The sequence below is a fragment of the Mesoplodon mirus genome (assembly GCF_964341445.2).
Source record: "Mesoplodon mirus genome assembly, chromosome: 5".
NCBI classification, from domain to species: domain Eukaryota; kingdom Metazoa; phylum Chordata; class Mammalia; order Artiodactyla; family Ziphiidae; genus Mesoplodon; species Mesoplodon mirus.
In genome coordinates this window covers 51,961,296-52,105,474 of record NC_138980.1, presented here as the reverse complement: position 1 = coordinate 52,105,474, position 144,179 = coordinate 51,961,296, and the positions used below count along the sequence as shown (strand labels likewise).

Below are 144,179 nucleotides of genomic sequence, written 5' to 3'. Positions count from 1 at the left end.
ATCCGTATTTTTTTTCTATTACAAACTTGCATCATTTGTGTAAAAAAAAAGTTGCTTTTTTTAATTGAATTGATCCAAATAGACATTTCCACTGCACAGCCCCTAGTCAGGGTTTTACTTACAACAATGAGATTGACAGAAACTACCCCTTTCCATAGGAGAGAAGTTTTGTTTCAAAAGCCCTTAAAAAAGATTATATATAGTACTCTACTCTTTATGTAAAAAAAAAAAAAGCCCTTTTTAGTCCATATCTCCTTCAACCTTTACAACACAGTGATATTCTCAAAGCACCATCTGAAATTCTCTCTCCCCTCCTCAAAACCCTTTCTAAGCCTATCCACTATTTCAGGAAAAAATTCCAAAATCATTTGTATGACATTCAGACCTTTTGTAATCGGGCCTCATCCTACCACCACAGCTTCATTTCCTGATGCTTCTTACCACCACACACCACAACACTCTGTTCCTGAATTCACCACATACTTTCCTGCCTCTTATATGCTTTTCTCTCTAGAATGCCCTTTCTGTATGTTCTTATTTCTAAACTCCTGTCAGCTCTTTAAAAACACAGATCAAATGTTTCTCTACTGAGAAATCATGACTTAGGCATTTTATACTCTCTATCCTCATAGCCCGTTCTTTCATTTTTCTTTTATAACATGCTTTCCTGACTGGACAGCAAACCCCTCAAGTGTAAAGGCCCTGTTTATTTAATTCTGAACTCCCCAAAACAAGCACAATTCCTGGCACAGAGGAGGCACTCAATAACTAGCAGCTGCCTTAAGGAAAAGAAAGGCACCCGTTGCACAAGACATAGAGAAGAAAAATTGGATTAAGGTAGTCTTCCTAAGAGACCTAGCCAGACTTTTTTTTTTAATTCACTTTTTTATACAGCAGCTTCTTATTAGTTATCCATTTTATATATATTAGTGTATATATGTCAATCCCAATCTCCCAATTCATCACACCACCACCGCCCCCTTCCGCCACTTTTCCCCACTGGTGTCTATACATTTGTTCTCTACATCTGGGTCTCTGTTTCTGCCCTGCAAACCGGTTCATCTGTAGCATTTTTTTAGGTTCCACATATATGCATTAATATACAATATTTGTTTTTCTCTTTCTGACTTACTTCACTCTGTATGACAGTCTCTAGATCCATCCACGTCTCTACAAATGACCCAGTTTCCTTCCTTTTTATGGCTGAGTAATATTCCATTGTATATATGTACCACACCTTCTTTATCCATTCATCTATTGATGGGCATTTAGGTTGCTTCCATGACCTGGCTATTGTAAATAATGCTGCAATGAACATTGTGGCACATGACTCTTTTTGAATTATGGTTTTCTCTGGGTATACGCCCAGGAGTGAGATTGCTGGGTCATATGGTAATTCTATTTTTAGTTTTTTAAGGAACCTCCATAATGTTCTGCATAGTGGCTGTATCAATTTACATACCCACCAACAGTGCAAGAGGGTTCCCTTTTCTCTACACCCTTTCCAGCATTTGTTTGTACATTTTCTGATGATGCCCATTCTAACAGGTGTGAGGTGAAACCTCATTGTAGTTTTGATTTGCATTTCTCTAATAATTAGTGATGTTGAGCAGCTTTTCATGTGCTTCTTGTCCATCTGTATGTCTTCTTTGGAGAAATGTCTATTTAGGTCTTCGGCCCATTTTTGGATTGGGTTGTTTGTTTCTTTAATATTGAGCTGCATGAGCTGTTTATATATATTGGAGATTAATCCTTTGTCCGTTGATTCATTTGCAAATACTTTCCCCCATTCTGAGGGTTGTCTTTTCATCTTGTTTATGATTTCCTAGTTTCATTAGGTCCCATTTATTTATTTTTGTTTTTATTTCCATTACTCTAGGAGGTAGATCAAAAAAGATCTTGCTGTGATATATGTCAAAGAGTGTTCTTTCTATGTTTTCCTCTAAGAGTTTTATAGTGTCCGGTCTTACATTTAGGTCTCTAATCCATTTTGAGTTTATTTTTGTGTATGGTGTTTAAGGAGTGTTCTGATTTCATTCTTTTACATGTAGCTGTCCAGTTTTCCCAGCACCACTTATTGAAGAGACTGTCTTTTCTTGATGGTATATCCTTGCCTCCTTTGTCATAGATTAGTTGACCATAGGTGCATGGGTTTATCTCTGGGCTTTCTATCCTGTTCCATTGATCTATATTTCTGTTTTTGTGCCAGTACCATATAGTCTTCGTTACTGTAGCTTTGTAGTATAGTCTGAAGTCAGGGAGTCTGATACCCCCAGCTCTGATTTTTTTCCCTCAAGACTGCTTTGGCTATTTGGGGTCTTTTGTGTCTCCATACAAATTTTAAGATTTTTTGTTCTACTTCTGTAAAAAATGCCATTGCTAATTTGATAGGGATTGCATTGAATCTGTCGATTGTTTTGGGTGGTATAGGCATTTTCACAATATTGATTCTTCCAGTCCAAGAACATGGTATATCTCTCCATCTGTTTGTATCATCTTTAATTTCTTTCATCAGTGTCCTATAGTTTTCTGCATACAGGTCTTTTGTGTTTTCTGCATACAGGTCTTTTGTCTCCCTAGGTAGGTTTATTCCTAGGTATTTTATTCTTATTGTTGTAGTGGTAAATGGGAGTGTTTCCTTAATTTCTCTTTCAGATTTTCCATCATTTGTGTATAGGAATGCAAGACATTTCTGTGCACTAATTTTGTATCCTGCAACTTTACCAAATTCATTGATTAGCTCTAGTAGTTTTCTAGTGGCATCTTCAGGATTCTCTATGTATAGTATCATGTCATCTGCAAACAGTCACAGTTTTACTTCTTCTTTTCCAATTTGTATTCCTTTTATTTCTTTTCTGATTGCCATGGCTAGGACTTCCAAAACTATGTTGAATAATAGTGGTGAGAGTGGACATCCTTGTCTTGTTCCTGATCTTAGAGGAAATGCTTTCAGTTTTTCACCATTGAGAATGATGTTTGCTGCAGCTTTGTCATATATGGCCTTTATTATGTTGAGGTAGGTTCCCTCTATGCCCACTACCTGGAGAGTTTTTATCATAAATGGGTGTTGAATTTTGTCAAAAGCTTTTTCTGCATCTATTGAGATGATCATGTGGCTTTTATTTTTCAATTTGTTAATGTGGTGTGTCACATTGATTGATTTGCATATATTGAAGAATCCTTGCATCTCTGGGATAAATCCCACTTGATCATGGTGTATGATCCTTTTAATGTGCTGTTGGATTCTGTTTGCTAGTATTTTGTTGAGGATTTTTGCATCTATATTCATCAGTAATATTGGTCTGTAATTTTCTTGTTTTGTAGTATCTTTGTCTGGTTTTTGGTATCAGGGTGATGGTGGCCTCATAGAATGAGTTTGGGAGTGTTCCTGCCTCTGCAATTTTTTGGAAGAGTTTGAGAAGGATGGGTGTTAGCTCTTCTCTAAATGTTTGATAGAATTCACCTGTGAAGCCATCTGGTCCTGGACTTTTGTTTGTTGGAAGATTTTTATTCACAGTTTCAATTTCATTACTTGTGATTGGTCTGTTCATATTTTCTATTTCCTCCTAGTTCAGTCTTGGAAGGTTATACCTTTCTAAGAATTTGTCCATTTCTTCCAGGTTGTCCATTAAATTGGCATAGAGTTGCTTGTAGTAGTCTCTTAGATGCTTTGTATTTCTGCGCTGTCTGTTGTAACTTCTCCTTTTTCATTTCTAAGTTTATTGGTTTGAGTCCTCTCCCTCTTTTTCTTGATGAGTCTGCCTAATGGTTTATCAATTTTGTTTATCTTCTCAAAGGACCAGCTTTTAGTTTTATTCATCTTTGCTATTGTTTTCTTTGTTTCTATTTCATTTATTTCTGCTCTGATCTTTATGATTTCTTTCCTTCTGCTATCTTTGGGTTTTGTTTGTTCTTCTTTCTCTAGTTCCTTTAGGTGTAAGGTTAGATTTTTTATTTGAGATGTTTCTTGTTTCTTGAGGTAGGCTTCTATTGCTATAAACTTCCCTCTTAGAACTGCTTTTGCTGCATCCCATAGGTTTCGGACTGTCGTGTTTTCATTGTAATTTGTCTCTAGATATTTTTTGATTTCCTCCTTGATTTCTCCAGTGATCTCTTGGTTATTTAGTAACGTATTATTTAGCCTCCATATGTTTGTGTTTTTTATGTTTTTTTCCCTGTAATTGATTTCTAATCTCATAGCATTGTGGTCAGAAAAGATGCTTGATATGATTTCAATTTTCTTAAATTTACTGAGGCTTGATTTGTGACCCAAGATGTGATCTATCCTGGAGAATGTGCCATGTGCACTTGAGAAGAAAGTGCAATCTGCTGTTTTGGGATGGAATGTCCTACAAATATCAATTAAATCTATCTGGTCTATTGTGTCATTTAAAGTTTGTGTTTCCTTATTAATTTTCTGCTTGGATGATCTGTCCATTGGTGTAAGTGAGGTGTTAAAAGTCCCCCACTATTGTTGTGTTATTGTCGATTTCCTCTTTTAGAGCTGTTAGCAGTTGTCTTATATATTGAGGTGCCTCTATGTTGGGTGCATATATATTTATAATTGTTATATCTTCTTCTTGGATTGGCCCCTTGATCATTATGTAGTGTCCTTCCTTGTCTCTTGTAACATTCTTTATTTTAAAGTCTATTTTATCTGATAAGAGAATTGCTACTCCAGCTTTCTTTTGATTTCCATTTGCATGGAATATCTTTTTCCATCCCCTCACTTTCAGTCTGTATGTGTCCCTAGGTCTGAAATGGGTCTCTTGTAGACAGCATATACATGGGTCTTGTTTTTGAACCCATTCAGTGAGCCTGTGTCTTTTGGTTGGAGCATTTAATCCATTCACATTTAAGCTAGTTATCGATATGTATGTTCCTATTTCCATTTTCTTAATTGTTTTGGGTTTGTTTTTGTAGGTTCTTTTCTTCTCTTGTGTTTCCCACTTAGAGAAGTTCCTTTAGCATTTGTTGTAGAGGTGGTTTGGTGTTGCTGAATTCTCTTAGCTTTTGCTTGTCTGTAAAGCTTTTGATTTCTCCATTGAATCTGAATGAGATCCTTGTCGGTTAGAGTAATCCTGGTTGTAGGTTTCATTATTCTAAATTCTTCTTTTGGAAGGTTGCCTATCTCCACTTCATTTAGTTGTTTTTCTGTGGTTTTATCTTGTTCCTTTATCTGGTACATAGCCCTCTGCCTTTTCAACTTGTCTATCTTTCTGTGAATGTGGTTTTTGTTCTACAGGCTGCAGGATTGTAATTCTTCTTGCTTCTGCTGTCTACCCTCTGGTCAATCAGCGCTTTTTTTTTTTTAACCTCTTTATTAGAGTATAATTGCTTTACAATGGTGTGTTAGTTTCTGCTGTATAACAAAGTGAATCAGCTATATGTATACATATGGGAGACTAGCCAGACTTTGGTTCCATTGGAACAAAAACTAATGAGACAGACTCAAGAACGGGAAAAAAAAAAAGTGACAGCTGCTATGTCTGAGCCATCTCATGCAGTCAGGGTAACTAAAGGTCTCAGCTTCTCAGATGGTCTCTGACCTCTGATGACAATCAAGAATTGGATCGTTTTCATGAAAGTTTGGTAAGCCAAGACTTGGTAGGAGCTTTCCATGGTCCCAAACCTGTTAAAGTCTCATCTACCCATTTCCCTGCACTCATCCAATAAAGAAGTATTGGTTTTCTTCTGTAATAGAATTGTTCTAGGCTCTAGATTAGAAGCACTGTGGTCAACAAGATAAATAATAGTTCTGCCTTAATGGAACTTACATTCTAGTTGTAGACAAAGACATTGAAGACACAGAAAGGAAAAATATACACCCAATTCTGATAAAGGCTATGCAGAGAATTAGAATAAGGTGACATAGTAGATGAAAAAGTGGCTACTTTAGATTGGATAGTCAGGAAGGGCATCTCTGAGAAAGTAATATTTGAGATGGGGTCTGGATATAAGAATCTGCCAGACAAACTAAGAGCAGTTCCATGCAGATAAAAAAAACATCCTGGGGGAGAATGAGGTTGATATGTTCAAAGAACAGAAACAAAGCCTGTGTAGCTGCAGCTTGATGAGGGAGGGAAACAAGATCAGGGAGAAAAGAAGAGGCATAAACAAAATAGGACTTTTTATGCTAGGGTAATAAATTTCAATTTTTTCCAAATGTACTGAGATAACCCTGCTAACAAGGACTTTCTAGGCAGGGCCTACAGATGGATGGAGGGCTTTGACCCTCCTCTGGACTAACCCTGGAGCTTAATCCTTGGGAATAGCCAACCTTGTGATCTCTCTAGTTATAGTCTGATCCCTAAGACCAGACTATCTGAAATTGGGTTTAGCAATCAAGCCAGAGAGAACATATGTAAGGAGTACACAGAGGTGAGAATAGGTAATTTATATGGTTATGAGAGACAAACATAAAACCCAGAAGAGTCCAATGGAAAGTTGATCATTAGACCACTAGAATGTAAGCTTCACACAGTCAGGGACCTTTTCGGTCACATTTATTACTATATCTCCTGTATCCATCATGGTGCCTGACCATATTAGGTACACAATATAAACCTACTGAATAAACAAGTGGGAAAAAATGAACAAAAGATGTGTTTGCCATGCAAATGCACCTCACACTTCTTCAACTATAGGGAACATAATTCATCGAGGGCCCCTGCTAATGAAATCCACCAAATTTCTCCACCACTGCTCCCAACCAAAAACTGTGTGTGGCAGGAATACTATGGCCACCCACTCCTGGAGATAGCCTTGCTGAGCTCACCTTTGAGTACCCATCAGTCTATGATGCTTCCAGCAAGCCTCCCTTCCCTCTCTTCTGCATTAGGAATCAGATTTGTGTCCCCAGTCTGACAGTTCTGCCAGACTCTCTTGCCTCCCTCCCCATTTTTTTCTCCCAGTTGTTTCCCCTAATGAAATCCTTGGACATTTCATCCCATCTTGGTTTCTGCTTCTTGGAAGACCCAGACTAATGTGAAAGATGTAGGGTACCACCAACCAAGCTAGATACTAACAGCATCTGTTGCTCCTGTGGGGTTATCTACTTACGTACTTCCTTCCAAGGCAGGAATTAAGCAACACTGAACCCAAAGGAGAGGACAGGCAAATAAGTGCTTCTAAACAGAAAGGGAAATTAAGGGGAAGAAGTTGGAGGAAGATTCTGAAAAAATCTTCCTCCAATTTCCTTCTGTTTCTTACTGTACTGGAGCTACTTTATATCCCGTGTTTAAAACTCTAGTAAATTCTATTTTAAATGTCTTAAAAATTAGTTCCTCTATCACTATAATTTCTATAACTCAAAGTGTTAGAACAAGAAGCATTTTCCCATCTAGTCCCTTGAATTGCAATTGGTTGATAAAGGAATCAGTGACTATGGATTATAAAGTAATTGTGCTGTACTTTAACATATGGAAATCTCTTATGCATCTTTGAATAAAATTTATTCTCCCCACAACCATGTAAATTAAATAGAGTAAGGGATATTATCCCCTTCCACAAGTGAGGACACTGACATTTAAGAATACAAAGTAGTCCCATAGTAATTTACAGAATACAGAGTACCCAGACCTTGGTCCTTTGGCTAGGAGCACATCATGCTACCTGTCATAGCTAGTTCATGGAATAAACACTTTTTTTCCCTCCCGGCTACCATTCTGCTTTCTTCTGATAAGAGTTTCTCCCCTCCATTTTCAGATCATGTGTTAATTATAGGACTAATTCTATCAAAGCTCTGGAGGTGAACATGTGATCCAAAATAGGCCAATCATAACACTGAATCCCCCAGGGATAGGCATATAATTCAAACACTGAGAGCCACCTGAAATCCTTACTGTATTCATTGGGTAAAAGGTATTTTCTCATGGGTTGCTAAGCTGGTAGGCTGTAAACTATGTCACCATCACATGGAAAATCCCTGCCTGGGTGAAACAATAACAGTAAAAATCAGGGCTGAGAGGTAGAGAAACATGAATTCCCAGTGATCTCATTTGAGAACCTGGATCAAGGTATGCCTGAAGCCTTGTACTCTAGACTAAACAGTACTCTGACTTGTGAGAGCCAATAAATGCCCCTTAAAAATAGATAGCTTGAGTTGTGTTTCAGTCAATTAACAAAAGCTTGACAAATTAAACCAATATTATACATTCAAAAAGATATATTCACCCCAATGTTCACTGCAGCACAATTTACAACAACCAGGACATGGAAGCAACCTAAACGTCCATCAACAGAGGAATGGATAAAGAAGATGTGGTACATATATACAATGAAATATTACAATAAAAAAGAACAAAATAATGCCATTTGCAGCAATGTGGATGGACCTAGAGATTATCATACTGAATAAAGTAAGTCAGAAACAGAAAGACAAATATCATAAGATATCACTTATATGTGGAATCTTAAAAAAAGGGGGGTACAAATGAACTTATTTACAAAACAGAAGTAGATTCATGTAGAAAACAAACTTATGGTTACCAAGGGATAAGGGTGGGGGAGGGATAAAATGGGAGGTTGGGACTGACATATACACACTACAATATACAATATAGATAACTAATAATAACCTGCTGTATAGTACAGGGAACTCAACTCAATATTCTGTAATGGTCTACATGGGAAAAGAATCTTAAAAAAAAAAAGAGTGGATGTATGTATATGTATAACTGATTCACTTTGCTGTACACCTGAAACTAACACAACATTGTAAATCAACTATACTCCAATAAAAATGTTTAAAAAAAATAAGTTACAAGGATATATTATGTAACACAAGGAATATAACCAACATTTTACAATAACTGTAAATGAAGTATAATCTTTAAAAAATGTGAATCACTATATTGTACACCTGTAACTTACACAATATTGTACATCAACTATACTTCAATAAATAATTAAAATTTAAATTAAAAAAAAGTAGTAATAGGAGTAAAGTTACCTCAGAAAGGAAAAAATTGGTAACAGTAAACAATTTTCATGATTTAGATATAGAATGTCGTTTGGCTTCATGCAAACTAATGCCCTCATAATTCGTTTTTATTTCCTGTTTTCACCAATGAGCAGAGAGTACAACTGAAATCAAGCATTTTTCCTTGAACTTCAGAAAGCCAGCTGGATAATTCTCTGGACATGTGAATGGCTGTAGCAGAAAGAAAAAATACCATATCTTTAATTCTATGAACTTTAGATTTGGGGGTGAGGGGTAGTTGGTCACTGAAGTAAAGAGATGAAAAGTGGGAATAAGTGTCTCTCTATAAGGTTCTCAGAGGAAAATGAGGAAAGACTTTGGATCACTACTGGATAATTTGAAAATTTAAATTTACAAGTCTCATTTATGTGACTTGCTCTATTTTTCTCTGAGCACTTGTCATGTGACACACAATATGTCTGTTTGTTTACTTATTCCCTACCTCCCCCTATCAAGAACATGGTCTCCATGTCGGCAGTGACTATGTCTGTTTTTTTCGTTGCTCTGTACCTAGTTCCTGGAACAATGTTGGTGCAGAGCGGGTACTAACAGATAATGGTTAAATATTTGTTGAAAGGTGTTTGCACGTGTACTACTCTTGTTCTAAATTATGTATTAGAACAACATTAAAATATTCTAGCAATACCATTGATGGTCATGTTCAACTATTTAAATAGGGAGTTCTATATTCATACAAAAAGCAGAAATGTATATGTCACATCTCCATTTACCATACAAATTGGGACCATGGTTGATTGAATCATGAATCATGGCAGCATCACATTGTGCACCAAAGAAACTAAGAAGGAGCAAATAGGCTGTAGAATTGTGCTAACACATTAACCACAAGCCACATGTGGCTATTGAAATGTTGCAAGTCTGAATTGAGATGTGCTGTAAGTATAAAAAACTACACAGGAGTTCAAAACCTGAGTTAAAAAAAAAAAACTATCTCATTAAGAATTTTTACTTGGATTGTATATTGAAATTATAATATTTTTATATATTTGGGTCAGATAAAACATATTTTTAATTAATTTCTCCTGCTCCTTTCCTTTTCCTTTCTTTAATGTGGCTACCAGAAAATTGAAAATTTGCATCTCACATTTCTGGCTTATGGTTCACATGCCAGAAAATCTGTGGATTTAATTTGTGGCTCATCTCCTACTTCTGCTGGCGAGATCACTATGGGGTGAAAGCTTTGCAAACTCGGGCCTGGAAAGTTGAATGGTGGAACCTTGAAGTCCCTTTCTCTTCCCTCTCTTGATCATTCCAGGAAGCATCAAGAGTCATTGTTATAATAAAAACTTTCTCTTGGCTATGTTCTTTTTTTTCTTGAGCCAAATGTTTAAAATCTTCACAAAGTAATACAATTTTTTATGCCAAGGATTTTCAGTAGTGGAATTCTTGACAAAGCAAATGCCACAGAGGGTAGCCACAATATGCCCTGTGTACATGACATTTGTGACTCATTCATTTTTATGCCAGAGACAGTGTGATACCTCTCTCTTAAATAAATAAATAAATAAATGATAAATTCCACCTCAAATCAGCAACCTTGAAAACACCAGCTTCTCTCAATCCTTACTCTCTTGCTACAAGGCAGTTCATAATGTTCTCTTCCTGGGATTCCTATTTCACTTTTTATGAGCTTCATATGTTTTCTCTTCTAGTCATATTAACAGAGAGCCTTTGTATGTTGCTTAACTCCTTTTGGTGTCTGTTTGTTTCATGTCTCATGTCCTGGAGTGGGATTACATTAGGGCTCACATTACCTTTCTCTCTAACCCAGTAATCGTCTCAGAGACAAGGCCTTCTAATTCTTTGCTTCAGTCCTGGTTCTCAGTAGGTAATAGTTGGCATGCATGAATGAATCCATCTAAACCCCCAGGAATACTATTGTCATTATTCACCTGATTCTCAAAACCAAAAGAAACCCAGAGAAACTGCCCTGATTTCCCACAATTCAAGGTTTAGATGCTACCATGACCCTTCCCTGCTTTCTCATGCCAAGTCCACTGGCTAGATTTGATTATAAAAAGACAGGGAGGCAGGGAGATCAGATAGTGTGGCCCTCATACCAGGCACTTCACAATCACCCAGAGTCTTGTTAAAAACCCAGATCACCCTGTAGTTTGAGAACCAGGGTAAAGTGTAACCAAAGGTCTGGAAGGGAAAACATAGGGAGAATACCGTATGGGAGCAAAATTTGTCACCCCAAAATATATCTTTGGCATGCGGATTATTTCAAGCTGAAAACAATCAAGGCCCAAAAGACTCAGAAAGAATCTGTGACCTTCCCCAACTGCCTAAAAGACTGTAGATAGAGGACCTGTTCCAGGAAGGGAGCCATCACCACAGATAATTATAGTATGAACTAGGTGTGTAGACAGGGCGGAACCTAGCAAACTCTGTTAAAATTCCTCTCTGTGTCCCACTGCCTCTGCACGGCCCAGCAAACATTTGTATACCCAACATTTGCTTTTCCATCTTTGTGTAAACTGCCTTCCTCCCCTATGAAGTCCCAAACCACTACCCCCAACATCCTCTTCAGTCTTTAGCTGAAAATTGTATTTAAGGTAAGTTCTTCGGCCCTTTGCGAGACTTGTTCAGTTTTCCTGGGTCTCTCCCATATAGACTTGTTATTAAACTTTTGTTTGATTTTCTTCTGTTAATCTATCTCATGTCAGTTTGACTCTTAGACCAGCCAGAAGAACACAGAAGGGTAGAGAAAATTTCTTCCTCCCCAACAAGATTAAGGGAGAAGCAGAGAAAGGCAGGTGTGAGCTTTCCCAGAGGGTGGTATAACGTGTGAACTGGACCCCTATTTCCCTATCACTGTGTAAATTTCCCACCTCCAGTGTTTTTCTTTAGAACACATTGCACATTGTACCACACTCATGCGCACATTGTCTCCTAATGTGTCTGTGCCAAAGATAACTGGAGCTTTGTGTCAACAGTTGTGGAAAATAAATAAGGGTGGACCACAGCTACAGCAAAGGGGCTATGGGCTCTTGTTGAAAGAAGAGGAAAATAATAATGGGAAATAGTAAGAACCAAGAATCACAATCTTGGGCATAAAGACACTTGGGAACAGCAGCCAAGCTGAAACTCATAAATATACATATGAATCCAAAGAGAGGAAATGAAATGGAAAAGAAACAAGCTTTAAGGAAGAGGATAGAGGCAGAGTAAAAAAAAAAGAAAAGAAAAACTGCTCAGCTTACTTGTAAGAAATTGATCTGTATTCTGGGGTCTGGGAACAACAGCTGTGGCTGAGAATTTGGAGTCATGAACAGATTTAATTTTGGAGGCCCTCGTGCTTCTGTGGACAGATTCCCTCTGAACCTTGCAAAGACAGTGATCACACCTCCTGCAGGCTTGTCCTCTCAACACCTGGTGCAAGAAGCTTTAGCTTGGGGACCATATTAGGGTTCTCCAGAGAAAATAGCTAATAGAATACAGATAGATAGATAGATAGATAGAGACTTATTGCAAGGAATTTCTTCACATGATAATAGAGATTGAAAAGCCCCAAGACCTGCAGAGTGAGTGGGTATACTGCAGACCCAGGAAAGCCAATGGTGTCAATTCCAGTCCAAAGAGGAGAAGGCTCAGGAAGCAGGAAAAGCCAATGTTTCAGTTCATGTCTAAAGGTGCGATAAGATTGATGTCCTGGCTCAAGGCAGTCAAGCAGTCACGGGGAGCCTTTTGTACCATTCAGACCCTCAACTGATAGGATGAAGCCCACCCACATCAGGGAGACCAATCTGCTTTACTCAGTCTACCAATTCAAATGCTGATCTCACCCAGAAATACCCCCAAGGATACACCCAGAATGTCTAACCAAATATCTGGGCATCCCAAGGCCCAGTCAAATTGACACATAAAATGAACCATCACCAGGGCTCTCATCCAACCGGCTGCACATGTACTCACACTATAGCTCCAGCTACAAACTGCAGCTCCAGCTACAACCACAGGATTTCACTTTAGAACACTGGCATCATCAACTCCTACCCAGGAGGAGCTGGTGGGTTTTGTAGAAATTCATCACAAAAGTTAAACAAGGGGATCTGAACATCTCACTTATGTAAATCACACCTCATAAAAAAAAGAAGTGTAATGAGGGCAATGCTGTTGCCACACTGGCTACAGTGAGACCTTGTACTTCTACAACTGTTAGAAAAACTGCAGGCCCTGGATGGATGCCCAGCTGGAGAGTCTAGAGCCCCAAGCTGAGGAGCAGTATGTCAGGGAGGTGGGATCCCCGAGACCACCCCCAGGTTTGATCATTCACTAGAATGACTCATAGGATTCAGCGTATAGTTGTACCCACAGCTAGAATTTATTACAGTGAAATTTATTATAAGAAACAAAGCAACATGAGTGAACGGAAAAAGCATGTGGGGTGAATTCCAGAGGAAACTAGGAGCAAGTTTCCGAGAGTGCCCTCCCAGGGGAGTCACATAGGATGTGCTCAATTCCTCTGTATCCAATTGTGACAACAAGTATGAAGTGCTGTCTTCCAGGGAAGCTCTTTAGAGACTCAGCACCCAAGGGTTTTATTGGTGACTGCTCATGTTGGTATCCTCTGCCACTACATACCAAAATTCTAGACTCCCAGAAGGAAAACAAGTGTAGGAGAGGAAGAAATTATCCCCTCTCCTTCTAGGTTCTTCTGGCTGATCTAAGAGTTAAATTAGATATGAAACAGATTAACAGAAGAAAATCAAACAAAAGTTTAGTAATATGTGTACATGATAGAGACCCAGAAAAGCTGAGTAACTCACCAACATGGCCAGAGCCCTCACGTTAACTACTGTCTTCAGCTAAACACAGAAGAGGTTGTTGAGGGGTAGTGGTTTGGGACTTCAAAGGGAGAGGAAAGCAATTCACATCGTGATGGAAAACAAATGTTTGGTAAATAAATACTTGCTGAGTCATGCAGAGACAATGGGACACAGAGTGGACTCTGATCTGTAGGCCCTGCTGAGTTTCCCCCAGCACATTTAGCCCACATTCTTTGCAGAGGGGCCTCTTCGCAGAATAGAGCTTCTATCTAAATTCTTTTAGGCAGTTAGGGGGAAGGTCAAAGTTTCTTCCTGAGTCTTTTGGGCCTTGTTTGTTTTCAGCTCGAAATAATCTGAATGCCAAAGAGATATTTTGGGGTGGCAAGTTTTGCTCCCCTACACAACGGTGCAGCATAAACCACATCATTTGTACAAACAGTTTAGGCACAGTGAGAGAATCAGTTAGGGAATGATGGGAACCTCCCCAAATCCAAGTTCTCAGGCACCAGCCAAGGGTCAACCTTGTCAGCAGGCCTCTCTAAGGAAAGTATTCCCAAGCCTGCTATTTAACCTTTATTTCTGCACAAGCAGCAAAGACTTCCCACACCCAACCACTGGGTGCATGATGAAAATGAGGATGGAGAAAAGGCAGCCTCTTCAGAAAGGATGTAGGGAAAATGAAACTCAGCCACAGAAGGCTGCACCAAGCACTGGACTTTCTTCTGCCACAACATAAGGAGCTTGGAGACAGAATGCCGCCAGCACAGAAGTTTGTGGAGGGTCAGAGCGTGGCCAGTCATGTCAGTGGTCACATAAGGAAGGTAACAGACCTTACCAACTCTCAGAGAGTGTAGCTGCTTAGCCAGAACATATAGATAGAGGTCACAAGGTCCTCACTGAGCAACTCGGTACATCCAGAGGTCCTACCCATACTAGTGATCTGTTCCAGCAGAAATGCCAAGTCCTAAAGGTGTGTGTGGACAGCCCACAGTGGGTTGAGCAGAACTGAGCCTCCCAGCATGGGTCAAGAAGACGGACAAAGGTTGCAGGGTTATAGTAAGGACAAGGAACACAACTACCAAACACTTGCAATTGAATGAACTGATCTTCAGGATGTGACTATTGAATTATTAATTGCACACAAGTCCTAATGATGCTAGAGTAGAATTTGCTGCTACTAGAGCCTCTTTGGTTGCAGTAAAATATTCTCTTTTTTGTCATTCAGAAAATAAAATTTAAAACTCACCTGTAATTCCAGGAACATTTGTAGAAATAGCTTTGCTTTGTTTGGTCATGAGGTTAGAACTACAAATAAGTATCATATGTTAGCAGAAGACTGCCCTTAAATCAACATACAAGGACACTGTAGAGCATAGATCTTGGGCAGGAATGAGAGGGTAGGTAATCTCTGGTGCTATGCAACCCCTCTTGCTTTAGGGTTGAGGGTGTGTGTATTTAAAAGGTGATTGTTTTTATTTTTAAAAGCAATTGCCTGAAAATTCTTGCCATCATCTGAGAATAACCTCAGGGGCAAAAAGAAAATCTAAATGCAAAAATGCCTTGGATGGCACTGATAGCTCTTTATCTCGGACTGAAGAGCTTTGCTACGCTTATGCCCCAGTGGTCTTTGCATTTTAGCTAAAAGGATGTTCCCTTTAAGGATGTAAATATCTTTTATAATCAGAAAAATCCTTCAGATACCAACCCAGGGGAAGATTGAAAAGCAAGATGGGCCCATCTGTTAGCTTGATAGCAAAGGCTTGGAGCCTGGGAGGGTATACATAATGTCTCTGAAGAGCATCTTACTCCCTGTCTCTGATTCTGTTATACTGATAATCATCTATTAGCAATTTGCTTTTGAAAAGACTAAAAATTGAATGTCTGAAGTCAAGGGGAGCCACCATCTTTGTTAGGTTAGACAGGAACTAGGGAATTGCCAAGAGATTTCTGCCTCAGTCTATGAATGATAAAGGAGTCTGTCCAGAGATGTAATCATCCAATACATAGTTCTGTGTCCTATACTCACTCACGGGAAAGATGCTCTCAAAGCTTTTATCATTGCAGGTGTCTTGTGTCTTCCTCCATTTTCCTAATCACTAACAAGTGGTAGAAATCGTTTTATTTGGTATTTACCTTTGGGGGGAAATCTTGGTATGTTAAAATGCACTTGATGATTCTATCCACCATAAATCTGATTGTAAAAACACAAAACACAAAGGAAGGAAACTAGATTGTGCTCCTGCTGGAAAGCAGTGGGTGGGTGCAGAGACATTGATCAAGTTATCTTCATCCTTCAACTAGGCTGGGGGATGACAGTTTTTCCCATCACCTTCTTGGTTCCCAAACCATATTAGGCATCTTCCTGGCTGTCTGTAATTTCTCCCCCGCACCAGATTTCTGAGTTGCTTTAGAGACAAAACGAAGTAAGACTAGCATACTCTCACATTCTAGAATGACTATGGCCAGAAATCTATTAGATTTCTTGTGGAAAAAGAACTTTCAGGGTCAGAATTAGAATGCAATATCGGATAGTATAGTGGTTATCCAAGTGGGCCCCCCTCCGCCATACCCCATGGTCTTTGAATGTGCTCCAAAGGAGACTAAAGGAAAATCAGAATGGTAGAGCTGGCCATTACCCTTACTTTAATCAGAGTCACTCCACCCTTATCTGTATGTGTGTGCACGCATGTATATGTGTATGTGTGTATGTATATGCACATGTATATATGTATCCCTCATACGATTGATTTGAAAAAAAGACTCTTTTGCAAAAAATAATTTTAAAGTTTATAAATCATTTATGGAGACGATGAAGTAGTGGACTAGGAATCAAAAGGTTAATTGCCTAAGCAGCCTCAGGCAAGTAACTTCCCCCTGATCAGCTAAATAAAAGGGGTAGCCTTTCTGATGTCCAAGGTTCCCTCTAGCTCTGGAAGTTTATAGTGCTTTGATGGAGGAGGGGGGAGCAGTCAGAGGGAAGAACTCAAACTGTCATGAGTGTAGAGAACTCTCCCCAGAAATCAGAGCAGCCATCAACACCTTCAGAAAAAGTGAACTGCCTTTTCCTATAGTATATCAAATGTAATACTTGGCAAAATGCCACTCCAAGCCATGTCTGAGTTGCCAATTTCTGAGACAGCTGCTGGACTAGGGGAAACAGTAGTCCAAGCCTTACATTAAATGTAATGGCTTTTCCTCCCTGGAGACTCACCTTCATTTCCATGTCCCTCCCCACATTGTTGTGCCCGGCACCAGTACACCTGTGAGCAAGAAAACCCCACATCACCCTGGAACATTCAGAAGGACTATGCACGGACATTAGAAATTGACTGGCAGCCAATCCTCTAGAAAGGGTCAGCCTATCAGCAAATCAAGAATGGGGCCGCAGTATCTTCAGGCCATTTAGCCTCACTTTCTTGAACTTCTCCCTCTTGAACTCTTCAAGCACCAAGCATCAATCTGACCACTGCGTGATGCTATGCTAGAAGCCAAGTTTACAGAGGTGAGTAAATCATGGTCCCCACTTTGAGGAGCCCCTGGCCTATAGGTACTCATGTACAGTGCTGAGAACTCTGATAGGCGAGGGCAGGGATGTCTTGGGCATCACTCTCTACCCAGTGTCTAGCAAAATACCTGATACTCAATAAATAGTAGGTAAATAGTAGGTACTCAATAAAGTTTTGTCGAATGACTAAATGAACCTAAAAGAATGTAGAAGAGAGCGTAATTAATTTTGACTAGTTGTAGGTGGAAGAGAAAGCACCTGGAACTATATTATTTATTCATTGAAAGACTCTGATAAGGTATGAAATGCCTGATGAGACTTGTTGCTATTCTTTCTAAGTAGATATTCATCTTTTCAGGATGCAGGCTGGAAACTTTAAGCCAAAGGAATAAATCTCTATGGTAAAAAAAAAAATACAGACACAACTGAGTGGGGTTTCTGAAGGTTGGTTTGTTTAGTTTTTAGGGTAGACAATGGAACACCAAAATGTTTAGCCCAGGTTCTAATATTTACCCCATGGATATACCCTTTTTTTGCATTGTCTCCAGCCCAGCCTTCCAAGAATATGCACCCACGGTAATAAATGATTTATAATTTAATAGCCCCACACACTCATTTATTGAGAGGTGCTAAAACACCAGAACCTCAAAAATATGATTAATCAATTTCAATTTACTCAAACCTTCCTCTCCAAGTATAATTAAGGGTGTTGGGATTAGGATTGCTAGATAAAATAGTGGATATCCAGTTAAATAATAATTTCAAACAGTGAACACCCTTTTGTACAAGTATGTCCTAAATATTGCATACAACATACATAACCTCACAAAACAGCTAGGTATGTCAACCCTAGTTGGAGGGAGAATAATTAAAAATGTGGAGAGCTGTGTCCTTAATTAAAGTTACCATCGGGCTTCCCTGGTGGCTCAGTGGTTGAGAGTCTGCCTGCTAATGCAGGGGACATGGGTTCGAGCCCTGGTCTGGGAAGATCCCACATGCTGCGGAGTGACTACGCCCGTGAGCCACAACTACTGAGCCTGCGCATCTGGAGTCTGTGCTCCACAACAAGAGAGGCCGCCATAGTGAGAGGCCCGCTCACCACGATGAACAGTGGCCCCCACTTGCCACAACTAGAGAAAGCCCTTGCACAGAAACGAAGACGCAGCACAGCAAAAATAAATTAATTAATTAATAAACTCCTACCCCCAACATCTTCTTTAAAAAAAAAAAAGTTAACATTAATGCCAAAGCTCATGTGTTAATTGTCCCACACTTTCCCATATAGTCCCATATCCTTGGAATTTCATTAGTCCTACAGACATTTTCCCTTTTGGGGATACTCTTGTGAAATCCTTGACCAAAATGGAGTGAGTCCAGATAGAAGGTTCTAAGGGGGAAAGCTCAGTAGAGTTTGGCTGATAAAAAACAGTCTGTTCGGGACTTCCCTGGTGGCACAGTGGTTAAGAATCCATCTGCCAATAAAGGGGACACGGGTTCGATCCCTGATCCAGGAAGATCCTACATGCCACAGGGCAACTAAGTCTGTGTGCCACAACTACTGAAGCCCGCGTGCCTAGAGCCCATGCTCCACAACAAGAGAAGCCACAGCAATGAGAAGTCCGCGCACCGCAACGAAGAGTAGCCCCTGCTCAGCACAACTAGAGAAAGCCTGCGCACAGCAACGAAGACCCAATGCAGCCAAAAATAAATAAATAAACAAATTTATTTAAAAAAAAAAAAAAAAAAAGCCTGTTCTCATGGCCTGGCTCAGTCTTTTGTAACCTAATCATTAAAATGACACCCCATCACTTTTGCCATAATCTCTTTGTTACCAACAAGTAACTAGGGCTTCCCTGGTGGTGCAGAGGTTGAGAATCTGCCTGCCAATGCAGGGGACACGGGTTCGAGCCCTGGTCTGGGAAGATCCCACATGCCACGGAGCAACCAAGCCTGTGAGCCACAACTACTGAGCCCGCGCGTCTGGAGCCTGTGCTCCGCAACAAGAGAGGCCACGATAGTGAGAGGCCCGCGCGCCGTGATGAAGAGGGGCCCCCGCTTGCCACAACTAGAGAAGGCCCTCGCACAGAAACAAAGACCCAACACAGCCAAAAATAAAAATAAATAAATTAAAAAAAAAAAAAAAGATTCCACATCTTCCCCCAACGTTGGCTTTCCTTTAAAAACAAAAAACAAAAAACAAAAAACAAGTAACTAGGTCCAGACCACACTCAAGGGGAGGAGATTGCACAAGGGTAATCACTGGGGGCCATTTTTGAAAGCCAGCTACCAGACAATGCTAGTATAAGTCTAGATACAGAGGCTCTTCTTATAAACATATTAGATTCCAAGAGCCTGCTTCTTCAGCCCATTTGTCTTAAAGATGGAAGGAGTAAAAGAGATGTAAGCTTTCAGTCCTGACATATACCAATGAGAGCAGGTTATTCCAACATGGGCTTATCCATGAAGTCCTTGCTGAAATAAATTCTGTCAGGCATCCTTCACCAAAATAGGCTGGTTTCAACTACAGTGAAGATCTGTCAAGGCAAGAAACCTTTTCTGTTCAGCAAATGCTGAAGAGAATATTTTAGAAGCTGGAGCAACCTCAATTGACCCATTGTCATTCATTTTGATGCCATGATGATTCCACAAGGGCTTGAATCCCTGGGACCATTAGTGGCTCATGACCAAAATTTTATCAGAACACTTTCCACCATGCCTAGCCTCTAAGCTTTCAAACTGCCAGCCTTCTGTGTGAGTCTTAAAGTAGAAAATATCTTGCAATGCTGCTTATTTCCTGGCCATACAGTCAGAAATTTGTCCATGTCAACTTCGTCATTAGCCTTTTCTGTTCAGTTCTCTTCACTTAGGCACAGTTTGCCTTGTTTATATGATTCATTCTTTTTTTATCCTCCCGGCCGCCAGTTCTCTTTGCTTTTTTTTTTTTTTTTTTTTAGTGGCACCTGCATTCTCCTGGACAAAGGACATGAAAATAATCTTTTCATCTGTCTTTCTTCATTCAATATATTCAGTGGGTCAACTTCTTCAGTTTCTTCTTTTGAGTCATATCTTGGATTTGAACGTGGCTCTCCTTTTTCCAACATCATCTGGGTCTGGATTACTGCCACCTTGTGCATGTGTGTGTACATGTGCAAGCACACATGTGTGTTTATGTATGCATGTGCACGTGTGTGTGTGCATATGTGTGTATGTGTGTACACAAACAGTTTTAAGAGGGCAGATTTTAGGTCACTGCTATATCCCTGCACTTAAAACAGACCTCAAATCCAAGTAGGTGGTCAGTTGATATATTTTGAAGTGAAGAGATGGATTAGGGGAAGAGGATGGGTGGTTTAGCTGCTTTGCCCATTAGGAAGAAATCAGTTTGTCTACCCTCTATCCACCTGACCATCCGTTCTTTATTCATGGGTGCCTGAAATCCCTTGTGAAAAGATTCAGGTTAAAAAAAGGAATTAATTGCAGTTATTAGCTAGAACTCTGTCCTAATAGAAACTGACTTGAACTAGATCAAATAAAAGTGTGAAACTTATTGTAAGGCTGTGGGTTGTTTTCATGGAAATCACAGAGATGTAGCTGGATTTTGGAAGGGGAATGAAGATAATGAGACTCTTTGATCTCTGGACAGTTTTTTCCTTTCTGAATGTCTGCTTTTGTCTATTATTTTTTATTAACCCTGAAGACCAGTTTCCTCTCCTTGGACCACAGGGATGCCAGATTATAGCCACAGTACAGCCCCTGAATTTGTATCTCCTCTATTCAAGAGACTAGCCTAGACTGAGTTAGAATCTCTCAGTCTCATTTCCAAATTTTCAAAAACACAAGGGCCAAGCAACTGTGACTTGGGTGCAGGACCATGTTGTAGAAGCTCAGCTTATGGGGGCCCATGGCCTGAGGAGTAGTTACGGGGACCTCGGGGAGTTTGCAGACACCATGAAGGGGTCCACAGTTACTATCATGAGCCAGTCCGTGGGAACAGGCTTTTTTTTTTCTATAAAACCGTTTGTTTGTTTATTTACTTAATTATTTTTGGCTGCATTGGGCCTTCGTTGCTGTACGCGGACTTTCTCTAGTTGTGCCGAGGCGGGGTTACTCTTCGTTGTGATGCGCGGACTTCTCATTGCTGTGGCATCTCTTGTTGCAGAGCACAGGCTCTAGGCACGTGAGCTTCAGTAGTTGTGGCGCACGGGCTTAGTTGCCCTGTGGCAAGTGGGATCTTCCTGGATCAGTGATAGAACCCGTATCCCCTTTATTGGCAGATGGATTCTTAACCACTGTGCCACCAGGGAAGTCCTGAACAGGCTGTTTTTATTAGCCAAACTGGCTCATCCTGCTGGACTCTGTTTTGTCTTCTCAGCATGCACATTTTGATGATGCAAGCTGCCATGTAGGAGAGGCCCATGTGGCAAGGAACTGAGGGTAGCTTCTGGTTAATGCCAGCAAGGGACTAAAGCCCTCAATCCAACAGCTGCAAGGAACTTAATTCTGCCAGCAAACACATTAATAACAATGAAAGTAGATCCTTCCATAATCAAGCCTGCAGATGAGACCACAGCCTTGGCCAACACTTTCATTGCAGCCTTGTAATTCCAGCTAAGCCACACCTGACTCCCAGAGTCAGGGAGGCCCCAACTGAATGGCATCTCACCCATCAACTCTGCTTCTCCAAGAACTATCACTCTCTGTAAGATTTAGACAAAGTCCCACTCCTTCAGGGAGCTTGCCATGATTACTCTGGCTGTCCTAATCTTACCCTTCTCTAATTGACTTGTCTATACTGCTATACTATACTTGTAACTCTATACCGCTTACAAGTCACTTTGGCCCTTACCTTATACTGCCCTCTCTAGCTAATTGGGACAGCATTTTTCAGGTGGGCTGTGTATTGGCAGGAAGAGACTCCACACACTGACACCCACTGAAAATTTCTGGGTATTTGCTAAAACAAATCTGAAACGTTCAAAGCAAAGTGATCATGCAAAACAAAAACCAATGCAGCATGTCTCAGATGTGCCTCAAATCTCCCAGTGGGGGACCCTCAGCTAACTATGACTTCCTCCACCAAAGCTAGGGTCTTCCCTGACCTGAAAAACTTAATTTTAACTGTATTCAAGGCTTTTTGTACTACAGCCCCACAGCACCATTCAGGAAGAATTTACCCAAATAATCTGTGCATGTAATGATTCCATGTGAGAAAATGTTTATAGATATCAGGCTCTCCTTGATCCTTGAAATAATCTCAGTATCAGTGAGACCCTATCTTCCCTCAGGAGGGAAAAAGTACTTTCCATGCCAAGAAAGCAAGCTCTTTCAAGCACCCCAGGTAGCTATTGCCCTTTCCTTGGTTATTGGATAATTTATAAGCATAAGGTTTCACCCCCAGTGAGACTGTAAGGGTAGGGGAATGAGAACCAGTGCTCACTGATCACTCATTGTAATCATCAGGACCATCATCATATTAAGCACCACAAATTTGCTTCACATGGGCCAAGAACGTGGCATAAACTCAATATTAAAAAAACATACAACCCAATCCAAAAATGGGCAGAAGACCTAAATAGACATTTCTCCAAAGAAGACATACAGATGGCCAAGAAACACATGAAAAGCTGCTTAACGTCACTAATTATTAAAGAAATGCAAATCAAAACTACAGTGAGGTATCACCTCACACCAGTTAGAATGGACATCATCAGAAAATCGACAAACAACAAATGCTGGAGAGGGTGTGGAGAAAAGGGAACCCTCTTGCAACTGTTGGTGGGAATGTAAACTGATACAGCCACTATGGAGAACAGTAAGGAGGTTCTTTAAAAAACTAAAAATAGAATTACCATATGACCCAGCAATCTCACTACTGGGCATATACCCAGAGAAAACCATAATTCAAAAAGACACATGCACCCTAATGTTCACTGCAGCACTATTTACAATAGCCAGGTCATGGGAGCAACCTAAATGTCCATCGACACACAAATGGATAAAGAAGATGTGGTATATATATACACTGGAATATTACTCAGCCATAAAAAGAACGAAATTGGGTCATTTGTAGAGAGGTAGATGGATCTAGAGACTGTCATACAGAGTGAAGTAAGTCAGAAAGAGAAAATCAAATATCGTATATTAACACATATATGTGGAACCTAGAAAAATGGTACAGATGAACCAGTTTGCAGGGCAGAAATAGAGACACAGATGTAGAGAACAAACGTATGGACAACAAGGGGGAAAGTGGTGAGCGGGGTCGGGGGTGGGGGCGATGAATTGGGAGATTGGGATTGACATATATACACTAATATGTATAAAATGGATAACTAATAAGAACCTGCTGTATAAAAAATAAATGAAATATTTTCCACTTCAAAAAAAAAAAAAAAGGTGACGGCATATATTATCCTATTTCCTGACAATGCTGTGAGGTAGATATATCACTTCTGCTTTTCCAGGTATAGACACAGGGTCTCAAGGTCAATATCTTACCCAAGTTTGTATACCTCAAAAGTTGCATGACCAGACATAGAATCAGCCTTCAAAGCCTGTGATCTTTCCAGTACCCGGTGGGCCTCTCTGTAAATCCCCCATATCCACTCTAATGTGTGAAAGACCATCTCAGTCAAGAAATCCTTCCATCTGTCTAACCGAATTCCTTCAAGCTGCAGCTTCAGGCCCTCCCTGCCTCTTCTGTTCTTGGAGGAACTGGTCCCCAGACTTTAATTGCTCTTCCACTAAGATTGTTAAATCACCCCTTGACCATCTTTTAGGCTGAACCATTCTGTCTTGCCAGGCCTGATTTGGGGGGCCATTTATCGTTTCCATTCTCTTGACCCAAACACTTTTGATTCTCTGTAGCCCTCTGATGTACTGTCTCCATTTTGAAAGGTTCTTAAAATTGTCCAGGTTTGGTGGGGGCAGGGGGGGCATGACATTTGGGGGTAGGGAATCTTTTCATCTGTCCAAATAGAATGCCTTGTTCCTGAGGGAAGAGAGATTAGAAGAAAGCTCAGAGGGCTGGGGCCAGGGAAACAACGTAGAGAATGAAAATAGATGAGTTCAAATGAAGATGAATCAGAAACACGGGATTAAATTTCTCTGAGGCCTTCAATCTTACCAGGAAATGTGCTGGATAAAATAGATTTGGATTTGATTTATCAAATGCAAAATGATTTCTTCCTTTAAAAAAAAATTAGGCAAGATGCAGTGAGTACCCTTCCAGGCCACGCACGGTTGGAATTAAGCACCACAAAGCCAGCACTGCCCCTGAGTAGGAGTCAGGTCAAGGCTGGATGCCTGCCTGTGTCTCCCTGGAGCCAGCAGTTTCCAGCAGGGTGCCTCCCATGTTAATCAGCACAGGAGGCAGCAGGGGTGTGGAAATAAGAGTGCCACACTGGGGACTTCCCTGGTGGCACAGAGATTAAGAATCTGCCTGCCAATGCAGGGGACATGGGTTTGAGCCCTGGTCCCAGAAGCTCCCACATGCCGCGGAGCAACTAAGCCCCTGCACCACAACTACTGAGCCTGAGCTCTAGAGCCTGCGAGCCACAACTACTGAGCCCGTGCGCCACAACTACTGAAGCCTGCACGCCTAGAGCCCACGCTCCACAACAAGAGAAGCCACCTCAGTGAGAAGCCCACACACCGCAACGAAGAGTAGCCCCTGCTCGCCACAATGAAAGAAAGCCCACATGCAGCAACAGACCCAAGACAGCCAAAATTAATTAATTAACTAATTAATTTTTAAAAAAGAATGCCATGCTGGGAATCAGGAGACCTGGGTTCTAGCCCCGGCTCTTCCAGTAACAAGTGGATGACACTGGCAAGTCCCTTCACCTCCCTGAGCCTCAATTTCCCCAAATTTAAATCCAAGGGCTTCAGACTAGCTAATCCCAAGCGTCTTTTCCTGGTCTCATACTTCATAATTCTCCATTGAATATCAGCAGTTGCCAAAATGGGGTCCACCACACACTGAATCTACAAGATGCTCAGTGAAAAGACAGCTAAGTGGTCCCCTAGGTTTGGGAAATGCTGTCTATGAATTCCCCTTTAGAGATTCAGAGTGGATATCAGCACATTAAAGATTCTGTGACTACTATATATGAAATAGATAACTTATCAGAACCTGCTGTTTAGCACAGGGAACTCACTCAATACTCTGTAATGGCCTATATGGGAAAAGAATCTAAAAAAAAAAAAAGAGTGGATATATGGATATGTATAACTAATTCACTTTGCTGTACACCTGAAACTAACAACATTGTAAATCAACTATACTCCACTAAAAATAAAAATAAAAAAAGATTCTGTGAAAATCTAATGTAAAAGAAAAAACAAAATATGTTTAACTCAACCCAACAGTTCCCTAATCTTATACCACCGAACTTCTTTAGTTACTACCTATGACCCTATGGAATGTATTTTGGGAAACACTGACATGTAAAAATTCTATACCTCCTCCCTCCTTGCCTTCAGGGTTTGATCCTCATGTGTGCCTATCTTACCCAGTCACAGCAGGACTTGGACAGCCCCACGGGGAGCTGGAGGCTCTGAGCACTTGTGTCCTGAAAGGGGCACATTGGTCAGCACACAGTCAGCCCCAGGATAGTCATGTGCTTGCAAACAGAACCAGGGCTAAAATGGCAGGAAAATGAATTCGCTGTCTATGGGTGCTTTAGGTGTCATATAAGTAAGATGCAGCTGCTTCCCTGTCTCTGAACATCACCTCACAGGATGGACCCTTCCTCAGGGTCTTGGGTGTTTCTGGACAAACAGAGCTCGGAGGCCCTCAGAAGAATGACTTCTGGGCTTCCCTGGTGGTGCAGTGGTTGAGAGTCCGCCTGCCGATGCAGGGGACACGGGTTCGTGCCCCGGTCTGGGAAGATCCCACATGCCGCGGAGCGGCTGGGCCCGTGAGCCATGGCCGCTGGGCCTGTGCGTCCGGAGCCTGTGCTCCGCAACGGGAGAGGCCACAACAGTGAGAGGCCCACATAACGCAAAAATAAAAAAAAATAAAAAAATAAAAAAAAAAAAGAATGACTTCTATTTTAGAAAAACCTAAATTCACTGAGGTGGTGCATTAGTCTGCCAGGGTTGCCATAACAAAATACCACAGTTTGGGTGGCTTAAACAACAGAAACTTATTTTCTCACAGTTCTGGAGGCTGGAAGTCCGAGATCAGGGTGCCCTCGGGGCTGGTTTCTGATGAGACCTCACTTCCAGGCTTGCAACCAGCTGCCTTCTCCCTGTGTCCTCACTTGGCCTCTTCTCTGGGCCCACAAATCCCTGGTGTCTCTTTCTCTTCTTATAATAAAGCCATTAATCCCCCACCCTAATGACCTCATTCAACCTTAATTACCTTCTTAAAGGCCCTATCTCCAAATACAGTCACTGATGTGAGAGGGGTGGGGAGTAGGGCTTCAACTTATGAATTTAAGGGTGGGACACAATTCAGTCGATAACAGGGGGATTCCTCTGGATTGTTACTCAGAGGGAGAGAGAAAGGTGAGTTTGGGAGTTTAAGAAACAGAAAGAGTCAGAAAAGGAAGCAACAGAAAATGTCCTCCAGGGCTGAGTGGATCAAGTGGTCTGTGGGTGCCCCCTGCCCCTCGCAGGGCTGGGAAGCACTAGGAAATCAAAGGGGATGTCTTGTGACACACCTCGAGAGACTGTGCCCTGTGTGCCTCCCAGGGGCCAGCTTGGCCTGGAAGATGCAGAGCTCTTCAAGATCCTGTAGACTTGAAGGAAGGTATCAGCTGTGAGTGTGTGGACACAAGGTCCGAGCCACCACCCAGTACACAAGACCTCAGGGCATTTCCCCACATGCCAGGGGCAAGGGAGGGCCCCAGGGATGAGTGAAATGGAACTACCCACCACCCATAATCATGAAATCTTGCAGCAGGTTCAACTTGTTTCAGAGACATAAAATAGCTATTGCACATACCTGTGTTTGGAGCAGATTTCACACCTGATACTGAGTACCCTTCCAGATCACTCACTGTTGGAATTAAGCACCACAAAGCCAGCACTGCCCCTGAGTAGGAGTCAGATCTCAAAGGGCAGGTCCAGACCTAGGTGAAAGATTCCCAGCAAGGCTGGACCAGTCAAAACTCGTTATACAGGATTTGTATTAATAAGCAGTAGAGTAGATGCTGACCCCTTTGGGACAACCAGGCCCAGTAACTCACCCTGGCTTAGCCACTCTCTTTGACTTGATGGAAGGAATATTAGTTTCCTGCTATAAAAAAAATTATCACAAACTTGATGGCTGAAAACAACAGGAATTCTTTCACAATTCTGGAGGCCAGAACTCCAAAAGCAAGGGTCACCTGATTTTGTTGACCTTCCCTCCAGAGGCTCCAGGGGAGAATCTGTTCTCTCTTCCAGCTCCTGGTGGCTGCAGGCGTTCCTTGGCTTGAGGCCACATCACTCAGTCACGGCCTCCATCTTCTTCTGCGTGTGTCTCAAAATTCCCTCTGCCTCTCTCTTATAAGGATATATGTGATTGCATTGAGGGCCCACTGGATAGTCCAGGATAAATGCCCCCTCTCAAGATCCTTAACTCAATCACCATGTCTGCAAAATGAGGTCCATTCACAAGTTCCAGAGATTTGACACAGATATCTCTTGAAAGGTAATTTTCAGCCTACTACAGGAGGGTCAAGATCTTAAGAAGCTTAGCCAAGTGTCACCCATCCCCCAGCAGCCAGGCCCACCACCATAGCTCCTGGGACAAGGCCTGGCACATAGTGTGGTGGGCTCTTAAGATTTGCTGAATGAAGAGTCTGTTGATAAAAGCCAATATGATGAGAAATAAAGCCATGGGCTAGGCTCAGCCTTGAAAGGACTTATCAGTGGACTCTAGATTTTCATTGACTATATAAACCTACTCACAAACACAAAAGTTGGGAGGGGGGCATGCACGGAAAAGTCCCCACAAAGAACTTCCAGCCTTTTAAATTGCAAAGTGAGGAGAGTAAAAGAAAACGTCATTTACTTCCATAATCATTTCATAAAAGAAAGAGCTTTTTTTTTTTTTTTTTTTTTTCGGTACACGGGCCTCTCACTGCTGTGGCCTCTCCCATTGCGGAGCACAGGCTCCGGACGCGCAGGCTCAGCGGCCATGGCTCACGGGCCCAACTGCTCCGCGGCATGTGGGATCCTCCCGGATAGGGGCACAAACCCGTGTCCCCTGCATCAGCAGGCGGACTCCCAACCACTGGGCCACCAGGGAAGCCCAAGAAAGAACATTTTAACAACAAAAGGAAGGTCATTGCCTCGAATAAAGGACAGTCCTTGAAATTAAATAAACCTAGCCTCATTAAAAATTCACTCCCAGTTCTTTTTTTTTTTCTCAGTTTGCCACAGACAAATGAAAATTCCATCATAGACCCATTCCATTTGCAAATGGGCATCTGGAAGCAACTACAGAGAAAAAATGTTAGAAGGGAAAAAGTTAAACCCAAGCAGGATCCTGTGGGGCTCCTGGGCACAAAAGTCTTTCCGTGTCCCCTGTTTCTTGCTTGTAGGAAATAGGCTTCATTCAGCCTCCATGACCTTCCCTGAGTTCCAAACGGCAGGTTCAAACAGTTGCTCATCAGGGAAGGGAGGGGATGTGGAGACAGGGGAGGAGCAGTCAAGAAACAATAGTGCAGCCTTGGGGCGGCGTCCTAGTTCCCCCTCGAGGGATACACATAGCAATATCTTTGAGCTGTTTTGCAGCTACTGAAACCCTCACCAGGTGGAAGAGGTTAACCACATACTTCCCACAAGCCCGTAAACCCCAGACCCTTTGGAACCAGAAGGTTGTTGATGCTGGCTTCCACTTACCTCACCACCAGCCAATCAGAAGAATGTCCACGAGCTGATCACGCCCTCTTTGAGCCATTACTATCAAACTCCTCACTACCCCCTCCAGGTCAGGACACACAGTTTTGAGGGCGTTAGCCTCCTGTGGTCCCCTTTGCCTGGCAAAACAATAAAGCTATTCTTTTCTACTTCACCCAAAACTCTGTCTCCGAGATTCAATTCAGTACCGATGTACAGAGGCCGAGTTTCAGCTACGAAGCTACTCAATTCTAAGAATGAAGGAATGAGCATCCGTTGTTCAGGGAGCCTCCCCCTCCCCACAATGCCCCAAACTGGCCATCAGAACTCCAAGCCATCAGGCTAACTGTGCCCTTTCCCTGCCATGAAGCAGATGCGTGCATCCTTCAAGAGTCTCTCCCTCACCAGGGGCCACCCCAGGGTTATGCCAACAGCATCTGCTTCCTAAGGACCTAATGTGTTCTCTTCCCCAACACTAGGCCCAGGTGAGGTGAGCTCCAGGTGCTATTGTGGGGGAAGAGAGCCAGGGATGGTGCTATTGACTAGGGGGATTTCACTGCTGGGCTCCATGAAGCTTTCAGGACACCTCAAAGAAAGAAGCCACTGCATCCCAAGAGTCAAGCCTATGAAGTCCCTGGAGCTAGGCAAAAAGTCCCCTCTGATACCTGAGAAGAACTTAGGACTCTTGTGTATTGCTGGCTGACCTGGAATTCACACAGCTGTCTGGAGGACAAAAAAAAAAAGACCAAATACCTAAAAACAAGCCAGATGAGGGGCTGAAGGGAGAAGGACATAGAAGGTGCTGTCCAGCAAGTGGAAAGCTTTGGTTATGCTCCCACAGCACTTAAAAAAAAAAAAGTTTCGGTTATGCAAGATGAGTAGGTTCTAGAGATCTGCTGTACAACCTGTACCTATAGTTTACTATACTGTATGTACACTTAAAAATTTGTTAAGAGGGTAGGTCTCATGTTATCTGTTCTAACCACAATTTTAAAAAATAAATAAATAAAATAATTTTTTAAAGATAGCTCTTTGACTCAGTAATCCTACTGCCAGGAATTATGAGAAAACATCAGAGATCCATCTGCATTTTAGGTATAAGAATGTTCATTCTAGTTACATGTAATAGGAAAGCACTGGGGAAACTGGAAATACCTACATTTTGGAATATCTTGAAGCTAATAAAGGTTACCTTGTACAAAAGAATTCTTAATTACATTTAGAAAACAGTCACAGTAGAATAATAAATTGAGATATTCACTGGTGCTCATTGTCACTATGAAGAAAAAAAAGGAAGAACAGGAACTATTGTAGCTTGTTCTCCCTACATATCTTCCTCACCCACACAAGCCAAGGCTGTGCTGCTCACTGGCCTCAGGGGAGATTGGTGATGCAATGCAGCCTCTCTTACGGGTTTTGGTTCTAAATTCTAGAGTCACTGGGGCAATCTGCAGGGGAAAGGGAGAAACTGTTGATAGGGAGAGAAAGAGGTGAGAGGAGAGAGGGCGAGAAAGGTTTGCGGGAACTCTGCCCCTCCTCCCTTCCCCTGTCTCCCATCCCCTGACTGCACCACAGGCAGATGGTGGCCCCAGGGGCGTGGCGGCAGCCTGCCCCAGGGGGCTCTCCCCCAGTTCCAGCCCCAGCCCTGCCCGGTCTTGACCAAGGTCCCCTTGGCAAACCAAGCACAGAAACTGCAGCAGGCCCACCATCAAGGAACATCTGGCAATGAGCCCACAGCCCAGCACATGCAAAGGACCTGGGACAAGACTCACGATTTCCAGGACAGTTCTAGGGAGACCCAAGGTACGGACATGGGGAGCCCACCAGTGGGGCAGGGTGGATAGGCAGAAGGAGAAAAGATTTGCCTTAAAGAGCTAATCTGCCTCTTCTTACATGCCTAGATTTATGGAATAAAATCCATATTGACTGTAGTAGCAAAGTGAAAAAAACAAGTCATAAAATGGTGTGACCTGCATCATCCCATGAGGAAGGTGATGCCATTTTTCCCCATTTCACAGATCAGGAAACTGAGGCACAAGGAAATCAAGCAGCTCCCTGAAGGCCATGCAACTATCAAGTGTCAGAACCAGGTTTTGAACCCAGGCTGTCCAACTCTAAAGTGCCCCTCACCGTCCACAGCCCGCACAGCCCACGTCACACCCGTGTGAGTGCACCCTGCAGAAGCATATGGACTAAAACGGTCTTAGTCTAACCTTGGTAGTAATTTTTCTCTGTTCTTGTCCATATTTTCTGTAATAAACATGCATTTCTTTCATAATTAGAGAAAATTAAAGTTATATTTAAAACAGGGGATAAAAAGGGCCTCTGTGTTCCCTGAGGTCCCAGGAAGTACCCAAAACTCAGAACAGCCCCAAGGGAGGGCAAGTCCTCCCGCAGCACGCCCCATCCCCAACCCCTGCAGGCTCAGGACCCTGCTCCTTGCCCAGCCGGACTGAGTCCAGCTGCCTCTTTGGGGCCCAGAGGAGAAAGCCATATAGACACAGAGGTCAGCTGAGTTGCCTTCTCCCCTCCCATTTAGAGAGTCCAAAAGGGACCCCAAAGGGCAGCTCCACTGCACTCTGACTCTGCTTCCCCCTACTCGCCAGACCCCATGCCCTGAATCCACTCGCACACTAGGTGGGCGGGCTCCTGGGGCCTGTCAGGCTGCAGAAGGCTTGGCTGTGCAGGAGCTGCCCTCCCAGACTCAGGGCTGGGGGGCAGCCCAGGTCTGGCCTGGACGTCGGATGCCACCACCGAGACCAGGACTGGTAAGGGAGGCTCAGATTCCATTGAGTGGGGATGGTTTACTAAAAGCCCCAGTGAGAGGGGAGGGCAGAAATTCCTCTGATAGTCAGAAATAGGTGTGGGCAGAGCCCAGCAATTTTCACCCATCCCTGAGAACCAGGTCAGCCTCAGGGCAGAGACACCTTAGGAGCCCTTTGGCCACCCATCCCATTCAGCCTCGGACAGCTCTGTCCTCTTGTAGCATCCACAGTGGGCTCTTCTTGATTGCCCTATCTTATCCCAGCTGGGATAGCTTTCTAACTTGTTCCAGGAGGTTCTCTCTTCTCCTCCTGATGTGTAGTCTGTCTTGAGCACTCCACTTCAAGAGTTCCAAGAGCACAGGAAGCCTTTTCCTGTCTCAGGGCCTTTGCACTTGCTGTACCTTCTGCCTGGAGCACTTATCTTAGGACAGGCTGGGTCTTCAGGTCTCAGCTTGGAGTCACCGCCTCCAGAGCCCCCTGACCTCCCTAAGTTGGGAGCCAGGTCCTCAACACAGCATCCTCAGGCCAAAGGTCACCAGCTCAAAAGGATGAAACTGGCTCAGGGTAGGTGGATGAATGGCTATTGCACTGGGCTTCTGGGCTGGACGAAGATGGGGAATAACGGGGATGGTAGCAGACTGGAGAGTGGATATCTTGTCCAAAAGGGGCAGCCAGCACATAGCCTCAGTCGGGGTGCTGCCTTGCAGAAATGTAGGCTGTGCTGCTGAATTTCTAGTTTTCCAAGAAGAGTCAGAAACCTGGATTTCCATGGGAACTCTTTAGATTGTTTCTATCCGTTTCATGCGCTGCTGCAGGCACCAGCAGGTTCTCCTCTGAGTCCCTGGGGTTGAGCTCCACCACTACAGCCTGAGCTTTCCCCGGGGCTCAGGCCCCTTGCCAATCTCCTGGTTCCTCACCTCCTCTGGCCACTGTTCTCAGCTCCATGCCCCACCCCCAGGATATACCTGGTGTCCTGCTCTGGCCTCGCTGACCCCACTGCCCAGAGGGCAAAGCTGGTGACCTCACCTCTGACCCAACTGAAGGAAAGGGCCCTACAGGGTTTTTCCAAGGCTGCCAACCCCATATGAGTGCCCAGCAGCGTCGGTGCCAAATCACCAGGGAACACAAATGCCATCCCCACCTCTCAAGTTGGTGAGCTGTTTCCTACCACATCCTGCCCTCCCATCCACAATCTGCAAACAGCATGTGTGCCTGTTTCACTAATTGCAGGCTGATGGATGGTGCTAGAACAGTATTCTGGCTCCTGCATACCAGCAAGCAGAAGCCTCAGGAAGGCACTGCCTGGACTCAAGTGGGCCAGGGGAGGGAGCTGACCCCTTCCCAGCCCCATGAGCCCCGGGGTCTGTCTCCTTCATAATTTGGAGCAGATCCCAACACTTTTCCCAGCTCTGGAGCTCAGTTCCTAAACTCCCCAGGAAGGGATTTCTAGCTGGAATTAGGCTGTCCATTTCCCAACCTCTTCAGGCCATTCCTCCACTAATCCACAGAGAGACAGCCGAGATTCCAGTTGTGGAGGAGACAGCAGGGAGACAGCGTGACCTTCTCTGGTTGGTCAGTGGAGTGAGGAGATGCCCCATCCCCAATGCCAGCTTCCAGGCTGAAATCGATGTGCAAAAGCAGGGGTTCGTTCATTAGTTCAAAAACTGCAGCAAACACGCTGGCAGGGACTGAGCCATGCCTGGCACTACGTGGGCTGTATTAGCTCATTCAGTCCTCATGGCAGCTGGATGAAATCAGCCGACACTACCATCTCCTTTTACAAACTAGGAAACTGAGGCACAAAGCTTTTAAGTAACTTTCCCAAAGTCATATGGCGAATAAGTGGCAGAATTGGTATTGAACCCCAGCCATTGGAGGCTCCAAAGCCTTAACGCTGCCCTGTACTTGTCAAGAATCTACTGGGGCACTTGTAAATGTATGCTTATTCACATGGAAACATGCTCACAACCTATTATTAAGTGAAAAAGAAAGTGGGAAAACAATACATAGAGATCAACTCTTTGGGAGAAATAAATATATATGAACATGCAGTTGCACAGGCTAGAACGTGAAGTCATGTCCCAATGACAAGGTGTTGGAAGATGGTGGGCCAGACAGACCTCAGCTAAGTCCTGGCTACTCCACTCTCTCCTCCAGTGGTGACTTCCAACAAGTCACTTACCCTCTCCAGACCTCAGTTTCCTCATCTGTAAATGAAAGGCTGCATCTAACATCATCCACATATGGATGAAACACAAAAGACCACCCAGTGCATTGTTCCATTTATATGAAATGTCCAGAAAAGGCAAAACTATGGAACCAGCAAATAGATTAGTGGTTGCCTGGGGCTGAGGGTTGGGAATGGGGATTAACTGTAACCAGGCCTGAGGGATTTTATTGGGGCAATGAAAGTATTCTAAAACTGGACTATGCTGATGGTTGCACAACTCTGCAAATTTACTTAAAAGTCTCTGCATTAAAATGACTCATTAATTAAAATGGGTGGATTTTATGATTTTATATAAATCATACCTCAATAAAGTTCTTAAAAAATTATATGAAGTGGCTAGTACACAGCAGACCCTCAGCATATAGAGGTGGTTACTGCCATTATGATTGTTAATAGAATTGTTGACAGGCTTATGAAGTGGTATTTCGAGTGAATTAAAATATTTATTTCTGGGCTTCCCTGGTGGCTCAGTGGTTGAGAGTCCACCTGCCGATGCAGGGGGCACAGGTTCGTGCTGCGGTCCGGAAGGATCCCACATGCCGCGGAGCGGCTAGGCCCGTGAACCATGGCCACTGAGCCTGCGCGTCCGGAGCCTGTGCTCCGCAACGGGAGAGGCCACAACAGTGAGAGGCCCGCATACCGAAAAAAAAAAAAAAAAATATTTCTGCTTATCTGTATTTTTTATGTTTGTACAATAAATATGTATTTCTTGTGTAATAAAAATAGAAAGAGAAAAACAGTTCCACTAAAATATCATTGAAAAGAAGGACTCTGTTATCATGCGGGTGATTTTAATTTTCTTCCTTTGGCTTATTTTCTCTTTGGCAACAGTGAATATGCACTGCTTGGATAAAACAGAGACTGTTGTTTTCATATACAGCTAATTTTATATTCAACCTTGGGCTAGACACTGCGAAGCATACACACAGGAATATGAGAGACTGTTCCTTAGGGTCTTTCCATCTGGAGTGGAGGCAGGACAGATAAAGGACTTATCTGGAAAGTTGAAGAACAAGGAGACAGTCTGTGCTAAGAAACCAAATGCACACCCCCAGCGGGGCTAGAGGACCCCGTGGAGGAGGAACACCTGCGGGCTGAGAGCTGAGCAGCCAGGGAAGATGGTCTGAGAAGACAAAGAGGGAGAATGTCCATTCCCTCCATAAATATTAATTGAGCACTGACTGTATGCCAGACCATGCTAGGAGCTGGGGACACATGGTGACAGGACTGACAAAGTTGCTGCCCCACAATGCCATGCTCCCGGCCACCCCAGCCTGGCTCTGAACACAGCACCAGCCAAGCATCCTGTGCCTGAAGAGGGTAGGGGTGGGGAGTCCCCACTGTCCAGGCCCTCACCCACAGCTATGGGAGTGCAAGAGTAAGAGGAGGCCCAGAATTATGAGATGGCCCAGACTCTCGTGCCAGCACTGTCACTAATTCCCAGGAACAGGTCTCTTCCTTCTCCACGCGTTGGTTTCCCCATCAGTACAAATGAGAGCATAAGATTAAGGGCACACCTGTCCTGTCTGAGCAAAGAACAGACACCCTCCGGCGACCTACACTCAGAGGCGGGGCCAAATCCAAAGCTGAGACCCAGGAGCTGTGAGAACAAAGAAGAGAAAGGGAAACCTCTCCCAGCAGCCTCAGAAGCAGCGGATTAAAGCTCCACAATCAACTTGATGTACCCTGCATCTGTGGAATACATGAATAGACAACAAATCATCCCAAATTGAGGAGCCAGGAGTCAGTGCTATGCCTCTGAGGTGGGAGAGCCAACTTCAGGACACTGGTCCACAAGAGACCTCCCAGCTCCACATAATATCAAACGGCGAAAATCTTCCAGAGATCTCCATCTCAACACCAGAACCCAGCTTCACTCAACGACCAGCAAGCTACAGTGCTGGACACCCTATGCCAAACAACTAGCAAGACAGGAACACAACGCCACCCATTAGCAGAGAGGTGGCCTAAAATCATAAAAAGTCCGCAGACACCCCAAAACACACCACCAGACGTGGACCTGCCCACCAGAAAGACAAGATCCAGCCTCATCCACCAGAACACAGGCACTAGTCCCCTCCACCAGGAAGCCTACACAACCCACTAAACCAACCTTAGCCACTGGGGACAGACAACAAAAACAACGGAAACTACGAACCTGCAGCCTGCAAAAAGGAGACCCCAAACACAGTAACATAAGCAAAATGAGAAGACAGAAAAACACACAGCAGGAGAAGGAGCAAGATAAAAACCCACCAGACCTAACAAATGAAGAGGTAATAGGCAGTCTACCTGAAAAAGAATTCAGAATAATGATGGTAAAGATGATCCAAGATTCTATTTCCCAGATCCAAAATCTTGGAAATAGAATAGACAAAATGCAAGAAACAGTTAACAAGGACCTAGAAGAACTAAAGATGAATCAAGCATCGATTAAAAACACAATAAATGAAATAAAAAATACTCTAGATGGGATCAATAGCAGAATAACTGAGGCAGAAGAACAGATAAGTGAGGTGGAAGATAAAATAGTGGAAATAACTGCTGCAGAGCAAAATAAAGAAAAAAGAATGAAAAGAACAGAGGACAGTCTCAGAGACCAGAAGAAGAAGAGAAAAAGAAAGGGACTGAGAAAATATTTGAAGAGATTATAGTTGAAAACTTCCCTAATATGGGAAAGGAAATAGTTAATCAAGTCCAGGAGGCACAGAGAGTCCCATACAGAATAAATCCAAGGAGAAATACGCCAAGACACATATTAATCAAACTGTCAAAAATTAAACACAAAGAAATCATATTAAAAGCAGCAAGGCAAAAACAACAAATAACACACAAGGGAATCCCCATCAGGACAACAGCTGATCTCTCAGCAGAAACTCTACAAGCCAGAAGGGAGTGGCAGGACATAATTAAAGTGATGAAGGAGAAAAACCTGCAACCAAGATTACTCTACCCAGCAAGGATCTCATTCAGATTTGATGGAGAAATTAAAACCTTTACAGACAAGCAAAAGCTGAGAGAGTTCAGCACCACCAAACCAGCTTTACAACAAATGCTAAAGGAACTTCTCTAGGCAAGAAACACAACAGAAGGAAAAGACCTACAATAACGAACCCAAAACAATTAAGAAAATGGGAATAGGAATATACATATCGATAATTACCTTAAATGTAAATGGACTAAATGCTCCCACCAAAAGACATAGATTGGCTGAATGGATACAAAAACAAGACCCATATATATGCTGTCTACAAGAGACCCACTTCAGACCTAGAGACACATACAGACTGAAAGTAAGGGGATGGAAAAAGATATTCCATGCAAATGGAAACCAAAAGAAAGCTGGAGTAGCAATTCTCATATCAGACAAAATAGACTTTAAAATAAAGACTACTAAAAGAGACAAAGAAGGACACTACATAATGATCAAGGGATCGATCCAAGAAGAAGATATAACAATTGTAAATATTTATGCACCAAACATAGGAGCACCTCAATACATAAGGCAAATACTAACAGCCATAAAAGGAGAAATCGACAGTAACACAATCATAGTAGGGGACTTTAACACCCCACTTTCACCAATGGACAGATCATCCAAAATGAAAATAAATAAGGAAACACAAGCTTTAAATGATACATTAAACAAGATGGACTTAATTGATATTTATAGGACATTCCATCCAAAAACAACAGAATACACATTTTCTCAAGTGCTCATGGAACATTCTCCAGGATAGATCATATCTTGGGTCACAAATCAAGCCTTGGTAAATTTAAGAAAATTGAAATTGTATCAAGTATCTTTTCCGACCACAATGCTATGAGACTAGATATCAATTACAGGAAAAGAGCTGTAAAAAATACAACCACGTGGAGGCTAAACAATACACTACTTAATAACAAAGTGATCACTGAAGAAATCAAAGGGGAAATTAAAAAATACCTAGAAACAAATGACAATGGAGACACGACAACCCAAAACCTATGGGATGCAGCAAAAGCAGTTCTAAGGGGGCAGTTTATAGCAATACAATCCCACCTTAAGAAACAGGAAACATCTCGAATAAACAACCTAACCGTGCACCTAAAGCAATTAGAGAAAGAAGAACAAAAACATCCCAAAGTTAGCAGAAGGAAAGAAATCATAAAAATCAGATCAGAAATAAATGAAAAAGAAATGAAGAAAACGATAGCAAAGATCAATAAAACTAAAAGCTGGTTCTTTGAGAAGATAAACAAAATTGATAAACCATTAGCCAGACTCATCAAGAAAAAAAGGGAGAAGACTCAAATCAATCGAATTAGAAATGAAAAAGGAGAAGTAACAACTGACACTGCAGAAATACAAAGGATCATGAGAGATTACTACAAGCAACTCTATGCCAATAAAATGGACAACCTGGAAGAAATGGACCAATTCTTAGAAATGCACAACCTGCCAAGACTGAATCAGGAAGAAATAGAAAATATGAACAGACCAATCACAAGCACTGAAATTGAAACTGTGATAAAAAATCTTCCAACAAACAAAAGCCCAGGACCAGATGGCTTCACAGGTGAATTCTATCAAGCATTTAGAGAAGAGCTAACACCTATCCTTCTCAAACTCTTCCAAAATATAGCAGAGGGGGGAACACTCCCAAACTCATTCTATGAGGCCACCATCACCATGATACCAAAACCAGACAAGGATGTCACAAAGAAAGAAAACTACAGGCCAATATCACTGATGAACATAGATGCAAAAATCCTCAACAAAATACTAGCAAACAGAATCCAACAGCACATTAAAAGGATCATACACCATGATCAAGTGGGGTTTATTCCAGGAATGCAAGGATTCTTCAATATAAGCAAATCAATCAACGTGATACACCATATTAACAAATTGAAGGAGAAAAACCATATGATCATCTCAATAGATGCAGAGAAAGCTTTCGACAAAATTCAGCACCCATTTATGATAAAAACCCTGCAGAAAGTAGGCATAGAGGGAACTTTCCTCAACATAATAAAGGCCATATATGACAAACCCACAGCCAGCATCGTCCTCAATGGTGAAAAACTGAAACCATTTCCACTAAGATCAGGAACAAGACAAGGTTGCCCACTATCACCACTCTTATTCAACCTAGTTTTGGAAGTTTTAGCCACAGCAATCAGAGAAGAAAAGGAAATAAAAGGAATCCAAATTGGAAAAGAAGAAGTAAAGCTGTCACTGTTTGCAGATGACATGATACTATACATAGAGAATCCTAAAGATGCTACCAGAAAACTACTAGAGCTAATCAATGAATTTGGTAAAGTTGCAGGATACAAAATTAATGCACAGAAATCTCTGGCATTCCTATATACTAATGATGAAAAATCTGAAAGTGAAATCAAGGAAACACTCCCATTTACCATTGCAACAAAAAGAATAAAATATCTAGGAATAAACCTAACTAAGGAGACAAAAGACCTGTATGCAGAAAATTATAAGACACTGATGAAAGAAATTAAAGATGATACAAATAGATGGAGAGATGTACCATGTTCTTGGATTGGAAGAATCAACATTGTGAAAATGACTCTACTACCCAAAGCAATCTACAGGTTCAATGCAATCCCTATCAAACTACCACTGGCATTTTTCACAGAACTAGAGCAAAAAATTTCACAATTTGTATGGAAACACAAAAGACCCCGAATAGCCAAAGCAATCTTGGGAATGAAAAATGGAGCTGGAGGAATCAGGCTCCCTGACTTCAGACTATACTACAAAGCTACAGTAATCAAGACAGTATGGTACTGGCACAAAAACAGAAAGATAGATCAATGGAACAGGATAGAAAGCCCAGAGATAAACCCACGGACATATGGTCACCTTATCTTTGATAAAGGAGGCAGGAATGTACAGTGGAGAAAGGACAGTCTCTTCAATAAGTGGTGCTGGGAAAACTGGATAGGGACATGTAAAAGTATGAGATTAGATCACTCCCTAACACCATACACAAAAATAAGCTCAAAATGGATTAAAGACCTAAATGTAAGGCCAAACACTATCAAACTCTTAGAGGAAAACATAGGCAGAACACTCTAGGACATAAATCACAGCAAGATCCTTTTTGACCCACCTCCTAGAGAAATGGAAATAAAGACAAAAATAAACACATGGGACCTAATGAAACTTAAAAGCTTTTGCACAGCAAAGGAAACCATAAACAAGACCAAAAGACAACCCTCAGAATGGGAGAAAATATTTGCAAATGAAGCAACTGACAAAGGATTAATCTCCAAAATTTATAAGCAGCTCAGGCAGCTCAATAACAAAAAAACAAACAACCCAATCCAAAAATGGGCAGAAGACCTAAATAGACATTTCTCCACAGAAGATATACAGACTGCCAACAAACACATGAAAGGATGCTCAACATCTTTACTCATTAGATAAATGCAAATCAAAACTACAATGAGATATCATCTCACACCAGTCAGAGTGGCCATCATCAAAAAATCTAGAAACAATAAATGCTGGAGAGGGTGTGGAAAAAAGGGAACACTCTTGCACTGCTGGTGGGAATGTGAATTGGTACAGCCACTGTGGAGAACGGTATGGAGGTTCCTTAAAAAACTACAAATAGAACTCCCATATGACCCAGCAATCCCACTACTGGGCATATACCCTGAGAAAACCATAATTCAAAAAGAGACATGTACCAAAATGTTCATAGCAGCCCTATTTACAATAGCCCAGAGATGGAAACAACCTAAGTGTCCATCATCAGATGGATAAAGAAGATGTGGCACATATATACAATGGAATATTACTCAGCCATAAAAAGAAATGAAATTGAGCTATTTGTAATGAGGTGGATGGACCTAGAGTCTGTCATACAGAGTGAAGTAAGTCAGAAAGAGAAAGACAAATACTGTATGCTGACACACATATATGGAATTTAAGAAAAAAAAATGTCATGAAGAACATAGGGGTAAGACAGGAATAAAGACACAGACCTACTAGAGAATGGACTTGAGGATATGGGGAGGGGGAAGGGTAAGCTGTGACAAAGTGAAAGAGCGGCATGGACATATACCCACGACCAAACGTAAGGTAGATAGCTAGTGGGAAGCAGCCGCATAGCACAGGGAGATCAGCTCGGTGCTTTGTGACCGCCTGGAGGGGTGGGATAGGGAGGGTGGGAGGGAGACGCAGAAGGGAGGGGATATGGGAACATATGTATATGTATAACTGATTTAATTAAAAAAAAAAAAAAAAAGATTAAGGGCACAGCTCCGAAGACAGAAACTTGCAGGTCCAAGCCTGGCTCTGTCACTGAACCAGCATCTTTACCTCCACCAGGTGGCTTAGCTTCTCGGAGCTCCAGTTTCCTCCTCTGAACAAATGGGTGACGTGATAGCACCTAACTCGAGAGGGTTAGGGGGGTAGCGAGTATTAAACAAGGTAATGCATAGAAAGGGCGCCAAATGTATACTGGGCAAATGTAAACCACAGCTGCAGCTTGGCTTCCACCGGCTTGGGGAGATTCGGAATTCCTGGGGCAGCCCAGCCACGAAGATCAGACCTGAGGTAACGAACAACACCAGCTCAGCAAATGCAAACCCGACAGCCTAGAATGTGGGAGGGAAAGAGGCTGCAAAACCACTTAAAGAAAACAATAGAGACTACTCCTCCAATTAGCGTCTCTAGCCCCTTACCCACATACTCAGTCCAGCACTGCCACCTGCTGGAGCTTTGCAGGAAAAGACACCTTTCCCACTGGCTGGGTACCTTTAATCCCAGCTGGAAAAGACGGAGTGGGAACACTAGAGATGGGGTGGGGCGGCATGCAGCTAATTCCATTGGAAAGTTTTGGGTGGAAGAGATTTGAGCTCTGGAGCTATAAGACTCAAGTCCAAAGCCTGGATTTTCTATTTATCAGCTGTGAGACTTTGGGTAAACTATTTAACCTCCCCACGCCTAAATTTTCTCATCTGTGAAATGGGAATAACAAGGTCTCCTTCTAGGGGGATAATACATGTAAAGTACCTGACACGGTGAGAACTCAATAAAGGGTTTTTCCCTCTGGACCTCTCCTCTCACCACACTGCACCTCTAGGGTTTAGAAGGTGAGGTACAGTGCAGGGGTCAAGTTCTGGGGTGTATCATCATCCCTGAGTGCTTGTCAAAAAGAAAGATGCTGTGCTAATCATCAGAGAAATGCAAATCAAAACTACAGTGGCCATCATTAAAAAGAATGGCCAGTCAGAATGGCCATCATTAAAAAGTCTACAAATAACAAATGCTGGAGAGGGTGTGAGAAAAAGGAACCCTGCCACACTGTTGGTAGGAATGTAAGTTGGTGCAGTCACTGTAGAAAACAGTGTGGAGGTTCCTCAGAAAACTAAAAATAGAACTACCATATGATCCAGCAATCCCACTCCTGAGCATATATCCAGACAAAGCTATAATTCAAAAAGATACGTGCACCCCTATGTTCATAACAGCACTATTCACAATAGCCAAGACATGGAAAAAACCTAAATGTCCATCGACAGATGAATGGATAAAGAAGATGTGGCACATATACACAATGGAGTACTTACACTCAGCCATAAAAAAGAATGAAATAATGCCATTTGCAGCAACATGGATGAAACTAGAGATGATCATACTAAGTGAAGTAAGTCAGAAGGAGAAAGACAAATACCATATGACATCCTTAAATGTGGAATCTAAAATATGATACAAATGAACCTATCTGTGAAAGAGAAACAGAATCATGGACATAGAGAACAGACTGGTGGTTGCCAAGGGGGAGGGGCTTGGGGGAGGGATGGAGTGGGAGGTTGGGATTAGCAGATGTAAGCTTTTATATATAGAACGGATAAACAACAAGGTCCTACTGTATAGCACAGTGAACTATACTCAGTATCCTGTGATAAATCATAATGGAAAAGAATATTAAAAACAAAAGAACATGGGCTTCCCTGGTGGCACAGTGGCTGAGAGTCTGCCTGCCGATGCAGGAGACACGGGTTCGTGCCCTGGTCTGGGAAGATCCCACATGCTGTGGAGCAGCTGGGCCCGTGAGCTATGGCCGCTGAGCCTGTGCTCCGCGACGGGAGAGGCCACAACAGTGAGAGGCCCTCGTACCGCAAAAAGAAAAAAAAAAAAAAAAAAAGAACGTATATGTATGCATAACTGAATCACTTTTTTATACAACAGTAATTAACACAACATTGTAAATCAACTCTACTTCAATAAAGAAAAAAAAAGATACAGATGCTCAGGCACCACTGAAGTTGCTCCCGATCTGCTCTCCAGGGATGATGGCCTAGGAGTCTGCATTTTAGCTAAGTCCCATGTGATTCTTTTTTTTTTTTTTTTTTGTGGTACGCGGGCCTCTCACTGTTGTGGCCTCTCCCCTTGCGGAGCGCAGGCTCCAGAAGCACAGGCTCAGCGGCCATGGCTCACGGGCCCAGCCGCTCCGCGGCATGTGGGATCCTCCCAGACCGGGGCACGAACCCGTGTCCCCTGCATCGGCAGGCGGACTCTCAACCACTGCGCCACCAGGGAAGCCCTGTGATTCTTATACTCCAACTTTTATAGTCACCAGCACAGTGCAAAGAACACCAAGGTAGGAGTTCTAGTTCTACCAGAAGGGCATGTCTTTTGGCCTTGCTCAGTTTCTGTGTCCCTGCCCATGAAATGTGGCCAAGAGTCCTGGCCGGTGTGCCTCACAGTGGGGTGGCAGGGAGGATGCACCTTGGAAACTGTGGTGCCAGTGATAACAGAAGAAGTAGGGGTGGTCAGAACAGCAGGGTATGGAGAGGTGATGGGGGAGAGGAGGAACAGGCACGGCTCCCCAGCCCCTCCTTCCGGGAAGGGCCAGGATGCCCAGGGGCTAGGTGTGCAGGGCAGATGAGCCTGATTCTCAACCCTCACAGAGCTCGTCACCTGCAGGCTATGTAACCCATGCCACCTGGAGGAGACAGAATTCCAGCTTTGGGACCCACAGCAGCCACCAAAATAGGCTGGTCCTTTCCGAGAAGAGGGTGGGAAGAGGGGGAAGAACCCGGGTTATTTCTAGAGCAGCAGCCCCTCCACTCCCCCGCGCCCTCCCAGGTCACCTTCCTCTCCCCTCTGGGGTGCTGATCTCCTGGCTGGACTCACAGCCTTCCGGCACCCTGGAGGCAGACGGGGTCTTCATCTTGCAAACAGTAAAATCAAGGCCCACAGAGGAGATGAGTGCCACTTGCCCAGCATCTCTTAGTAAATCCTTAGCCCAAGGCTCACTAAATCCTCCTGACAATTACAGAGTAGGCAGGGCAAGGATTAGTATTGATATTTCCATCACAAAGAGGAGAAGTCCAGATCAGAGACGCAGATATGTAATTTATCCAAGAACCCACAGCAGAGCTGAGCCTCAGACCAGGCCCTCTTCTTACTACCAAGTCACCTGTTTGTATTCCCACTGCAGGTAAGACACTGGGCCAGGTGACCTCCAGGCCTCCTCCAGTTCTACCTTTTATGATCCCAGGGCTATACCCTGTTCTTTCAGGTTTATCTCCCTCTAGTTCTCTCAACAAACCAACAACTCAGGCCTCCTCTCTGTCCTCTGAGCAAACCTCAAAACTTTCCACTTGTTTTTCTCTATTCCAAACCTCCCTCCACCCCATCCAATCTCATGCTCACTCTTGCATATTTTTGGAAATTCTCCGGTCCTTCAAAGCCCAGCTCAAGTCCCACCTGCTCCAAGAAGCTTCCTCTAATCCCCCTGGTGAGGAATAATATCAATTTGGTGTGGACCAGGGCAATGGGATCAGAAACGACAGCCATTCAATTAATGAGCACATGAGCCAGGCCCTGTGCTCGGAAATGCATGTACCTGTATTATACATATGGTGTCCATGTGTATCATACACTTGTATACACATTCCTTCACTTATCCCCGAAAGCTCCCTATGGGCCAAGAACTGACAATATGGCCATCTTACAGATGTGGGAACCAAGCCTCAAGTTGCTGACACGATGCACTTGGGGTTATTTGAGAAGCTGTCATCCTGAAGAGAAAGGCTCGGGGGAAATATTAAAACCCGGTGTGAAGAGGGGAGAGTGTTACAGGGAAACAGGTTTCAGAGCAACATAAAAAGAATGTGGAACTAAAACCCCATGAGGACCTGTGGTCACAGGGCCCAGGGTCCAGAAAGGCCTTAGGGTGGTCATTTTCCTTGGGTGACAGCAGCTGGTTAACTAGCACAGGACTTGGTCAAGCCTGGTCTCACTCAGTACAATCATCTTTTTAGAAAGACGATCTCCTCATTCTACGTAGAAGGAGTTCAAGGCTGGATAAGCAGGTTCACCCTGGCCATAGGGGGCCTGGGATTTGAAGCAAGCTGGATTCCAGAATCTGTGTGCTTTCTGATACAGGGGTCCCTGCTTATCCCTGTGGGGTCCATTCCAAGACCCCCTGTGGATGCCTGAAACCACGGATGGTACCGAACCCTGTATATACTGTTTTTTCCTATACATACATACCTATGATAAAGTTTAACTTATAAATTAGGCACAGTAAGAGATTAACAACAATAACTAAAAATAAAATACAACAATTATTATAACAATATACTGTAATAAAAGTTAGGTGAATGTGGCCTCACTCTTTCAAAATATCTTATTGGACAGCTTTAGTGACTTTTCCATTTTAGCTGAGCACTTATTATGCACTGTGGTCATAACTTTGGAATTTGAGGTGCACAGCAAAACTAGCATGAATTTCTTTTTCCTTCTTTACCATTTCACAGATAGAAGAGTCATTCTTACCATAGATCTTAGCAACCTCAGCATACAATTTCATCTTTTCTTAATAAGTTGAGAACTTTCCCCTTTTCCCTTAAATGAAGCATTTTACAGCTTCACTTTGGCATATCCGAATTGCTAGCATCACTGCTCCAGCCATTAGTAAGTAAAATAAGGGTGACTTGAACACAAGCACTGTGATACCTCGACAAGATCTGATAACGAAGTTGGCTACTAAGTGACTAATGGACAGTATAGCTAGACAGAGGGATGATTCATGTCCTGGGTGGGGCGAACCGGGACAACACAAGATTTCCCCACACTGCTCAGAACAGCGTGCAATTTAAAACTGATGAGTTATTTACTTCTGGAATTTTCCTTTTAATATTTTTGGAGCTCAGTTGACTACGGGTAACGGAAACTGCTGAAAGCGAAACTGAGGATAAGGGGGGGCTGCTGTCCACGACTGATATATTATTTACAAAGTTACTCAGAAATATTTACGTAGAAGGCCCCTCTGCTGATGGGCTGGCTCATGGCCACAGTCCTAACCTGCTGCCATCCTGGGTACCCAGACACCCTCCTGATGCTCAGTCGACTCTGATGCTCCAGCACACTTGATCCTGTGTAAACGCACTTGTGAACCTTCAGGTCTTCATGAAAAGGAGAGAGTTTCTGGAGGGGCTCGCTCCTCAGTAGATTCATGGCCCGGTGCCAGAACAAGTCCCTGGACAAACAGAAAGCACCACAGGGAGAAAAGGACTGGAGAAAGGGTGGGCGTCCATTCACCCAGCAAGGTCTGAGGGTCCCTCTGCTGGTGTTGGGGGTACAGTGAGAACAAGACAAACCTGGCCATGGCCCCCGGAGTCCCAGACACAGAAGCTTTCTCCTTCTCAAGTTAGCCATGGAAGAGGAGAGCATAGGCGGGCACCTCCTACCCGGGGACCCTGGTGGTCCCACCCTCCTGGAGCCCCTTCTTAGCAGCTACTGTGGACTCTATCACTCTCCACAGCCAGAGAGGTGGAGGGGTCAAGGTACCTGTCAAGATACCCCAAGAGTTCTGCCCGCTCTTGGCCACAAACTCTACCTCTTGTCGCCCTTCCAGGCCCAGCTCTGAGGGGACCTTCCCTGGGTAACTTCCCAGAACCCCAGCTTCCCCACCCCACCCCCCAGCTGGAAGTGAGTTCTCCCTCCATCCTGTGTCCCTCCCCCTTCCCTGTGTATCCATCTGATCCACCCAAACAGAGCCCAGGCCAGGAGCAGGCTCTGATCCCCTCAGGGACCTCTCCAGGGTCTTGGAGGTGCTAAAACCATTTTCTAAAAGAGTAAGTGAGCACATGCGGTCAGGCAAGAATAGAAGGGGCCAGCTGTTCCACAGTCCTGACCCTGTGAAGGAAGCTGATTGATGACAGGGAATCCAGGCAGAAGAATGCAAGTAGTTTGGGTTAACCTTGTCTACCTGAGAAGCCACCTGGCAGGCAGCACCACCAAATGCAAACGAAGGGCAGCCAGGTATGTGTCCACAGGAAGTATTAAAAAACTAGAAACTGTGGTCAGTGGTGACTGGGTTATCCAGTGAGTTCAGGCAGCATTTCTACAAAAAGGGTCCATAGAAGCTTAATTTGAGAGGTGATCTGTAAGAACAGAGGTCACAGTCAAATTTGTTTAGTGAATGCAGTACATGTCTCTCCTTCTTACAGACCTGCAGTGCCCCCCCCGCCCCCCGCAGCACACTAAGGCACTGAGCAGTCGTGCTGCAAAGACAGAAGTTTAATCTGGTGCTTCCCACACTGAATTGCCTTTGTCTTTTTTTTTTCTTTTTTTAGTAAAACCTACTTAACCTCCCAAAGAACTAGCATTGCATAGGACACACTCAGAAAACGGGAGGGTGCTGGTTATTCAGATGTCTGTCTCTCAAGGAGGCAATTTTTGATGGTCTGGAAATGTTTTCTTCCTCTGTTAAAAAAAAAAAAAATCTGTATTTGACAGGCATTACAGCTTTAAAACAAAAGGACAAAATCCCAGTGGTGGACTGTAGGTGGAGGCCAGCCAAGTGGGAAAGGGGAGGAATCTGTCATGAAATCTCCTTTGCCCTCTGTCCTTGACTACAGACATGACCTTTTAACAAGTGACTTTTCTGTGCCCCCAGTTCCTGTTTTGTAAACAGTCGTGAGGATCAAATGAGTTACTCAGTAACAAGTGCTAGAAGATTCACAGCATCCAAATAACCTTCTATATTATGAAGAGCTCTTATTGTCCCAAACATACAAATTCAATGATTTCCTTTTCCACTCGCGTGGTAAGTTTGATGGGCTTATAACTTATCGTAATAGCCCTTTATGTGACATAATTTTGGAGTGATACGCACTAAAGGACAAAAGAGAGAGGAGGTACAGTGAACATTTAGAAAGGGAAGGATTTGTGTGTGCCACGAGATGGGCTGTTAGGAAGGCTTCCTGGAGGAGTGGAAAGGTGAGTGGGGCATGGCCTGGACTGAGAGGACAGTGCTGGGAAGGGAAGGACGCCCAGTGAACATGGGCCTGGAGCTGACAACGAGCACAGCGTGGGCCGCGTTAACTCGGCTGTGGACAGGCAGGGAGTCTGCTCCCAGGAAGACTGCTGCTGATGGGAGACCAGCCCGCCATGGGTGCCGGTGGCTCTGCTGCATCTGCTGAGGAGTAGAGTCATGCCCAGGTCCTGGAGGTGACGAGAAATGACAGCTGGTCTGATGAGCAGAATGTAGCCTTTGCTTCCGGTGAGCCCCACCCCTCCCCAGAAACCCCTCCAGGGCCCGGTTGGTTGGGAGTCGCATCATGGCCAGAGGCAGAAACCCACTGAAGCTCGCTCAAGTGTAAAGGTGGTTGGAGAGAGATTCCGGCGCATCTCGTGGAAGGCAAGCAAGGGCAGGGGGGCAGCTGGGCCTTGGGAAAAAAACAGAAAAATACCGAGTGCCAGGGGCTCTGTCTTTGTCTCTTTGACTTTTTCTCTTTCATTGTCTCTGTCTCTCTAAGTCAATATCTCCCTCCCTCCCTCCCTCCCTCCCTCCCTCTCTCTCTCTCTCACACATACACACACACACACGCACACACACGCACACATCTCTATTCCAGTCTCTCCCTCTTTGTCTCTCTGTGTTTATCTCTCTGTCTCTCTCCGTCTGTATGTGTATGTGTACGTGTGTCTCTGATGTTTATTGCAATCTCTTTGGCCCTCTAAGGGCCTCCCTCTCCCTCTCCCTCTCTCTCGCATCGCACCATCTCCCATCTCTGGTGGGTCTCTCTCCGCAGTCCCTCTTTCTCGACCTGCTCCTTAGCGTGCATGGCACACAAATTGCCATCCCAGCCCCCAACACTGGACTCTGCTTGGCCTCTGAGCCCCAGGGCTCAATAGCAACTGTGACCCTCAGCAACAACTGTCTTTCAAGAGAAAATCTGACTGGCCCAGCTCAGAGTTCAGATGACCACTCCCGGTCCAGTCAGTTTTGGCCAGGGAGAGTCCCGTGATGACACCACGATGGCTTCATCTAAGGAGTCTGGGATGGGCATCGCCCTACAATGCAGCTTTTACAGCAGGACAGAATTGCACAGTAGGAAGGGCACTCACTAGGAGTCATGGGATTGGGTCTCCTATTAGTTCCCATGGAACAGCTGTGTGACCTGGGGCAAGACTCTGCCCTCTCTGGGTCTCAAATACCCCATCTATAGAATGAGGAGTTGGGTAAGGGGTTCTGTTAAGAACACTTCTAGCCCCCAAATTCTATGATGTTCTATTCACAAAACAGGCATGGAGATCGGGAAAAAGAGAGAAGAACCTAAGAAGTGACAGAGCAGAATGCTGAGAAAAGAGAAAACCATGTCCTGTCAGAAAGGGCTGGTAGAACTGTGTCCAGGGCAGGCGCTGAGAGTGGGGGCTGTCATTCCCGGGGCAACAGAGGTGGACCAATGGCTCCTGGCGCTCACAGATGCAGATTCCAGGCCTGTCCCAGATGGTTTAATTCAGCAAGTCACTCCAGGTGACTGTGGTACAAGTGGTCTCAGAACTTCCCTCTAGCATCATGGAGTGGGACTTTTCCAAGGGTTAGAGCTGCCTTAGGAGGAACTGGGCTTCCTAGGAAAGGTAGTGATCCCCCCACCTTTGGGAGTATGCAAGAAAGGCAGGGCTGCTCTGGCTGACCTCAACCATCCCTTCTTGCCTCCAGTTTCTCCATTACTCTGAAGTTCAAACGAAATCAAGACTGCAGTGAGAGCTCAAGACTCAAGCGGGGAAAGGTTTCCCCTCTTCCTCAGCTGCTTCTCTGGCCCTCACTCATCTAAACTAGAGACCATGGACCTTATGTCCAGACAAGGGAAGGGAAGACACCGGGCAAACTGATCCTCCTCTGCCTCTCCCGTTACAGCTCCTGGGCTTTCAAAGGCTAGCTTCTGGGTCAGTGGGAGTGCCTCTAAGAAACTCTCTTAGACTGGGACTCACTCATCTTCCAGAAATAAGCAGAATCTGAGTGGGAGGAGGGAGTTCAACCCTAGACTCTGCAAGGAAGCCCCAGATCCTGAAGCCATGAGATTAGAAGAACAGCTCATTTCCCTCCTCTGAGGAGGGTCCCATAGCCTGTGGGCTAATTGGGTTCCAATTAGCACCTGGGGTCCTGTGTGGCTTAGGGAGGACACAGATAGATCTGGAAATGTAATACGTTCTTAGAGGCCTTCACACCAATGATCCACTTAATCTTCTCAGGAATCTGGTGTAGTGGTTGGTTGTGTGTCAGATGGGGAAACTGAGGTTGAGAGAGGCTGGGCTGGAAGTGGAGGAGAGGCAGGTCTCTGCCTCCCTCTTCCTTCCATGCCCCCAACTCCTCCAGGAAAGCCCTGGCTTGGAGAGGTGGAAGGATGCCCCACCCAGTCAGGGCTGGAGCTGGGACCAGGAGAGGGTGGGCTGTCGTGGGAGCAAGTGGATGGAGCAGCACGCTTATTAAGCAGATGGTCCTTTCTCAGGAGGATGAGAAGAAGTGACCAGCTGGGATGGAATCCTTGGAGAAGGGGGCTGCTAGGGAGCTAGGCAGACAGCAGGCTAGTGGATTTGGGTGTCAGGAGACCTATGTGTGTAGCCTGGAGTGAGGCCCTACTTCTCCCCAGGCCTCAGTGTCCCTGCCTGTCCTTTGGTGGGGCTAGACTCCGTGGCCTACAGTGTCCCTCCTACTCTGGCATTGGGGCTTCTCCCTCCCTGAATTTCTGTCCAGCCCCTAGCAGCAGAGGGCCAGTGTGACCCAGAGGCCACAGAAATCCCCTGGACTTTCAGGTCAGCTCTAGTTCTGCCCCAGGCACCCTTAATCCCCACAGTGACCAGAAGTTTCCTAGAAGACTCAACATTACCTGATGTCCACAGTGGATGACCACACCGCAAAAGTTGCAGTGATTGGTACTGACCAGGAGATGGAGCAAAATATCCTGGAAGCCTAAATTTTACTTCCTGGTGAGTTTTTATTTCTAGAGCTACAGGTGCAGAAACTAAACCATAAACACAGTAAGAGATGTACTCAAGGTACCCCACCTGCTCAGTGACAGGGCTGGAAACAAAGCCCCTCTCTCCTGCCCCTGGGGCCAGCAAGGATCCTTCTACCCTCCCCTCCTCTCTGCTTATGCCACAGGATTCTGGTCCAGCCAAGTTCATTCCAAGATGCCGTGACTTAATTGTAGATCATTTGTGTTAGTTTGATGGGACTGGGGAGATCCTGAGGGAGAGACAGTGAACCTTTAAGTGGATGGGGTCGGGCTTTCATGTTTCATGTGTGGATAGGCAATATGGTCAAACACAGTCATATGCGAAGCTCTCCTCCCCACACCCATCCGCTCCACAGCTGTGTTAACTTTGGGCAAGTCTCTTGAGCTCCTTAAACCTGTTTTCTCATCTGTAATTTAGAATGATACTATAGACCTACTGCATTGTTTGGAGGATGACATTAAATAATTGAGAACATCTCTGAGCACCATGCCCGTGGCATAGTAGGTGAAAAAAGACATCCTGGGGCAGTAAAGACCAGGGGAGGGTACACACAACAGAGAGATATAGATTTTAGTCCAAATTCTGACACTAGCTTCTCAAAGTCTCTGACCTTAAACTATGAATGGCTGCTATCAGATTCTTTCCAGAGAGTATGGTAAAGGTGTAAGGAAGGAGAACCTCCACTCCCACCCCTACCACCACCACCACCCCAGCACTGAGAGGCTTCACAGGGAGGAAAGAGGAGGAAGAAGCAGCCAGAGAAAAATGATGGAGCAGCATCAAACTGTTCCTACTTTAAAACTTTTCCAAGAGCTGCCCAAGGCAGAAGGCAGCTGCATCCATTAAGGTGCTTCTACACAGGCTTCAAAGAGAAGTTTGTTCGGAAGGTAAATTGCCAGAGGAGAAGGAGAATGTTATTTGGGAATGCTGTTCCTTGGACACAGGACTTAGACAAATGACCCTTAGATGGAGCTGGGACCATTCCCCTGACCAGCTAAGGTGAGGCTGGAGAGGAATCAGGAGCAGAGTTCCTCAGTCTAGGCACAGCGACAGTGTCCTCTAAGTATGCCCTATGAAGCCCACAGCCCCTTTTCCCCAGACTCTCAGCCCTACTCAGTAATTTATATGAGGTCTTTGAATCCATGTTGACAGCCATGTGACATTGATTGGTCCATTCACCAAGTGCTGAAGTCACTTTCCAGTTGGCCAACAGCTTCCTTCCTGGGTCTTCTATGCCTGAGCAGAACCAGCCTCCCTCATCCCAGGATATCTGCCTGCCAGGAGCAGCTCAAACTGGGACAGCACAGTCACCCCAGAGAGTCTCCACCTGAGCTGTGACCCTGGCAAGTCTCATTTCCTGACTGTTCTGGCACAGAGGGGGCAAAGGAGCCTCACCGCCTGCTCAGCCTTCTTCTGCCGCTCCTCACAGGGGGTACGCTTCAGCTTCCCCTTCTCTTTCTGCTGCTCCTTAAGGCTCTTTTTCATCATCTCTGCCAAACCCTGGAGGGGGTGGTGAAGAGAAAACATGCTCAGGTGAGTGAGGCTGGCTTGAGGGTGTGACCTGAAATCATCAGGGTCTGTTCCTCCCTTGCCCACCTCTCCCCTTCCCCTCCTCCTTGCATGTGTGCAGGTTTTTTGTTTGTTTGTTTGTTTGTTTTTGCAGGCCTCTCACTGCTGTGGCCTCTCCCATGGCGGAGCACAGGCTCCGGATGCGCAGGCTCAGCGGCCATGGCTCACGGGCCTAGCCGCTCTGCGGCATGTGGGATCCTCCCGGACCGGGGCACGAACCCGTGTCCCCTGCATCGGCAGGCGGACTCTCAACCACTGCGCCACCAGGGAAGCCGTGTGCGCAGGTTTTTCAGCTTTCTCAAAGCATTTTCATATTGAATATTCCATTTGAGCCCTACTGCCATTTTCACAAGTGGGTAAGGAAGGGATTGTGGACCCATTTCACAGAGAAGTTAACTGAGATCCAGAGAAGGTAAGTGGCATCTCTAAAAACATGTAAGGAAATTGGTGCCATGGGGGAACTAGAATCTCGGATTTCTCCCTCCCAGTCCAGGGGTTCTTCCCCGACCAAGTAGAACATGACAGTTGAGGGAAACAGCCCAGCTCCCCCCATCAGCGTTGACTGGTGACCCTAGTTAAGTGCCTTCCCAGGAATGACCTGCAGCCTCTGCCTTTGGGGGACCCTTTGGGGTCAGCCTTTGGGTCTGTGTGGGCTGTGGGAAGGGATGCTAGGCACCTGGTGTATGTAATGACAAGTGAGTGTCCACAGATGATATGTGTGCACGTAGCACGCCCGAGCTCGGCCATCCACACTTTAACAACCTACACATGCATGTTCCCCAGCGGCCGTTTCTGCTTACGGCTGCCATGGCCTCTCACCCCAGAGTTGTTGGTCTGGGGCTCCAGATTTCTTGATAGCCATTGTTTTTCTCTAAATCCTAGTCAGACCTCGGCAACCCTGGGGAGAGTTTCCTGCTGAGATGGCCCCTTCTCCCACCAGCTCCCCAGAAGGTCATGCCCAGGATACAGAGAAAAAAATCCCGGGTGAGCAGGACAAAATCCATCTTAAGTGAGATTTCTTGCTTTTGTGCACACCAAGCTGAGAACAAATGGACTGACAGCAGCTGGCATCTTCCTGGCATGTACCAGTTTACAGAGGGGGTTTATGGATGTTGTCTTCTATGACGGGCAGCCCTATGAGGTCAGCACTGCTAGCCCATTGGACAGATGAGGAAACAGAGGCCCAGGGAGGTGAGAGGGACTTCCCAAGAACCCACGGAGAGTCAGTGCTCCCACAGAGTTCTCTTTGCCTAAAACCTCAGATTATCTCCCAACAAAAGAAGGAGGTGGGTCAGGCGGAGAGGTAGGGTGGGATGTAGAATAAGGACCCTTTGACCCTCCTTGTTTTCCTATTCTCTGTCTCCCCGAGCCAGCCTCCAGCAGCCCAGAAGCCTGGAGGGCTCCCCTCCTCAGACAGAGCCCCACAGGGAGGGGGCCTCCAGCCCTGGGAGCACAGGCTCCAGAGACAATGGCCACTAAGGTCCACCCCTCCGTTTTTTTTTTTTTCTTTTTGCGGTATGCGGGCCTCTCACTGTTGTGGCCTCTCCCGTTGCGGAGCACAGGCTCCGGATGCGCAGGCCCAGCGGCCATGGCTCACGGGCCCAGCCGCTCCGCGGCATATGGGATCCTCCCAGACCGGGGCACGAACCCGTATCCCCTGCATCGGCAGGCGGACTCTCAACCACTGCGCCACCAGGGAGGCCCCCACCCCTCCGTTTTTCATGACTTATCCCCACCCTGCACCCACGAGAGCCACTCTTCTGGATGGCGACTGTGCCCCTTCTCAGACTTGGTCTCGAGATTCTCTCCTGAGAACACTGACACCTCCCCTCCTGCCACCCTCACCAGACAACCTGCCAGAGTAGCAAAGACAAGGCCAGATCAGAGAGTGCTGGGCTTTAAAGATGGGATTTCAGACTGCAGAGGACTGGAAAGGATGGTTGTGTAGATGTGAAAACTGAGGCCCAAGGGGGCAGGGACTTGCTGAGAATCTGTTGGGGGCTTAGAGGCAGAGCTGGGCTGGAACCCAGGTTGTGGAACTCCCCACAAGTGCACCTGGCCAGGCATGCGCCCCACCTCCACCATCCCCTGAGATGACAGGAACTGATTTTCACAGCCCCTTGAGCTGCCCAAGGTCTCCTTTCCTCCTCCCCAGGGAGTCCGCCCTCTGATTTGGGGACACTTCCACCTAGGTTTGGAAGGAGACATCCACCCCGGTGAGAAGGGGAAATGAGTTTCTCAAAGCCCAGCCAGCTTAGAGACCTAGGGGCTCCCTTACAATGCACCTTTGACTCACAAACTCTTATGGGTGCATATTTCTCAAGTCCCCCTGCCCATAGAAGCCTGGAGGAATTGGAGTTTCTCTGCATGGCCCTAATGGACAGAATTAGGACATTTGTGTGTGGAATTTACACAGAGGCAGATTCCAGCTCCACATAAGACAGAACTTTCTATGGTCAGAACTGTTCTAAAATGGAATAGTCTGTCTTCTGAGGTGGTGAGCTCTCCAACACTAGAGGCAACCAACCTGCTAGGGATATTATAGAATAGAGCTCCTCAGAGTGTAGCCCACCTGTATCAGTATGAATTATCTGGGGTTATTCTTAAAGGGGTAAATTCCCGGGACCCACTCAACACCCATTGAATCAGACTCTGAGTGTGGGCCCAGGAATCTACCTTTTTAACAAGCTCCCAGGTAATTCTGAGGTAGGATTCTGACAACTGAATGTTTGAGAATTCCTGCTCTAGAAGAATACCAGATGGAATTTGCTCCCTTTCACCTCTGAAATTCTATGATTCTATCCTTCTATGAAATACATAACTCCCCTGGTTATTTGTGTTGTATAAGGGACATCCTAAAGGCAAATTATTTTTAAGTTACAAAGTCACAGCTCCATGATGGAAGACAGCAGGCAGAGGAGGTGCATGGGGGCAGGCCAACCACAAAGGCAGCTGTTAATTCCCTGCTCCTCTACCCAGTGCTGACCTGAAGTGACCAGCCTAATATTGCAGATCTTTGGCTATCTAAGACTCAATGGTCCCACCCAATTTTATCTCAACGCCTTTGTATCCAAGGCCCAAATTCACTAGACATAGCTGGAGCCAAGAGAACAGAGGAAATATCCACTTACCAATCTGGAGCTGGAGGGCAAACTGGTCTCTGGGCAGGGCTAACAGATACTTCCTGGAGCTTCTCAAAAGTCTTCACACTTTCTATGCTTCCTCTTTTCAGCCCTGAGGTGAACAAACTCGTCCAAACATCCTAAGGCATCACAGTCAGATCATGACAGATGTTTCCAGCCAAAGCCTGGGGCTCAATCCCACCCCACCTCTTGCCCCCTTTGATCTCCCTTGTCAGTGGCAAGGCACACCCTCCATAAATTGTGGACATATTTTATGCCAGCCTTCACAATTCTCTCCCCTCTGACCCAGGAAATAGTCACTTATGTGTTTAAAGATATGTATAAAATGGTAGCAACTACAGTATTATCAAAATAATAGACCTAACAGAATAACCTTAGCTAACACATATACAATACTTATTTGTTTCATTTCCTAAATGCTATTCCTATATTAATTTATTTAATCAGCACAATGAACCATGAACCAGTACTGTGATTACCCTCAGTTTAGAACTTGTACATCCCCTCAGTAATTGAAAAATAATTTGAAACAATCTGAGTGTCTAACAATAGGGGATTTGTCAAATAAATTATGGAGTTTCCCTAAAATAGAATATTATGAAGCTATTATAAATAAGGTTAAAATATTTAATAAGCCACAAATATGCTCATGTTTGGTAATATAAAAAGCACAGGAAATAAAACTACATATAACTGAATTTGGGGTGAATGTGCATAGGAAAAAAAAATATACCATGGTTAGGTCCTTGGCAGGGAAGTCTTTCTGGAGTGGGCTGGCATTGAGCTAGGGTTTGTTCAGAAAGCTAGTAGGGGCAGGGGTTGTGCTCCTGATGGAAGCTGCATGAGCTGTTGCCACTCACAATCCCAGGTAACGAGGCCAGAGGGGGAGCTGAACCTGAGAGGCTCAACACTGACTATTTGGAGATCACCGTTCACTTCTGATTCTGTTACCACCTGCATAGTGAATATGGCCAAGTCCTATCCTTTCTCTGGGCCTCAGTTTCCCCATTTGTACAAAGGTGGTAATAACACCTTCCCTGACTCTCCCATGAACCAGGAAATGCAAAGCTCAAGTGAGGGCTTAAGTTCAGGGATTCCTAAGGTGAGCTGTGGGCAAAGCTGGGCTCTCACTCCCAACCACTTACTGAGGCCTTACTAAAGACCAGAGACCAGGCTAAAGCACATAGAGGGCCAGCTTCACGGGTGTGTGACCAGTGCAATCACACAAGGCCTACACTCACAAAGGCCTATGCTTGGGGGTTTAATGCTCTGGGGTTACCATTGTGAAATGCTTAATAATTTTATATTTGAATTTAGCTCTTGTTAGCAAAGTTAGATAGACAGTGGAACATGTGCTGGGGGCTTGGAGCCTCGGCCGACGCATGGCCCAGCTCACTTTGTCTCGGGGTCGGGCCCCGGGCTCCTGTGAGGGTCTGCGCTAGCCCGCCAAGTATCCTTGTGCCTGAGAAAGCACAACATTCAATAGCAAATAACAAACTCCATAGCAAGCGGACAGAGGAAACACGGAAGAAGGTAAAAAGCTCATTCTTGCTTTTTGAACAAGGAACCCTGCATTTTCATTTTGCACTGGAGCCCACAAATTAAGTTACCCTGGGCAAATCTAAACGTAAGGAATGTGCTCCTTTTATTTCATTTCACAGGCAAGGAAGTTGTGGTTAGTTTATGATGCCTAAGGAAACATAGCTGGAAGTAGCTTAGACAGAATTTGAACCCAGGTCAATTTGAGACCAGAGCCTGTAGTCTAACTACTGCACTGCAGGCAGTCAGGTGACTGCACTGGTGGGGAGCCCCTCCAGAGCAGTAGCCCCTGATGCCCTCCATCCACAATCAAGGCTGTCACGATTCACACCAGGGGTAGCGTCTTCACCTGGACGGAGAAGGCAGAGCCCACCTGGGGGCTGTGAGAGGATTAGGAAAGGCTTCACACCTCAAAATAATCTTCATCAGCTGAGATGGTCTGGCCTGATCTCATCTGGCTGTGTGAGATTCTCCTCTCTCCTGGGGAAGCTGAGTGGGCCCAGAAAAACCCCACAGGGAGCACATTTTCTGGCTGTCTGGTTCCAGAGCTCACCCTTGCTCTTAAACATCTTGCCGTTCTGCCTCCGCAGGGGAAGTGAGCAGGGTAAGGACTGCAAGCCAAAGTGGATTTTAAATGGCTGCTGACAGCTGATGGGTCCGCCCACTCTAGGTAGCAGTGTTCTCTCACCCCAATTCCATTTGAGTGACCCCCTTTTTAAGCCATGCCAACCCTGAAGATATAGGAGAACCAAAAACCACCCAAAGGTGGTCTCCTTAAACCCCAAGGAACTTCAAGATGCAGAAAAAACCCCTCAGCTTGTTTGCGCTATTGTGTATTGTCTCTCCTCTCCCATTGGATCTTGGTATCTCTCTTTCACCTTGGCCGACAGGCATCCTGTCCTGTTTTCCTTCCTACAGTGTATTAACAGCAGCAGTTGCTTTTCTGGGAGGGCGTAATGTGAACTTGAATGAGCCAGCACACAGATATTTTATCTTCCCATTGCCAGTCTTTTAGGTAAGCACAGGAGACAGGCTATAATATGCATTCAACCATCAGGACTCTTTAGAGACCCTAAGCCTATTGGAGAGAAAGGGCTTATTTTTCACATTCAATTGGGATATAACAGGAAGTCCTAAGTAAGTCTCACCCCTTTGAAGGGTGAAAAATCCTTCTGTTACCCTCTCTGTCCCTCAACCTGCCCAGGCTTATCTTCTTCCCTGTAAGGCAAGATTGGCACTTCTTAAATTATGTCTTTACTGCCCCCTGATAAGTTCAGGTTAGAATTAGCTAATTGGCTCAGCATCCACTGGAGCCATGGAGAATCCAGACCCAATGGTCCAATCTCCTCTTTCCACAGCTGAGAACCAAGCAGCAGTCAGTGCAGTGGCTATGAAGGCAGGCAGAGGGTGGTGGTGAGTCTGCTCTCCCGCCAAACAAGGTGTGACCTCAGGCTAATGTCTTAACCTCTGCAGGCCATCGGAACAGTTCCAGCTTTGTTAGGCTGTTGTGAAAATAAATGGGATGATGTACTTAAAACCTTCGGCGCACTGGCCTGGCACACAGTAACCACTCAGTTAACATTAGCTATTATCATTAGCAAGATTAATGCATTGAAAGCGTCTCCATATAAATCCTGAGTTAGAGACTAAACCAGCATTAGAACCCAGTTGTCCTGGGTAGGTCCTGTCAAAACCTTTATTTATAAATGGCTTTTATTTAATTTATAATGCTTCTTTCACCTGTTTGATGCAGAATTTGGCTTTAATGATGCTGGAGACAGAATTCCATAAACATCTTTTCCATTGAGTTGGTGGATTTCAGTGAACAACAATGGATTAGAATCACCCAGGAAAATTTCTCAAACCCCTTCCACTTTGGAACCTGCTCCCCAAGTACCTGCTTATGAAGAGGACCAGACGGAGCTGCACTTGCCACCATTCCTGCTTCCAAACACCTGTGATAGGGACGGTCACCTGAAAGAGAGGCCCCCTAGGACTTTGTTAAACCCAGGAAGTGGGCAACATTTCTTGACTCTTTGGCTCCCTTGGCCCAAAGCCCTCCTCCTTCCTTTTTTTTTTTTTTAATTTAAATAGGTATTGAGATAATTATAGATTCACATGCAATTATAAGAAACAGAGATTCTGTGTTCCCTTTCCCCCAATGGTAACATTTTACAAAACTAAAATAAAATTTCACAACAAGGATATTGACACTGATACAATCCACCTGTCATTCAGAGTCCTCAGTTTTCCTTGTACTCATTGTGTGTGTGTGTGTGTGTGTGTGTGCATTTAGTTCTATACACTTTATTACATGAGTAGGTCTTTGTGGCCACCAGCACAGCCAAGTTACTCCATCACCACAAGGATGATGTGTTGTTCTTTTAAAACTACACCTACCAGACATCCCTGGTGGCTCAGTGGTTAAGAATACGCCTGCCAATGCAGGGGACACGGGTTGGGTCCCTGTTCCGGGAAGATCCCACATGCCGCAGAGCAACTAAGCCCATGTGCCACAACTACTGAACCTGTGCCCTAGAGCCCTCGAGCCACAACTGCTGAGCCCACGCACCACAACTACTGAAAGCCCATGCACCCTAGAGCCTGCACGCTGCAACTACTGAGCTCACGTGCCACAACTACTGAGGCCCATGCACTCTAGGGCCCATGCGCTCTAGGGCCCACATGCCACAACTACTGAGTCTATGTGCCACAACCCACACGCCTAGAGTCTGTGCTCCGCAACAAGAGAAGCCACTGCAATGAGAAGCCTGCACACTGCAACGAAGAGTAGCCCCGGCTCGCCACAATGAGAGAAAGCCTGCGTGCAGCAAAGAAGACCCAATGCAGCCAAAAATAATTTAAAAATAATAATAATAATAAAAGCTTAAAAAAAACCCACACCTACCTACCTACCTCCTCCCCCATCCCCATTCCTAACCCCTGGCAACTATTCATCTGTTCTCCATTTCTGTAATTTTGTAATTTCCATGTTATATAAATGGAATTATATACCTTATGCAGTTTGGGGGGATTGGATTTTTTCACTCAGCATAATTCCTTTGAAATTCATCCAAGTTCTTACATGTATCAACAGTTTGTTCCTTTTAATTGCTGAGTAGTAACCCATGGTGTGGATGCATTCACCCACTGAAGGACATCTGCGTAGTTTCCAGTTTTGGGATGTTACAAATAAAGCTGCTGTGAACATTCATATACTCCTCTTTCCTCTTTGATCACTAATTGATGCAGATTCACCAAGATCTTTGCTCCTCCTGCTACAAACATGACTTGTTACCACATCATCCTTTCTATGCCAACTCCTAGTAGCTTTGGATAATCTGCCCAGATGCTCCCCTACAGACACTTATCACTAGACAGGCACCTTCAAGCCTTTCTCCTAAAAGAAATAAAATAGAACAAACGTGAGTTTGGGAGCCAGACAACGTGAGCTCACACTGCAGGGGCTCTGCCTTTTACAGTGGTGAAGTCTCATGCGAGTTACTTAACTCTGAATCTGTTTCATAATCATAATAAAACAGCTGATGGTTAAGGTTTCTTTATCAACAACCTGTGGTGGCAGTGTAATGTAACGTTTAAAAACAGGAAGCCTGGTACCAAGCTGCCTGGGTTTGAATCCTGACTCTACCACTTGTTGGGTATGTGACCTCAGGCAAGTTATTTGTGACCTTCCTGTGCCTCAGTTTTTCCATCTGTAGATAGGCATACTAATAGTTCCTATCTTGTGAGGATTAAATCAATACACACAAAATGTTCAGAACAGCACCTGGCACATAGTATTTACTAAGCATTAGTTCCCATTGCTATGTGGCAGGCACTATTCTAAGCACTTTACACAGATCATTTTACTTAATCCTATCAATGACTTTATAATATACAAGTGCTATTATGAGATCAATTTTACAGATTACCAAACTACAATTTAAGGGATTAAGTCACTTGCTCATGATCACAGGTCTGGAAAATGAGGCAAGTGAGATTCAATTTTGAGTCTATCTTTGCTTCTCACTTCTACACTATCCTGCAGGCCCATGAACTGGGGATGGCAGTGCCCTGCCTGGCAGAGCAGTTATGAGGATTTACAAAGTTATGTGTCTTCCGTGGTGCCTGGTAGTCAATGGGCTCCACGTGTGTTAGTGTCCTCTTGTAACTACTAGTAGCTGATGAACAACAGATCATTCTATAGTTCTATACACAGCAGAAATTGGCCTCTCAAGACACAAAGCACCCAAACAGAAGTAGCAATTTGAGGGTTTTGAGGATACACCTGCAAACATTTGCAATGTGACCTGCCCAACAATCACAATCAGATTTGGGACGAGTCCATCCAGCTCAGCCACAATCCATTACAAGAGAGCAGCTGCCTCACTTCCTTTCTCGGAGGGCTTTGCAGCTACCATGCAGAGATTGCTCAGACAGTGACACCCACGTGAGCTCCTACAGGACAGAGGCCACACATTCTGCAGTCTGTTCCCCCAGCCCTTAACCCAGTGTCTGGGATAACCTCTCAGTAAATGTGTGCAGAACCCCAGGGAGGCTCTGGTGCAATGGAGAGACTAGGCCGGGATTCAAAGACCCAGATTCAGGTCTACCCTGAGCTTGCTATCAGCCATGTGACTTTGGGGGTCACTTTTTCCTATGAGGCCTCAATGTCCCCAGCTGTGAAATGAGGGATTTTCACCTTACATGCTCGAAATCCCTTCCAGCTCCATATCCTCGACTAGCAGCAAAGCACTAAGCAACCTTTCCTCTTTTACTTTTCTTTTTCCCTCCCACTCCCCTCCTTTTTCTTCCTTCTTTCTTTCAGTCAGACAACAAATATTTCCTGCCATGTGCCAGACCCAGTGCCAAAAGCTGGGAACTCAATAGTGAGCAAGACAAATACAGAAAAAAGGTACTTAATATTTGCTGATTTACTGAATGCACTAAATGCCTAAGAATATTCAATTCTTACTTTGAAACTTTTGCTTCGACATACATGCTAAACATGCAGTTCTCATTACTCTCAATGATATGTCTGGAAGAAATAAAGGAAGATCAGGTTGTACTAAACACTTAAGAGAAGGCCTTCAGTTCTGACATAAACAGCTACAATTACTATGTAGACAATTCAGGCTTAAACAGGTTTGGCTGAAATTGCCCAGTCAGTGCACCAGTTACCCAACTGAGACTGGCTGGTAGAAACTGTGAAAAACTACTCCAACTTTAAAAACATGTTTTAAAAAATTAAGCATACTAGTGCATGCGCAATTGTGATGGGGAAAATGACTTCCTCTTTAGAACTAGCTTAAGAGCGTAGCAATGGCCCGTGTGCACAGAAGGAAAAAAATGTGGGGCTGACAAGAAGACACAGATGATGATTCAATTCTATTCGTAGTCTCTGTATCTGCCCCTTACAAGAGAAAGCCAGTCAGAAACTTAGATGTCTAGAAAATTCAACATTCATGTGTGAGGGTGAAGTGATCAGTCACTGCAGCCTTTCTTTACCTTTAGCCTAAAGGACATGTTAGTTCAGACAATATTCTGATTTATAAACAAATTTCCCTGAAGAGTTGATTGAGGAAGTGATAGACATGAAGGGACTTTGGGATTTGGCCAGATGAGGTAATGACAAGAAAGGATGTAATAACAAGGGTCACAAGTAAAACAGGGAGGAACGAGTGACTGGTTGGTGCGTGAGGAACAGGTTGCGGTTGAAAAGTGACACTAAGGGCAAGTTTTCAAAATTCTCCTCATGTATTAGCCAGAGAACTTGATAACACATTAATTAAGAGGTTTGTTATTTTTAGAATTTCCTAATTTCTCAAATGCTTCATTCTAAATCATTTATGAAAATGAGCTTCAAATTATAAAGACATAATAAACAATTTCAACCTTTGACGTTTATGAAGAAATATCATGCTTATTGAGAGCCCACTATGGGTACAATTTTATCTGGGTTTTTCCAACCTGAAGAGTATACTCGCCTTTAAATTCAGAAAACATCTAAAAGTGTAGAAAAATGTCTATTTCTCAACTGATGACATCAATAGCAACTACTTATAAAACATCAACTCCCTGAAATAGGTCTTTATATAAAAACAAATTCAAAAGAGAGGGTCCTCATTCAAGCAGAGGAACCCACAAAATCTTGTTTCCTGATTGTAGGACTGGAAAATTTACATGTGCGCATCAGCCCTGGTTTCAGATTTGTGGTAATGCCACCGATATGAATTACAAATTCACATTTCAGAGACCTGTCAATCTAGGCGTCTATACCTTAAAAAAAAAAAAAAAAAGAACAACCTATCAAAATCAAGTAAGGAAAAAATAGCTTGTCCTTAACATGTTTCCAAGGTACTGTATAAAGGAAAAAGGAACAAGAATTAGTTCATGGAAATTTCTATTTCTTTTAGATCAAATTAATAAAGTCTCTTTTAATCACAGCCTTTAAAGATCCCAATCGTAGGAAGAGAAACACTTAATCCAGTAATAACTGAACATTTAACCTATCAAGGTGTTAAGTGAATTGGGAAGGGGAGGTAGCACATACTATGACACAGCAGTAAATCTTAAGTACCAAAAAATTTAAAGGAAGTAGCACCAAAAGAGTAGGTATCAAGAAACTACATCATGTACTCACCCCAAATGGAATAATGAAGTATGCACCATCCAAAAACCATCACCATAATCCAACAGGTTCCAATGAGTCCCCTGAATCTACCTATTCCACCTATCAATGAATGTTTATGCTCTTATTCCCCTAACTCTACTGAATCAAAGGACTTTCATTCCTTTTCATTATATTCCAGGTGAAAGGTAGGCAACTGTTACTCAGAATTCATTGGTCCTTTCATCATTTCATTGGTGGTCTCCTAAATCCACTAAAACACATGTGAGTGGGTGGGCAAAGCTGATGAGAGGGATGAGAGAGAAAGAAGAGGCAGTGACTCACAATGGCCTTTTGTAAGGTCTAATCTAAAACAGGTGAAACTGAGGGTTGCAATCTGGACAGGCATAAAAAGTCACTGTTCTATCCCCCACATCTATACCCCTCTTCTTAAAAGAAAAACCTTAGATGTGTTTCCAGATCAAAGAGTAAAAACTGCAAACTGCCCTTATATGAGAATCTGAACAGGTAGTAGGTAGTGTGGCCAGTTTCTAAACCTTGCTCAAGAAATACCACCCTCAGGGATCCAGGTTCAGACACAGCAACTGGGCCTGAGGCACAAATTAGGGCTGGGGACACCCGCTTTACTTACCACAACACAACCGTTTTTCTGCAATTACAGAATTACTCACTTCGGGAAGGGTTAAATGTTTCTTTAAAAAGAAATATTCAAAAACTTTTCTCATCATGTTAGAACAGAATATAAGCAGAGTAACATTTTAGTGATGTTAGTGTATCTTTTTAGACCAAATCTACTTAGTTTCCTCCTTGCTAACAAACTGCCCCCTACCCCAAATAAGGTGATCACATAGAAATAGTCTTGATATCAACCTGTTATAGGTTCATTTTGCTATTTCTGTGGTCTGAGAAGATATCAGGGCTCTACACTTGCAAAAGTAAATAAAAGGATCAACTGACACGATTATTATATTTTATTTAAAGGTTTTAAAAGATAAGGGGCAGAGCTCACAAAAGTTACCTGAATCATTAAAAACCACAAAGTTGGAGAACTTTTTTTTAAAAGAGTGGATACCAAAATAGCTTTCAGGAAGAAGATAACCTATAAGTCTTTTAGACTGTTGAAGAAAGCAAAAGAAGGCTTAAGATATGAAAGATAAAAGTTGTATTTATAAACATGCTAAAGAATACATTAAAAGAAACAAAAAAGAATGAGGAAAAATAAACTGTCTTAATCCTGTTATACATGAACATCGTTTCTATGGGACTCTACAGTCCACTTCAACAATATTCAAACAACAAAATCCCCATCATTGAAAGAGCTTCAACACTCCTTTGGAGTTGGCTATTACAGAATTTATCCTGCATATAGGGTATGCATGAAAAACATCCTGGAAACTCAGAATATCAGCAAACATGAAACTGTTTCTCTAAATTGCATTTATTGGTCGTGAATCCCGTAAAGAGGGGTCAGTTACAACTTGAAGCTTGTCATCTTGTGGTGGGAAAGCAATTTGAAGCCAAAGGGCACTTTGCTATAGTTCACTCATGTGGCTCTAAGTATATTCTATAAGCTTCCCCTCAATGCCAAATATCTACTGGGAATTAAAGAGGAGATGAAACTTTCTAACCAATTCCAAGAATTCACATAATAAAGGGTAATCATTAAAGAGTTTATATATACTCGGTTTCCTTAAAGCCATAGATTTTATTATAGAGAGGAGAAAGAAAATGGCATTAATAGATCAAGCACATGAATTACAGAATATTGAATTCCTTTTCCTCTTGCTTAACAACCAATTACATCCATGGACTGCAAAATTACAGCCACTGCAAAATTTTTAGTGTTTTGCATCTTGTCAAAGAAAGACCAATATTTTTGCCTGAGTGTCCCCTTAACCTTATGAGCTATTATTTTTTAACTTTCTATAAAATTTCTTTTCAAATAATTTATTAATTATAACAACTGGGAAGAGCAGTGTGAGGACCTGAATACTTCAGCCAAGCACTGAAGGCAACAAACTTCCTTAAACCTGCTCTCCTGCCTGGATTTTATATACTAAAATAACCTTTCTCCCTCACTTCTCCAGGGGTACCCAGAAAAGAGTGGCATTTCTTGGCCAACACAAGTCTCAGGTAGAATCTTCTCTGTTCTTCAGTGTCCTGACAAAGGCCTCTGGACCTGTAGCTCATGCCTCTGGTAATTCAGTCTTGTTCTCAATAAGAGAGATCTCCAGCACAGGTAAAAGTAGCTGAAAGGCATCCTGAATGTAGGAAGCACTGTTTGATGCCTGTAACGATAAGGATTGAAAAATAAGAAAAAGAAAATATTGCAGTCACTTAAAAGAGAAAATATAGGACAACAAAAAAATAAATTAATTTTTACAATCTAACTGAATCTGCAGCCTGGCAAATAAGAATACATATTTAACCATTTCACTAAACTTATAGGGGAAAGAATGACCTAGCTCTTAAAACGATATGAGAGCACCAAAAAAGAATGTCACCATTTTTGTCCAGCTTGCCCATTAGAATGACAGCCATTCTTTGGCATCTTGCTCAAATTCGGCATTCAAAGCTTATTTATTCCTTGATTGAATGGGTAGATCCTGTCACAGCATTTTAGTCAATTACTCAGAGGATTTCAGAAGGCTATGAATCCTACATCAATAGGATTTCTAGTCTATTGTGATTGTTCTTCTTCCATGGACTCAAAATAATCAGTGAACATGTGACAGGTGCTCACAAAGATAAAGAAGGAATACTGCTTTTAAAGATGATAAAGTACAGATATGTTTCTGTCTACTACAAGAGACATATGAAAAACTTGGAATCATTATGCTCAGAGTTTGCCAGACTTCATTTATATCTGACAAGTTCTGACCTTCCAGAAGAATAAGAGTTCATTACATTTAAAAAAATGTATAATTTCAAGGACAAGAGTGTTTCAAATCTGTAAGCAAGACCAACCAACTCAGAAAAACAAAAGGGTATCCATATCAAGTGAGTTTACCTTTTTTTGATTTATCAATGGCAAGAACCCCTATTTAAACTTCAGTGTGACATTTGATACCAAATTTGGCAGCCAAAAGAGACCTCACAGCACATCTGGTTAAACCTCTTATTTTGTACATAAAGATAACAAGATTGCCAAAAAGGTAAACGCCTGGTCCATGGTCATAGTGCAAATCAGGGGAGACCTAGGACACGACTGGGCTCCTGGTTTGTAAACTTCTTTCATCTCTACAACTCTGCCATCTACTAAATCATAAACATATTTTTTTTAATTGCTTAAGTGATCAGAATAATTTCCCTGACTACTAAAGGAAAACTATGCAGTTAAGGAATGAAAGGCATTTCTTCATTGGTAATTTTAAAAGAATCTAAAACTAAAGAAGTAACACTCCAGTGGCAAAAATATTTTTTTTGATTCATATTTAAAACCTAACTGATTATCAAATATATTTTCTCCCCTCAGACTTAGATAAATATGTTTTAAACAAATCATCAAACATCTAAATTTTTGCACAATTAATTTACAAGATAGAGTTCTTTTTATCTTTCACTTTTTCTGCATTCTGTGGTTTTCTCTTTTTATTAATATAAATTTATTTATTTATTTTTGGCTGTGTTGGGTCTTCATTGCTGTGCGCGGGCTTTCTCTAGTTGCGGTGAGCAGGGGCTACTCTTCATTACAGTGTGCAGGCTTCTCACTGCGGTGGCTTTTCTTGTTGTGGAACATGGGCTCTAGGCATGCAGGTTTCAGTAGCTGCGGCACACAGGCTCAGTAGTTGTGGCTCGCGGACTCTAGAGCACAGCTCAGTAATTGTGGCACACGGGCTTATTAGTTGCTCTGCTTCCCGGACCAGGGCTCGAACCCATGTCCCCTGCATTAGACCAGGGATCAGACCTGTGTCCCCTGCATTGCTTGCATTTTTTTTTTTTTTTTTTTTTTTGCGGTACGTGGGCCTCTCACTGCTGTGGCCTCTCCCGTTGCGGAGCACAGGCTCTGGACGTGCAGGCTCAGCGGCCATGGCTCACGGGCCCAGCCACTCCGCAGCATGTGGGATCTTCCCGGACCGGGGCACGAACCCGTGTCCCCTGCATCGGCAGGCGGACTCTCAACCACTGCGCCACCAGGGAAGCCCTGTGTCCCCTGCATTGGCAGGTGGATTCTTAACCACTGTACCACCAAGGAAGTCCCAAGATAGAGTTCTTAAATCATGGAATCCAGAAAGCATCATACATGGCAGCAATATAATCCATCCATGGACTTAAACCACCTACCTTCTTAAATCTAATGAACTGGCACAGATTATGTAAACACAGGTAGCTTTTTGACATAATAAAGCAAATTTCTGGGCAAGAAAATGACAAAGTGTTTTGTTTTCTTTTGTTTTGTTTTGTAACTAATCTCCTCTGCATAAACCTTAGTCCTTTAAGGAGCAGTGCTAGCCTATTTGTAATTTTCAGCACATCATGTTTACTAGCTAGTCTCCAGAAGATGTTTCATTAATGAGAATTGTCCATTAATTACAAAGGGGTAGTACTAAGTAATGACAGCCTACCACTTCTTCCACTGCACTTTACCTGGCACCTGCATCTTTATGGTTTGTAATTAATGAACAGGAAATATGATAAAATATACACCATTTTGGTCATATCTGCATCAACACGGCTAAACTAGTGAAAAAAACAAAAAATAAAAACTTAAAGAGTTATTAATACATAATGCCCTAGAAATTAGAGACTTAAAAAACAATTAGTACTACTAACCTCTAGAAATACTGCAGTGATTAACGGATTAAGGACGTCTGCCTTTTCCTTGACCTAGAACAAAGGATAATGCGTTAATCAAGCATAGTATATTAAAAAAACAATAGGTAAAATATGATGATTGGTTCAAGATGGCGGAGTAGAAGGCCATGCTCTCACTCCCTCTTGCGAGAGCACCGGAATCACAACTAACTGCTGAATAATCATCAGGAAGACAGGAAGGCACTGGAACTCACCAAAAAAGATACCCTACATCCAAAGACAAAGGAGAAGCCACAATGAGACAGTAGGAGGGGCGCATCACAATAAAATCAAATCCCATAACTGCTGGGTGGGTGACTCACAAACCAGAGAACATGTAACCACAGAAGTCCACCCACTGGAGTGAAGGTTCTGAGCCTCACGTCAGGCTTCCCAACCTGGTAGTCCAGCAACAGGAAGAGAAATTCCTAGAGAATCACACTTTGAAGGCTAGCGGGATTTGATTGCAGGACTCCAACAGGACTGGGGGAAATAGAGACTGCACTCCTGGAGGGCAGACACAAAGTAGTGTGCGCATCAGGACCCAGGGGAAGGAGCAGTGACCCCATAGGAGACTGAACCAGACCTACCTGCTAGTGTTGGAGGGTCTCCTGCAGAGACAGGGGTGGCTGTGTCTCACTGTGAGGACAAAGACACTGGCAGCTGAAGTTCTGGGAAGTACTCCTTGGCGTGAGCCCTCCCAGAGCCCGCCATTAGCCCCACCAAAGAACCCGGGCAGGCTCCAGTGTTGGGTCGCCTCAGGCCAAACAACCAACAGGGAGGGAACCCAGCCCCACCCATCAGCAGACAAGTGGATGAAAGTTTTACTGAGCTCTTCTCTTCCCACCAGAGTAACAGCCAGCTCTACCCACCACCAGTCCCTCCAATCAAGAAACTTGCACAAGCCTCTTAGATAGCCTCATCCACCAGAGGGCAGACAGCAGAAGCAAGAAGAACTACCATCCTGCAGCCTGTGGAACAAAAACCACATTCACAGAAAGATAGACAAGATGAAAAGTCAGAGGGCTATGTACCAGATGAAGGAACAAGATAAAACGCCAGAAGAACAACTAAATGAAGTGGAGATAGGCACCCTTCCAGAAAAAGAATTCAGAATAATGATAGTGAAGGTAATCCAGGACCTCGGAAAAAGAATGGAGGCAAAGATACAGAAGATGTAAGAAATGTTTAACAGAGACCTAGAAGAATTAAAGAACAAACAAACAGAGGTGAACAATATAATAACTGAAATGAAAAATAAACTAGAAGGAATCAATAGCAGAATAACTGAGGCAGAAAAACGGATAAGTGACCAGGAAGACAGAATGGTGGAATTCACTGCTGCGGAACAGAATAAAGAAAAAACAATGAAAAGGAATGAAGACAGCCTAAGAGACCTCTGGGACAACATTAAAAGCAACAACACTCACATTATAGGGCTCCCAGAAGGGGAAGAGAGAGAGAAAGGACCCAAGGAAATATTTTAAGAGATTATAGTTGAAAACTTCCCTAACATGGGAAAGGAAATAGCCACCCAAGTCCAGGAAGCGCAGAGAGTCCCATACAGGTTAAATCCAAGGAGAAACACGCCGAGACACATAATAATCAAATGGGCAAAAAATAAAGACAAAGAAAAATTATTGAAAGCAGCAAGAGAAAAACAACAAATAACAAACAAGGGAACTCCCATAAGGTTAACAGCTGATTTCTTAGCAGAAACTCTATAAGCCAGAAGGGAGTGGCATGATATATTTAAAGTGATGAAAGGGAAGAACCTACAACCAAGATTACTCTACCCGGCAAAGATCTCACTCAGATTCGATGGAGAAATCAAAAGCTTTACAGACAAGCAAAAGCTAAGAGAATTAAGCACCACCAAACCACCTCTACAACAAATGCTAAAGGAACTTCTCTAAGTGGGAAACACAAGAGAAGAAAAGGACCTACAAAAACAAACCCAAAACAATTAAGAAAATGGTAATAGGAACATACATAGCGATAATTACCTTAAATGTGTGGATGGATTAAATGCTCCAACCAAAAGACACAGGCTCGCTGAATGGATAAAAAAACAAAACCCATCTATATGCTGTCTACAAGAGACCCACTTCAGACCTAGGGACACATAAAGACTGAAAGTGAGGGGATGGAAAAAGATATTCCATGCAAATGGAAATCAAAAGAAAGCTGGAGTAGCGATACTCATATCAGATAAAATAGACTTTAAAATAAAGAATGTTACAAGAGACAAGGAAGGACACTACATAATGATCAAGGGATCAATCCAAGAAGAAGATATAACAATTATAAATATATATGCACCCAATACAGGAGCACCTCAATACATAAGGCAACTGCTAACAGCTATAAAAGAGGAAATCAACAGTGACACAGTAATAGTGGGGGACTTTTAACACCTCACTTACACCAATGGACAGATCATCCAAACAGAAAATTAATAAAGAAACACAGCTTTAAATGATACAAGAGACCAAACAGATTTAATTGATATTTATAGGACATTCATTCCTAAAACAGCAGATTACACTTTCTTCTTAAGTGCGAATGGAACATTCGCCAGGATAGATCACATCTTGGGTCACAGATCAAGCCTCAGTAAATTTAAGAAAATTGAAATCATATCAAGCATCTTTTCTGACCACAATGCTATGAGATTAGAAATCAATTACAGGGAAAAAAAACATAAAAAACATAAACACATGGAGCCTGAATAATACGTTACTAAATAACGAAGAGATCACTGGAGAAATCAAAGAGGAAATCAAAAAATACCTAGAGACAAATGACAATGAAAACAGGACAATCCAAAACCTATGGGATGCAGCAAAAGCAGTTCTAAGGGGGGCGTTTATAGCAATACAAGCCTACCTCAAGAAACAAGAAAAATCTCAAGTAAATAATCTAAACTTACACCTAAAGGAATTAGAGAAAGAAGAACAAACAAAAGCCAAAGTTAGCAGAAGGGAAGAAATCATAAAGGTCAGAGCAGAAATAAATGAAATAGAAACAAAGAAAACAAGAGCAAAGATCAATAAAACTAAAAGCTGTTTCTTTGAGAAGATAAACAAAATTGATAAACATTAGCCAGACTCATCAAGAAAAAGAGGGAGAGGACTCAAATCAATAAACATAGAAATGAAAAAGGAGAAGTTACAACAGACAGCGCAGAAATACAAAACACCCTAAGAGACTACTACAAGCAACTCTATGCCAATAAAATGGACAACCTGGAAGAAATGGACAAATTCTTAGAAAGGTATAACCTTCCAAGACTGAACCAGGAGGAAATAGAAAATATGAACAGACCAATCACAAGTAATGAAATTGAAACTGTGATTAAAAATCTTCCAACAAACAGAAGTCCAGGACCAGATGGCTTCACAGGTGAATTCTATCAAACATTTAGAGAAGAGCTAACACCCATCCTTCTCAAACTCTTCCAAAAAATTGCAGAGGAAGGAACACTCCCAAACTCATTCTATGAGGCCACCATCACCCTGATACCAAAACCAGACAAAGATACTACAAAAAAAGAAAATTATAGACCAATATCACTGATGAATATAGATGCAAAAATCCTCAACAAAATACTAGTAAACAGAATCCAACAGCACATTAAAAAGATCATACACCATGATCAAGTGGGATTTATCCCAGGGATGCAAGGATTCTTCAGTATATGTAAATCAATCAATGCAATACACTATATTAACAAACTGAAGAATAAAAACCATATGATCACCTCAATAGATGCAGAAAAAGCTTTTCACAAAATTCAACACCCAATTATGACAAAAAATCTCCAGAAAGCGAGCATAGAGGAAACCTACTTCAACATAATAAAGGTCATATATGACAAACCAACAGCAAACATCATTCTCAATGGTGAAAAACTGAAAGCATTTCTTCTAAGATCAGGAACAAGACAAGGATGTCCACTCTCACCACTCTTATTCAACATAGTTTTGGAAGTCCTAGCCACGGCAATCAGAGAAGAAAAAGAAATAAAAGGAATATAAATTGGAAAAGAAGAAGTAAAACTGTCACTGTTTGCAGATGACGTGATACTATAGTCTATAGTATAGAGAATCTATAGAGAATCCTAAAGATGCCACCAGAAAACTACTAGAGCTAATCAATGAATCTGGTAAAGTTGCAGGATACAAAATTAATGCACAGAAATCTCTTGCATTTCTATACACTAATGATGAAAAATCTGAAAGAAAATTAAGGAAACACTCCCATTTACCACTGCAACAAAAAGAATAAAATACCTAGGAATAAACCTACCTAGGGAGACAAAAGACCTGTATGCAGAAAACTATAGGACACTGATGAAAGAAATTAAAGATGATACAAACAGATGGAGAGGTATACCATGTTCTTGGACTGGAAGAATCAATATTGTGAAAATGCCTATACCACCCCAAACAATCGACAGATTCAATGCAATCCCTATCAAATTAGCAATGGCATTTTTTACAGAAGTAGAACAAAAAATCTTAAAATTTGTATGGAGACACAAAAGACCCCAAATAGCCAAAGCAGTCTTGAGGGAAAAAAATCAGAGCTGGGGGTATCAGACTCCCTGACTTCACACTATACTACAAAGCTACAGGAATCAAGACTATATGGTACTGGCACAAAAACAGAAATATAGATCAATGGAACAGGATAGAAAGCCCAGAGATAAACCCATGCACCTATGGTCAACTAATCTATGACAGAGGAGGCAAGGATATACAATCTAGAAAACACAGTCTCTTCAATAAGTGGTGCTGGGAAAACTGGACAGCTACATGTAAAAGAATGAAATTAGAACAATCCTTAAACACCATACACAAAAATAAACTCAAAATGGATTAGAGACCTAAATGTAAGACCGGACACTATAAAACTCTTAAGAGGAAAACATAGGAAATACACTCTTTGACATAAATCACAGTAAGATCTTTTTTGATCCACCTCCTAGAGTAATGGAAATAAAAACAAAAATAAACAAATGGGACCTAATGAAACTTAAAAGCTTTTGCAAAGAAAACTACAAACAAGACGAAAAGACAGCCCTCAGAATGGGAGAAAATATTTGCAAATGAATCAATGGACAAAGGATTAATCTCCCAAATATATAAACAGCTCATGTAGGTCAATATTTAAAAAAAAACAACCCAATCCAAAAATGGGCAGAAGACCTAAATAGACATTTCTCCGAAGAAGACATACAGATAGCGAAGAAGCACATGAAAAGCTGCTCAATATCACTGATTATTAGAGAAATGCAAATCAAAACTACAATGAGGTATCACCTCATACCAGTTAGAATGGGCATCATCAGAAAATCTACAAACAACAAATGCTAGAGGGTGTGGAGAAAAGGCAACCCTCTTGCACTGTTGGTGGGAATGTAAACTGATACAGCCACTATGCAGAACAGGATGGAGGTTCCTTAAAAAACTAAAAATAGAATTACCATATGACCCAGCAATCCCACTACTGGGCATATACCCAGGAAAACCATAATTCAAAAACACACATGCACCCCAATGTTCACTGCAGCACTAGTTCCAATAGCCAGGTCATGGAAGCAACCTAAATGCCCATTGACAGATGAATGGATAAAGAAGATGTGGTATATATATATACAGTGGAATAATACTCAGCCATAAAAAGGAACGAAATTGGGTCATTTGTAGAGACGTGGATGAATCTAGAGACTGTCATACAGAGTGAAGTAAGTCAGAAAGAGTAAAACAAATATCGTATATTAACGCATATATGTGGAACCTAGAAAAATGGTACAGATGAACCAGTTTGTAGGGCAGAAATTGAGACACAGATGTAGAGAACAAACGTATGGACACCAAGGGGGGAAAGAGGTGGGGGGTGGAGGGTGGGGGGTGGTGTGATGAACTGGGAGATTGGGATTGACATATATACACTAATATGTATAAAATGGGTAACTAAAAAGAACCTGCTGTATAAAAAAATAAGTTAAATAGAATTCAAAAATTCAAAAATAAATAAAGTATGATCCCACTTTGAAAAACACCGACACATACCCAAATATAAATATAAGCATAGACAAAGTCTAGATCAGACTCAGGAAGGGTTTTAAATTTCCTTCTTTATTTCCTTCTATCCAAATTGAGAGTGTATGCCTTTGTAGTTTTTACTAACTTTAAAGAGTATTTTGGAAGGGAGATAGAAATGGTATATTTGACCACAAAAACTTTAGAGAAATTTAAAAACAAAATATACAGATATGAAACATGTGCTCAAAATACTCAACTTGTTTTTAAGATGGGCTGTTTGGAAAATGTGGAAACAAATAATGCAAATTTGATACTTGCATGTGTTAGCACCTTAGAGTTGACTTGCTGGGTTAAAGTTTCTTTATGAAACACATGGAAAACTTTAGCCTCAGAAGATTAACTTCAGGAAACCCAGAAGCTCTTTTAAAGAAAATACTAAGAGGAAAAGAGAAGCTATATCACAGAATTATCCCTTATAGGAAAAATCTAAACTCAAAGTGAGAAGAATTAATTTGGGCCATGCTCTTAACTAAAATAAATTTAAGGGCCCAGAATAACTTTGCTGCCACACTGACCCCTACACCCTTAACTACAAGCTGATTTTTTTTAAATTGAGGTATAATTGACATACAACACTATACTAATTGCATATGTACAACCTAATGATTTGCTATCTGCATACATGCTAAAATGATGATAAGACCAGTCAACATCCATCACTATAGTAAAATAATTTTTTTTCTCATGATGACAACTTTTAAGATCTACTCTCTTAGCAACTTTCAAATATGCAATACAGTATTATTAACTATAGGTATCATGCCGTACATGACATCCCCAATGCTGTACATGCTGTACATTATTTATTTTATAACTGGAAGTTTGTACCTTTTGATCCCCTTCACCCATTTCACCCAGCCCCCACCCTTTGCCTCTGGCAACCACTTATCTGTTCTCTGTATGTATGAGTTTGGTGTACTACAAAGTGATTTTTATCTGTCCATTTAAAATGCCCTTGATTTTATGCCAATTCATGATTACTGATGTCTGAATCGTCTTCCATAGTTCACACACCTTCAGTAAATTTTTACAATTCCTTAAAACAAGACAAAAAAACTTTAGCTTTAATTACAACTCTCCTACTGGCTGGCAACTACAAAATATGAGAGTTGCCATAGTCTAAGTAAGCACTGCCCCTTAAAACTAGAATCCAACTTTGGGATTTTTATCTTATCAAGGTCTACATTCTCAGTACAGGTCTCGAGAGAGAGCAGCACAAAATATACTGAAGACTGTATAAAAAAAAACAACAAGTTGCAAAATTCAGTTAGACATAGACAAAATGATCCTAAAATTCATATGGAAATGCATAGGGCCCCAAATAGACAAAAAAATCTTGAAAAAGAAGAACAAAGTTGGAAGACGTACACTTCTTGATTTCAAAACTTACTACAAAGCTACAGAAATCAAGACAGTATGGCACTGGCATAGGATACCACAGATCAATGAAACTGAAATAAGAGCCCAGAAACAAACCCCTATGACTATGGTCAATTGATTTTAGACAAAAAGGGCCAAGACAATTCAACAAGGGGAAACTTTTCAACACATGGTGCTGGGACAACTGGATATCCACATGCAAAAAAGAAATGTTGGGCCCCTACCTCACACCATACACAAAAATTAACTCAAAATATATAATAGATGTAAACATAAGAACTGCAACATAAAACTCTTAGAAAAAAACATGAGTAAACCCTCATGATCTTGGGTGAGGCAATGATTCTTTAGATACAATACCAAAAGAACAAGTGATAAAAGAGAATATTGACAAGTTGGACTGTATCACTATTCACTATCAAGAAAGTGAAAGGACCGCCCATGGACTGGGAGAAAATATGTGCATATCATATATCTGGTAAGGAACTTGTATCCAGAGAAAATAAAGAACTTTTATAACTCAATAATAAATAGTAAATAATAAAAAGACAAATAATTAAAATCAGAATAAATAATAAAATAGACAACCCAATTTATAAAATAATAATAAAAAGACAACCCAATTTAAAAATAGGCAAAAGACTGGAAGAGACATTTCTCTAAAGAAGACATACAAATGGCTAACAGGCACATGAAAAGATGCTCAACATCATCAGCCATCAGGGAAATACAAATAAAACCCATAATGAGATAACACTTCATACCTACTAGGTCTGGTAAAATTTTAAAAAACAAAAACAAAAACACAAAAACAGACAATAGCAAGTGTCAACAAGGATGTGGAGAAACTGGAACTCTCATACATTGCTGGCAGGGATGTAAAATGGTGCAACTACTTTGGAAAACAGTCTGACAGTTCCTTAATGGTCCGTATTACCCATATGACCCAGAAATTCCACTCCTAGCTATCCACCCAAGAGAAATAAAAACATACATGCATGCTCATAGTAACATTATTCATTACAACCAAAAAGAGTGAACAATCCAAATGTCTATCAACTGATGAACAGATAAATGTGGTATATATCCATATGATAGAATGTTATTAGGTAATAAAAGGAAATACTGATACAATGTGGATGAACGTCAAAAACATTATGCTAAGTGAAAGAAACCAGACACAAAATACCATAATATTGTATGATCCCATTTATATTAGATGTCCAGAATAGGCAAATCTATAGACAGAAAGTAGGTTAGTGTTGCTTAAGGCTAGAAGAATGTGGAGGGGAAGGGAATGGTAAGTGACTTGCAATGGTATGAGGTTTTCTGGGAGATGATGAAAATGATCTAAAATTAGATTTTGGTGACTGTTGCATGGCTCTGTAAATATATTAAAAACCATTGAAACGTACACTTAAATGGGAAAAATTTTATGATATGTAAACTATATCTTAATAAAGCTGTTCTAAAAACAAAACAAACATTAGCCCAATAAAAATCATGAATTCTTACCCCAGCAGTTGTTAAGCAGGTGGTGAACTCTTTAGACAGAGAGGACAACTCTTTACACAACACAACTGTCATCCTAGGAAACAAGGGAAAAAAGAAGAAACAGGTCCTAGGTCCCCATATATGTTCAAACAGGTCCTAGGTCCCCATATATGTTCAACTACATATATGGGGACTCATGTTATAGGAAGAGAAGGTTCAGTCCTTAGAGAAATACTTTTCTACAAAATTCTCTAGAAAATACTATGCTTTCAAATTAAATCAAAGGAAATAACTAAGATACATTTTAAGGAGACAAGGTCGTACTTAAAAGATCCTACATTCTATTTAGAAATATAGTTAAATTAAATATTTATTCATTCATTTGACAAATACTTACTGAAAGGCTTCTATGTACCAGGTACTTCTGAGCACTGGGGATATATTAGTAAACAAGCAAAGCACCAGTTTTCATGAATACTAACTTACTTGCTGATTGACAGGGATACTATAAATATAGAAAGAGATGGATGTTTGTATATGTTTATAGTTATATATGTATACATTTATACACACACAAAAGTATACATATATTTATATATATAATATGCCCTAGATGGTGATATGAAAGCAAGTAAAGAATTCAAAAATGTAACAGGGAAATGCAAATCAAAGCCACATGAGGCAGCAACATGGATGGACCTACAGATCGTCATACTGAGTGAAGTAAGTCAGACACAGAATAACAAATATCATATAATATCGCTTATATGTGGAATCTTAAAAAAAAAGAGTATAAATGAACTTATTTACAAAACAGGAGTCATGGATGTAGAAAACAAGCTTATGGTTACCAGGGGATGTGGAGTGGGGGGGTGGGAGGGATAAATTGGGAGGTTGGGACTGATGAATACACACTACTACATATAAAATAGATAACTAATAATAACCTGCTGTATAGCACAGGGAACTCTACTCAATACTCTGCAATAGCCTACATGGGAAAAGAATCTCCAAAAAAAAGAGTGGATGTATGTATATGTAAAACTGGTTTACTTCGCTGCACACCTGAAACTAGCACAACATTGTAAATCAACTATACACCAATAAAAATTTAAAAAACAAACAAAAAAACACACAATGAGATATCATCTCACACCTGTCAGAATGGCTATCAACAAAAAGAACACAAATAACAAATGTTGGTGAGGATATGGAATAAAGGGAACCCTTGTACACTGTTGGTGGGAATGTAAATTGGTACAGCCACTGCGAAAAGCAGTATGGAGGTTTCTCAAAAAACTAAAAATAGAACTACCATATGACGCAGGAATTCCACTCCTGGGTATATGTCAAAAAAACAAAAACACTAATTTGAAAAGATACATGCGCTCCAATGTTCATAGCAGCATTATTCACAATCGCCATGGAAGTAACCTATGTTACTTCCATGGAAGTAACCTAAGTGTCCATCAACAGATGAATGGATAAAGAAGATGTGGTATATATACACAATGGAAAGTATTGTGTTCTCAGCCATAAAAGAGAATGAAAGTTTGCCATCTGCAGCAACATGGATGGACTTGGAGGGCATTTATGCTAAGTGAAATAAGTCAGACAGAGAAAGACAAATACTGTATGAAATCACTTATATGAGGAATCTAAAAAATACAACAAACTAGTGAGTATACCAAAAAAGAAGCAGACTCATAGATATAGAGAACAAACTAGTGGTTACCAGTGGGGAGAGGGAGGGAGGGGCAATATAGGGGTGGGGAAGTGGGAGGTACAAACTACTGGGTGTAAGACAAGCTCAAGGATGGGGAATATAGCCAATATTTTGTAATAACAACATGGGGAATATAACCAATATTTTGTAATAACTGTGAATGGAAGGTAACCTTCAAAAATTTTATAAGACTTTTTTTATTAAAAAATAAATTTAAAAATAAAACAAAATAAAAATCCTACCCTTGAGGAGGTTAAACTGATCAATGTAATAGTGAATTAGAGTTAAAGAAAAGAAAAAAAGAATGAGAAAATGGTAGAAGATAGTATTAGATAGGGTGGTGAAAAAAGGACCCTCTAAGAAGTAAAGGAAATTCAGTGAAGGAAAGAGCCATGACTGGAAGAGCATTCCATGCAGTGGAAATAGCTAGTTTTCCAAAGAATAGTCTGCTTTGGGATTGTGAATCCCTCATCCTAAGGATGTTTAAGACAAAACTAGGCCCCTCCTTACAGGATGTTGTAGAGAGGCAGTGAAACCGTAGGTGAAGAAATGGCCCAGAGAACATCAAGGGTCCCTTTCAATCCTAACACACTAGACACTCTCACTCATGTTTTTTTCTCCAATGAAAATTCTCATTATTTAATTAGGAGATTTATTTAGAAAACAGTAGGGGTTTTTTTCCTCCTGTGACTACCTACATTCTATCATTTTTCAAAGTTTTGTTTAAAACCAGCAATATACTGGAAAAAAAAGGGTTTGAAACTTAGATAGACCTGGGTTTAAATCCCAGTCTGCACAACCTGGGCATAATTTACTTAACTTCTCTTATGTTTGTGTTTCCTCATTTTTAAAGTTGGACTGATCATTTATCTTGAGGGTTGCTTTTAAAGATTAGAAATGATACACGTAAATCCCTTAGTATGGGACCTGGCATATAATTAGCACTCAATAACCAACAACTGTTAGTAAGAACTGAGGTTATTAGAACTATTTTCTGTTTTCACTTATGCAAAATTCTACTTCAATTAAGGTCAGTGATCTGAAAAAAAAAACAAAACTAGTTTTCCAAGTATGAGTTGGTTAATAAAAGAGGGCAGATTTATAATATAGATTTATGGCTCAATGAAAATAAACAACACCCTTGGCTACTTATTAACTAAAACCCAAAATGAACAAACCTCTAAGATGTGAATGGTGCAATGTGAACAGCAACGTATTGAGAGGAAAGTTTCTAAACCTTTGGAAAGACACTGAGAAAACCCTTTCAGCAAACTGTATCATTTAGAGGGACACTCATTACACTTACTGGGAAAGGGCTCTGCTCCTGTCTATGGCTGTTACTTCCTGCTTCCTGCCATGCAGAACCAGAGCCGCTGTTTTGTGAAACAGTTCAATTGAGCAGGCAGTCAGTTCTGCTAGGCTCCTGATTGCAAATGCATGGATATCCTGGGAAAAACAAAAGAAAGCATAACAAAACAGAGCATTGTTTTTTTTAATACAAGAGGAAATGACACCACCCTGCTTCTCCCATACTGAAGTATACAATATCTTGAAAGCAACAGAGACTAACAGCTGCCCTTCAATAAACCTCCTCTTCTTCCATAGTAGTTATATAATTTTATAGCTGGGTTCATATAGCTATAAAAACAGAGGCTCCCCTGAAGTCAGGTGTGACCATGGGACTAAGTTTTAGCCAAAAGATCTGAATAAAAAGTGTCATGCGCAGCTTCTGGGAAACTTCTCATGACGCCACATACATGCACCCTTTGTCTCTGTTTCTTCACTCCTTGCATCCTACAGTCTAGAACTAAGATGTTGCAATCTTGGATCACAAGGTAGAAATTATGGATAGCAGTACAACAAAATAGGTGCTTACATCCCTAATTGTGATACCACATTGAAAAAAAAAAAAAGCCTTAGTTGTTTTCATTACCTCTATTGAATTGTTATTGATTTGCTCAATTTTTTCTGCTTCCAACTGTTTTTTTCCTTCTTCCTTCTCTTCTAATGGTTTGGCCAGAGATGTCCTGATCCATTCACAGGCTATATTTCTTGCCTAAATAAGAAAAAGATTATAGTTGGCCCTCCATCTACACAGGTTCCACATCTTCAGATTCAACCAACCACGGACTGAAAATATTTGGAAAAAAAAAAAATCCAGAAAGTTCCAAAAAGCAAAACCTAAATTTGCCAAGTGCTGGCAACTTAAATAGCATTTACATTGTATGTACAACTATTTGCACAGCATTTATACTGTATTAGGTATTATAAGCAATCAAGAGGTGATATAACATATACCAGAGGATGTATGTAGGTTATATGCAAATACCATACCATTTTATATCAGGGACTTGAGCATCCCTCAATTTTGGTATCAACAGGGGGCCCTGGAACCAGGATACCTCTGAGGATATCAAGGGATGACTGTACAGTCCATCAGCAATTCGATTCAGCTCACCAAGATTACTGTGCACCCACCAGGAACATTTTAGCATCATGGAAGTCAGTGTTCTTGTTCTCACCCAAACAAACATACCATCTAGCTTTTCAGTACTTAACTTACTAGATCTCCTTACAACACTTAACATTTGTGACCACACATTCCCTCGAATCCTTTGGCTTTTTTTAAACTGAGGTGTACCTTACACACAGTAAAGTGTGCAAATCTTCAGAGCATGACAGGTTACATGTGTATATGCCTGCATAATTGTGACCCAGATCAGGATACAGAACTTTCCCATCACCCTAGGAAGTCCCCCATACCCCTTCTTAGTCCCGAATAGCAGCCTTGGCTCTCTACTTATCTCACCCTACTCCCTTCCCTCTCCATCGATCCTATTTCAGTAATTTTAACTATTCCCTACCTGCTGCTGACTCCTGAATCCTTATTTCCAGCACTAACTTCTGAAAACAACATATTCCAACTCCCTTCTGGACATACGCATCAGGATATCCTATAGGCATCTGTCTCACATAACATGTGCAAAATTTAAATTCATCATCTTTCTCTCCCTATCCCTAAATTTTTCATCCTCTCTTATTCCCTTGAGCTTTAGAAGAACCATCATATACCAGTCATACAAGCCAAAATACACGAGCCATCCTAGATTTTTCCTTTCCAATCACCAAGATAGTCTGATTTTACCGTACACATTTCTCCACTTTGCTCTTCCTCTCTATTACCACCACTTAAGTTCAAATCTACTCTATGGCAAGAGCACTCTGACTGGTCTCCCTGCTTCTGATATGGCTCCTCTTAAATCCATCTTCCCTAATGGTACCAGTGATCTATCTAAGCCCATAGCTGATCACTCTGCTTTTCTTCAATGGCTCTCCATCCACTAGATCATGCTCTTTGACATGATCTAAAAAGTGCCCATGACCTACTCTACCTACTTCTCTAGTTTCATCTCTTATCACTTCCCGCTTTATGATCTGATAATAATGACCTGTAATATGCCTGTTCTTTGTTCATTGTATTCCCTTAGTCCAAAGTGTCATTTCCATTTTTTTTTCCCCTAAATCAAGGCAACTCAATTTTCTTTCAATCCTCCACCCAAACACTGTCTGCTCCAAGTAACTTTCAAAGGCATCCAAGGAGATTGGGCACCTCAACAACCCTTTTCTGTACGTCCACAGTCCCCTAAGTACACCTTCAACTTAGTACTTACCAAAATACACTGGAATTAACTACGTGTTATCTCGTAAATAAACTACATTATTACGGAACAGTGGTGGTATCTTATTTGGATTAGTGCACCCAGATGTTCCCTATAGTGTTGAGAGATATCTACTGTTTTTACCTAGCTGGCATGTATATCTCCTTTCTTTTGGTAGTAAGTCCTAGATTTTTCTCAGTTCATGTGGTTTGGATGGGGTTACTTTCATCCTCTGACTCCAAGGGTTGGCAAATGATTTAGGTTTAGCTACCAAGAAATTAATCCCCCTGTCTATACAGTAATTAGCTCATGGATGGAAAAGTGACCCAAGCTAGGTCAATGGGCATCAGCCTCAGGACATCTCGTAAAATTACTGGGAAAGGGAAGCCCTCTTTCTGTTGGAGTTACTCAACTGGAAAAAGTCTCCTGAAGCTGCCAGTAATCATCTTACCATCATGTGGAAAAGCATCCCTAAGAATGAACAGAAGAAAGCAGAGTCAAGAGATGGAGAGGGGACAAGTTTCTGGGTGGAGAGCCATGCCTGAAGCCAGTGTTGCCCCTTAGTTTTCTAGTTTCGTGAGCTAATAAATGTGCCTTTTTCTTAAGCCAGTCTGACTTGAGTTTCTGTCATTTGCAACTGAGAAGAGTGCTGGTTTCTAATGAAATGTTTACTGTCATTAAATTAAGTCATCCACTTGAGTAACTTTATATACACAGAATGTGTTCAGAGCTGTAACCAGGCAATAGGAATCCAGAGAAGACGTTGAGAGTCATTCTGAAAACTGAGGGAATCACAGGCTTTATTACAGACATAGTACTGGGGCTGAGCCTCTAAGGATCAATAAGTGGGGCTACACCCAAGGGTACAACATGAATGAGCTAGAGCAGAACCTATGAACCCAGACAAAAAACAGACATTGATTTATGTGAGATGGAAAATAGAAGAAAAACAGAGAGATATAAGGCCACATAAAACAAAAAGAAATCTGATACTATATATTTAACTTACTTGGAGATATTTTAGTAGGCATAATACATACTCAAAATAACCTCTCTAATAAATACATTAAGTTATTATAATCTATTGTGCCAACTCAATGTAATTTATCATCCCTTTCAAAAAATACCAATGCTTGGGACTTCCCTGGTGGTGCAATGGTTAAGAATCTGCCTGCCAATGCAGGGGACACAGGTTCGATCCCTGGTCTGGGAAGATCACACATGACGCAGAGCAACTAAGCCCATGCGCCACAACTACTGAGCTTGCGCTCCACAGCCTCCGAGCCACAACTACTGAGCCTGCGTGCCACAACTACTGAAGCCCACGCATCTAGAGCCTGTGCCCCGTAACAAGAGAAGCCACTGCAATGAGAAGCCCACACACTGCAACGAAGAGGAGCCCCGGCTCGCCTTAACTAGAGAAAACCTGCACACAGTGACAAAGACCCAACACAGCCAAAAATAAATAAATTAAGTAAATTAAAAAAAAAAAAAAAAACAATGCTAGCCACCCTCCACACTCAGAATTCAGTCTGGAACGTCCCACTGATGAGATCTAGAGACTTCGGAATTAAAAGGCACCTTTGAGCTTAGCTTCTCCAACAACTTATTTTTTTTTTGACCTGAAAAAAATGAGGCCTGGAGAACGAATGGGATTTGCCTACATCACATGTGAGAGTCAGAATAAGAATCAGAACTGTGTTCTCAGACTTTTGCTTCATTGCTTTTCCCTTGCATCATACAGACTCTCATATAAACTCCTGGAAATAATCAGGTCCTGATCCTTAATCATTCTACATCTTAAGTCTCAACACCCAAAATATAAGCAATACAAAGATTGCTTTTAGAGAATGACTAGGACTACCAGATAGGTAAGGGGTTACTTTTTTTTTTTTGCTGTACGCGGGCCTCTCACTGTTGTGGCCTCTCCCGTTGTGGAGCACAGGCTCCGGACACGCAGGCTCAGCAGCCATGGCTCACGGGCCTAGCTGCTCCGCGGCATGTGGGATCTTCCTGGACCGGGGCATGAACCCGTGCCCCCTGCATTGGCAGGCGGACTCTCAACCACTGTGCCACCAGGGAAGCCCGATAATTTTATGAAAATACATTTGCACACAGTTAAGTGAATAAAGTGCTAAAGAATACATATATCAATAGTATGGTAACTTTTACATAAGAAGGAGATAAGAAAATATATCTGCTTGTCTTTAAAATATATCTGCTATCTAAAAAAGAAACACAGGAAGGATATGCTGGAAAACAAGAAAGTTTAATATCTAAAAGGAGAGGGGAGAGTGAAGTGGGTGGGAATTGAGAGGGAGTGACACTTCTGAATATATTTTTTGTACAGTTTTGACTTTTGAAAACATATTAATACTCTATATATTCAAAGATGAAATTAAATTAACATGGGAGACAATAAGTAAATCATAAATTTTTTTATAGTTTTGTTTTATAATAGTATGGGCAAAGCAAGGAAAACATTTCAGATGCATTACAGGACTGGGGAAATTAGGAAATGCAGTAATGTTGTTGGGAGAGAGTTCTTACTATGAAAGAGAGATACAAATGTATAATGGGGAGAGGCAAGGAAGAACCTGTAAGAATGGACTGAAACTGGAGTTATCAGTGTGAACTCATGATCTCTAAAATATGTATGTGAGCATATACGTGGACACACACACACACACAGGTGCACATATGTGTACTTGAATACATTTCCTAGGCCAACAGGGCCTAGAAGCAAAGATACCCCAAGCAATGAGTACACTTAGCATCCAGGTTTTGTCCTGTAATATCAAAAAGGAACCATGGCTCCTTGAAGAAAAGGTTCATTCTGGAGAGAAATATGGAAGGTACAAGATCTCGTTATGCCAGAAAATAAGGAAATACTCAAACAATAATGGGGGCATGTCACACAGGAGTCAGCTTGAAGGACAATTTGAACAGCAAAATAATTAAGGACAGTAATGAATTACAAACCAATGGGGGGAAAAATAGAAACCCATGAGACCATATCAATAACAAACAGATAATAAAGAGATAAGGGGAGAAGGGAGAGCTCTTAATTCTAAGTAGAATGCCGAGAGCTCACTGGTAAATGTGGAGCATGTACTGGGATTGAAACAAATCATCATTCAGCAACCATCACAGTAAAGACTGGTGCAGCAAGAATCATGAATAGTTGCTAAATCTAGGATGCTAAATTATGAGGAGCAGGATATTTGTATGGTCTTAAAATGTCTCCCCACAGAAAGCTCATTAGTAGCACAGGAACAAAATAATAATTATACAGTGAGAAATCAGACAACACATCACCAATAAGGGACAAATGGACATCGTGTGCCTCTAGATATGATACCCTGTGCAGGATACAATATCACTTACAAGAATGTATAACCTGATTTTAATCATGAGAAAACATCAGACAACACTCAAATGAGGACTACTCTACCTTTATAAAGGGGGAGGGGCTTGTATTTCTCAAAAATGTCAAAATCATAAAAGACAAAGAAAAGCTAAGGAACTAGTCCAGATTAAAAGAGACTAAAACAAACAACAAAACAAAACAAAGCAAATACAGATTAAAAGAGACAAAGTACGTGACAACTAAATACAATTCTCAATCATGTACTGGCTCCAACATTAGAGGAAAAAATTGGATATGAAGGACATTGTCAGGTCAATTGACAAAACTGGAATGTGGACAACAGATTAAATAAACTATGGTATCAATGTTAAATTTATTGCAGTTGATAATTAGTGTGGTTATAGAAGGGAATATCCATATTCTTAGGAGATACATATTGAAATATTTAGGAGTACAGGGCTATAATGCTTACATTTTACTCTCAAAAAATAGTCCCAGGGCTTCCCTGGTGGCGCAGTGGTTGAGAGTCCGCCTGCCGATGCAGGGGACACAGGTTCGTGCCCCGGTCCGGGAAGATCCCACATGCTGCAGAGCGGCTGCGCTCGTGAGCCATGGCGCTGAGCCCGCGCGTCCGGAGCCTGTGCTCCGCAACGGGAGAGGCCACAACAGTGAGAGGCCCGCGTACAGCCAAAAAAAAAAAAAAATAGTCCCAGGGACTTCCCTGGTGGTCCAGTGGTTAAGACACCATACTTCCAGTGCTGGGGGGGGTGGGCATGGGTTCTACTCCTGGTTGGGGAACTAAAGATCCTGCATGCCGCACGGTATGGCCAAAAAAAAAAGTCCCAATAATAGTAATAACGTGTGTGTGTCTATGCGGGAGGTGGAGAGGAAGGGATAGGAAGAGGGAAAGAGAGAACACATTTGCAAGCACAAATGATGAAGCAAATGCAGTGAAATGTTAATAGGTGTATGTGCATAAAAGCTATATGAATGTTGTTTGTACTTTTCTTGCAACTTTTTTCTAAGTTTGCTATTACTTCCAAAACAAAAAACACTATGACACAAGCTAGAAAGTGCCATAAAGTGCTACAAACAAGACAAGGGAGAGGAGCTGCTGAGGCAAGGTTCTGAAAAGCTTTCTTGGAGAATGCAGTGTTTTTAGTGGGCATGGGAGAGCAGGGTAACTTCCCTTAAGCATCCTATTCCTTACCGTGGGGTACGCAAGAGGTGACTGTGATGACTATACAATGGCTATCAGCTCTCCCTGGCCAGGAAGCAATGTGTGCTGCTGCTAACCGATCCTAAGATATTTCTCGAGAAGAGGGTGAAGAGGCAGCAAGCAGCCCAAGATCCAGAGAATACTGTCCCAAGAGCTGGCACTGGCATATCTGCTAGGCGGGTATTACCCTGGAAACAGTTATCTCCCGACCCACTCTGAGCTTTGACTGAAGTCCCTCTATGCTCCAGATGTGTGAAGACAGCTCAGGCATCACTACCAAAGACCAAGGCTCAGGCCATGGACTCTCTCATTTCCACAAGCTAAGTGGTCATTATCTGAGTTACCGGGCTCTGGGAAATGGCAAACTCCAGCTACCTAAAGGCAGGGGCCACATCCCATCATCTCGGAATAACTCAGAGCCCTGAGAACAGTGAGCCCTCTATAGAGAACTAGCCCATTGGTATCATGATGGCTGGTGAGTGCTGCCAACTTTAAATGACCAATGCTATGGCCTAATTTAAGCTTTCAGACAAGCAAAGCATTCCAAATGGAAACAGGTGAGGATGGCAGATGTGTTGGGGGGCTGGGGGTAAGGGGGTGCAGTGTGAGCTTAGCACACTAACCTGCGAGACCAAGAGGGAGACAGGAGGTATGGAACTCGGAATATACCCTCGGTTTTGGTGACATCCTTGCCAGGAATTTACCACCTTACATTCTTTATCCACTAAATATATATATGTAAAAAATTGAAAATCAGCAAGAAGGAAAACTTACCCTAGTAAGTTTCTCCGATTTGGAGGAGACATGCAGCTGGGAAAATAGCTCTGTTATCTCTTTGGTAAAGTCTTCATCCCCTAGAAAAACAAGTCCCACATAAAACACTGCAGAAAGACTGGTGAGGATCATTGCAGGGGGAGAGAAGAGGAATGACAGAAGCAGCTGTAGCAGTAGCAACAGCAGAAGCAAATCATATGAGCAAGGTGCTTTAGTGCTTACAGAATCCTTTTATGTATATTTTACTGATGAATTCTTCCAATAGGCTTCTAAAAAAAAGTGCATCATTATCCCATTTTAGAGATGAAGAAACCAGGGCTTGAAGAGGTTAATTTATATCCCCAAATCTCATAACAAATTAGGAGTCAAACCTTGGGCTTCCCACCCCCAGTCCACAGCCTGTGCTCTTTGTATTACATCCTAGAAGTATGAATGGAAAAGTGATGAAAGCAGAGTACTAAGCGGGTAAGAGGCATGTGCTTCCAAAGAAATGGAATTTAAGCTGGGACATAAAAAACAAGTACAAGTTAGCCAGGAGAATGGAAGAGCTTCAGGCAGAGAAAACAAGTACAAAGATCCGGAGGTGAAAGAAAGCGTGGCAAGAAGTTTAACATAGTTGGGAGTGTCCTAATGGAAGAAAGAGAAGAGGGGTAGAATGAAGTAGGAAAGTAAGCAGGATCCAGGTAATAAAGGGCATCATAAACCATGGTGAAGAATTCAAACTTTTATTAAGAGAATGAGGAGCTGCTGAATGGTTTTATACAGAGACAGGTAAGTCCAATTAAAATTTTAGAAAGATCACTTTAGCTCCTGGGTGGGAAAGAAATAAAAAGAGAAATAAAAAGGGAGGCAGGAAGCCTGAGGCGATATTCCAGGATCCAGATAAGAATAAGGATAGATAATAAGAAAGGAAGAGGATTCCAGAATGTTGGAAGGATAGTAATGAAGCTGTTGGAATAAGCTTGATGAGCAATGATGTGGAACATGGAATACTTAATACCCGAGAAACATGAAAACAAACAGGTGAGTCAAGATCAAAAACAATCAACACATCCAAACAAATGACAGGAAATGGCTCTTTTCCTCTCTATTCGTCTAAATCCTATCCAATCTCCTCTTTGAAGCCCAGCCAAAGTTTTCTCTCCACCAAAGGCTACAGAGAGAAATCCTGTACACAGAAATCTCTTAGCACTTATAATCTATATGAATATTTCTTAGTCACCAGTTCATGGTTACCAGGGCAAATTACTACTGCTTCATACATGCTTTCTCCCCAGAATCCTTAGGAAAAAAATTTGTCTCAGTTCTTCTCTCTCCATCTGCTCTTCTGTCCTCTCCTGGCATTCAAGGCAGAGAATTCAAAGGGTTTAGTGATCCCAGGTATAACATAGTTTGGGAAAAGCTGATCTCACTAAATGATACAACTGTGACCTATATAACTCATGTAAACAACTCCTAAATCATATTCTACTAAAAACCTGACTCTCAGGAAGGCATTTTGCTTTCCCAGCTAAGCTCTAAATTATGTGAGACAAGGGATGGATCTGAATCCAAGTGGGATGCAAGCACCTCAAAGGGTTCACAAAAAAACAGAGTGCAGGAGGAAAAAAATGCAACTTTTACTTGTAGTCATTTATCTCATTCTTCAAGAAGTACTTTTTTAGGATGTACTTTAGAATGTAAATAATAAATTACTATGGTAGTATATGTGAATAATTTATACACATTCAAATATACATATATTGGGTCTAAGTGCTCAAAAACCTTTTACTGCTAAGGGATAATCAAAAAATGTTTGCATTTGCAACATGTATAGACCTGGAGGGTATTATGCTTAGAGAAATAAGTCAGATACAGAAGGACAAAAACTATGTTATCACTTATATGTGGAATCTAAAAAATAAAACAAATTAATATTTTAAAAAATAATAAGGTAAAATAAAATACAGGGGGAAAAAATGGAGATCCTTGTTGTGTACTCCCCACAGACTTGAGCATAAAAAGCAGTTGTTGCATTAGAATAAAGCATGTAAGGATGGAAGGGAGACAGGGTTAGTGCTTTGGAGGGACTCAGGAGAGAGGCTGGCACCTCAAGCAGGAAGTCTCCTAAAAAAGTGAAGGCATTGAGTATATAAGATAGAGGGACAAGGGCTAAGGATGCTGATAGAAACTGAAGATGATCAACATCGCCAGAACTAGGTTCTGTGATTTTCTCTCCCCTCTGCTACCACTTTTTTAAAAAAAAACTTCATTGAGATGTAATTAAATACCAAGGTCAGTGCTGCATTCTCAACCAAAATCACTGCGGAGGGCCACTGGGAAGGGTGGCATGCAGCACTCCAGTGCTATCTTTGCAGAATCCTGATCTCAGGCAAACAGGGAATAAAAATACTATAGACACAAATCCATCTGTTTAGAAATTCCCTTAGAGTCCTCTGAATGGTATTTAAAGATCAGGATTTCTGATCACTATGTGAAGCCAGATGTCAGACAAAATTAAACAAATCCTGTTAATGGCACTATGTACAAATAACCTTAATTAAATTCATAAATAACCAGGGATTGTCACACCAGGGCTTAGTTAAGAACAATGGAGCAACTTAAGCAAATCAAAATTAATTTATGGGTTTCCTGCTAAGTGAGACTTTGGAAATGCACATCTTTATTTATTTACTTATGCCATCCTAATAATGAAAATAATAGCCACCATTGTTGAGTGTTTACTATGAGCCACACATTAAACATAATATTTCATTTAGTCCTTATAACAAACTGAGAGGAATTAGCTACCTCTACTTACAGTTGAGGAACCAGACACTCAGGGTTAAGTAATTTCACAAAGTTGCATGGCTTAATAAATGGCAGATCTTGATTTAGAACCCAGGTCTAACTCCAAAACCCATCCTTTTATCCACCATGCTTATTGCCTTCTCAATACCTCAAGACAGCTTTAAAAACTCATATTCAAGGACCATTTCATATCAGGACTCTTTTACACAGAGTAAGATACCATCTAGCAAGATATTACATAACCAGACAATTGGTTTAAGAAGATGTGGTATATATACACAGAAGGGACTACTACTCAGCCATAAAAAGAATGAAATATTGCCATTTGCACCAACATGGATGGACCTAGAGATTATCATACTAAGTGAAGTCAGAGAGACAAACACAAATACTGTATGATATCACTTTTATGTGGAATCTTAAAAAGAATAGTACAAATGAATCTATATACAAAACAGAAACAGACTCACAGACACAGAAAACAAACTTACAGCTACCAAAAGGGAAAGGGGAAGGGGGGATAAATTAGGAGTATGGGATTAACAGATACAAACTACTATACATAAAACAGATAAGCAATTACTGTATAGCACAGGGAATTATATTCAATATCTTGTAATAACCTATAATGGAAAACAATCTGAAAAATATATGTATATAATTGAATTACTTTGCTATACACCTGAAACTAACACAATACTGTGAATCAACTACACTTCAATTTTTAAAAAAGAGTTAATGTAATTGGAGAGATTTATTTCAAGGACAATCACTGCATATAAACACACTACATCCCTCCCACTCAGATGCTGGATTTCCATATTACCTTTCTTCTCTTCCTCCTCTTCCTCACAGAACTCTGCTAGGGAAAATGCTTCTTTGAGTTGCTCCAATTCAAATTTTAGAGTCTCTAATTCTTCTCCACTTAGAGAATTAAGAATAGATTTCACCTGAATTGATATAAAATAGTAAGTGGGAGTATGAGAGAAAAAGAAAAACATTCTCAAATGGAGAAGAGGCTATGGATCATATTAAAATTAAAACTATGAGTTCACAAGCTCTACCTCAAGAACCTTAACACAAGAGGCAGGTCATCACAGAAAGGTACGGAGAATTGTGCTTCCAAAAATAATATAAGCTAGAAATGTCTGGAAATTATTAGTGCTTAACAACAGCTTAGAAATTAGGAGGAAATGAAATAGTCTTGAATCAATTAAATGCTAACAGGTAACTGTATCCAAATTGGCAGCTTAAGCCAAAGAAACTTATAAAAAGAAAAAAAAAGAACAAGATCAAGGAAAAATAATAGATGTGCTATTAAGACCTCTTTGGTAATCTTTCCTTTTTTTTTTTTTTTGCGCGGTACGCGGGCCTCTCACTGTTGTGGTCTCTCCCATTGCAGAGCACAGGCTCTGGATGCACAGGCTCAGTGGCCATGGCTCATGGGCCCAGCCGCTCCGCGGCATGTGGGATCTTCCCCAGGGCAGGGCACGAACCTGTGTCCCCTGCATTGGCAGGCGGACTCCCAACCACTGCGCCACCAGGGAAGCCCAATCTGTCCATTTTTGTTTACATTTAGAGAAACAACACTTGATTCATTCTATTTCTAGCAATTAGTTCAAAAATTAGTTTTTTTGTTAATTTTGGTATAGTATTTTCAGAAAGTCTCAAGCCTCTACCTGACATACATTTCATCCTCCAACTGCACAAAAGGAAAAGAAACTATGCAGTGTGCTTCTGCTTAAAGACACTCCAGTAGAAATTTTTGGTTTGGAATTACCTTTATTTCACTTTCTTGGGAGAGCATCTCCAGAGCTTCTAGATGTGAAAGGCCTTGAAATTCATCAAAGAGTAGCCCATAATGAGTTTTCTTGTCCGTTTCCATGGTAACCTCATTGGCGTTCCATAGCTCTTCTTTCTCCTTGGCCTCTCGTAAAACCTGAAAGATCGAGGCATTACACTGCAACAAGTAACAAGAGCTTAAGGGTGAGTTTTTGTTTTTTGTTTTTTTTTTTTTTTGCGGTATGCGGGCCTCTCACTGCTGTGGCCTCTCCCGTTGCGGAGCACAGGCTCTGGACGTGCAGGCCCAGCGGCCATGGCCCACGGGCCCAGCCGTTCCGCGGCATGTGGGATCTTCCCAGACAGGAGCACGAACCCGTGTCCCCTGCATTGGCAGGTGGACTCCCAACCACTGCGCCACCAGGGAAGCCCCAAGGGTGAGTTTTGAAAGTCGAGGGAAGCAAACTGAGATGGGTAACACTGCCCTTTCATTCTTGGAATTGTGATTCAAATCGGATAGGCTCAGGAGCTGCAGGGAAAATATGATCACATAATTTGCTCCTAGACAGGGTAAATAACACCCCAGGAACCAGGTGTTTCTCTGACTGTGGTTTTACCATTAATCTAATAACAACCCTGAAAGGGCTTGACATCTTATACTGCACTGACAAGAGTTTCCTGCAGAAAGGAAAGAGGAGGAATAAAAAAAGAACTGGGCATTTTTCTAAGCATTAGAGCTGTGCATCCCCTTACCAAAAACAAAACAAAACAAAACAAAACAAAAAACACTGAAAAGTCCTCAAAAGGAAATAATAACAAGGTCCCAAATTACCAAAGGCAAAAATACAGATCAAAATACAGAGAGGAATGCAAACAGTACCTGAGACAGTGTGGAAGTCCGGTTCATCAGACCCTTGGTTCTTTTAAATCCAGGATCCCCTTCTGCTATTACATCCATTGTCTTTTTCCCAATGAATTCTAAGGCATCCAAACCCCCACTGATAACACTCTTTCCCTAGGAGACACATGCAACCTCATTACAATAATACTGAAAAAAGACACCTGCATGTTTTCATTTCATAAAATAGTGGCTAACAATAGCAACCACTGGCTAGAACAAGGAGCAACTAAAACGATCATACAGTGCTTGTGGGAATGTAAAGCAGTATACCCACTTTGGAATATTATTTGTCAGTATCTACTATAGCTGAACATGTGAATATCCTATGACCCAGCAACTCCACGCGTGGTTAAATACTCAAAAAATGTGTAGAGGTTCATCAAAAGACATACAAGAACACTCAAAGCAGTACTATTATAAAACCTAAAAGCTGGAAACTACCCCAATACTTACCAACTCTGGAATGAGTAAATGTTACACAGTCACTCGATGAATACAACAAAGAAAATGGAATACGCCACACAAACTATACCGTGAATAAATTATACAAACATAATAATGAGTGAAAGAAACTAGATACACCAGAGTACATTCTGTATGATTCTGTTCATATAGCAGGGAAAATTAATCTATGACGGCAGAAGACTGGATTGTGGTTATCTTAGATGGCAAGAGGGGGAGGCACAGAAGACTGGGAGACGGCACAGGGGAAACATCTGATATACCACCCTGCTGTTTCTTAGTCTGAATGTGTTCATGTCGTGAAAATTAAAACTGAACACTTACGATTTCACTTGTCTGTATACAGATTATACTTCAATAAAAAGTTAAAATTAAAAAGTACTAGCTATCTATCCTCATGTAGGAAAGATATTACGCTTCCTATATAATCCTTTCAAAAATGTTTCTAATCATCTATAGTTTTATTAAGTATTTATCATAAACATCTCATTTTCCCTTTGCCTAAAAGATACAATTATGACAAAAGTATTTTTGTAAAGCAGAGATGTTTCTCTAGGGCCACCAAACTAAGAATTCTTAGTCCATAAAATATTATGTACATTGCCTCTCTATTACTCTTCATTTCCTGCTCCTTCTTTTACTTCTTTTAAGTTTTCAAGTTAGCTCTCACTCTACCCACCCTAAGATCAAAGTGAATGATCTTCAGCAATTTGAACTCCCATAAGAGGAATCAGTCCCCATGACTTTTCAAGGGAAAGAAAGAGAAAGAGACAAAAACCCATTATAATCATGGAAGGAAGCAGACCACCTTGCAATTTTTACTCACTGTGCTCTGAACAGCAGTAGAGATGGTAGAGAATACCCCAAATGGCCCACTCATTGGAGAGGAGTTTTCATTCTCTTTGGCATTTGTCTCTCCTATAGTGGGGAAGGGATGTGTAAATATGAAGAGGCAGTCCATAAATAGTTTTGCTTTATTAGCATCTATACGAATTTTTAAAAATTAGACCTTATTTCCAACACACAAGGCCTTAGTACTTTTTGTTTTATTATTTTAAACCATTTGCCTATTTTAAAATAAAAGTTAAGGCAGTTTTTCATTTTCATTTCAAAAACAAAATCCAGTCTTCTGAACAACCTACTGACATATATAACAGACTATATACTGTGTGATTCCAATCATATGATCTTCTGCACAGGTAAAACCACAGGGTCAGAAAACAGATCAGTGGTTGCCAAGAGCTAAGAATAGGTGGAGGGGAGTGACAACAAAGGGGCATGAGGGTATTTTTTTTGGGAGGGGGGGAGGAATGAAAATATTCTCGAGTCTTGTCTATACAAATATAAGAAATATTCTATATCTGTATAGTCACAATGGACTGTGATTACATAGCATAAACAGGACGGTATGTTTGTTAAAATATGTAAAACTATATACAGTTGGCCCTCTGTTCTATGGATGCTGAACCTGTGAATACTCATTTTATATAAAGAACTTGAGCATCTGAGGATTTTGGTATCCATGGGGGGCTCCGGGAACCAATCCCCCCATGGATATCAAGGGATGATTGTATCTAAAAAGAGTGAACTTCACGTAAATTATAACTCAATAAATGTGACTTTTTAAAAATCCGGTCTACTTTAAACTTTATCCTGGAAAATTATGCTTCTCCACAGGATTCAGACATGCATTACAAAGATTTTTTTTTAAATCTGTTATATTTTATTAATACTAAAATCTCTTACAAGAGATCAACAAATAATCTATTGTAGGGAGGACTTCTGCTTCCAACTATGATGGATTATCTGGTATCAGACTTGCCCTTCTACCATAGCATCTAGAAAACTGGACAAAATATAAGAAACAATTATCTCCAGACATTGGACTACAGACCGTACTGTACTATGGTTCAGGACAGAAGAGAAACAAATGATGAGAACTCTATGATTGGCTTCCTTTCCAGACAACAGCACAGGGAGGGGAAACCCAAGCAGAGCATGGCAGTCTTATTAAGTAGAAGAGACAGAGACTGGAATCTAGGAAAGCTGAAGCACCTGGAATTTGCAGGTCAGAGTACAAGCATACCTCATTCTATTGCACTTTACTGTGCTCTGCAGATATTGTTTTTTTTTTTTTTTTTTACAAAGTGAAGGTTTGTGCAACCCTCCACTTTCAGATAATGGTTAGTATTTTTCAGCAATGAGTTTTTTTTTTTTTTTTTGCTGTACGCGGGCCTCTCACTGCTGTGGCCTCTCCTGTTGCCGAGCACAGGCTCCAGATGTGCAGGCCCAGCGGCCATGGCTCACGGGTCCAGCCGCTCCACGGCATGTGGGATCCTCCCAGACCGGGGCACGAACCTGTGTCCCCTGCATCAGCAGGCGGACTCTCAACCACTGCGCCACCAGGGAAGCCCCAGCAATGAGATATTTTTTTTTGGGGGGGGGGGTAGGAGTTTTATTAATTTATTTATTTTTGCTGTGTTGCATCTTCGTTTCTGTGCGAGGGCTTTCTCTAGTTGTGGCAAGCGGGGGCCACTCTTCATCACGGTGCGCGGGCCTCTCACTATCGCGGCCTCTCTTGTTGCGGAGCACAGGCTCCAGACGCGCAGGCTCAGTAGTTGTGGCTCATGGGCCTAGTTGCTCCGCGGCATGTGGGATCTTCCCAGACCAGGGCTCGAACCCGTGTCCCCTGCATTAGCAGGCAGATTCTCAACCACTGTGCCACCAGGGAAGCCCGAGATATTTTTTAATTAAGATATGTACATTATTCTTTTTGACATAATGCTACTGCACACTTAATAGCCTACAATATAGTATAAATTTTTATATGCACTGGAAAACCCAAAAAAGAATTTGTGAGACTCGTTTTTTGCGATGTTCACTTTACTGCAGTGGTCTGAAACTGAATTTACAATATCTCCAAGGTATGCCTGTACTGGAGAGGAGGGAGATACAGAGGTAAAGAGTTCCAACTATCTACGCAGGAGTGCCCTTGAGTCTTTGGCTGAATACTAAGCTGTTCCTGCACTGGAAAACTTCATGATACTGGGCAAAGAACCGCCATGGAGCTGTAAACTAAACAATGCCCAAAGCTCATGCTAGGCTGAGAGACATTTGACTTCCAACCAATCAAGGAGAGAGACCTAGTTAAACACCTGGAAACTAGGTAGAGACCTCAGAAGGGTCAGAGACTTAGTAGTTGAGCTAAACTAGCACTTAACAATAACGGCTACTCTAGAAATCACCCTCAAGAAGTTTAAAATCGAGACCAAAAGGTCAATCTAAGCTACAAATATCTTAACTGCCTTCCAAACAAAACTCACACCCTTTAAAGGACTACAAAATCCACTCAGCAGGTAACATTTCTAATGTCCAGCATCCAATCAATAAAATGAAAATGTTATCTCTAAGCAAGAAAAAAAAATTGGTCAATAGAAACAGATTCAAATGACAGAGACGACAGTCAGGGACACTAAAATATATACATAAGGAGGTGAGAAATGGAAGACAAAAAAAAAACAAATGGAATTTCTAGAGTTGAAAAATATATCTAAAATTTAAAAGTCACTGAATGGACTTAACAGCATTAGACATAGCAGAAGAAAAGATCAGTAAACCTGAAGCCACAACAAAAACTATCCAAACCAAAGCACAGAGAAAAAAGGCTTAAAAAAATGAACTATGGAACAGCACCAAAACTAACACATTAAAACATTTTTTCATGCCACAGTAGATTCAAATTCAGCTAACTCTTACTGGGCTCTTACTCAATTGTGCCAAGCACAAAGCTAGGCAATGTTTACAATCTACACTCATGGCTTTACTTATTTAATGTTTGTAACAGTCCTCTGCAATATAAAATATCATCCAATTTCATAGATGAGGAAAGTAGAGACACCTGAGTGGTTAAAGCCAAAGATTCCAAATCCCGTTTCTCATCAGCCCCATGATGCCCCAAATATCAGACAGTCAAAAAACATCTACTGAAATAAATGAGCTTAACTATTCCATTTCAGTTTATAATTCTAGGCCTTAATGTTTCCATATACTGACCTGTTGCATACTGGACTTCAGATGAAATTTCACTGGGACTAGGGATTCCAAGGGAAGTCTCTGCCTTCTCAATGACATTTGAAATACCTTGTCCTAATGAGAAAAAATAACATTTTTATATTTGAATTTATTTGCTACTAGTCACCAAAACTGAAGAAACAAGCTGAAAAGTAAAACCACAGATTTTCAAATTCATTACAACCACAAGACATGTTATTTTGACCATATATAACTAATCTTTGGGAGTGTATCCTTACCAAAGGAAAAAAAATTGATTCATTATCACCAAAGAATAGTTTTATATTAATTCCTAAATGTCAACCTTCTAATGAAAAATGTTACCAATTCTAGTGGCAGTATAAATCAGCCCATCATTACTAATGTATCTTCAAACTATAAAGCCTTTGAGTAATCATGGAAGAAGAATGATTAACAAAGTCGTTTTTAACACACATCTGTAGCAAAATGCACACAAAAATAAAATGACTGATGACCTTACCTACTGTGGCTACTGTAGCTGAGGCTGAGGAGAGCAAGGACTTGCCCCAACTTCCCCAATAGCCCCATCCGGTCTGGGGTACATCTTTGGAAACAGTCTCCTATTTTTCCCAGTAGCCAGAAAAACAAAGGCAAAGAAAAATGGAAAAATTAGAGGAAAATAAGAGTGTATATACAAGGTAGCTAATTATTGGCCAAAAGTATGGGTGAACAGATACATATTATTTGGCTCAAGAAGTGTATTGCTTGACTGACAGATGTATGTTACCTGCAATGTAAGCATCACATAGTAAAGGCAACTACTCATAAAAGCATTTATAGAACTGAGAAAATTGTTTTATGGTTATAAAAGGAAAGAAATAGGTGCAATCCCAATTTGGTATTGATTCCATATTCCTTTTAACCCTAATACTTTTTAATCTCAATGTTTTAATAGATACTCTACTTTGCCTGCAGCCTGTGACGTCTGAACAGGGAGAACGTCTGAAGTCTCAAGGTCACTGGAAGGTTTGGACTCTGGTCTTTTCCGAGTAGAAGCTACAGGTTCTGATTTACTCTCTGACTTGGCACTTTGGTCAACTGACTCAAAATTCTTGGCTGGCTCACAGTTCTCATCTTCAAGGATGGAGGTTGCTTCAGTTATCACTTCAGTCTCAATATCATCTTTATCCGACATGATTAGATCATTGCCTGGTAAAATAAAAGCCCCCCAACCGCCCAAAATTAATTATATAAGCTTGTTTTTGGTAAAAGTTACTTGAATAAACTTTTTGAGATTATCAAGTCACATGCAGGTGTAAGAAATAATACAGAGAGATCTAATATACCCTTCACCCAGCTTCCCCCAAGGGAACAATTTGTGTAACTATAGCATATCACAACCAGGATACTGACAGATACAATCCCCCAACATTACTCAGATTTCACCAGTTTTACATGCACTCATTTGTGTATGTGTAATTAGTTCTATGAAATTTTATCACATGCACAGATTCATGTGATACAGAATAGGATTACCACAGTCAGGATACAGAATAATTCAATTACAAGGATCCCCTGTGTTATCTATTTTTAGCCACGTCCCACCCTCCTCCTAACCCACAGCAACCACTGATATTCTCCATCTCTATAATTTTGTCATTTCAAGATGTTACATAAATGCAATCACACAGTATGTAACCTATTGAGATTTACTTTTTTCACTCAGTGTAAGTCCCTCAAGATTCATCCAAGTTGTTGTACCACTAGTTTCTCCCTTTTTATTGCTGAGTAGTGTTCTTTGGTATGGATGTACCTCAGTTGTTTCACCATTTACCTGTTGAAGGATGTCTGGGCTGTTTCCAGTTTAGGGCTATTACAAATAAAATGGCTATGAACATTTATATACAGGTTTTTACGGGAATATAAGCTTTCATTCCCCTGGAATAAATGACCAGAGTGCAATCGATAGTACTTGCTTAATTTTATAAGAAGCTGCCATACTCCTTTCCAAAGTAGCCGTACCATTTTACATTCCCACCAGCAGTGTATGAGTAATCAAGTTTCTCTTAATTCTCACCAGCATTTGGCAGTGTTATTTTTTATGTGAACCATTCTGATATAGGTGCACTATGACAGCTTAATATGGCTTTAAGCTTTAAGTTGCATTTCTCTAATGGCTAATGATATTCAACATCTTTTCATGTATTTATTTGCCATCTGTATATCCTCTTCAGTGAAACAGCTATTTTTATCTTTTGCTCATTTTCTAATTGGATTTTTTTTTTACTGTTAAGTTTTGAGAGCTCTTTTTATATTCTAGATTCAAGTCCTTTGTCAGATATGTGGTTTGTAAACATTTTATCCCAGTTTGTAGCTTATCTTTTCATCCTCTTCATAGAGCTTTTCACAGAGCAAAAGTTTTTAATTTCAATTTATCAACTTTTCCTTTTTTGACATTAAAAAAAAAATCTTATTACTCATTAATCATTCCTACCTCAATTTTTCAGAGAGAAGATTATGAAATTTAAGCTACCAGAATAAGACTTACATCAGACCAGCTTTTGAATAGCAATGTTAACAAATTCAATTCCTTCCTGAAGTACGGCTCTTTGACAATTAAAGTCAAGATATTAGTGGTGTTTTTACAAGGAGGAGATGCTGGTTTCCAGGATAACCAAGTATTACCAGGGGAGAAATAAATGTATCTCACACATACATACACACACACACACACCCAGACCTCAGTATGTATAAGCACATGTTTTTATCAATATAACTAACCACAAAATTAGACCCAATCCATCAATGCCATCAAAACATTTCTAACATACTAAAAAAGAGAGACATACTAACAACTAAGGCAGCCTGGAAGTAGCACTATAACTGAGGTACACACAAAATGTTAAAAGAACAGAGAGCAAGGAAAAGTATGCTAGGATCAGGAAATAACACTCATGAACTTTAAATATTTGAAAAAAGCATAGAATAATGATCACAAACTGGGATTTTGAGTCCCAAATCTAGGCTACAGATTTTTTTGTTTGGCCTGCACGGTGCTTAAACTGTTTTCTATACTAATTGGTAACATTTAAAAATCAGAGTTCATTTACAAATAGAAATTTCCAACTTCCCTTGTAAAACTGAAAGATCTGGGGACACTGGGCCCACATTGTACTTAATAACTACCTCATGCCAAATATTTGCTGGATATCTTTTAGACAGGGTAGAGTAGTGCTCTCTAGTTCCCCGTAATCTCCACCCAAATTCACTTGACTCGTTTATGTTACCAGATTAGCCCCTGTAGGCATCTGAACTTGTAATACCTGCCTTAAAGGGTACTTAGGATTCTGACAGATGAAGATGCCAATGAGAGAATTCAAGGGTGTGTAAACAACACAGGGGAAATCTCAAAGGTCTGAGGTATGACAGCGTGGAATACAGATACCAGAAGTAGTTAATATGGCAAAGAGAATGATGGGGAGGCGTAAGGCTAGAAAGGTAGATTTATATAACATCCTGGATCCTAGACCATATGGTATATGATATACATACGTTTCCGAAACACATAGAAAAAAACAATCTAGATACAACTATCCATAGACATAAAAACCAACTGTGAAACACTCATTCATTTACTTGCAAACATTTTTTTTTGACTATCTGTTGCATGCCAAGCTCTGGAGACTGAGAACTAATTTAACACAATTTCTGCCCTACTTACTTCAGGGGCCTAATAAGAAAGGCTACGCAGTTCTTGCACAAAGTTCCATCAGTGTTTCGTATAGCTGAAACGTTAATGGAATATCTTTTTGCTCTCCTTATGCTCTCTCCAAGCTACAACACACGGTAATATGCATGTAACATACACATTATATACTATATATAATATGTAGTTAAGCTGACACTCTTCCAACTCTGTACTTGAGTGACTATGAGAAGTCAGTTCACCTATGTGCGTCTCCGTTTCTTCATCTGTAAAAGGAGGAGACTACTACCTACTTGCCAGGATTCCTAGAAAGACGAAATGACCCGGTGGATGTGAGGTTCGGAACGGAGCCTGGCACGTAACCCCTTCACGGGTAAAAGCTGCTGTTAGTACCTGGTGGTTGTCTGGAGGGAGCATTACTATTTTTACTAATATAACGATTTGTCTCGAGACGTACAAAATCCGCTCTCCCTTGTTCCTAATTACAAGAACAGGTGCCAAACCCGAGTTCTGGTGTAAAGCTGCGCTCCTAAGTTCTCCGACGCTGACAACGACAATTCCTCACCCAAGCGGAGCGCTTCAATAACCAGAGCACTTCCGCAACCTCAGCGTCCACCGCGAGGCGCCCGCCGCCCAGCCGCTTCCTCCCCTTCAGCGGCGACCCCGAGACACCGCACCCGGCCCGCCTCCTCCCACGAAGCCCCGTACCCAGCCCGCCGCCACCCTCACCGCCACCACAGCCGCAGAGAAGCCGCTCCCTGCTGCCCCGGAAGTCCTCCTTCAGGACGGAGAAGGCCTTGCCTACTTGAGAGAACTTCCGTGTCAAGCAGCCGGTCCAGCCGGAAGGAGCTCGGCCAGGGTCTGGTGAGTGAGGGCTAGTTCGCGGTCGTTGTCGAGGGCTGGGGTGGGGTGGGGGTGGGTTACTAGCGATGCCGAGGCGTGGGTTTGAGCGGTGGGTTGGGGTACGACGTGAAGGAGGGTGGGGTATCCGCTGCCCTTTGCAAGCCTGCCCTGGGCTGCAGTCATGTATTTACGGAGCTCCACATACTTGCCAGGCGCTCCTCTGGGCGTTTGGGACACACTGGTTTACGAGCGACTGTGGCTTTGCTCACAAGTAGTTGACAGCCTGGCGGAGGAGACCGACTATAAACAGGTCAACAAACAAACACGATTATCTAAGACGGTAGTGAGTGCTTTAAAGAAAATTAAACAGAATAAAGTGACGGAACGAAGCGAGGGAGTAAACCTTTTGAAGATCTGGTGAAGAGTATTAGAAGCAGAAGGAATAACAAGTGCAAACGCCTTATTGTGGGAACAAACCGAGCCAGAACAAGGAAGAGGAAAAAGGCTACTGTGCGTGGAGCAAAAAGAGGAAGATGAGTCCAGAGACTTAAACTGGCCAACCCTTGTAGGGCCTGTGAACCAGGACAAGGATTTTGACTTTTATTTGGAAAGCAATGGAAAAGCACTGAAGGCTTCTGTGCCCAAGAGTGACATGCTGTGATCTATGACTTTAGGTTACTCCTGACCCTTCATCAGAAAGATGCACCTCTTCAGTTGCCCTTGGACAGTGGAATGCATGAAACCCAAACTGACAGCCAGAAAAGCATTAGAGACACCCTCCCTGTAGAGATGTGAAAAACTAAGTTCCGGAGAGGTGAAGGCACCTGGCCTTTTAAGAACCCACGTCTTCCAACCCCATTTAATGCTTTCAGAATGATCATTTTAATGTCTATACATAATAATTGTCACTTCCTAAAACTCTTCAGATGGTTTCCTTTGCTTTGATGGTGCTTCTCTAAATTTAGGGGCATCAGTATCACCTGGGAGCATGTTAAAAACGCCTATTCCCAAAAAAACAAGAACACTTTAAGTATAAAATAGGTGTTTTCCTCTGATTTTCTGTTGTAATGGAAATGCATAAAATTGGAGGTTTAAGAATAGAATCTTGGTAAGCCACTTAACTGTCTTATCCTTAAAATACTGCTGATAATAATTATAATAGAAAGTGTTCAAACTTTTTGGTCTTAGTATCCCTTGACACTTTTAAAACTTATTGAGAACGTCAGAGTTTTTGTTTGTGTGCTTATATCTATCAATATGCCATTTTTCCCCTCACCCCTTCCCTCGCCCAGAGTTCCCTCATACCCACCCTCACTCAGCACTCCCTGACACCCTCCCTCTCCCAGAGTTCCTCAGTATGCCATTTTATAGATCAAAACAGCTTTTCAAAAATTGTTAATTTATTTAAAATGATACATTCATTACATGTTAACATAAATAGCATTTCTATGAAGAATATTTTCCAAAAAAAATTATTGAAAAGAATGACATTGTTTTATATTGTTACAAGTTTTATTTTTTTAGTATCTGGCTTAATAGAAAGACAACTAGATTCTCATATCTCCTTCTGCATTCACTCTCTTGTGATAGCATTCATTATGTAGCCTCTGGAAAACTGCACCATATTGTGTGAGAATGAGAGTGAAAAGAGCAAATAATTTTCTAGTATTAATACGAAAATCATTTTGAAAAAGTCTCAGGGACCCCCAGAGGCCCCTGCACCACACTTTGAGAATTGCTGATTTACAGTAAGGTTTTGAAAATCAAAAGATACATGGGCTTGATTTGTAAGTCATTAAAACTACATGCACAGCAAAGATGCAGATGCCCAGGAAATCTGCATTTTTATTTTTTAAAATAAATTTATTTTATTTATTTATTTTTGGCTGTGTGGGGTCTTCGTTGCTGCGCGCAGGCTTTCTGTAGTTGCAGTTAGCGGGGCTACTCTTCGTTGCAGTGCGCGGGCTTCTCATTGTGGTGGCTTCTCTTGTTGCGGAGCACAGGCTCTAGGCGCGCAGGCTTCAGTAGTTGTGGCTCGCAGGCTCTGGAGTGCTCAGTAGTGCTCTGGAGTGCTCAGTAGTTATGGTGCACGGGCTTAGTTGCTCCGAGGCACGTGAGATCCTCCCGGACCAGGGCTCGAACTGGTGTCCCCTGCATTGGCAGGAGGATTCTTAACCACTGCACCACCAGGGAAGTCCCACATCAGGCACTCTAACGCCAGAGTCCATGGTCCTGACCACATAGCCATGATGATACTGTAACTTTGATCTTGCAAAACCGGAAGAATTGTATTGTGTGGCTATTATTCAAACTATGTATATACTGGACAGGTAGATCTGAGCGTGAGAGTGAGGAGTTCTTTTTTAGTTATACTGAGTTTGAGATACTGGGAGGGTAGGGGGGGCAGGGTGAGGTTCAGACTATAGAGAAAAAAATGGGCAAGGAGATCATAAGTCTAAGCTTGTCATATCAATGTCTTTGTGTAGCTTCATAAGCAAATGCTTATGGCAAAAATGATCAAAGTCAAGGGCATAACAAATAACCATGGTTTGAAGCACAGCTTCAGCAAATACAGAAGGTGTTCCTCAGTGTGCCAGAAAATATGCTGACATTTGAGCCAAGTGCCCAAAGGCCAGTGATGAGGTGTGTGATGGCTCTAAGATACTGTTGGGAGCATAAGGGCTATTCAGAAACTTTTTGGAAAATGGCCCTTAAAATGATGATTTCTGTTTGCGTATTACTAACCTTTTTATGTTATCTATAGTGGTCGAGTATAAGCACAACAGCTTTACATTTGTTCTCTGAAAGGATAGAGGAGTGGTAACAGTCTGCTCTTCATTTCCTTGTTCTCCCCTTTGCCAAGTCAGAATGCCACTCTGACCATTTGTGTGCCTCGTGTAGGGAGCTTCTCCATTTTTCAAGTGTAACAGTGCAGGCTGAGGAGAGTGGATAAGCTGTAAATACAGGCTAGAATGCAGTTAACTGTGGAGAATGAACCGTTAATATCCCAGTATACTTGGAGCAAAAACCAATACCATCTGGACATCAGTGTTTTTCCTTCCTTTGAATTATCCCAGAACTATTTCTGCAAACAGCTGTTTCCTCAGCCAACTTAATATTGAGCCACAAGAATGGAAGGTAGCCACATTACTTCCTTATTTACTTCTGTTGAGAATTGGAAGAGAATGAAAATATTTCTTCTCTCAGAATTTGGCAGGAACAGCAACAAGGCAATCTGTTAGGGATGATAGCTTAGGCGCTTTTCTTTTCTTTCTTTCTTTTTCTTTTTTAATGATATAGCCAATATCCAGAATGATTCTGGAGGGTAAAATCATCTACATTTCTGATTATTCATGATCCTAGAAAAGCTAACATTTTACTGTATCTGAAAGATGAAAAAGGAGTTAGATTAAACTTAAATATCACACTTTTCAGTTATCCTATTCATGCTGAAGAAAGGTAATAAAACATTCTACCAAGTAACTTCATCCACAAGCATAGCATAGCCCTTTTTAACTGTTTACAGGAAGGTGGCACTTTGATTTTCCTTTTTGAACTCTTTCTTCTTAGCCTCCAAATGTCAGCTGCTCCATTGAGAATAGCAGGCATGATATTATGCAAAGCCCCAAACTTTTAAGTGAGTTGCATTTCTAAAATTCATGAAGTCCTCCTTTCTCTTTTGTTTTCATAGCACAATTACACTTCTCTTCAGTACTTCTCTTGTATATAGTTAGCTGTCTCTGCCCCTGCCTTCCAGGTTTTGCTGAACTCAGTCTATTTTCTCCCGCCTGACCGTTTCTCCATTTCCTTCATTGTTTGCACAGTCAGCCTTCATTTTTGTGGTTTTAATTTTGAATAAGATTAGATAAAATGTTTATTTCTTTTTTTAACATCGTTATTGGAGTATAATTGCTTTACAATAGTGTGTTAGTTTCTTCTGTATAACAAAATGAATCAACTATACATATACATATATCCCCATATCTCCAAGATATTTATTTCTCAAAAAAAAGAAAAAGTCATATTGAAGCCAGGAAGTAGAATTCTGTCAGGAGCCGGAGCAGCATGTGTGAGTCCCTCTTTCTCTTCCCCTCTGCAGCTCTTCCCACCACCAGCAGCCCCTATCTCCTGTCTCCTCTCTCTTTCCCTTCTCCACCCCTGTTGTCCTTTCTCTAACCTGATTGCCTCAGCTCCCTATAATGCTTCTCTTCCTCAGATGGCCCTAACCCACAGTGTCTCAATCCAAATTCCAAGAACAAGATTCTTCTTAGCCAGTGGGTTGACTTCCTCCTGGGCCCAAGAAGGCAGGGCTCCAAAAAGGGAAACACAGGCTAGGTAGATCACAACAAAAGCTCTCTACCACAAGCTCAGGGCACATTAAAAACAATGTAATGTAATGGTTGGGCTCCGAGGTCAGTTTACAATTCCTGTTTGATCCATATCATTGTAAAATATTTATTTGCAATGAGAAAAAGAGTAGTGTGAAATTTAAAGACTGAAATTACCAAGTGGTGTTTCCCCTCCCCCCTCCATGATTTTTAAATGGTTGCATGGTATTCCAAGTAAAAGTGTTTTATTTATCTTAAATAATGGCTTTGCTGTAAAGTGTAGATTTTAGCACCTGAAAGGCCAATCAACAATAATAATATCTAGCGCTTATTCAGTGATTACTATTACCAGACTGTGTGTTTTTTATATACTGTCTCATTCAGACCTTGCAATAGTCCTGTGAACATAGATGCTATTATTTTCCCTGTTTTAAAGATGGGGGGACTGAGGTACAGAGAGATTAAATCATTAACAAAAGTCGTAAGGCTGGTTAGAGTCAGAGCCAGGATTCGAGCCCAGGAAACCTGGTTCCAGAGTGGGTACTCTGAACTTCTCTGCTACCCTGCCTTTATCAGAGGCCAGCAAGTATGATGTTCCAGGGTAAACAATCCAGAATGTAATGTGAGTAATAGTTCTCTCGTATTGGAAGTGTTCAGACAGTCTGGAGCAGGGCTGTTGTAGAGGAAATGAGGAAGTATATTAGTGGTTGCTAGTCCATGGACCCTCTGCCTCAGAATCACCCAGGGAGCTAATTAAAAACCATGAATTCCAAGGTCCAAACCCAGAGGTTCTTATTCACCAGGTCAGTAGGTCTGGGGTGGAACCCAGTAATCTATATTTTTAACAAGTTCTCTAGGTGATTGTGATATTCAGCCTGGTTTGGAAACTCTGGACTTGGTAACCTTTTATTCCCACCATTATCTCCTAGGACTAGATGGTAAATGAAGACTTTGAGAGTTAGTGGTTGGTTCAAGGAATGCATTTAGGCATTATGCCTTCATGATCTTTCGAGATTACAACATTGGTTCTTTTTGTCTCAGAGAATATAACAAGTGCTAGTAAATGCATGTGGGCCTGAATAATTATGATCCCTGTCGTATAACATTCTTCAATTTACAAAGATCCATAACATACTTGATTATATTCAAACTATTCTCTATCAGTAAGTATTTATTGAACATGTGCGAGTTACGAAACAGCATCAAAAAAATACAGTCCCTGTGCTTAAAGGGCTCATAGGTGAGATGGTGTAGACTGCCTGGTAGTACAGAGCAGCATATACCACCCCCAGGTGAGTAGTGTAATGGTGAGGGCTACAGGGGTCAGGGAATAGCCATCCTGCATCCAGGTATACTCTGGATCCATGTGGGCGGAAGAGCCAGGCCTTGAGAGGAGGCTCAGGGAAGCTGCATGAAGAAGGGATTCCACACAGCAGTAACATGCCAGGACACTATTGCCCCACAGCCCTGTCACGTGGAGGCTGTCACGTGGAGGCTCTTCATTCCCCTGAAGCTCCTGATCTCAGAGCAGGGAGAGTGAGTCCATTTCTTCTATTTCCAGTGTCTTCTACCTTAGCTGCCTTGATCCTGGGGGGACATCAGCACCCCTTACATGATGTACCCCACTTTTGAGCCTCTCAGTTCTTTGACTGCTTCACCTTGGACAATTATCTCTTTCACTCACTTCAACCTGCCACTCCAGTTCCCAAAGTCTACCTCCAGTTTTGCTGTTGGTCAAAACTGCTCCCCTCCAGAATCAGGAATCACCCATTACTCTCTGGCCACAACTTGTAGCTCTTTTTCCTGAACACCTTCTAACTGGTGACCCCTCTGCTTTTTCCCTGCCCCCTGTCCCTTTACCTAGATGGCTCTCTTGCGTTCTCGATTCCCATTTATCCTCAGGTCCTATTGCACACCTTACTTTCTCAGGGAGGCTTTCTGCGACATGGTTAGCTCTCCATGTTGGGTGCTCCTGTAGCATCCTGTACTTTCCCTTGGGTAGCATTTAGTGTGTTTTGTATGTACTTAGTGTCTATGTCCTCTACCCGACTGAGCTCCATGAAGGCAGAGACAGTGTCTGTGGTAGAGTAGGTTGGCACAAAGTAGGTGCTCAGTAGACACAGTTGAATAGATTAAAATGTATACCTCTGGTCTAAAATAGTAGGTTCTAAACTCTGGAGTAGGAAGCGGTGGGGAGCAAAGGAATGGCAGAATAAGAAATGAGGTGGTATTAGAGTAAAGTGGAGTTCTGGGAGGTTTGTTTTGTTTTTTTCAGTTTGAAATCAGTCACTGTTTATTAACTGACCAGATTACAAAAATAATCGTGGTAGATACCTTAATTCATCCTTCTAATAAGCCTGTTGATCTGGTCTTCCCTATTGCCAGCATCTCCACCTTCCACAAAATGGGTGGTCTTTTTCTTCATTCCACCTCGTGGAGAAGACAATTTGAAGGGCCACAGGAAGTTGTTTGCTTCTTTGAAACGTTTTCCAACAGTATAGATCTCATGAATCAGATCCTCCATGCAGATAATACCGTATTTGCCAAGAGATCGAGCAATCAACACGTTATCCGTCAGGGCAATTTGCTTCTTGTTGATTTTGCCATAACCACGCTTGTAGATCAGTTCATTTGCTGACTTCAGGTAAACCACAGTTCGCAGCATGTTAATTGAAGCCTTGTCGTGCTTCACAAAGGTGCCATTGAAAATCTGACAGAGGCGAAGAAGCTGCAACACCTTTCGAACCTTTGGGCTCACACCATTGATACCTCTGATCCTGATGACAAATGCCAATTTGGGTTCCGCGGGTACGTGGAAGTTGCCAGCTTTTCTGGCCATCCCAGCCATTCGAATTTCAGTTCTGTACATCTGCCGGTATTCCCTGTGATAGTGCTTAGCTTTTTCATAGATAAGCTTCCTCCTTGCCTTTCGAAGCATCTTTTGGGGAAATTTCTTCCTCAGATCTTAAGCTCTGTGAAATTCTTTCACTTTTTCTTAAGGGTTTCTGGCACAGCAGGAACCTTCTTTTTCTTCTCTTCTGCACTCTCCATGGTTCCAGCCAGGAAAGAGCTGTTTTGTTTTGTTTTTGTTTTCTCCACAAAGAGAACAGGCCTCCAGCTCAGAGCCTTCAACAGATGGCAGTGCCTCTAGAAGTTAATAACATGACTTTGTTTGCATTGTGCTTATGTGTACAGTTACTTTTATCTACAGATGTGATACAGACTTTGCTTTTAACATAAATGTATGAAAGAAAAATGAGTTTTTAAAGAAAAACATAAATAATAATAATTTGGTTCATGGATATAGCAAAAAAAAAATCATAACGGTAGAAGAAATGAATGAAATTTGGGAAATGCCAACTTGGATGAAGCCACAGGTACTCGTTATGGAAGTCCTGGGGAAAACTTGGAGCGCTTTTTCAGCTCACTCATTTCCTGTCACTGTTGAGAACCACGAGTCTAGAATAAAGGACAAAAATCACATCTGCCAATTGTAGTGAAAAAGTTGGGAGCTTACATATATCAAGCCCTAGCACAGTACGTGGCTTACTTCAGTCATTTAATAAATGTTATTTCTATTGTTTCCACCCTCCACTCCCTCCTAATAGAGACCAGGATTCTCCTGCTAACTTATAGTATGCTGTTAAAGAGCACGTCACAGTGAAGAGGTTAGATCATATCACTTCTATTACCCCCTCCAATGCCTAAGTGCTTTGTTTCCTTTAGTGTCATTTTAGTGGGGTTTTGGAAAGAAATGGAAACAAGCACATGTGTTTATCTATTTATGTATAGCAAACTCTGAAGTTCTTTGTTTTACTCTAAATAGTCCATACTTAAATTTGAAAGAGAAAATTATTGTCATCATCCAACCATCCTTTCAAGGTCTAATGAAGATTAAATAATATTTACAACTTAATGTAATTTAGACTTTGAGTAGTTTAATGGCAAAATACAATGATCAGTTGATTTTTTTTTTTTTTTTTTTTTTTTTTTTTTTTTTTTTTGCGGTACGCGGGCCTCTCACTGTTGTGGCCTCTCCCGTTTCGGAGCACAGGCTCCGGACGCGCAGACTCAGCGGCCGTGGCTCACGGGCCCAGCCGCTCCGCGGCATGTGGGATCTTCCTGGACTGGGGCACAAACCCACGTCCCCCGCATCTGCAGGCAGACTCTCAACCACTGCGCCACCAGGGAAGCCCCCCGTTGATTTTTATGTTGTATAATCAAGCAGCTTTCACGTGAGTATACAGGGGAGTAAATGTCATTTCCAAAACTAATTATTTTGGGCCCTTATAAGAAATAAAGCTAGGTGTTTCATCCCATGTTTTATAGAAATAGAATTTGAAATATTTCTTTAAGAGTCAGTGATTTTAGGGGCTTCCCTGGTGGCACAGTGGTTAAGAATCCGCCTGCCAATGTAGGGGACGTAGGTTCGAGCCCTGGTCTGGGGAGATCCCACATGCCGCAGAGCAACTAAGCCTGTGCGCCACAACTACTGAGACTGCGCTCTGGAGCCCACGAGACACAACTGCTGAGCCCACATGCCACAACTACTGAAGCCCATGCACCGCAACAGAGAGTAGCTCCCGCTCACCGCAACTAGAGAAAGCCCGTGTGCAGCAACAAAGACCCAACACAGCCAAAAATAAATAAATAAAATAAATAAATTTTTTTAAAGAGTCTGATTTTAAAAGAGGAATTAAATTACCAGGAAGTTCATCATAATCACACAGATTCTTAGACTGGGATATCATTTTGCTTTTATTTATGATATTTTACTCTTCTTTTAAATGTGTCTGACAATCTTTCCCTGTAGTTTACATCTGTATTTCTACCAACTAGACATTTAAAGTGTCAGTTCCTCCCTTAGATAATTTTATAGACTTTGAGCTAGAAATCTGGTATTCTTACAAACTTAAATATACTGAATTTTGTTTCTTGATATTGAAGAAATTATTAAAGGAAAATTCTTTTGTCTTACATTCTTGCCCAAGAGGGAGGTTCTGTAGCCTCAGAAGTCAGTAACTATTTATGTACATGTAGTAGTGCAGTTTTCTTTCTAATGTTAAAACAAAAAAACTACTTCAGGTAGCCCTGTATTATTTATACCTTATATGTCTGTGTACTTGAATTACTCAAATTTTGAGCTCCATGGTTATGATTATAATGTACCAGTTGATTTAAATTATTGATATAACAGCATTTAGTAATGGTGCAGGTTGGAATAAAAGATCATTAAGCTAAATATTTTAACCTTCATTGGCTCCCTGTTGCTTGGAGTTTGTCAGAGTGAAATAGAATCACAGCATTTCAGAACTAGAAGGGCCCTTAGGGATTGTCTCATCCAGTCCCTCATTTGACACACGAGAGAACAAGCCCAGCTACTTGCCAAGGACCTACAGCTAGTTAGTAGCAAAGCTAGTACCAGAATCTAGGTCTGCCGTTTCCCAATTCAGTGCTCTTTCTACCGATTCTGTTGGGATTTTTAGGTGGTGTTCTATTTCACTCCCTAATGTTGATGCCAATTATTCTAATCAGTTTCACATCTGTTTATTTTTAGGCCATAGAGTTTCACCCCATTATGAGTCTTTCTTGGTTAAACTTTATATCTGGCTTTCTTTTAGGTTGGTCTCCACTCATCTCTTTTAATCTTGAAGACTTCAAAACCTACCTGGATCTACCACTTTTTTTGAAAACTCCAATACCAAGCAATCAATGACCCACCGTGCTCTTGTTATAGAAGCTTTTCAGTTCTCCAACTCTAAACAAGATTTTCTCCCATTTTCCCATGAAGCCACATTGTTGTTTATTCACTTTAGTGGTGAGTGTTACTGTGCCAGCTGCTTTTGCTTTGGAAGATGTAGGCTTCAACCAAATGACCCCGCTGGGAGCAAATCATAGTTCTTCCAATGCATCATTTCTCCCAAGTTTTGAACTCTCAGCAGATTCCCACTCAGGTGATGATGTCATCATAGCCAGAGAGGGAACTAGTGTTTCAATTGAGTGTCTTCTCACAGTCGACCACTATGAAGGTGAAGGTGTCTATTGGTACAACTCAAAAGGACAGCAGCTGGATAACAGAGGCAGAGGTAACTATGCCAGAGTATAATTAATCAAGGTTACTCATTTCCTATTACTTCTTTCTTCTTGGTTTTAAGGCATTATTCAACAAGAAATCTCTAAGAGGAGGTACTACAGTAAATAGTTAAAACTTTGGAAGGCCTGGAGTATTATACCTATCAGAAAAAGCAAAATAATGGTAATTAGTTAACCAGAAGAAAATAAATAGAGAATAGTTATAAATTAAAAGGTGTTCACATAATGATGGTGAGCTATTTTCTCTCCTCTTGGTGAGCTGGTTTCCTTCTTTATTCAAGGTAGACTCCATCAGGGTTGCTGCGTACAGCTGTGCAGGCTACGTGCTGCACAACTCCAGGGGCACCATTCACCTAGACTGTAATGTGAGTTAGTACAGTGTGCTGGCCCTGTGTGAATACAGCAAGAAGGATTTGGGTTAGACTTAGAGTCATAAATAAAAATATTTTGCTCAAAATGAGTTACTAAAAATGTTGGAGGAAATCCAGGATGTTTTTTAAAATAGTTATAAAGATCTGTGCATAAAACTTTTAAGTCCCTCAGAGTCAGAAGGGCACCGAGGAGGAACTCTGTAAGCCCCTTTCTATTCTATACCTTAATTTACTTGAGAACAGGAGAGTTTCTCTTGTATTTTTTTTGTCTGTCAGTCTTAAAAAATCACACAAACATCATAATAATGTGACCAAGGTCTACTTTTTTGACAGGTTTTTATTTGATTATGCTGTTTATTAACCCATAAATACATCTTAATCAGAATAGTTTCCTTTAATTAGTGTTCTGTTAGAAAGATTTTTTTTTTAAGCCTACTTGTGTTAAAACACCTTAGGAAGAAATCTCCATGAAATATCAATGGGATAAAGATTAAATTCTGGGATCCTCACAAGCTACACTTTTCAGAAAAGGCCCCTTTATATTTTTTGCTAGAAAGATAGTCTAATCTCTTGGAATATAAGGATATTTGGCTATTCGTATTAGAGTGGAAAACAGAAAAGGAGACAGATGGTGCTTCCTTCTAAAGTATACACTAAACATTTTAACCTTCTACAAACTGAGTAACTGGCCGCCAAGGGATTGAAGATTTTGAATGTTAGAAAGAACACAGCTTCTTAAGAATATAGACCTATTAAATCAGAATCTCTAGAGTGGCACCCAGAACAAGTATTTTGAACATGATTTGGGGTTCCCTGTTTGGATCCACTGAACTAGACTCTTATCTCGTTTGGCTCTAGGGTCCTAACAAACCCATCTAAGGTGTGAATTAATCAATGTGATTATTACAGACTGACTGTATAGACAAAACTTAGGTTAGGATGAGACCAGCCAAGTGGAATGGCAGTTTTATTTTCCTATTTTGCCCTTACTTTGAAAACCACTAACATCTGTCATTGATGCTTTCAGCAGCAGCTCTGGACAATTAAATTTTATGAATCTCAAGTGAGAAGAGTTTAAAGAGCATATTAGTCTAGTATAAGGTTCATAAATCTTGAGCTATTATCAGCAAGTGAGCTAGAGAGTTTAGATTGTGGTTATAGTGGTTGATGAATGGAGTCTATGTAGTTCATCATACCATGGATTTACAGGGTATCCTTTTCATAGCTCCAAGTTTATAGAACAGAAGTTTATAAAATAATGACTATATTCATAGCTACGTTTTCCTCTTTTTACTTTAGTAAAAATATAACTATAGAATTTAGATAAATTTTGATGATGATAAGAATGGGCACAGGGCTTCCCTGGTGGCGCAGTGGTTGAGAGTCCGCCTGCTGATGCAGGGGACACGGGTTTGTGCCCTGGTCTGGGAGGATCCCACATGCCACAGAGCAGCTGGGCCCGTGAGCCATGGCCGCTGAGCCTGCGCGTCCAGAGCCTGTGCTCCGCAACAGGAGAGGCCACGACAGTGAGAGGCCCACGTACTGCCAAAAAAAAAAAAAAAAAAAAAAGAATGGGCACAATCCACAGTACTTACTAATTGATGTGCCGCCCAAATAATCCCAAACCATAGAATCTCAGGGATGAAAGAGATCTGGAAGAATAGACATTGAAATGGTGCTTAACAAGCAGTCACCCAGCCTCCTCTGGGACACCACCTCTAGGCATTGGGACTCATACCTACACCGCACATTAGCCCATCTATCCCATCTTTGAATGGCTTTCATAGTTAAAGCACAGAGTACACTGAGAACTTACCACAAAGGTGAGAATTGTGCAGGCAGAGCCAAGTTGTTGTTTTTTTTCCAAGTTATTAAAGGATGTTGAATCACGGTGGGTGGTCAGTGTGCTTTGTTTTTCATACTCATGTGCTTTTGTATACGCGTTCCCTGAATGAAGATACCTTCATGTATGGAAGAGAGGCAGCATGTTTTAGGTTGAAAACAAGCCTAGGCATCTTAAGGGCAACTTTTTTCTCTCTCCCAAGCTGGTCACTTAGCCTCACTTGTGAAACATATCTTTTGGCTTGTGCTTCATTTACTCTTGCCAGAAAAACAAGATATTATCATCAACCAACCTTTCTAACAAGACAAATTAACATGTGCAAGGCATGCCAGATTAGCCAGTTAGTAATTGAACAAATGCATTAAGTTGGTAGGGTTTTTTAAAAATAGTTTTTGTCTTAAATAAATAAGTTCATTATTCAAAGTAAACAGTTTAAAAGGAAGTAAAAATTACTCATAACCCATTATAAATAACCATTGTTTTATATTTCCGAGGCACATCCTTCTAGTTTATGAGAAAGTCTAGGTAGAGACTGTGATATAGACACACACACACATATAAATATTTCTTTTTAAGTTTAGTCATTTAGCATTATGTCGACACACCTGTCTCCCTGAAAGGCTTCTTACATCTAGCAGTGAAAAGGTAGTTATGATAATCATTAGTGTCAGGAAGATCTTGATTCCCTTTTTTAAGTTCCAGGCTGTTTAAATTCTGACTCTGAACATAAAAAGTCTGCCCTTTCTTACATCTTTTAAGGAAATAGCAGAACCTAATAGAAGAGTTGATTTAAAGTACTCTCGTGAAGAGGTGGAATATTGATAAGGCAGTTGGCATATTTAGTAATAGTATTCTTTATGTTGTAATTTTTTATTTCTGTTGGGTTATCAGGTGGAAAATGGTTGGTTTCTGATAACTTCCTGAATATCACCAACGTAGCCTTTGCTGACCGTGGGCTCTATACATGTTCTATCACCTCTCCAATCCGTGCCTCCTACTCGGTCACCCTGCGTGTTATCTTCACCTCGGGAGACATGAGTGTCTACTACATGGTTGTTTGCCTGATTGCCTTTACAATCACTCTCATCTTGAATGTCACACGGCTATGCATGATGAGCAGCCATCTTCGTAAAACCGAGAAAGCCATCAATGAATTCTTCCGAACTGAAGGGGCAGAGAAACTTCAGAAGGCCTTTGAGATCGCAAAACGCATCCCCATCATCACCTCAGCCAAGACTCTGGAGCTCGCCAAAGTCACACAGTTTAAAACCATGGAGTTTGCTCGTTATATTGAAGAACTGGCAAGAAGCGTCCCCCTGCCACCGCTTATTCTAAACTGTCGGGCCTTTGTAGAGGAGATGTTTGAGGCTGTGCGAGTGGATGACCCTGATGACATGGGAGAAAGAATTAAAGAGAGACCTGCCTTGAATGCTCAAGATGGCATCTTTGTCATTAACCCAGAGATGGGCCGGAGTAATTCACCAGGAGGAGATTCGGATGATGGTTCCCTGAGTGAACAAGGCCAGGAGATAGCAGTTCAGGTTTCTGTCCACCTTCAGTCAGAGACCAAAAGTATTGATACAGATTCTCAAGACAGCAGTCATTTCAGCCCGCCTGATGATACAGGATCTGCTGAATTGAACTCTAACTACAAAGATGGGGCATATGAAAGCTGCCAGCTGTGAGCTACCACAGTACCTACAAAAATGGCTCTCAGAAAAGAAACCTGTTTCATGCAGGAAATAACATTTTTACCAAAAGATAAGTAGGACTTTCCCCTTGCTAATATTAAGCACATCAGAACATGAATTGTTACCAAAATCTCTCTAAAAATTCAGTGTTTTCCCTCTCCGATCTTTCTCAGTCATTTACCGTGAGCTTGATTAAATGACACATGTTGAGATTTAAAGGGGTCTGAAACATCAGCGTAATGGGGAAAGTACCACACCCAGAATTACATGGCTTCTCTTCTGGTCATGGTTCTTCCATTGTTAGGGCTGACACTTATCTTTAGGCCTCAGTTTTCCCACTAACAAGATGAGGGATTTGCACTGGATGATATCTAAAGTCATTTCTGGCCCTCTAACTTCTTACCTGCCACCTTTAAACCAAGATCTTCAGCCCATTTCTGAATAAACACTTCCCTAGACTTTGAGTCCCTTTTTATGTAAAGGACCAAGCTGAAACTTTTTTCTGTGATTTGGATTCCCACACCAATGCTATGCATAGAGGTGTGGGTGTTTTTCAGATGTCTTGCTGGTGGAGCATACAGTTGTATATGCTAGGTTGAATATCTCCAGTGTAGCCCATGTCTATATCGTTATACAGATACCGGGGAGCTAACTGCTCATTAGTAAGCTACTTTCCATGAGTAAATTGGAACTTGTGGGAGTGTATTATGTCTTCTTAACTTACTGAGACATCATTTAGCTCATTGAGCTGGCAGTGATTTCCCAACTGTTCTCCAAAAGTGAACAGTTAGTTCCTAAAGAATAATGTCTTCATTGTTTTTAGAATAAGAAACAATGTCAAATCATCTGTGTCTGGTAAATTAACGGATTTTGACGTTTCTGTTCATAGAATTTCTCAGGCTTTCCCTGTTTAAAAGTACTGGACTCTATGAGATAGTTCTGTGTTTGGGATCCCATTCCAGGAGAAAACCCACAGTTGAATTCCTCTTTAGACCTCTGTCAACAACGCTCTTGTCCTCTGTGGTCTTAAATATGGTGCTAAAGGTTGCATGCCTCCTTATCTTGTTCATCTTGTTTATATTTTATTATTGAGGTTTTTATTTTTGTGTACTTCAGGTGTAGAATTTTTAGCTAGGGCTGCTTTTGTGGTCTTTCCGAGAAGCACTAACCTGAAATAAGATTAGATAATGGTGTGTGGTGTGTGTTACTATATTAAATATATAGATACTAATACAGATGGATATATATACACACATACAGATGATCTAGACATAAAGAGGGAGAAAAATTATGAGGGATGCCACCTGATTCAACTGTGTATAATAAACACTTAGGACAGTATTTCTTGCCTGGCTGAAATCTGACATAATGGAATTGTACATACTCTTCAGAATAATTTCTTCAGCTGCAGTAAGCTTGGCATCATATAATTTTAAGAACTTGGCAGTGGAGCTCCATGTGCTTCACGTTTCTTCATTTGGCTTCTGATTACTGAAGCATTACTTGAACAGAGGTTCCTGAGGGAAATGTTTTTATCAGGATTTTAATTTAAGGTTTCAAATGGAGGAAGGCAGGAAATTCGAAGTGTGACCAGATAGAACTCCTTTCTCCTTTGTGAAGGCTTATCAGAAGTAATACATCTGCTCTGGATAGCATGAATGAATCGATGTGCAGTTTTATCAGATGGCATTACAGATAATGATAATGCTGCCTTTTCTGTCTCTCAGGCTGTTTCCATGGAAACTTCCAGAGCCAAACAAAAGCTACCCGTCATTTAGCCAAAGCTTGTCTTGGCTCATAGACCTGTATTTCTTTAAAGAACACTGTTTTCATACATTTGGCTATGAGAGCAAGGGCTCTTGAACATGCCCTAGATTGTAGAACACTTTTTCCCTTCCCAGAATGTTTCTCTTGAAAATGTAAAAAATTTTAATATCCCTTGTCTGAGGTCTGTCCCCTGAATGTCCCTCAGATCTTTAGATAGCACCTTGCAACCTGTCCCAATATAGCAGGTTTGGGGTCATTTTTAGAATGTAGCTTGTCACATTAAAGAGAATGGATTTACCCCACATGTTCTCATAACAGACATGGGCGTTTGGGACCTTAATGTAGACATATTTAATGATCAAAGTCCTGAGAAACGGGGCTTTGGAAAAATACAAGAAATATTGGGAAAAAAATAAGTTTGCACAATACTATATAACAAGTATAGGCTACTCCAGTGTATCCTAGATAAATCACTTTAGAAATGTAATGGTGACTTAATTTGGTGGCCAAAGTAACTGGATTACTTTGAGTATTCCAGGTTAAGGTGCCACTGATAAGGAATTAAAGTAGGTCAAAATTTAAGTGGAGCTGGTATTACTTTCTAAATCTAGTTGTTCAGAGGAAGAAAACCATACTCACTAACATTTTCTGTAGCTAATCAAATACTCTTCATATATTATTAATACTCATGTTATCTTTTTGTAAAATCCCTAACCTTTTGAACTTAAATTCCAGTCTAACAGTCTTTAGACAATAGTGGTAGTGTAATTATCCTTCTGTCTTGCTAAATTTTATGGTTAGTGAAAATGCCTTTACTCAACAAACTGTACTTGAAATAGTTCTGTCATCTCATTTACAAATTTCGTCTTGTATTGTGATTTAGTGAACCTTACTGTCCTTATGAAATGGTGGCTTTGTGAAATAAATTTACCAAAAATAGACATGTGAACATTTTTAGAGATTCCTTACCTGCTGAAATCAGACAGACAGGCATCTTTTGAGCTGATACCGCAACTAGTTTATAGGCAGTTTGATAAGCCTGTCCTCAAAGTCGCATCTGTTCTGATAGTTTAGTTCTTGAGTCTGGCCCAGTGAGCATTTATATTTCCTACCAACTACCTTGATATAAATATCTTGAGAGTTGCTGACCTGGAATGGTTGTGAGAAGGCTCCCGGCTTCTTCACCTCACTTACCACATATTTTAAAGTCGAAATACCCAGCTTCCCTTTTGTCCTCCAGCCACAGTGAATCCCTTGGCACAGTCCTCTCCATGCCCTGCATGTAGTTTCAGTGTAAATCAGACTTTGTATTCTGTGTCACAGAGCAGCATGGGAGCGTGAATGCTTGTTTTCCAGGGCCCGGCCAGTCATGGGTGCTAGCCTGGCCTCCGCACACCAGCTACGGTAACAAAAGTATATCAGATTTCCTGAATCACCATTAAGAGAACACAGTCTTTTGTCACCTAGGCCAGCAATATTAAAAGTGCTAAGCCTTGTGCATAAACTCCTAGGTTCTCAACACATTTCATAAAAGTAAATGAGTTGTTTAATATGGTTCAGATGATGTTTAAATGGTTACCATGTTAATGAATACTTACATTATAATTTTGTCCTTTTTTTAAAAAAAGTACTTGAATGTAATGTATTAAATGTTCAATAGAGTATATTTCATTTGTCTGAAGTCTTCTATAGAGATACATTCATTTTTATGTGTCATGGAATTTGATGTTAATGATTTTTAGCAGGAGAAAATTTGAAGTCTATTTGGTTTCTACTATGGCTACCCATTTGAATTTTACAAATATTTACTAAGCATCTATATGTTTTTGGTGCTATAAGCCATACTGAGATGGGTGTCCTGCCCACAGTTTACCCTGAGAATGCAGTTACCAGACCATCCTCACTAGGCCTAAATACAGCAGTTTCCCACTTCTGAGGTAAAGTATTCCTAGGAAAGGCAGAGCTTGAGCAAAGCCTAGAGATAGGAAGACTTAGCACATGTTTTAGGGAATCTGATTAGCTTGTAAAGTTTGTGATGAGGTGTGGCATTGGGAGGAATAGCAGTGGTAGAAGCAAATGTCTGCAGTCCCATGGGAGTGAAAGCAGGCATGGAAAAGCACAGGATCTCAGGAGACAGACAAAGAGAACAAGTAGAGGTGCAACTCATTACTTAATTGCCACAAACTCCTTAGAATGAACACCAACCCCTGTCTCCCTGTGGCAAAAGATCACTGGACTTGGAATCCTGACTACCAACTAGCCGTGTAACGTTGGAACTCAGCCTCTCTGGACTTAAGTAAAGTGGAGTTGATAACACCTACCTCACAAAATGTGAGCATTAAATGTAGTGACATGTACGCGAACACTGTGCAAGCTGTAACGTGCAATGTAGTGTGAGAGGCTGGTAATCACGTAGCCATGGTGTTGGCTTTGTTAGCAGCCATGTCCAGCTGATGACTGGTTGCATTTGGACTCAACTAAAACTTCCTCCAGATCTCTCCCAGTTACAACTGCATTTGGTTGCATGCCATGGAAACCCGATTGTGGTGGCCTACCCAAATAAGAGGTTTATTTTTCTCAAATAACAAGAAGTCCAGAGAAAGTCAGTCTGAGGCTGATGCAGGGGCCCAAGTTTGGCATCAGGGGCTCCATTCAAGTCTTTTTCATCAAAGGACTTCTAGATTCCTTCTGCCCTTAGCATGTGGCCTTCATCTGCAGAGTCGCAAGATGTCTTAGATTCGGTTCCCCCAGGAGTCCCTGAGACAAGAATTCATGTGCAAGCAGTTTATTTGTAAGGTGAACCCAGGAGGGTAGGAGAGTAGGGAAGTGAGATGGAAAAGAAAGCCAATACAGGGTGCATTAAGGAGTGGGTTATTGCTGTGGGCAGCTGGGGTTCAGTCCCTGTGGGGACCTCAGGGCACTCTATCTGCCCTCAGTGTCTGTAGCTCATGCCTCAAAGTTGTCCCACCTGAAGGCCAAGGAGCACAGATGTTTATGCACCAACTTCCATCTGTCATTGAGGGCTGCTTCCAGGGTCACTAACTCTCTGTCACTTCTGACTGCCACATACATACACACAGGCTAAGCATGATCCTGTAGCCAGCAGAAGCCCTCTGCTAGAGTTACAGGAGCTTTCAGTAGGAAGCCTGTGATGAATATAGCAATGGTGAGTGTCAAGGGATTATGGGCAGAGCACTGATGGCACCTGCTACACAGGACAGCTACTTCCCCTTCAGCATCATGTCTACCTTCCAGGCAGGGAGACAGGTAGTCAAAGTCTGTACCTTTTTATCAAGAAGGCGACGGCTTTCCAGAAGCCTCACCTGACTTCCACTATACAGCTTCCAGAACTAGGTTACATGACTACCTGCAGTAACTGTAAGAAAGCTTGGGAAGATGAAATTGTATATTTCTTCACTGGACATATTGCAGCAAAGTGTTTTATTATTAAGAAAGTGAAGAATGGAAGTTGTAGGCAACTGGTAATGTGCAAGAAGGTCAACTTCACTTGAATTACAGGAGCAAAATGTGGTTGTGTGGTGGATATAGTTGCAAACCATGTTCCTTGAAGATACATGTACGGATGAAGAATGTTGCGTACCATATCAGTTAAAATAGGATGTTGCAGCCATCAAGCCATCAGCCACTACAGCCTCCCTGACTGTGCACCCTGAGGGGATTCAGGATGGAGAAAAACAGGATACCGGCCTAGATAGTTAAGGAGCACATCAAAGGAATGGTTTCGATGAGCCCAGACTCTTACATCTTCCCATACATAGAGAAGTAGTAAGTTCATTAACTTGAGATGTCTGGTTTTTCTTTAATTAACAGTAATCTTTTGCTGTTCTGACTACCTGTTTTTTGTTGCAAAAATTCATGTATATCCTGGCTACTCCCTTACCTCTTCAGAACAGTCCCTCAGAACTATCTGAAAGGCCGCCTCCCAGGCTTAGTTCCTCAGTATGTCCACTGAATAAAACATAATTCTCAACTTTTAGGTTGTGCATTTTTTTCAGTCCACACATGCATGAACAAAGCAAGAATCAGAAGCATTAAATCTGAGGTTAAATCTTCAAGCCATCACTTATGTAGTCTCCAATACACGTGGCTCAAACAGCAGACAGACAAGTTATGGGATTCTGCTGGGGCATAATTGGCTTATCTTAACCTATTTATTCATTATCAGATATGTACTGGCCACCTGCTATGAGCAAGCAATAACAAAGTTCCTAGGGAACAACAAGGTTGGCCTGTTGGAGAAAGAGAAGAAATAAACCTGTGTGGCTGTGAGGGGAGAATCTCAGAGAAGCAGGCAGGGGCCGGGAATAAGGTTAAAAGATTTCAAAGCTCTTTTTGGCTGTCCCCAGAAATGTGTTTCTTAGAAGAAATGCTAGCAGTGCCTAATTTGGAAGAGGAGATTTACCAATTTAGGGAGGGAAGTTTGATCATTCAGTAGTACTATTCGCTTTGTCCTGAAATCATCTGCAGCTAAAAAAACAAAACTCGATAGTCCTAATTTTCTTTAAGGAATCAAACTCCTTCAGAGCCCCTTAAATTCCAATCATGTCCTTGAGTTTTCATCTTTTCACTGGAACCTATTGATTAGGAAATATATATGTAAATATACATATGTTGCTCCATCTGCCTGGATAATCGAGGCTGCTGCCAGCGTGCTGCTTCTTCCTGACAGTTGGAAACACTCTGCTTTGCCTCCTGCTTAGAGGTGTGAGAAGGAGGACTCAAGTGTCCTAAGTGATGATAAATCAGCCTTCAAGGGGGCCTCCTTACCATAGAAGAGCCACCCCCTGGGAAAGAGTTTGTCCCTAAGCAGAAGGGAAGTTTATCAGGAGGAACTCCCTCTGAGGGGTAGTTTTGCCATGTGAATTTCATTGCTCTTTCAGAAACTACAGGCAGTGGGACCATGCCTGAGTCTACTCTGCTCAAGTCCCTTGACCCTTTGAGGCTATGCCTATTCAATTTTTCAACAGATGTTTGTTGCACATAAACGAGGGACACTATCATGAGCAAAATCAGAGGTGGTCCCTGCTCTTTGGGAACTGACAGCCTATGGGAAGACAGATCCTATTCAAAAAGTCACATGTAGGGTAGATAATTAAAAACTGAGAAGTGTGCTAGAAAATGATTCTCTGAGAGCTTGGAACAAAGGGATCCGATCTCACCAGAGGTCAGAGAAGAATCCCCTGAAGAAGTGACACTAGCAGCAGCAGGCATTGCTTGAGGGCTTATTATGTTTCTCTCCTGAGCCAGAGACAGAAGCATAATAGAATGCTGCTTAGAAGGAATGTATAGGCCTGTTGAAACAGTAAGATGTTCCTACAAATAAACCATCTGAAAGAGACAGTGTGGCATCAAGTGCTAAATGGATTAGCACTAGATAATAAAAGCTTAAGGAGTTAAAGATGAAAAGTGAGTGGTAGCAGAGGGTGGGCAATACCTTGTGGATGGGGTGAGATTTGAGCCAGACCAGGAGGATGAATAAGCCTTGGACAGGGAAGGAAAGGTGTTAATCTGGTCATGGAACTCAGAAATCTTCAATGGTGCCCTGCTGTCTTAGCAGTAAAAAAAAAAAAAAAAAAAAATCCAATTTCTTGACCCTCCATGATCTGCTCCCAGCCTGTCTTCCCAAGTTTACCTTTTAAAGAGCCCTCCACTCTCTTGGAAATACAGTAACATTCTACCTTTTACATTATAGTTACTCCTTCCTTACAAGTTTATGAGCAACTTGAGAGATGGCATCATGTGCTAGTCACCTGTATTTGTAGCCCCTTATTCCTTAGGGTAACACCTTTTGTATAGAAGAGACAGTAAATGTTTATTTAATGGGATGGGAGGGGGGACAAAACTGTTGTGCTGAGTATATGACCACATTGGTTAATGTGGGACTTGGGGGTGAGGGCTCGGGAGGTGTGGCTGCCCCTTTTCCAACAGCACTCTCTTCCTTGGAGACATCACTGACTTTTAAATTTAAAACTTTTAAAAAGTTTTAAATACCATCTTCACACTGGTGACTCCAAATTGATATTTCCAGCTCTAAATGCTCTCTTCCAGACCTGTGGATCTAACACCTCCCTACTTCCCATCACCGTTTGGCCAGGCACCTCTAAAAGGCATCTCAAAATTAATATATCTGAAACAGAATTTTTGATTCCCTAACCTGATAAAAGCATACATCAGTTTCTACCTCCACCATCTTCTCTCAGTAAATGGCACCACCATCTAGTCATTTGCTCAAGACAAAAATCAGTTTCATCCTGGACTCAATTTACCTTACTCTCAATGTCCAATAGATGAGCAAGTTCTCTTGTTTTGCTTCAAAAACCATATATCTAATCCATCCACTACTCTCTTCCTCCATTGATGTCATCCTGTTTCAAGACACCATCATCTCTTGCTTGTACTATTTGATGTTCCCCACTATTGGCCCCAGGTGATCCATTCTCAGCAGTGCAACCAGAGTGAACTTTCAAAAGCATGTCATCTCCTGCTTATGTTCTATAGTGTCTCCTGTCACTAGAAGAAAATTCTAGAAGAAAATCCATACTCCCCACCATAGCCTATAAGACTCCCTATGAGCTGCTCCTTCCTGTGTCCACGCTCATCACCCACCACCCACCTCACTCTACCTCCCAGCCACCCGGACCTCCTTGCTGTTCCTCAAACACACCAAGCTTGCTCCCACCTCAAAACCTTCGGTCTTGTTCTTCCCTCCGTCTAGAATATCTCCCCCAAGATGTTCCTTTCACTGGTTCCTTCTTGGCATTCAGATCTCAGCTAAGCTGTCACCATTTCAGAGAGGCCTCCCTGACCATACAACAGTAGGTGCCCCCAGGGTTGGGGTTAGAGTCAGGGCTAAATAACTCTAATAATAACTGTTAATTTTACCATAGTACCTATCACTATTTGTCTTAGTCCACTGGGGCTACTATAACAGAATACCATCAACTGGGTGGATTAAAAAATGGAAATTTCAAAAAAAAAACACGGAAATTTCTCTCTCACAGTTCAAGAGGCTGGGAAGTCCAAGATCAAGGTGCCAGCAGATTTGGTGTATGGTGAGAACCAGCATCCTGGCTTGGAGATGGCTGTCATCTTGCTGTGTCCTCACGTGGTGGAAAAGGGTGAGAGAGCTCTCCAGGGTCTCTTTTATAAGGACACTAATCTCATTCATGACGGCCCACCCCCATGACCTAATCACCTCCCAAAGACCCCCACCCCCTAATACTGTAACACTGGGGATTAGATTTCAGCATATGAATTTGGGGGAACACAAATTCAGTCTATCACTCTATTAGATATTGGTTATTTATTATTTATTTACTTGTTTATTATATTATTTCCCCCACCTACAATATCAGCTACATGAAAATAAGGACATTACTTTATTTCCTATTATATTATCAGCAACTAAACAGAGCCTGGCACCGCTAAATTGACAATCACTAAATATTTGTTGCATCACTGATATAGATGGATGGGTGAATACTGGTTAATTGTGTAAACTTAAAGAAATCATTTAGAATCTTTGCCTCAATTTACCTCCTTCCCTGATGTAGATGGAAGGTAATATACTACTTATCTTTTCTGGAACACAAAGGACGTGGTTAAGATAAATGAGAAGGCTGAAGGCTTTACCACTTATTATGAGAAAAATATTGGAGTGTATGGGCAAGGAGCCATTTGAAAGTGGTGATGACAGGCTAATGGAGAAGAAATTCATTTGTTTTATTACCCGTGAACCTCCTGGGGACTGAGTAAGATGGAGGAAAATGAAATGCACCCATTTGTAATATAAAGATTCATAAATACAGCTTTTGTTAATTCAAAGTAGAGTAATGCTTTGTTTTTCTGGCATCAATAGGTATTTTGCTAAGTGTTTTGTTTTTTCAGATAGTTAATGTTCCCATTGTAAGAAGAATTTTTTTCAATTTGACTGTTTTAATGGAAATAGTTTTCAAATGAATTTCAGTGCCACTTTCTCTGGCAGAACACTGAGCAGAGCCTTTTGTCAATAACTTGGAATATCATTACAAGCTTACATTACATACTTGGGTATAAAATAGTGATAAACTCTGAAATCACAGATGTGTAGACCTTTTATACTTCCTGAGATCTTTTATGTATATTGCATAGATTTTTTTTTTCTCTTCTCTCATTTATTTAATCAACAAGTAAGACACACAGTACCTGCAGGCTGGCCACTAAGAACTCTGCCCAGAGTGATAAACAAGAGAAATGTGATTCCTGCCCTCTTGGAGCCCACAGTCTGCTGGGAAAGATTACAGTGACCAAGGAAGTACAAGTGTGACAAGAATCTCAAAGGCCTACCCTGGGGCTTGGGAAGCACCTCCCCAAGGCAATGGCTTTTAAGCTGATTCCTACAAATTGCTCAGGGGAAGAATGTTCCAGGCAGATGGAAAAGCATGTTCAGAGGGTGTGAATGGTGAGACAAAGGTGCATTTGAGCAGAAAAATTAAGACCAGCAAGTCTCCTGATGATGCTGTAGTGTCAGGGAACCAGATTGCAGACCCCTCCTCCCATAAGCCCAGGCTAGGAATCTGAGACTTCATTCTAAAAACAAATTAAATGCTTCTTTTAAAGAGGGGAGTAACACAATCAGCATTACCTTTCAAAATATGTGTTAGGTTAGAAGAAAATAACCACTAAACCTATGCTTTCACACATATTTTTGGTTTAAATGAAATTAAGATAAGTGGTGCCACAGTTATCAACCTTCCACAAAGTGTGGAATTGACAGGTGATGCTCAGGGCCATAGGGACAGTACAAAAATTGAGAAGAGGATGTTCAAGTTTGGGAAAGTGTGGGTTTCAGAAAGGAACCTCATTATTGGAGGCCTCTTACAATATGGTATATGTAAGAGCCTGATTTAATTTGGTTCGACATTATCTGAAATACCCCCCATATACCCAAGAACTAAGTGGATGAACATGCACTGGGAGCAGATGCCTGAGTTCCGGGCCTGCCTTGGCCACTACCAGGATGGACCCTGGCCTTCAGCAAGTCTCTTCCCCATGGACCTTAGCTTCCTCTCCTGCAGAATAAGATGATGTCTGTGCAAGCCACTCCGCCTGGAATGCTGAGATGCACATAGCTTAGCAGGCAGGAAGCTCAAAGGGGGGCTCCATCACCTACTCACCAAGTGACCTTGGACAGGTTACTTAACTTCTTTGAATATCGGTTTACCTATTTGTGAATGCCCTACCTCACAGATGATTGTGAGGGCTAAAACGCCTGGCACAGACAACGCAGTCAGGAAATATTAGGATCGCTCTGTAATTTTACAGCTTAATATCTGCTGGCTCACATATTGGCCCACTAAAGCAGGAAAAAGAAATTGGAAATGAATGTTTCCTTCAGGAAAAAAGTGGCCCCTTATGAATTAAGAACTCATTCCACATATTTCATTTTTCTGTATCCTTTTGAGACTTAGCAACATTTTGGGAAGCATCTTGCACCATCCATCTGTCCAACATTTGTGCTCTGGAGTATCTTTCCTCTAACAGCTTGGCCAAACTCTGTTTTGAATGTGTCCAGTGACACTGTCCCTAGCCTATCTATTCTGAGCATGTTATTAACCTGAGCTTGCATGTATCAGTATAAATTCTGCTAAGAGCCAACATTTCCTTAATTTCTGAGCATCCATGCAGAAATAAGCTTGCATGGTTTCTTTGTGGTCTCTTTGTAGACCTCAAGGGTATTAATAGCAAGTCATACACCCTCCATTTTTCTTATTATTTTTAAAAAACTGGGTTTTAAATAAGTTTAATATATGCACATTGTTTAAAAATATGAACAGTATAGAAAGGTTTTAGGTTAAAAAAATCTTTTCTTTGCTTCCCGCCCCTGATCCCTAGTTATACTCCCCATATATGAACAGTATTTTATACATTCTTCCAGAAATGTTTTCCCTCCCTTCCTCTCTTTCTATATATATTCTACATAATTATCTGTATCTTACACAAATAAGACAATAACATCCCACCTTCCTTTCTCTATGTATTTTATATCATTGTATTTATTACACAAATGGGACCGTACTGTTCAGACCTTATGTCTTGGACATTTTTCCATAGGAATACCTATAGATCTGCCTCATTCTTTTGAGTGGCTTTCTGGTATCCTATTAATAGAACGTACCCTTTAACCAACCCCTGTTGTTGGACTTTGTAGATGTTTCCAATCTTTTGGTCTCACAAACAGTTTTCTAAAAAAATATCTCTGGGCATACTTCTTTGCACACTTGAGAAACTTTATCTGTAAGATAAGTTCTTATAAGTTTTAAAACCCAGAAGAGCATCCTCCTGTGTGTTCACCAAGCCATCAGCCTGTCTCTGTTAACGTCAGACATCCAAAAAGAGCTCCTTCCAAGGCTGGTGGCTGACTTATTGGACAACACAGGTACAATCAATACCTTGAAAGATGTTATCAATCTTTACTGTGAAGACAGGTGATAATGTAGCAGAGTGCCTAACAAATATCCAAATATCTGACATACTGTAGTTACCTTTAAGTGGTGGCTCTTAGTCATATTGCCTCTATGCTTGTGAACAACCGGTGAGAAATTTATCTCCAAGGCCCGAAGCTAAATATAACTAGAGTCAATGGGTTGGTATAATATTAGCAAATTTAGGTGGCACTATATTTATGAAACAGCCATTTATTGAAGATGAATGTCCAATGGAACAGGAAAGTCCTTCTTAGGTAGTAAAGGAAAACCTTTGAGGCATTATGCTTCAGTTTTAGAAATTTTCTCTGGCTGAATCTCCAAGAAGCCTTGACATTTTCAACAATAAAAATCAATTCATAGCTGGTAGGTATTAATCTTAGCATTTGGGGAAAAAGAATTGCCAATTTAAACAAAGTAATGTTGATCTTGAGAACATGAGAACATGATCAGGCATTTGGGTTCCATTCATTCATTCCTTCATTCAACAAATGTTTATTGAGCACCTGCTAGGTACAAGGCAGGGTTCTAGGTTACAGGGGATGCAATGTAAACCAAACAGATATTGGCCCGGCAATTAAATAGCCATGTGACCTTGGACACTCCTCTTGCCCTTCTTGGACTTTATCTTCCACATCTTTAAAAGAAGCTGGCTGAACTACATTGTCTCCAAGGATCCTCCCAGATGTATCATTCTGTGCCTCTCCTTAATGCGTTCTTAATGGTGATCTCAAGGCAGTGCTGCACTAATTGCATAGCACATGGGGACACCACATAATCCTTCACAGGAGTACTGCCAAGTTTTGACCAGTGGGTACTGTATTAGTTTCCTCAAGCTGCCACGACAAATTACCACAAATGTGGTGGCTTAAGACAACAGGAATTTATTCTCTCACAGTTCTGGAAACTCAAGTCTGAAATCAAGTTCATCAGGGCTATGCTCTCTCTGAAGGATCTATGGAAGAATCCTTCCTTGCTTCTTCCCAGCTTCTGGTGTTGCCAGCAATCCTTAGTGTTCCTGGGCTTGTAGCTGCATCACTGCAATCTCTGCCTCAGTCATCACATGGCCTTCTCCCTGAGGGTCTGCGTCTCTGTTTTCTCTTCTTATAAGGAAAACAGTCAGTGGAGTAGGGCTCACCCTAATCCAGTATGAACTCAACTAGTTACACCTTCAAAGACTCTATTTCCAAATAAACTCACGTTCCTAAGGTTCCAAGTAGACATAAACTTTGGCGGGGGACACTGTTAAACCCAGTACAGATGCTATTTCCTTTTGCTTCTACCAAGGGTATGGACTGTTACAGCAGTGTCCACCAGCGGACACTGAGCTGGGAGGTCACCCAGCCTAGTACAGAGGGGTGCTCTATGAGGAAGAGGTAGGGAGTACATCTGAGCATCAAGGCTGGCAACAAAGGACGGAAACGTGTTTAATGGAACCTGTGAGACTGTGCTTTGCAGACAGGTACAACAGGACCAACAAAGCCAGCTTGTGCGCCCAGGATGTTCCAGGCAGTAAAGAGCAACATCGTATTGGGCATGATAGTGTAAAGGGAATGATAACTGAAAGCTTTCCTCCCAGTTATAACTGGGAGACTTTATAACAGTGCTGTAGGCATGATTACTTCTAATTAATTGTTGGTTTTTTTGGTACCGTTTTGAGTCATTTCTTCCCTTCTAGTTGAGCACCCAAAATGCAGGGATTTAAAAGGGTGGCCCACGTGCCGGAAGGCCGACAGCTGGGTCTTGCAGAGCAGGGGTCAAGGGCTCTAGCTCTAGAGGCAATTCCAGGATGGAACCTCTGCTATCCCCTCTTACTGGCTGTGTGTCTTTGGGAACATTAGTTCGTTTCTCGGAGCTCAGACTCCTTGGCTGTAAATTGGGGATAATAATAGAAATGTCTCATAAGATTGTGGTGAGGAGAAAATGTTATGTTGTGAGGAGAATAATTCATGTGCAACATTAAACAGTGCCAGGAGCATAAAAATGTGCTTAATGTATGTTGTTGCTATTAAAATATCTACTAATCTTTCCCTGAGCTGGAAGAGCTTTCCCAACAAAGATAGAAACATGTTGTTACTTCTCTCATATTAAAAAAAAAAGACCTTTCTAGACTGTATCTTCCTCCAACACCTTCCCTTTACAGCAAAATTTCATAAAGGAATTGTTGGTCCTGTGTCTCCAATTCCTCTCCTCGCATTCCACAAACAGGCCTCTGCCCTTCTCCCAACCCCTCCACTGACGCTGTTCTCAGTCAGTGTGGTCCCCCGTGACCTCAGTGCTGCTAAACCCGGAGGTCAGTTCTCAATCCTCACGTTACTTGCCTGGTCAGCTGTTTGTGACAGTGGAGCAGTACCTTTCTCTTGAAACACTTTACCACTTGGGTTCTTGGGACACCACTGGCTCTTGGTTCTCTTCCTACTTCCTTCTGACATTGGAGCACCCCTAGGGCTCCCCTGAACTTCTCTTTTCCATCTACGCTCCCTCCCTAAGTAATCTCAGCCAGCCTTTTTACCTTAAACACCATCACCGACAGCTCACACACTTAGATGTCCAGCCCGGACATCTCCCCTGAACCGAGTCAGCATCTCCATTTGAATCTCACATAGACATTTCCAAGTCAGCATATTCAAAATCAGATTCCTGATCCCCCTCCACAGGGAAACCTCTTCCTCACATCGTCTGCCCCACCTTAGCAAATGGAAACCGCGTCCTTCCAGCAAATGGAAACCGTGTCCTTCCAGTTGCTCAGGGTAAAAACCTGAGAGTCATCCTGACTTTTCACTTTCTCTTACACCCTGCATCAAATCTATGAGAGAGTCTTGATAGTTCTACCTTCAGAATAGATCCAGAATCTGGATCTATTACCTCCACTGCTGCTGCTCTGGTCTAAGCCCCCTTCATTCCTCGCCTGTATTACAGCAATAGCCTCCCAACTCAGCCGTATTACATCAGTAGCCTCCCAGCTTAGCTTCCTGCGTCTTCCCTTGACCCCCTGCAGCCTATTCTCGACCCAGAAGCCAGAGGGACCTCACTCTTGGCTGCACATTAGAATCACCTGGAAAAGTTTCAGAAATGTCAATGCCCAGCCCATATCACACTAATCAAATTAGAACCTCTGGGGGTAGGACCAGAGGGCACAAGTGTGGTTTTGTTCTTTTATGTCAGATCATGTCACTTCTCTGCCCCAAAACTTCTAATGGCTTCTCATCTCAGAGTAGAAGGGTTCCTGAGATGGCCCAGGAGGCCTCGCCTCAGTGGTTCTCACACTGCGACAGCATCTGACTCAGCCGGAGGGCTTGTTCAAACACCGCCCGCTGGAACCCATTCCCAGAGTTTCTGACTCAGTAGGTCTGGGGCAGGACCCTATGATTTGCATTTCTCGAAAGTTCCCAGGTTACGCTGATGTTGCTGGTCGGGGGAGGGGCGAGGGGGGAGGGAGCCACACTTGGAGGCCCAGTACCTTGTGGGATCTGGTCCCACACCTCTCAGACAGCATCTCCTGCTGCTCTTCCCCAACTCAGTCTGTTTCAGCCAAACTGGCCACCTTGTTATTCCTAAAACGGCCAGGTGCTTTCTCACTTCAAGGCCTTTAATCCTTGAGGTTGCATGTACCTGGATTCCCTCCCTCATCTCTCTCAAGTCCCTCTTAGATGTCACCATATCAGCGAGGCTTTGTACCTTATTGAAAAGGGCTATCCTCCTCCCCCTCCCTAACCCTCCTCCCTGCTTTATTTTTCATATAGTTCTTCTGAATATCCAACATACATTTACACATATATGCACGTGTATTTTCTGTCTCCCACCCCCAACTCACACAAGAAAGCTTAAACCTTATGAGGGAGAGGACTTTGTTTTGTTCACTGATATGTCCAGGGTGTCTAGAACCGTGGCTGGCACGCAGTAGGTCTCAATACATCTAAACGGAAAAAAAAAGGCAGAAAACCCAGAGACCAGACAGGAGTGCCTTAGTTCTGTTGATAGCCACGAGGGGCCGCTGTGGCGCCGCAGAACTGACAGGAAGGCTCGCTGCGGCTCTGCCTCCTACAGCCAAAGGCTTAACACAGACCCTGGGAGGGAAGCACCTGGGTGGCCAAGCAGGCCCAGCTGGGACATGGAAACATGTTTGTTATTGCCTCCTAAAGCCTCGTGCCCAACACCAAGCCAAGCTGCTCCTGGAGATCCGCCGCAGTCCATATCCAGTAAGCTTTTGGAAGGCGGCATATCAGGGTGAAAGCATTTGAACAAGTCCCCAGTGGGGTTTGATGGATACCAGGTCCTGGGGAAAGGCTGAGGGGAAGGGGTGAACCTGGCCTGGTCCAGGTAGACACAGCCGAGAGGCAGAATTACACAGAGTGGGGTAGTCACTCCAAGTTTAAATCCAGAAGCCAAATTCTCAAGAATTCCAGAGGGGAGAGGTGAGCCTAGCTTGAATGTATCCCTTCCTGGATCTGGGATGTTCCAGGGCTCACTCTCTCCTCCTTCCTCATTAATATAGCCATCTATCTATCCAGATGTACATGCATGCATATACCTGAAGGCTCTAAGAGAATTCGTTTGCATTCTCCGTGACATAGTATATAAAAGCTCTGGGTTTAGGAGTTAAGAAAAAAAGAAGCTTTAGTTTCACCTCCAGCTGTGTGACTCAAGTCTTACCTTATCTGTGTTCCCTACCTCATGGATTAGTTGTGCTGAAATAGTAGCTGAAATATTGTGAAAGCTCCTTGTGAACCATCTAAACATCAAAATGTTTGTGGGTTTTTTTGCATGTGGGTGGGGCTGCTTTCACAAATGGCACTTGAATCCAGCAGGGATTTATCAGAAGATCCCACCCAGCGTAGAATCCAAGTGAGCCACAGATTTATTTGTGTGTTGGTTTGCATACAATTTAAGGACAATATTAATAATAATAATAGCTAAAAAGTATGTAGCATTTGCCTCAGGCCAGTAAACCCATTACACACTTCATCTCATTTAATCCTTACAACAAATCTAAGAGGTATGAACTATCCTAATCCTCCAGTGTATAGATGAGGAAACTAAGGCTCAGAGAGGTTAAGTAACTTGCCCTAAATGACAGGCTCGTAAATGAGATTTGGACTCAGGCAGTCTGCCCCCTCCCCCTCCTACACCAGAGCCTGTTTGGTGACCTGAAGGGACAGTGAAATCATCCTGGTGGACCAGCCTTGGACCTTAGACCCAGTGTGCATCCCAGCTTTGCTACTTCTCAGCTGTATAAACTTGGGCAAATGATTTATCTGCTCTAAGCTGCTGTTTCTTCCTCTGTAAAATGAAGATAATATTTCCCTTGAAGGGTCCTTGTGAGGATCAAACGGGATAACACGTAAAGCACCCAGCCAGTCCCTGTGAGTAGATGTCCATCAAACATTACTCCGCCCCTGACTCCTCATTAAAGATGAAAAAGCAAAGCACTGAGAAGCTAAATGTCTTAGCTGACATTTTCCAGTGTGTTTTCCCAGACTTTGTGGTCAGTCCCTGGGCCATCTCCAGATAAGGTTTTCTCTTTGCTGCAGTTGGTAGTCAAGGATCTTGACTTTTCTCAGTTCCCTCTTAGCCAAGGTGGGACCCTGGCAGATACGGCCCATCAGAAGCCTTTGCCCAGCCACCCTTCCCTCTTGCTGGCCCTTCTTTTCTGCCCTCTCCCCATAGATTGAAAAGAATAGGACAAGAAGTTAAAAGCTCCCTTGGTCATCAAGAGAATTAAGATGAGGAGAAGGGATAACGTGGAGGGGAGAGATTCATGGTTTGGGTCATGCCTGCACTCCAGTCAAGAGCCTCTTAGCTCTAAGCCACCCACTTAGGCACAGCAAGATTCACTTAGTCACGCCATCTAGAATCGCATTTAGTATTAAAGCTGAAAGACCGCAGAGATTATTTCATTTTCAGCCAAGCTTCCTGCTTGGTAGATGAGGCGTCACAGGGTGACTAACTTGCCTGGCGTCTCACATTTGCGGTCTCCCCAGCCACCCAGGGTCCTAGTTCCCTGGCCTCTTTGCCTTTTACCACTTTGACTCCCATGACCTCGCCATTCTCTGTGGATTCATTGCCCTGGAGCTTTGCATGGTCAAGGCTGCAGTGATAGACTTTACCCCCCTAGTGCCATCTTCTCCCCCAACACTCTTGCTCTGCAGAGCACCACTTAGTCAAAACCTTTTTTGCTGCCTCCTGGCTGCCCAGGACCCCACGCTAAGGTAAACTCCTTTGGCAAAATCCCATGTCCTAAAGCTTCCCCTATGCCCATTTCTCTATCGCAATTTACCTTTCTTACATCCCAGCCAACAGTCAAATTCAAAAGGAAATCTGATATGTAATAAGTTCCACCATAATGAACTCAAATGGTTCTAAAGTTGTTTATTTTTAAAACTGGGCTCCTAGAGGAATGAAATGTTTACCCAAAGAGGTAAGGCCTTTAGGGTAGAATTCTGGGAATTCTGATGCAGAAAATTCTCCCCAGCATGCCTCCAAGTGTCCAGTGGAGACAGCTACAAGCACTGACCCCATGTGATACTAGCCTTGAGTTAGAGGTATGTGTGGTTTCAAACATTAGCCTGATGATGGTCTGGTCTCCTTTCTGAATCTAAGAAATTCCTTGGTCTTCTTATCATAGCAAAGCTAAAGTCATTTATCATCTCCATTTCCTTGGAGCACTCTTTTAACCTCTCTTTTTCACACGGTGCCTGTAGTCAGAGAGTGAAGGGAAACGGGGGTCTGTCAGGGGAGTGTGCCAGCTGGTCTTTGACTACTTCTTGTAGCAGCTCTAGAGGCACCCCTTCCAAAAATCTCAAGCACCAAACCCCAAATGCTTTATTTCCACAGGACTTGACCTCTTTCCCAAAATGCTTCCTAAGATCAATATAAGTGTTAATTGTAATGGTTAAAATGGTGGTGCTGCCAGCTGTAGTAGATTTCCTCTCCATGTCATCATGATTCATGGTGGTCCTGAGGGATGCGGAGAACCCAGTGGCCAGGAGCTGGGATGACCACACATCCCTGTTTCTGCCTGCTATCCTGGCGTAATTATTAATAGGGCCAAAGTGTCCTGGGTTGAATGATAAACTCTATTAAGATCATGGGCTTGGGAGTGAGTTTGACCTGAATTCAAAGCCTACCCTTGCCTCTTAGTAGATGAGTGACCTTGGACAAGTTTCATAAAGTCTATGAACCTCAGTTTCCAAATATGCAGAAAGAGGATGTTATTAGCCACCCCCCGCCCCCACCACACCCCCCGTTCGTAAGGTTGTTTGGCAGGACTGGCTTTGCACAGTGCCGAGCACATGCTAAGAGTGCAACCTGAGTTAGCTCTGATTCGAGAATTATAGAGCATCCATGTACATCCTCCTCATTTGCAGACTCACCGCAGAGAGGATGTAGACTCCAGTGAGGAATATTTTGCACTGGAAAAACTTGCAACCAGACAGACTAGCATTCAAATCCCAGCTGCACTATTTCTAGTTCTGTGACCCTGGGCAATTGAAACAAACTTTTTGAGCCTCACCTTACTCATCTGTGCAATGGGGATAAAAATCTCAGGGCTGTTGAAAGGAGAAAATGAGATAAAGGTATTGGAAAACACTGTGCCCTGTGTACTAATAAATGCTGCTGCTTATTATTACATTTGGGGGAAGTGAGGCACAGAGAGGTAGGAGGAACTGCCCACGTATACAACTAGGGTTCCCCAGTGAGAGAGGGGGCATGTCTGGCCCCATGCACTTTCCACTCTATCTTATGGTCTCTGAGGACTACATTCTCCCTCCTCCCAAGGTTACAATCATGCCTAAGCCATCAGCATCATTTCCAATGCTGTATCAATCCTTCACAAGCTCTCCCCTCCCTTATCATGGAGATTTGAAACAGGAAATGGAAGCCTCATGATGACATGCAGCTGGCCCTGGGATTTCTGAATTGGAACCAAATTTCATGTTTGTGGAACAGATGTCAATCTGCTGGCTGTGTGACATTGGGCAAATAACTCCACCACGTTGAGCTGCAATTTCCTCCTGTGTAAAAAAAAAAATGACACCCCTTGCAGGGTGAGCAACAAACTAAAGTCACTCTGACTCCAGAACCTCTGCTTTTAACTTTGATCCTAGCTCAAGTTCAGTGGCTGTCCAGTCCCCTGGCCGTTTGGGGAGCAGTTAAGATGATGGCAGGTAGTAAGAAAAAACCTACATTTCAGGTGTGTGAGGATGACTTCAAAAACTGAGATTTGGGCTATGGTATGAGATAGAATGCTACCTCGTGTAGGTAGATATTTTATTCAAAATCGTCCAAAAGCAGTTGGCCTGTTTTTTTGTTTTTGTTTTTAACATCTTTATTGGAGTATAATTGCTTTACAGTGGTGTGTTAGTTTCTGCTTTATAACAAAGTGAATCAGTTATACATATACATATGTTCCCATATCTCTTCCCTCTTGCATCTCCCTCCCTCCCACCCTCCCTATCCCACCCCTCTAGGTGGTCACAAAGCACAGAGCTGATCTCCCTTTGCTATGTGGCTGCTTCCCACTAGCTATCTATTTTACGTTTGGTAGTGTATATATGTCCATGCCACTGCTTCTAGGTATTTTTTTATTTCCTCTTTGATTTCTTCAGTGATCTCTTAGTTATTTAGTAGTGTATTGTTTAGCCTCCATGTGTTTGTATTTTTTACAGATTTTTTTCCTGTAATTGATATCTAGTCTCATAGCATTGTGGTCGGAAAAGATAGTTGATATGATTTCAATTTTCTTAAATTTACTAAGGCTAGATTTGTGACCCAAGATATGATCTATCCTGGAGAATGTTTCATGAGCACTTGAGAAGAAAGTGTATTCTGTTGTTTTTGGATGGAATGTCCTATAAATATCAATTAAGTCCATCTTGTTTAGTGTATCATTTAAAGCTTGTGTTTCCTTATTTATTTTCATTTTGGATGATCTGTCCATTGGCAAAAGTGGGGTGTTAAAGTCCCCTACTATGATTGTGTTACTGTCAATTTCCCCTTTTATGGCTCTTAGCATTTGCCTTATGTATTGAGGTGCTCCTATGTTGGGTGCATAAATATTTACAATTGTTATATCTTCTTCTTGGATCGATCCCTTGATCATTATGTAGTGTCCTTCTTTGTCTCTTGTAATAGTCTTTATTTTAAAGTCTATTTTGTCTGATATGAGAATTGCTACTCCAGCTTTCTTTTGATTTCCATTTGCATGGAATAAGTTGACCTGTTTTTGTTTTCCATACCTATGAGCCTCTAGCAGAACCTGTATAGCCTGCTGACTGTTTTTGTAAATAGAGTTCTATTGGAGCACAGCCATGCCCATTTGTTTATGTACTACCTATGGCTGCTTTTTCTCTGCTGTGCCAGAGATGAGTGGTTGCAACAGAGACCACACAGACTGTAGAGGCAAAGTATTTAGTATGTAAACCTTTACAAATAAAGTTTCTAATCCTGCTAGACAGTAAATACCACTTAAGTTTTAATAATGATAATTACAGTAATACCTGCTGCTATCACATGCTTGCTCTGTGCCAAGTACTCTTCTAAGGCTTTATATGTACTGTCTAATTTAATACTTACAACAATACCATGGCACACACATACTTTTATTCCCGTTTTATGAGTGAGGAAACTGAGGCAGAAAGAGATTAAGTAACTTGCTCAAGGCAAATGACAATTGGAATTCTAACCTAGGTAAAGTATTAGACTTCCATAGAAACTTTCACACCCATTTTCTTTCCTGATAAACTTAGTCACTCTTCATATGAGAGAGGATTTTAAGTGGTCCACAGCACATTAAAAAACATCCTTTCCTGGGACTTCCCTGGTGGTCCAGTGGTTAGGACCCTGTGCTTTCACTGCCAAGGCCCCGGGTTTAATCCCTGGTCGAGGAACTAAGATCCTGCAAGCCACGGTGCGGCGCAACCAAAAAAAAAAAAAAAAAAAAAAGAGTCCTCTCCTATTTAAAAGGTATTTCCTTTTAAATTTTCTTTAACATTGAGGCTCTCCCTTTTAAAAGAAAGAGTGAGTGGTCTCTTCACATATAGCGGTAACTTGCTAAAATTTGTATTGCTTTGTTTCATGGCATTTATTTTTATGGTTGCCTTTTATTTGTGGGAAACAATCCTTGCTTTCCCTTTGCACCAGTTTCCTTTCAAAATTAATTTATTTAGGAATAAAAAATAGAGTCAATTCAATTATTAAAGAAACAATGTTAATAAATGTACAGATGGTGTGTAGATATGACAAAAATCATGACAACGGCACAGAAATGAATGACAGCGCCCAGAGTGCTGGTCCCTGTCCCAGCCAGCAGTAATTTGGTTTGTGGCCATGGACACACCAGTGCCCCCTCTCCACCCCCTGAGCCTCAGGTTCCTTATCTACTGAGAGAAGGAGTTGAATTAAATTATCTCTAATGTTCTATGGCATGCCAGTTTATCCTTCCTGGCTTGGAATTCACCATACCTTCACTTGAGCCAAGATTAAATTAGACTTGTTAGAGCCCCATCCTTTCAAGCGCTGTAAACACAGAGGACTCGATGGCACTCCTTACATCTCTCCCTCTTAGAGTGAGCCCATTAATTCCCATCTAGATTCTTGCAGAAAAGGGAGAGACAACAAGTGCATATGGTACAGAATTCAATTTGTGCTTCTGGCCTAGAAATTAAACAGGTCCAGGTTCATCCAGGGCACTTACCAGGAGAAAGAGAAAGCCCTCGACATTACCTCATTCATAGTTATTCCACCTGGGCCCAGCAGGCCTGGCCTGATGGGCTTTCTCACCCTCTGGAGGGCTCTGTGTCTCCTTACCCAGAGACAGCCCTGGTCACAAGCTCACAATGGCTGGAAGGAAAAGAGTAGGATTTCTATTAGAAAATACAAGATGCAGCACTTCAAATGGGCTCCAAGTCTATATGAAAAATATCCTGATCAGTAGTGGCAAGAGTGGAAAGACCCATTCTTCTTCCCTTTAAGGAGACTTAGGGGTGGAGGGGCACCCAGGATGGGCCAGGGACAATAACCTATTTACAGCACACTGCTACATTTAGTACTTTAACACACCTCTCCTCCCTCCCGCAACATCAGTTCTGAGAGGTAAGAATGATCACCATTGTCATCATCATCATCATTGTTTATCATTCATTTTATTACATTATATTGTATAGATGAAGAAATTAAGACTCAGAAAGGTTGCGATCCCCTCTAACTTCAGTATAGTCCTAATAGGTATAGGTGTTATCACTCCCTATTTTATATTTAAGGAACTTGAGATTCAGGGTAAGTGACAGAGTCAGGTTTTGAACCCGGGTCGACTCTCTTCAAGTCTTTTCCCTGTGCTTCCTCTCATGCAGGCCTCGGGAAACTTTGAATTATGGCCTTCTAGCCCTTAGCAGGAGAGAGGGAGGGAGAGGAAGAAGCAGGCAGGCTGGATTCCAGCGGAGATGATAGTTAGAGAGGGCAAGGGGGTTTCCCCCTCCGGTCACGTCTTCATAAGGGCACCGACCCCACCCAACAACACTGTCATTTTTCATTCCTCATGTATGTCAAAAAATTCCTACACGGTCAATACAATGCACACTTCCCCCCAGCCGCTCATGCAGATTTGAAACCATCTATCAGTCCTTCCCAATGATAGCTGACAGAGGTATCTGTGGCCAAAAGCCACATGAGTCCCTCCTCCACCTGCCAACAAGGAGCAGGTTAAGAGCCATGTTGTCTGTCTTGACTAAAGTTCTTTCCCACGGGCTATTACTTAAGCCCCGTACACAGTCTGTGAAGCCCAAGTTATCTGAAGTGCCAGGACCTCTGTCTGCAGGGAGTCTCCATCCGTAGTGGGCACTGTCAGTGTTCCACCCGGAGTCCTCAGATCCACTTCACCATTTCTGTGATCCCTCGGCCAGCTTCTGTGTGCTCTGCTTCTGATGAATCACACCTGCTACTCTCTGCAGAGGCCTGCCTCAGGCTGTCGGATTTGCTCTGCCCTCACTTTCAGAGAGACAGAAGTGCCTGAGAGTCAGTGACCAACTAGGGCAGGAGTCTAAAAACCCAGCTCTCTTGCCGCAAGTCAGGGCCAACTCTAAGGTGTCAATTACATTCCAGAGATCTCCCTGGGATCAGGCTCGGATTGAGCCTCAAATCACACCTTTGCCTGGCCTCTTCCTCATCATGTTTTACTGCCCACACTCCCTCACCAATTTCTCCTTGGAGCACTCCCTTAATAAATCACATGCAAGCACACTGTCATCTGCCCTAAGACACCATCTCTCATCCCTCATCTACCTTCTTTTCCTCCAGGCCCACAGACTATATTCCCTTGAATAAATATTCCCCCCCATGATCATCTGCATCAGTCTCCCTTATGGAAATGTGTCTCATGAATGTAAACATGGTAAATGGGAATGTCACTGTTCAAAGTTATCTACTCTATCAGCAGATTTCTAGGCAACAATAAACTCAACTTGGTGGTGTTCATGTCCATCTTATATATAAAGCCTTTTCTTTTTTTTTTTTTTCTTTTTTTTTTGCGGTATGCGGGCCTCTCACTGCTGTGGCCTCCCCCGCTGCGGAGCACAGGCTCCGGACGCGCAGGCCCAGCGGCCACGGCTCACGGGCCCAGCCGCTCCGCGGCACATGGGATCCTCCCAGACCGGGGCACGAACCCGTATCCCCCGCATCGGCAGGCGGACTCTCAACCACTGCGCCACCAGGGAGGCCCTAAAGCCTTTTCAATAAGGACATTTTACTACATATAATGGTGACCTCATCCCATTCCTTTTTTTTTTTTTTTGCTTTTTTTAAAAATTTTTATTTATTTTTATTTATGGTTGTGTTGGGTCTTCGTTTCTGTGTGAGGGCTTTCTCTAGTTGTGGCAAGTGGGGGCCACTCCTCATCGCGGTGCACGGGCCTCTCACTATCGCGGCCTCTCTTGTTGCGGAGCACAGGCTCCAGACGCTCAGGCTCAGTAATTGTGGCTCACAGGGCCAGCTGCTCCGTGGCATGTGGGATCTTCCCAGACCAGGGCTCGAACCCGTGTGGCCTGCATTGGCAGGCGGACTCTTAACCACTGCACCACCAGGGAAGCCCCCCATTCCTTTTATAGAAAAGAAAAGTGAGAAATTTACTTTCTTTTTTTTAAAGTTGAATATTCTTTTTTAAAAAAATTTTATTGGAGTATAGTTGATTTACAATGTTGTGTTAGTTTCAGGTGTAAAAGTGAGAAATTTAGAGTTGGGGTTTTTTTTTGATCCCTCCACTTATTAACTTGTCCATTCATTTATTAACCATTGGTAAGTGGTATGACCTTTATTTTATTTTAAAAAGTAAAAGGTTTTTTTCTCCTGATTATTAAGGTAATATAGATATATCCTTTGTGAAAAAAAATTTAAAATTTAGAAAAATATTATAATTCAAGCATGCTAACATCAATCAGTGCTTTTTGGTAAATTTCTACCCAATTGTTTTTTTCTATGCAGATATTCTTAAATAATTGTGATAGACATTACTCATGCCCATCACCTGGTTCTCTTCTCCTTCTAAATACATGGGACAATTATACTTCCTTTCCCCCTTGATATTAGGCATGGTCATATGACTTGGTTTGGTCCATGAAATGTGAGCAGTGTATTTAAGAGCTTGTGTGCCGTTCTCCATGCCCTCTTCCATCACTTAGGTGAACCCTGAAGCTTCAAGTTGAGATGGTGGCTCCTCCATCATTCTGGGTACCTGCAAGATTACAGGCTCTCTGATAGCAGAGCCCCCTGCCAAGCCAAAATGGGCATGTAGCATATGTAAGAAATAAACGGTTGTTTCAGGTCATTGGAACTCAGTGGATATATTAGTTTGCTAGTGCTGCTATAACAAAGTACCACAAACCAGAATTTACTCTCTCATAGTTCTGGAGGTTAGAGGTTCAAGTTCAAATTGTTGATGTGGCCTGGTCCCTTCTGAGGGCTGTGAAGGAGAATCTGTTTCATGCCTCTCTGCTAGATTCTGGTGGTTTACTACTGATCTTGGGCATTCCTTGGCTTATAGAAACATCTCCCTGATTACTGCCTTCATCTTCACCTGGCATCCTGCAAGTGTACATATCTGTGTCCAAATTTCTTCCTTTTAATAAGGATACCAGTCATATTTGATTAGGGCCCACCGTAATGACCTCTTCTTAACTAATTATATATGTAATGACCCTGCTTTCTAATAAGGTTACATTCTGAGTACTAAGGGGTAGGACTTTAACATATGATTTTTAGGGAGACACAATTCAACCCATAACAGTGGATGTATGT

General features: G+C 42.0%; 2 protein-coding genes and 1 pseudogene across 3 annotated transcripts; 1 reads left to right on the top strand and 2 right to left on the bottom strand.

Annotated features, from left to right (window-relative positions):
* Positions 1 to 65,227: 65,227 nt before the first annotated feature.
* On the bottom strand, positions 65,228 to 103,250 carry FAM114A2 (family with sequence similarity 114 member A2). The gene is made up of 14 exons (XM_082623085.1): positions 103,182 to 103,250; positions 99,732 to 99,976; positions 99,288 to 99,387; positions 98,789 to 98,881; positions 95,562 to 95,653; positions 94,253 to 94,387; positions 93,374 to 93,532; positions 92,420 to 92,543; positions 88,804 to 88,883; positions 81,715 to 81,837; positions 81,088 to 81,227; positions 78,077 to 78,149; positions 69,048 to 69,101; positions 65,228 to 66,562 (listed from the first exon to the last, which is right to left on the bottom strand). The coding sequence occupies exons 2-14, from the start codon at positions 99,960 to 99,962 to the stop codon at positions 66,461 to 66,463; spliced, it is 1,506 nt and encodes a 501-aa protein (XP_082479211.1). The 5' UTR covers positions 99,963 to 99,976; positions 103,182 to 103,250; the 3' UTR covers positions 65,228 to 66,460.
* Positions 103,251 to 103,296: 46 nt separating this feature from the next.
* Positions 103,297 to 123,400, top strand: MFAP3 (microfibril associated protein 3). Its single transcript, XM_082622524.1, has 3 exons — positions 103,297 to 103,337; positions 113,266 to 113,730; positions 116,843 to 123,400. The coding sequence occupies exons 2-3, from the start codon at positions 113,430 to 113,432 to the stop codon at positions 117,634 to 117,636; spliced, it is 1,095 nt and encodes a 364-aa protein (XP_082478650.1). The 5' UTR covers positions 103,297 to 103,337; positions 113,266 to 113,429; the 3' UTR covers positions 117,637 to 123,400.
* Positions 109,965 to 110,800, bottom strand: LOC309805115 (large ribosomal subunit protein uL30-like; annotated as a pseudogene). The gene has a single exon. The product of its transcript is annotated as a large ribosomal subunit protein uL30-like (transcript).
* Positions 123,401 to 144,179: the final 20,779 nt, after the last annotated feature.

Coding starts and splice junctions, on each gene's coding strand:
- FAM114A2 (XM_082623085.1), bottom strand. CDS start 99,962: ATGTCGGATAAAGATGATATTGAGACTGAAGTGATAACTGAAGCAACC. Junction 81,838..88,803: donor AATCGGAGAAACTTACTAGG/GTAAGTTTTCCT, acceptor TTTCTTATTTAG/GCAAGAAATATAGCCTGTGA. Junction 81,228..81,714: donor TCAATAACAATTCAATAGAG/GTAATGAAAACA, acceptor TGTTTTTCCCAG/GATATCCATGCATTTGCAAT.
- MFAP3 (XM_082622524.1), top strand. CDS start 113,430: ATGAAGCCACATTGTTGTTTATTCACTTTAGTGGTGAGTGTTACTGTG. Junction 113,731..116,842: donor GCTGGATAACAGAGGCAGAG/GTAACTATGCCA, acceptor TTGGGTTATCAG/GTGGAAAATGGTTGGTTTCT.